The sequence below is a fragment of the Crinia signifera genome, chromosome 4, assembly GCF_055691185.1.
Source record: "Crinia signifera chromosome 4, ASM5569118v1, whole genome shotgun sequence".
In the NCBI taxonomy this organism is placed as follows: Eukaryota; Metazoa; Chordata; class Amphibia; order Anura; family Myobatrachidae; genus Crinia; species Crinia signifera.
Window position 1 is genome coordinate 197,866,926 of NC_139220.1, and position 144,179 is coordinate 198,011,104.

General features: G+C 45.0%; 1 protein-coding gene and 2 long non-coding RNA genes across 5 annotated transcripts; all 3 read left to right on the forward strand.

The window, feature by feature from the left end:
- The first annotated feature begins 17,309 nt into the window (after positions 1-17,309).
- On the forward strand, positions 17,310-22,801 carry LOC146072506 (uncharacterized). The gene is made up of 3 exons (XR_014473160.1): positions 17,310-17,460; positions 19,969-20,010; positions 22,756-22,801. It is a non-coding gene; the product is annotated as an uncharacterized LOC146072506 (long non-coding RNA).
- Positions 22,802-49,856: 27,055 nt separating this feature from the next.
- On the forward strand, positions 49,857-55,884 carry LOC146072507 (uncharacterized). Its single transcript, XR_014473161.1, has 3 exons — positions 49,857-50,495; positions 53,010-53,051; positions 55,839-55,884. It is a non-coding gene; the product is annotated as an uncharacterized LOC146072507 (long non-coding RNA).
- Positions 55,885-63,714: 7,830 nt separating this feature from the next.
- PFKFB3 (6-phosphofructo-2-kinase/fructose-2,6-biphosphatase 3) lies at positions 63,715-101,064 on the forward strand. Of its 3 annotated transcripts, none has more exons than XM_083183379.1 (16): positions 63,715-63,851; positions 87,926-88,051; positions 89,181-89,277; positions 89,402-89,468; positions 89,561-89,635; positions 90,165-90,221; positions 90,531-90,655; positions 90,855-91,062; positions 91,374-91,520; positions 92,410-92,514; positions 93,157-93,286; positions 93,528-93,590; positions 93,792-93,856; positions 95,383-95,544; positions 96,168-96,190; positions 98,248-101,064. In XM_083183379.1, the coding sequence occupies exons 1-16, from the start codon at positions 63,836-63,838 to the stop codon at positions 98,252-98,254; spliced, it is 1,473 nt and encodes a 490-aa protein (XP_083039505.1). In that variant the 5' UTR covers positions 63,715-63,835; the 3' UTR covers positions 98,255-101,064. The 3 variants fall into 3 exon arrangements, with proteins under 3 accessions (XP_083039505.1, XP_083039503.1, XP_083039504.1); XM_083183377.1 differs by lacking the exon at positions 63,715-63,851 and adding an exon at positions 83,267-83,704; XM_083183378.1 differs by lacking the exons at positions 63,715-63,851; positions 96,168-96,190 and adding an exon at positions 83,268-83,704.
- The last annotated feature ends 43,115 nt before the right edge of the window (positions 101,065-144,179 follow it).

Below are 144,179 nucleotides of genomic sequence, written 5' to 3' on the forward strand. Positions count from 1 at the left end.
CTTAGTTTTAACACACTTTATTCCTACTTTGTTGTCACTTTCTTGTTATGCTGTCTTGTGTGTTTTATATTTTGCAAGTTTTAAATTAAACCAATATAGGTAAGTTTTTATGTTTAGAGACCTCATAGGTGCACCACATTATTGACAATCTTTCTCTTTCTCTGCCTTGACATACAATCCTGGGTCATTAATTCTGCAGGAGGGATTGATGGTAAGCGCCCTCCCCCAAGCATCGCTGACGTCAGTCCCCACACAGCCTGGAAGCAGCTCTGCCCCCCCCCCATCAGCCTCCATCATCTCGTTGTATATGATGGGACAGATGAGGCCAGGAATGAGGCAGTCTCTTCCCATGACAGTTTGGGGATAGGATCATAGCTAAAGAGACAATGCAGTAAAGTCCCTGACCACAAGTCCACTCGCACTTTGGGCACGCGCACTCCTTGCGTTTTTTCCCAACATGCCTGAGTTTTTCATGGAAAAAATATATAAGTATGGTCTGCGCTCAGAGAAGCTGCTTCTTATTGGTAGGTGCAGATTTTTAAATAAAAGAAAAAGCGCTTGGGGGTGTTTAGATGGGTAAAAGAAAAAGCGCTTGGGGGTGTTTAGATGGGTAAAAGAAAAAGCGCTTGGGGGTGTTTAGATGAGTTTTTCATAGCACTCCCAGTAAAGGACCAGTTCCCACCCCCAGATGCCTACTTCCTGTCAATAACCGTGTGAACGGCCATCGATCAGAAAAAGTTGCAGGAGTTCATCACATGGCGGCCTATATGCATGCGCCGTTCATCAATAATCGACTGCTGGATGATTTCGTAGTCGTGCGAACAGGTCTGAATTGTGCCCATTGTCTAAAGTTGGCCAAGCGATTTTTTTTGCACCCCAAGTAATGTGTTTCAGCTTACACATAGGAGGAAATTTACTAAGAATACAAATGCGATATATCGTATTCTTAACACAAATGAATACGACTGCATGCGGCTGTCTCAGCCGTATGCAAATTCGTGTTCCGGAGGGTTATTTACAAAGCAGTCAAATACGACTGCTTTGTTACCCTCCGATGTCGTATTGATTCGTATTAGTGGCCATATATATGGCCGCTAATACGAATTCGTATAGCCAGTCTGCATGGATCAGTCAGATCCGTGCAAGCTGCAATGTGTAAAAATAAATAGAAAATTAAATAACAAAAACGGCGTGGGGTCCCCCCCACAGCCGTAACCAGCACCAGGCTGAAAGAGCCGGGGCTGGTAATAAAAAATCAGGAAACCCGGCGAATAGGGGTTCCCCGATTTTTAAAAACCAGCGCCAGGCTTCAGGGCCGGGGCTGGTTCCCAAAATATGGGGGACAAAATGACTAGGGGTCCCCCGTATTTTACGAACCAGCCCCAGGCCCAACCAGCAAGCAGGGTAATGTCACAGCCGGGGGACGCTTATTATATAAGGTCCCGCAGCCAAAACATTAACCCTACCGACCTGGTGCTGTCCCGGTGACCCTGGGCTGTGGTCACCGGGCTGATTAACTGGTGTAAAAAAATAGAATAAACTATTGTCTTATACTGTGGAACTATGAGTACCAGCAAGCCTCCCCCGCATGCTGGGACTTGGAGAACCACAAGTCCCAGCATGCGGGGTATTAAAGGGCCCGCTGGCACTTGTCGTTCCACAGTAAAAGAAATAGTTAAATAAACACACTGACAACCAAGAACAATAAAAGTTTAATACATACATTACACACACATACTGATACTTACCTATCTTGAGTCTGTAGGTAGGTCCCTGGGTCCGGGGCTCCAGGGTCCGGGGCCCTGGTTCCTGGGATACAGAGTCCGGGGCCTTGGTTCCTGGGATGCAGAGTCCGAGGTCCGGGGCTCCAGGGCTGCAGAGTGTCGGGGCTCCAGGATCCGTAAAATCCATAGGGGTACCTGTGGAAGAAAATCCTACTCACCAAGGTCCTCCGGCGAAGATCACGTCCTCTTCTTTCCGACGTAGACCAGGTCTTCTTAAAAAAACAAATGACTATTCCGGCCGGTACCCGCTGACGGACTGAGGAGAGACGCTGATGTTTCATCTTCAGCGTCTCTCCTCCGAATGATTCTATTGGCTGCCTAGTGGCCAATCAGGAGACGAGAAAGTTGGCTCCTGATTGGCCGCTAGGAGGCCAATAGAATCATTCGGAAGACAGGCGCTGAAAATAAAACATCTTCGTCTCTCCTCACTTACCGGCGCCGCCAGGGGTATTGTGTGGCCACTCCCCTTCCTTGTGAGATCATACATCTTTGTGTGACCAGATTCCTTTCTGATTCCTGATATTTATGTACAGTACTGTATACAATAGAAATCAATAGTACACAATGAAATCTCCTTTCATTGGTCTGAGAGACACACACACCCCCAAGTCATCAATGGCCCATGGACTGGCTTTGTTTAGTATATTGTTTCAAGGTCACACCACAACTCAGGAATCTCTGGCATATCTTTATACACACATATCTACTTATAGTCAGAACCTGCAAACGCAGTGTGCAAGTATTCATCCGTGATTACTGCTGGTAAAATACTGATTCCAATGAGACTAAAAATGGTGCAAACAATTGGTCCTAATCCTGGAATATATTTACAATGTAATAAATAGGGGTACTGTATGTTACATTACGTAAACAATACATAAATATTTATAGTATATATATATATATTTATAGTATACAATGCAGTAGCAGATGGAGCTGATAGAATCACCATGCGCCATCCCCCGAACCCAATGGGACTCACGCACCCCATTCTGTTGGAAGCCCTGCAGCCGGCTGCTGCTCTCCATCCATCCCTGCCTCTCTCCCTAAAGCGGAGATGAGCAGGGAAGCACCCGGTATCCGCTACCTTGCAGAGTGGGAGGAGCAAGTGAGTGTGCTGCTTGCGTGTCCCCGTCCGCTGGCCACGCCCCCGCCAGCTCTATGGATATGTTGGCTGCCTACAGCTGTATGTGTGTGTTTTTATGGCTTTTCCCAGCAATAACATACAGTATTATATCATAATTCGCATGCTCAACAAAATATATGCAAAATATATACTGTAGTACGCCACTCAAAGCACGTGCATACGTAACTTGTGTATGCACACAATTGCTGAAAAAAGCCATAATGTTATTTACTTTTTAAATACTATTTTCATGCAGCATTTTATGTCATTTGACGATGAAAGTCTGAATACTGCATTCTCTCTAGATCCGTGATATGAAAACGCTGAAGTCTTCCGCCTTCCATGAAACTTGTTCTACTGGGAGTCCACAGGAAGTCAGGCAGAGATTGACATCAATGGTGACATCACGCAGGGGAGAGTCAGCTCCTGAGCTCAGTACTGGGTGAAAAAGCAGAGAGGACTTATGTGACATCACCACAGTGTCACCCTCACACAGATACATTACACTTGTATAGCATTGCCTACTGATGTCATCTACAGGGATTGATGTGCGGGGAGACACGATTTTGTTATGGCAACTGAGAGTGTGTTTTAATAACTACCATTATTTAATTGTAACAGTCAGTGACTAATTAAATTCCCATAAAGAGGCCTGTTTATAACCACATCATTAAGGCAGTTTTCCGTTATGCACTACATTATATCAAACTGGTTCCTAAATGTACTGTGGCCTGGGAACAAGCAGTGACCTTTTCTACCAGTGCACTGTGACATAAGAATCAGTGTGATGATGCGTGTGGTTTTCTGCGGCTAAAGAAATATATTCATTGTAATACTTAATCTATGGATCAGGCTGAGAAACCGGGTGAAATGGCATGTGTTGGACATCCGCTCCGGTGGTGTCGCTTGCTTCTGGTTTGGAGGACGGACGTGCTGCACGTAAGATAAATCGTATATATGTGCAGCCGTCAGCGACACCTCGCGGGTGCATTTTGTCGCAGTGTATCACATCCGACTTCCCTTGAACTCAAGATAAATCGGGTTTAACCCCTTGGGTGGTATGCCCGGAAATTGCCGCAGCGGGCTGTCCCCGGAAAATTTCCGGGCATACCACTAATATGCAATAGGTGTGCGCCAGTGGTGTCCACCACCTCTGTAGCCCCTCCCCAGTCGCCATTCACTTTACAGCAGTGACACAGGCGGTAGGCTCGGGGATGTTCGGGGCGGCTCGGGGGGACTCGGGAGCGCTCAGGAGTTTAGGCGCCTAAGTCCTCCCGAGCCACCGCGAACATCTCCGAGCCTGCCGCCTGTGTCACTGCTGTAAAGTTAATGGTGGCAGTGGCAGCAGGGGAGCTTGGCCTACAAATGCTGGAGCAAAGGTGAGGGGGGGCTCCTACATTCTGTGGTGGGTTTTGCTGGGGCAGGACAAACCTACTAGGGCAGGTTTGGGTACTTGTGAGTTATCTGGGCGTCCGATTTTGGTACTAGATCGCATACGATATCGCATGCGATATCGCATGCGATTTGCGATTTGCATGCGATTTAGCATGCGATTTGCATAAGATTTGCTATTCATTTCATTACCCCACTATCCCCAAAGTGTGTCTATCAACGTGAACCCGAAGCGTGGCGAGCGCAGCGAGCCCGCGAGGGGCGGCGGTACGCGTCCTCCGACCTTTTCATGCCCTACTATCCACTAGGGCGTGGAGTGAGAATAGAATAGTGTGGCGAGCGCAGCGAGCCACCGAGCCCGAAGCGTGGCGAGCGCAGCGAGCCCCGCGAGGGGACGCGGACACCTTCACAGGTATCCGCGTGCCCTTGCGGGCTTCACAGGTGTCCGCGTCCCCTCGCGGGGCTCGCTGCGCTCGCCACGCTTCGGGCTCGGTGGCTCGCTGCGCTCGCCACACTATTCTATTCTCACTCCACGCCCTAGTGGATAGTAGGGCATGAAAAGGTCGGAGGACGCGTACCGCCGCCCCTCGCGGGCTCGCTGCGCTCGCCACGCTTCGGGTTCACGTTGATAGACACACTTTGGGGATAGTGGGGTAATGAAATGAATAGCAAATCTTATGCAAATCGCATGTTAAATCGCATGCAAATCGTAAATCGTATGCGATATCGTATGCGATATCGTATGCGATATCGCATGCAAATCGCATGCAAATCGTAAGTACCCAAATCGGACGCCCAGATAACTCACAAGTACCCAGGTTTGTCCTGCCCCAGCAAAACCCACCACAGATCATTAGCAGCTCCCTCCCCCTCACCTTCACTCCCAGCCACACCCACCACTCAAGGGGTTAAGACGGGTGGGACTAGTGTACGTTACACTATTTAGCAGTAAGTGTCTATTTGTGTAACACCTTTACACTGCTACTTCTCACTAGTGTGATGCCATGGGCCACTTGAGATGTACCGGCCCCGGTGGGCCTGTGCTCTGCATGTGAACATTAAGGGTCCACCTGATGATGTCACCTGGCCAAGGAAGATGGGTCCATATTTTTTGCCAACAATTGTGCTAAGAACCTAAATATTACTCCACGTTAAATTGCAGAGATTATAATGACTCGGATACCAGTGTTCTTTGGGTGCGCACCAGAATGTTCTCTTTCATTTGTGGCACTACAAGTCTCAGCATGGCAGCAACTCTTATGTTTAGAATTAGGCTGTGCAGTGCAGATATCTATTTGGAGAAGAAAGAAAAAGTGCTCTCCTTTGTTTGGGGGCACGCTTGTCAAAAAGAAATCTTTATGTAATGGTTATAGAATTTAAAACATAACTTTTAATCAAGAAATCTAAAAGGCTTAGTAATGGACAGAGACACAAGTACAAACTACATATAACATAAATCAGTGGAAAAAAACACTATTTGGACTCGATTGAGTCCCTCCAGCGATATGTCGCTGGTGTTACTCCACAAATGCGGGTAAATTTTGAGAATATATATCCACTAATGTGGGTCAATAAGATACACTGATATTGAAGAAAAAACGCTGGTAGCGAAATGGATTAATTTATCAAAGTGGGTTTCATCCAACAAATTGTATAGTGTGTATCCGTTACGTTCTCAAATGAAACAATAAAAAATGACAATTGGCTCAATCGGCAACAGTTTATAATAACAAACACAGAGCTCCAAATGCTTGCGGATAGACAGGTAATGCAGTGGTAGCCACAACAAGAGGGTGATATTGTAATTTTCTATTAAGATTTAAGATGGGTATAGAACTCCACGTTAATACACACAAACACTGCTGCTATGTCGACCGACTAGTCGTAGTCCTAAGTCGACACCGTAAGTGGAGTGTGTAGTCAGTCCGTTTGCAGGGAGTTTGCTGGAGAGGTATAAAGAAATAGCATCTGCTGTCTCTTCCCCAATAAAAAGGTGCCCTGTTGACACTGTCAGTGCAGGGTCCTGCCGGAATTTAATGGGTGGAGATGAGAGTGCTAATTGAAAGGTAATAGGGAGTGCTATGTCGGTGTGACAGGAAGACGACTTATGCCTGATGGGCTAGTAGGCTGCTGCTTCCCAGTGTTAAAACATTGGTGGGAAGTGAGCGGTACTCACCATAGGCCGCGTTAGAAGTATAGAGTGGAGTGTCTCCTGTCACTTTATGAGGGTATATGGTGCCCTGTTGAATTATAATCAGAGCAGGGTCCTGCCAAATCCCCCTGTAGTGATAAGGTAACTCCTAGCAAAAGTGTGTACAAATAGCAATGAAAGAGGGGAGAAAAACAGAGATGCGTCTAGGTCTGTGTTAATAGCTACCAGGTCCCATTGCTACCAAGCATTGGTGGGAGTGGATATGTGCTATGCCCCAGACGCTCTTGAATAAATTCCTCCAGTTTACAGTTATCACCGTTGTTAATGCATTGGAGGCAAATAAAATGAAATTTGCTGGTACCAATCGCTAATAATGTTCCGTGCTCAGCCGTGGGTATTGCTGCGGTGAAGGGACACTGCTACAGATATAAAGTGAGCTAGTGATCCCAAAAGATAATAGGAACGCAGTGTGGCTAACACTGCTTACCTGCCGCCGGGTAGCTCTGTGTCGTCCGAGAGCCTTGTGGATGTCTCCCGACCGGCGCTGTGTAACGGCGTCAGGTCTCACCGGTGCCGGGTGTGATCTGTCAGGGAAGGAGCAGACAGCTGTTTCGCTGCGAGAGCGAGGTTCGTCAGTGCTGACGAAGCTCGCTCTCGCAGCGAAACAGCTGTCTGCTCCTTCCCTGACAGATTACACCCGGCGTTGGCGAGACCTGACGCCGTTACACAGCGCTGGTCGGGAGACATCCACAAGGCTCTCGGATGACACAGAGCTACCCGGCGGCAGGTAAGCAGTGTTAGCCACACTGCGTTCCTATTATCTTTTGGGATCACTAGCTCACTTTATATCTGTAGCAGTGTCCCTTCACCGCAGCAATACCCACGGCTGAGCACGGAACACTATTAGCGATTGGTACCAGCAAATTTCATTTTATTTGCCTCCAATGCATTAACAACGGTGATAACTGTAAACTGGGGGAATTTATTCAAGAGCGTCTGGGGCATAGCACATATCCACTTCCACCAATGCTTGGTAGCAATGGGACCTGGTAGCTATTAACACAGACCTAGACGCATCTCTGTTTTTCTCCCCTCTTTCATTGCTATTTGTACACACTTTTGCTAGGAGTTACCTTATCACTACAGGGGGATTTGGCAGGACCCTGCTCTGATTATAATTCAACAGGGCACCATATACCCTCATAAAGTGACAGGAGACACTCCACTCTATACTTCTAACGCGGCCTATGGTGAGTACCGCTCACTTCCCACCAATGTTTTAACACTGGGAAGCAGCAGCCTACTAGCCCATCAGGCATAAGTCGTCTTCCTGTCACACCGACATAGCACTCCCTATTACCTTTCAATTAGCACTCTCATCTCCACCCATTAAATTCCGGCAGGACCCTGCACTGACAGTGTCAACAGGGCACCTTTTTATTGGGGAAGAGACAGCAGATGCTATTTCTTTATACCTCTCCAGCAAACTCCCTGCAAACGGACTGACTACACACTCCACTTACGGTGTCGACTTAGGACTACGACTAGTCGGTCGACATAGCAGCAGTGTTTGTGTGTATTACCGTGGAGTTCTATACCCATCTTAAATCTTAATAGAAAATTACAATATCACCCTCTTGTTGTGGCTACCACTGCATTACCTGTCTATCCGCAAGCATTTGGAGCTCTGTGTTTGTTATTATAAACTGTTGCCGATTGAGCCAATTGTCATTTTTTATTGTTTCATTTGAGAACGTAACGGATACACACTATACAATTTGTTGGATGAAACCCACTTTGATAAATTAATCCATTTCGCTACCAGCGTTTTTTCTTCAATATCAGTGTATCTTATTGACCCACATTAGTGGATATATATTCTCAAAATTTACCCGCATTTGTGGAGTAACACCAGCGACATATCGCTGGAGGGACTCAATCGAGTCCAAATAGTGTTTTTTTCCACTGATTTATGTTATATGTAGTTTGTACTTGTGTCTCTGTCCATTACTAAGCCTTTTAGATTTCTTGATTAAAAGTTATGTTTTAAATTCTATAACCATTACATAAAGATTTATTTTTGACAAGCATGCCCCCAAACAAAGGAGAGTACTTTTTCTTTCTTCTCCAAATTTGTACGCTTTTTGCTCTCAGGGGTGCACCTCCACAAGAGTTATATATCTAACTATATATTGATATTAATATTTTCTTGTTTACTGTGGAACTTACATCTTAAACGCTATAATAAATTCTGTAACACACAGGTGTAACTTGTGCAGAGGTCCTCCAAGCTTCCCCATACCCCATCCCCAGTGCAGATATCTGTACAATACAAAGATCACTCTAAGGACTGTTTAACAATACAGATATCCTTCTACAGACAATACACAATACAGAGAGCACACAGGAGATGGAAATGTCATTACATAATAGGTGTACACAGCGCTGTGTATGTATGTCAGTATATAATAGGTGTACACAGCACTGTGTATGTATGTCAGTGTATATAATAGGTGTACACAGCTCTGTTTGTGTATGTCAGTATATAATATGTGTACACAGCACTGTGTGTATGTCAGTATATAACAGGTGTACACAGCGCTGTGTATGTATGTCAGTATATAATAGGTGTACACAGCACTGTGTGTGTATGTCAGTGTATATAATAGGTGTACACAATGCTGTGTATGTATGTCAGTATATAATAGGTGTACACAGCGTTGTTTATGTATGTCAGTATATAATAGGTGTACACAGTGCTGTGTGTGTCAGTATATAATAGCTGTACACAGCACTGTGTATATATGTCAGTATATAATAGGTATACACAGCACTGTGTGTGTATGTCAGTGTATATAATACGTGTACACAGTGCTGTTTGTCAGTATATAATAGGTGTACACAGCGCTGTGTATGTATGTCAGTGTACACAGCGCTGTGTATGTATATTAACCTCTTGAGTGGTATGCCCGGATGTTTTCCGGGCTCAGCTGCGCTGCCGCAGCGGGCTGTCCCGGAAAATTTCCGGGCATAACACAAATATGAAATAGGTGTGCGCCAGTGGTGTCCAGGTGTGCACCACTTCTTGAGACCCAAGCCCCCCCAATCACCTGTGCTCCGACGATTGTACGCCGGAGCCGTTCTAACCCCTGCCGCTCCCCCAGCCTGTAGCCACCAGCCACCAGTCATTATGTAGCAGTGACGTAGGCGGCAGGCTCAGGGATGTTCGGGGCGGCTCGGGAGCAGTCAGGCGCCCGAGTCCTCCCGAGCCGCCGTGAAACATCCCCGAGCCTGCCTACTTTGTGATGATTGACAGTTGGCTGGGGCAGCGGCGGCAGGGGGGCTCCGGAGCTCCGGCGTACTAACGCCGGAGTGAAGGTGAGGGGGAGGGAGCTGCTAATGATCTGTGGTGGGTTTTGCTGGGGCAGGACAAACCTGCCCTAGTAGGTTTGTCCTGCCCCAGCAAAACCCACCACTGAAGGGGTTAAGGCTCAGATACACCAGGGACAGTTACGTGTAAGAATACATAGATCAGTATAGAATGATCACATATGACCTGGCTCAGTAACGCACTAACCCTTTCTCCCATTAGGATCCTGTATATGGCAGACTGAGGCCGGGACCAAGCAGCCAGAAGCTGTATACACCTCCCAGGCTCTGCGAGGGATCTACTCCATCCAGACGCATCCGGGAGACCTAAAATACAGAGAACAGAATAATGTGACTTTCCAGCAGAATATAATACACAGAATTCCCCAGATTTCTCTATCATTGTTGTCCTGCTCCCCAATAATACTGGGGGCCCCTATGTTCCAGCATCATTCAGATAACGCACAATGCTATTACTGGATCATCAACACTGCATCTGTTACCTACAGATTGAGCAGCTCCCATCTGAGCTGCTCCTGACGATAGAATCGCCATCCGCCAGCCTGCGCCAACCACCGCAAGGGGGTGCACGTGATGCTCGCGCGCCCCATTCTGACAGAGCCCTCTGCCACTGATGCCCCCCAGCTGCCCCCTAACCCTGCCCATCTCCCTCCAGCCTGGCAATTCCCTGAGCTGGCTGAGAGGCGCTCCAGCCTGGAGATTCACTGAGCTGGCTGAGAGGCGCTCCAGCCTGGCGATTCCCTGAGCTGGCTGAGAGGCGCTCCAGCCTGGCGATTCCCTGAGCTGGCTGAGAGGCGCTCCAGCCTGGCGATTCCCTGAGCTGGCTGAGAGGCGCTCCAACCTGGCGATTCCCTGAGCTGGCTGAGAGGCGCTCCAGCCTGGCGATTCCCTGAGCTGGCTGAGAGGCGCTCCAGCCTGGCGATTCCCTGAGCTGGCTGAGAGCCGCTCCAGCCTGGCGATTCCCTGAGCTGGCTGAGAGCCGCTCCATCTCTATATAACTGTAGTCATAAAGTAACTTGCTAGCGTTATTAGTCGGTGAGGATCTGTGGGATGGGAATCAATGCACCCCTACATTGTACCCCAGTTATTTGGTAAACAGATTATTTCATGTTCGTACCTATTTGTGAGACAAGCTATGTGCAATACTTATTCTATGGGAATGTCAAACAATTTCTCTCCCATTGTATAAAACTGTTTGTCTACTGGGTGGTGCTATTACATACATACATACATGCACACATACAGTGCATACATCATGCTTTCCAACATTAGACCTACAGAAAGCGGGACGTTGTGTACAGCCAGCATTTTTTTTTGGGGGGGTGGCCTAGCGACAAGGGGGCATGGCCTATACTTGCCTCGGGCAGGACGCAGGAACATCCCCCCAAAAAATAGGACGGTCCCACAAAAAGCGGGAGAGTTGGGAGGTATACATGCATACATACATCCATAAAAAATGCACACGGGGCACATGTGAAAAGAGCATACAGAAAGGTGGTGTAATATTAATAACAAAAGCCAGGGAGCGCTGGTAGGAGTGTAAGCAGTGGGACAAGTCAATAGGACATAAGTCTGGAGAAGTGATAATGCAGCAGGCATTCAGCCCCTGTAACATGACAGTTAGGAGCTGACTGGCTTAAGCTGTCCATACATCTACAGACTGATTGTCATATCTGGCTGGTTGGAACAAACACCTGGTAATATCTGAGTGACAGGTTTTGGCAGTTTTCCAGCATCTCACAGCAAATGGTCAACTGTCATCTGCTGTCATCCACTACCAGGCATTTGTTCCAGCCAGATCAGACAATCAATCTGTAGCTATATGGCCAGCTTAAGTGTGTCACACAGGAACTTACATATAACATACTGTACATGTGATATAACCTGCAGCGAGTTACCAGGGATAACCGCACATTTGAGGAGACCATGGAGAGATGTCTGGAAAACTGGGATTTATCGCCCTACATCCCAAACAGATAACAAAGATATCACAAGGAACCTGAAAAACCCTTATTTATTTTATAATTTTTTGTACCAACTTTTATATTACCCCCACTGCATGTAAGGATCACACTGTAAGAAAGCTCCTGCAGCAGGTGATCACAGCTGGGAATGATGTCACAGACACACGATGACATCACGGAATCCTGAGAGATTGCCATGGAACCCTCACTTCTCAGTACGAGTTGTATAATGGAGGTATGTTTTCCCTGAGCTCCCTAATTTCTTGTATTTGTGGCTCTTTTCCTGCCCTAAACTTTTTTCTGTTATCTCCAAATGTCACGACTCTCTGTATTCTGTCCTGCAACCAAGATCTTATCCATTTAACTATCTTAAGATGCCCATACACTAGTAAGATTTATCTTCAGATCTGGCTGGTTGGAATAAAAACATGGTTATGGATGAGTGACAGTTTGTCAGTTTTCCAGCATTTCCAAACAAATGGTCAACTGTCATTTGCTCTCATCCATAACCATGTTTTAGTTTCAACCAGCCAAATCTGAAGAATCCAATCCCAAACTTTCAAGTTTATTTAGCAGTCTGCGATGTGGGACAGTGTCAAAAGCCTTACTAAAGTCTAGATAAGCTGCATCTACAGACCCACCTTGATCTATTACTTTAGTCACCCAGTCAAAAAATTCAATAAGATTTGTTTGACATGATCTTCTCCCAGTAAACCCATGCTGTTTCAGATCCTGTAAATTGCTAATTTTGAGATATTCTACAACTTTTTGTTTTAAGAGTGTTTCCATCAATTTCCCTACTACTGATGTAATGCCTGGTACACACCAGGACGATCCTGCTCGTGAGCGGGTCGTCACAGGAAAGTACGACACGCTCACGAACTGACGGAGCCACCGACTGGCACTGAAAAAGCCCCTGATGTGATCGCAATCCGATCGCGACCCGCACCCACTACAATGGTCGTTTTTGAGATCCTACCTGCAGCAGGTAGGATCTCAGAAAAGACCTAACGACCCGCGGGGCTGCGCATCGGATCGGGATCGAATCAAAAGGGCAGCGAAATGGCCCAAAACACGGCCGATTTACATACAATCAGTCGAGATTGTATCTAAATTGGCTAGTTTTGGGCCATATTGTTGAATAATTCTGTTAATGGTTTTACCAGCTCCCTTTTAAGCTCTTTTAGTATCCTTGGATGTATCCCATCTGGCCCCATTGATTTATCCACTTTCAGGGTACTTGTTTCCTAGCACGGTGCCCGTCGGCTCCCATCGCATACCATTAGTTAAGGTATGCGATGGGACCCGATCTGACCCGATATGAGGGTTTTAAAAGTTTTCTGTACAATTCTGTACAATTTTAACATCGCGTCGCATCGCATGCCATTACAATGGCATGCGATGCGATGCAATGAGACCCGATTTTACATTGGCTCATTACTATGTTAAATGGACCCCCAGACCTGATTTTTAATTGTACAAGCACCCTGATGAGTGATTAATATGTGAAATGCACCCCCATTTTTAACGCCACCCCCACTATCAACGCCCACCTGAAGCGTGGCGAGCGCAGAGAGCCCACGAGGGGCGGCGGTACGCATCCTCCAACCTTTTCATATCCCCACTATCCACATTGGCGTGGAGTTGATTTTAGATAGTGTGTCTTCATTGTCCCCCTCAAGAAGACTTCCACTCTCTGTCTTCAGTCTAATTATTCCACTTTTTGTTTTTCTCCTTTCACTTTTATACCTCAAAAAAGTTTTCCCCCCTTTACCCACTGACTGAGCCATTTTCTCTTCAGCCTGTGCTTTTGCACATCTGATTACCTTCTTAGCCTCCTTCTGTCTAACAAGATACACCACTTTGGGTACTTATGTAGTAACTGGGCTGCCGATTTTGAAATCGGGTCCATCGCATCGCATCGCACCCGACCATATCGCATGCGATGCGATGCGATGTGATGCGATGCGATGCGATGGACCCGATTTTTCCATAGGATTCAATGTTAAAATGGACTGAGTCCATTTTAACATAGAATTCAATGGGAAAAGGGGTCCTTTTCATACCCCTACTATCCAAGTGGGCATGGAGTTGGATATAAACCTGTGGCGAGCGTAGCGAGCCACCGAGCCCGAAGCGTGGCGAGCGTAGCGAGCCCCGCGAGGGGATACAGAATACCGTCCCCTCGCGGGGCTCGCTTCGCTCGCCACGCTTCGGGCTCGGTGGCTCGCTACGCTCGCCACAGGTTTATATCCAACTCCATGCCCACTTGGATAGTAGGGGTATGAAAAGGACCCCTTTTTCCCATTGAATTCCATGTTAAAATGGACTCAGTCCATTTTAACATTGAATCCTATGGAAAAATCGGGTCATCGCATCGCATCGCATCGCATCGCATGGTCGTATGCGATGCGATGCGATATCGCATCGCATCGCATCTGATTGTATGCCTTAACTTAAGGCATACAATCAAAAAATCGGCAGCCCAGATACTACATAAGTACCCCACTTTGTCCTCATTATTCTGCGTCTGCTTAAATTTCTTGAAGGCCAACTTTTTTGCTTTCACAATACTTGCTACTTCTTTGGCAAACCACAATGGCTTCCTTTTCCTTGTGTTTTTCCTAACTCTTTTGACACAAAGTTCTGTTGCTTTTAGTATTGCACTTTTACATTTTCCCCACTTCTCCTGCACTCCTTCCAAGTTCCTCCTGATGTCAGCCTCCCGTCCTCTCTTTGTCCAGGTGCTCGCAAATATAAGTCAGTCTCAACAGACTTAAATTTGCGAAGGCGTGCAAAACCCAACCACGGAATGATTTCAGATTTGCGGGCACATGCGAGGGGATACGGCGGTGAAGTGGGTGGTGTCACAGGGACGGTAACCTGCGAGCTTAGCAGGTTACCGGGTCAATCAGAATGACGCCCCTTGGGTTATGGTAGATCTCTGGGCAGGTTCAGTTGTAGTTAAAATCAATATTAAACTTTTTTTCATTCCCTCCGCAGGAGATAGAGGACAGAATTTTTCAGCTGCGTGTGCTGATGCACGAAGTGTGAGTGTTGTTATTATTCATCATCTGTATAATAGAGTGCTGTCAGATGGCCCATCAATTCCCTATAATGTTCTGTATATTCTGTTTCTAGGGAATTTGCTCGCAAAACCCCCAGAAAGAACTGGGTGATTGGATATAAAGGCCGGAAGCGTCTTGTAAGTTATTTACATTTCTTATATATATCTCTATGGGACCCATTTATTATGTAATATTTGCAGAATATGTTACCTATCCCCTAAATGGATGTAGGAGGGACCCCAGCAGGAATCTCCGATCGCTTCTGCATTCTCTCCTGTCCCGTCGCTTCCCCCAAATGCACCCCTATGTATACGCGCAAGAATGGTGACATGTATAACACACACGTAATGGGTTATATTGTCTAATAATCTTCGTTTTCCCCTCTGCAGCAGGTGCTGAAGCCCATACCAGGTACGTCCTGAGATGTTACTAATTACCTTTTATTATATGCAAATTGTTGTTGTTTTACCATCTAATATCCTCATTTTATTTCTCAGAGGTTTCACCAACAGAGAAAGAAGCTGGGAGGTAATTATATCACTTTATTACTTGGACAATATTTGTCTGGTAGAACCGGGCCTCCACCTAATATCGTTAGGTGACCTTTCATCAGTTGTCATCGGCTGTCCTGAATACAATGGGGCTGATTCATACCTGTCCAAAGAGGGGGAGAAATCCACTCACCGTTGAATGGATTTCCCCTCTCCGTGTGCAGCGCGGGGTAAGTCAGTACTTACTCGGCACTTCGATGGCCGTAGGAAGATCGGGGCTGATGATGTCAGCAGCCGTCTCTCCCAACGGCCAGGACCGCCTTCTTTTTCGGGCGTCACATCAAGAGAACGTTAGAGTGAGGCCCACACATTTACACTGGCTTTTAATTAGCCAGCATTACAGCCTGCGATTGCAGGCCATCACCATCTGTGGCCGCGCGGAGGGCTTGCGCATTCGTGGTTCTCCGATAATCTAATCATCACATTAACTATTCCTAGCCAGCAAAAATGTACTTATATAACATACAATAATTATTAAACGTATTGCAGGGATCAGCTCCTAACTGTCACTTCTTTTCTTTTACTGGATCTGTTATAGGCTACTGACCATTAACAACTGGCCAGAAGATGATCGGTAGGTATATGATTGGCTGTATTATGGAGCGTAGATAATATACATGCATCCCATTGGATCCCGGGTGTACAGCTGTATATACTGACACCCCATGGCAGTATACAGAGCGCAGAACAGCATAGTCACTGTGACAGTAGTAATGCTAATGGCCCATTACCCTATTTGTACATAATGTACTCATCTCTCATACACAAGAGAGAATACAGCCATGACGACGTTACCAGGACCTGTGACAGCAGCAATTTCAGTATAGAAGAAAATTAACTTGCAAAAGTCAATTCTCTCTAATGGACAAAACCATGCTGCACTGCAGGCAGTGGCGTAGCTACAGCACCGCAGCCCCCGCGGTCGCGGGGAGGCGCTGGGTAAGTGCGGGCGCCGGGGGGCTGCGGTGCTATTATAATGCCCCATCCCCCGCAGCTTTACCTATGTTCGCTGCGGTGGTCCCGGCTCCCCTGGCTTCATTCTGATGCCATTTCGACGGGCTATCATAAAATGTCTGCCCCCATATAGCAAACAGTTCTATGAAACTGTCTGCTGTATGGGGGCGGCCATTTTGTGATGGTCCGTGTTTAGCATCAGAATGAAGCCAGGAGGGGAGCTGGGACCAGCGCAGCGAATACAGGTAAATATGCAAGGGATGGGGGGGCATGAGCGGCCGGGGTGGTGGAGGGGGGGGGCGTGATTTATTATCGGCGGGGGGGGGGGGGGGCTCCCAAATTATAGTTACGCCGCTGACTGCAGGGGGAGGGGGCAGGTGTAACATGTGCGGAGAGAGTTAGATTTGGGTGAGTTATTTTGTTTCTGTGCAGGGTAAATACTGACTGCTTTTTGTGGGTCCACCCAGGAATGTCTCCTGACCTAGATCAATCACACAGGCTGATTTCAGACCATGGGATAGAATTACTAAGCAGCGGCATTTACCAGCTGCTGATTCCCTGCTGATCTTGGTTCTGATCATGTAAAAGAAACACTACTGGTTTTACATTTTTACATTTCAGGGTCAGATCTGTAGAGAATGTGTATATTGTGTATAGTGCGGTAGTGTCATGTTGTGTGGATCACACTACTGCGCTGCTGAGCTTTGTGTATCACTTACACTTTCTAATTATTGTTATTATTCTAACAGTGAATGGTGGAAGGACCCAGACAACGGTCCCATTATATAAGTAGCTGTTATGTGTCTGTCTAACAGATCTGACACATATCATCACGTAGCCCTGTCTCCATATATGATGGGAAGGGGCTGATACCTTGTAGCGGGAATGTCATACACACCAGTATGTGCTTACACCCAGTAACACCCTCACCAGGTATTAGTCATGTGTACCCCTGTATATACAGCCCATGGTATATACAGTCCCTTCCATTGCACAGTCCTATAATTTAATCTCTGTTCTTTTTTTTTTAGTAAATCAGTGAGGTTCAGCAGGGAATGGTGGAGGAAGAAATTCCCCAAGTGAGTAGTAACCGGATATTGTACAATGTTTAGTAAATTGACATGAGTGCTGCCTATATTTATTTAAATGCTCAGAGTGTAAGGTGTTGAGGGGGAGATTTATTATATGTCGATCAGGGGAATATGCGCTATCCCCGTGCCTTAAGGCAGGGGATAGCGCTTCCCCTGATCTATCACACCTGCTGGCCGGGTACTTTATCGGCGGCGGTGTGGGGCAGGAGGCATAGTGCAGCTACGATATTTCGTACTGCGCCCCTGCCTCCTGCCTGATTTATGAACGGTCAGCATCGCTGACCGTTCCGCCGCCTGCAGCTATCGACTTTGACAGCTGCAGGCGGCGATGTCCTATACCTACAGCAGGGACAGCGCTGTCCCTGCTGCTGGCGCTGAGCTGCGCTGGGCTCTCGCGTGAGTAGCGAGATCCCGCGCATGCGCAGTCCAGCCGGCCGGGGGGAAGGAGACAGCGCGTCAATGTTAACTGACGCGCTGTCAGCTGGAGGGGACATCGCCGGAGGGGGGAGTTAGCGCTCCCCCGCTTCGGCGGCAAGATCTTAGTAGATCTTGTCAGTGTCCCCTTCTGCTTCGCCTCGCTAATGAGGTGAAGCAGGGAGCGTCTCTTAGCGCCGCTATAATAAATCTACCCCTGAAAGAATAAGACAGAGTTTTCACGTTAATTATCAAAAGTATGTCGCCTATGTACCTTGCCAGAGGACCAGATTCGCCTTAATGAATTCATGTCCAGTTCCAAATTGCTTTCTCCTCCCATTTGCTCAAAAATAGATTAGCATAACTTGGAGGGAAATCTGGTCCCTATGGCGGTGCCTGTTCACTTTAAATAATAATTGTTGTCGCACCATGTAAAATGATGTGTAAGAATGAAGTTAATAGCTTTTGTAATGAATTCTATTTGTGTCGGGTGTATTGTGGTGTCTTTCCTTAGAAAGTGTGCTACACTTTCTATACCCTGTGTGTGTTAAATGACTGTGTATAGCGAGGTCACATCGCTAGTGACTAGCCACATGTCATCTTGCCAGTTGATGTCTTGAAGGGTCAGTAGTGTATGTGTTGTATCTTTTAAGTGTGATGGTTGTTGGCTGACTAAAGGTTGCAAGAATTGATCTATGTATTGAGCTAAGTTTGAAATAAGAGAGTAGATGCCTGAAATGATTGGTTTGCCTGTGGGTTGGGTTCTTGTGTATCTTTGGTAGGTAGTAAATGACTGGAAATACTGGGTGGTGTGGGTGTAAGAAATAAAATTCTTGTTTGTTGATTATCCCTAAGTATAATCCTTTGTGTAAGAGTGTCTGTAGTTCTTGTTTGTATTGTTGAGTGGGATCATTCTTCAGTATGCAATACTGTATGTGTTCGTTGATGTATGCTGCCTTGTCCGCTGGCTTTACTATGAGTTCCTTGTTGTCCTTCTATTCTTTCAGTGCTTCTTGTTCATGTTTGTTTAAATTGTCACGTCTATGTGTCCCACCCCCAGACCATAGTACTTTTGAACTATAATTTAATTTCTATCTCGCTCTATTTGCTGTTGAATGTACACCCGGAGTTCTCTCACGTATGATATAGTATCATTGATAATTAACGTGACAACTCAGTCTAAGGGGGGTATGCAATCTGGGATCACGGCTGTCGATCCCCGCCGACAGCCATGATCCTGCCCGTTTTTCGGTCAGATCGACCGCATAACGATAGATGGGATTCAATGTCCCGCCTGCCGATGGGCGCAAAGGGGAATGTGGCCGTGAAAACAGAGGTTGATTGTCGATTTGTGGTCTGGATCACGACAATCCACGGCCGTTATCGGCCAAACGGACCCGACAGCTTCTGAAGTCGGGCCCGTTCTGCCGTGATCCCGCATCAATGCTGTCGTTAATGACAGCATTGAATAGGGAGCCATTGAAATCAGGTGATCCCTCAGCACAGACGACTATCGTATGACCGCGGATGCACACCGCTGTCCTTGCGATCACAGCCAGCAATTGGCTAGCCATTGTTATCTGTACAAAAATTGATTGACAGGTGACGGGCGTTTGTGGCGTAACCTCAGCTTCCTTCTGCTGGTTGGGAGGGAGGGCCGCTTATGTCACCAGCCAGCGGCTTCCTTCTCCCCATCGCTATTGCAGCAATAAGTAACATCTAGCTTACTTAGTTCTGTGTATAGTGAGTGATTATGAATGGTTTTCTCCTCCTGTGCCTGGCTGCGATCACATGCAAATTGGAGCAGCGGGTGGAGGGGGAGTCTGGTCAGCAGGGCGGCGTTTACCTGATCGATGGGCTCGGAAAACTGGCAGCCCAGGTCTGAATCGGGCCGATAATCCCATCTCATTCCAGCATTACCCTATATTGAGGGCTAAGATACATGGAAGCGGTGGTGACTGGGGCATTACTAGAGATGTCACCTATACCAGGTGGCATGAATGGGGGTCAGTGATCCCATCCCATTTAGTGACTGTATGTTGGCACGTGATGTATAGAAATGCTCATTCTGTCCCATTGCAGATTCTTCAGCCGTTTCTTTTGTGGAACCTTATATCTTATGAGGTAAGTACACAGGAGCGTCACAGGGGTACTTGCCCTCGTCACCACAGCACCACAGTACTGTCAGGGACGTCCCCAGATTGTCTGTATGGATAGGTATGGAGGTCTGGCCAGTTGGGGATTTACATTAATGTCATGTAGTCAGAATGATAATTACACAGCGACAGCCAGAATAATGGGGGTCGCGGTCTGTAGAGTCAGATTACTTCCCAGTCCCCTTATGGGTAATAACCAGAACTACACCAGATCCCTCCAACGTTACACATATAGCAAAACTATATATATATATATATATATATATATATATATATATATATATATATATATATGAGACAAAATAATGTACACAATGTAATCAAGGCGCAATCTAAGGAGGAGCAACTACAATATATCCAAAGAACTTGTTCAACCAAAAAACTAGTAAATAGACAATACAAATAAAATGTTAGGATATGTCCAGAGCGCTGTCCGTAAATATAAGAGAAAGGATTCTTTTTTCTTCTCGCCAAATCAAATGGGTTATGGGGAAAAAGAGAAGAGATGAATGTTTAGGATTAACACTGTGAAAATCAAAAATAAATGTGGGTTTCACAGGACGTACCACAATAATCACAATAAGGCCTTGATAAAGATTTGAAATCGAAACGCGCGTTGGTGGCTATCTGGACTTGCACCTATATGGACTTTTGATTTTCTGGACACTAATTTGAGGTATTTCTTGTGGTGGATTCTCTGACATGTGAGACTTATCCGGAAGGTCCACATCATCCACTTACTTTCATTTTGTTTTCCAGTGGGATATTTAGGGTGATCCATTTTAAATATTTTTTTTATTTTTTTTTTAAAGAATGTTCATTAAAAGTTTTTTTTATCATCATCACTGGTCGTTTGAAATTCCAAGTTAAAGATACCCAGATTTGTTTGAAAATCTCAATGTGAAAAAATTGTTAATTTTTTCTACACTTACTAAAAGAAACCTGTATGTATTTACCCATGCTAATTGAGTTAGTGAAAAACGTACGTTCCATTTTCCTCCAACACCTGGTGAACTTGGTGAAGGCTTCCCACATTAATAAAGATATCGTTATGAGTTTAATTTTACACACTTTATTGTGAGTGTGGTACGTCCTGTGAATCCAACACTTATTTTTGATTTTCAAAGTGATAATCCTACACATTAATCTCTTCTCTTTTTTCCTATAACCCATTTGATTTTGTGAGAGTCAGAGAAGAAAAAAGAATCCTTATATTTACGGACAGCGCTCTGGATATATATATATATATATATAGTCTTGATAAAAGGGCACCAGCCCTGAAACGTTGGCTTTAAGACAGTTGTCTGCTTCTACCTTTATTTCCGAGTGACATCCACCGTTTGAAATATATATTATACTTTTGGATGAGCACCGGAGCCGTTGTTCTACAAACAGCTGAGTGCCGGACAGTCTGGACTGTATATATATATATATATATATATATATATATATATATATATATATATACACTCCTCCAAACCTGCCGGCACTCTGTGTAAAGATGCAACAGTCCCCGGTGCCCAATCAGAGATAGATGCAAACTCCAATGGAAAGAATGGGACTTGAGAGGCAGACAACAGTGCAATGAAAGCAAGTATATTGTGTCAAGCTTTCGGGGAATTAAACCCCTACTTCAGGACAGGTTTTTGTCCTGAAGAAGGGGTTTAATTCCCTGAAATCTTGACACAATATACTTGCTTTCATTGCACTGTTGTCTGCCTCTCGAGTGCCATTCTTTCCATTGGAGTTTATATATATATATATATATACACAGCACTTACACATCACAGTTACTGCACCCTATCCCCATATTTAATGTATTCCATAATTACTAGCGATTTCCCAATAGGCACATGATGTGTGGTGGGCGCCACCTGCTGGGGGAAGTGTAGTTCATGCAATGGCAGAGCAGTCTGGGGATGGGGGTCAGTGTGTCAGGACCCAATAACATGCAGTCCCCTTGTTACAGCATCTTTCCTGTTATAAAGCCCCCCTCCCCACATCGGGTTACCCCCTACCCTCATCCTGTTAACCCTCCTGCCCACAGTCTTTTACCCCCCTATCCTCATCCCTTTACCCCCCTGCCCATATCCTGTTACCCCCCTACCCTCATCCTGTTACCCCCTGCCCTCATCCTGTTACCCCTGCCCTCATCCTGTTACTCCGCTACCCTCATCCTGTTACTCCCCTGCCCACATCCTGTTACTCCCCATCCCTCATCCTGTTATTCCCCTGCCCACATCCTGTTACACCCCTGCCCACATCCTGTTACTCCCCATCCCTCGTCCTGTTACTCCCCTGCCCACATCCTGTTACCCCCCTGCCCACATCCTGTTACTCCGTTACCCTCATCATATTACTCCCCTACCCTCATCCTGTTACCCCCCCTGCCCACATCCTGTTACTCCGTTACCCTCATCCTGTTATCCCCCTGCCTCATCATATTACTCCCCTACCCTCATCCTGTTACCCCCCCCTGCCCACATCCTGTTACCCACCCTGCCGACATCCTCTTACCCCCCTGCCCACATCTTGTTACCCCCCTGCCCATATCCTGTTACCCCCTGCCCACATCCTGTTACTCCGCTACCCTCATCCTGTTACCCACCTGCCCTCTTCCTGTTACCCCCCCCCCCTTCAACCTGTAAATGCATTAGAGTGACTGTATCTTGGCATGTGCCATTTAATAAATCTTCATTCTTTCTAATTGCAGATACAACCATCAGTACTTTTAGGTGTGTGTCTGTATGTGTGTGAATGTATATATATGTATGCATATGTATGTATATGTATGCATATGTATATATATGTATGCATATGTATGTATATGTATATATATGTATGCATATGTATGTATATGTATATATATGTATATATATATGTATGTATATATATGTATGCATATGTATGTATATGTATATATATGTATGCATATGTATGTATATGTATGCATATGTATGTATATGTATGCATATGTATGTATATGTATATATATGTATGCATATGTATGTATATGTATATATATATATATATATATATGTATGTATATGTATGCATATGTATGTATATGTATATATATGTATGCATATGTATGTATATGTATATATATGTATGTATATGTATATATATGTATGTATATGTATATATATGTATGTATGCATATGTATGTATATGTATGTATATGTATGCATATGTATATATATGTATGCATATGTATGTATATGTATGCATATATATATATATATATATATATATATATATACATACACACACACACTGTGGGGGTCATTCAGACCTGATGTGCTATATGCAACCCAGCCAGAGTGAAGCCATGCAAGCCTGCAAACTGCTTACCAGAGTTTACCATGTATACAGATTTCCATCCACAGAAACACTACTCAATACTTCCATCTGGTGGAGACAGCAATAATTACATGTATTTGCACATGGCTTGGATGCCCACAGTATAGACAAGTTCGGCAGCTCTCTCACCAAATCATCCTGAACCCGCCACCACTTTCACGGCCTCCTGCTGATTGCTGCGCCTTTGTTATTACTATGAATAAACAGTGATGTCATTATTACACGATCTGGTCACTTACTATTGCTACTTGCAGCTCAAAAATGTAAGGTTATTCTGGTTGATTCACAATGCTGCGCATTTCTCAGTATTGCAAGGCCAACAGACACCAGCCGCCGCCCAACAGCCCCCCCCTCACCTCACATGCTATCCCCCACAGGCATGAGAATGGATGTTTTGCATAAAAAACATTCACAGCCTTGCGTGCAAGGACAGAATCATTCGATGGTTGCCGACCATCAAATGATTTTACGAGCACGCGCAGATCTGAAACACCTCTGTGGTGTCAGATCTGCGGGAGCCCTGACATCCGCTGCCCATCCCCCACCCCCAGGTTATCGAGGAATTCTCATGGAAACGCCCAGCATTTTCATGGAAACGCCCATGAAACGCTGGGTGTTCCCATGGGTGAATCCCCTGGCCCACCGTCCCCTGCCTACACTGTTGTGTGAGCACCCGGGCGAATAATCTATTCACCGTGGCCACTAGCACACAGCCGCAACACATGTGTTGCAGTGGGACTACATTAGCTGGAAAACAGCAAATGTAGTCCCACTGCACAAAAGTGGAAGAGGTAAAAAAGCAAGGAAGAGGTAAGCAACAATCGACCAGTGAGCTTTACATCAGTAGTAGGAAAGTTGATGGAAAAGAGTTGTAGAATATCTCAAAACCAGCAATTTACAAGATCCGAAACAGCATGGGTTTACTGGGGGAAAATCATGTCAAACAAATCTTATTGACTTTTTTGACTGGGTGACTAAACTAATAGATCAAGGTGGGGCTGTAGATGTAGCTTATCTAGACTTTAGTAAGTCTTTTGACACTGTCCCACATCGCAGACTGTTAAATAAACTTGAAAGTTTAGGATTGGATTCTGGATAGTTGAATGGATAAGATCGTGGTTGCAGGACAGAAAAAAGAGAGTTGTAGTAAATGGAGTACAGTCAAAGGAGGGAAAGGTTACAAGTGGAATACCCCAGGGATCTGTACTTGGACCAGTGCTTTTTAATATTTTTATTGGTGATATTGCAAATGGAATTGAGGGTAAAATGTGCCTTTTTGAAGATGACACAAAGGTATGCAACAGGGTAGACACACCAGGAGGGGTAAAACAAATGAATGATGATCTAGGTAGATTAGAGGAATGGTCAAGAGCATGGCAACTACAGTTTAATGCTAAAAAATGGAAAATCATGCACTTGGGTCTCAAAAATCCAAAGACTAAATATAGTATAAATGGCGGTACTTGTGTATTATCACGGCACCCAGAATCCCTACGTACGGCACTGTAGGGAAATCACATTGCATGGGCCATTATAGCGGCATGCAATGCGATGCGTTTTTTTAAAGTTAATTAATACCCCTTTCACACAGAAAAATCCCAAAAACCCAGGTATTTCCCGGATACAAAAACCCGGGTACAACTAGGCAGCAAGGGGCTGACACCCTTTCACACAGGAGCAAAAACCCGGGTATTTCACGTGTCGACCCCTTTCACACAGAAGCCGGATTTTTCCTGCAAAACTCTGTGTCATAAGAATAGGACAGTTTTAAAGGCACACAGAGATGAGGTCATCAAAAGTGGGTGGTGACTGCTCACTGCATTGCATTAACCATGGCATGACACAAGGATATGTTGTAAACAAGTTTTATTGTTTTTATATACTGGAAGGTACATGTTACCTCACATGGCTGTCAGTATATTTGCAATGTTTGAGTACACTGTGGCATCTTTGACTGTCCCAGTCATCTGTTTGCCAATATCCTCCTCCCCTCTCACTGCCAGCAGCTCTCACCTCTTGCTTCTACCAGTGGGCTATGCTATCCTTTTTTCAGCTCCCTAATGACCTCAGAGGCCAGCTCCATTGCCATGCCCTCCCAGCCAATCAGAGAAGCCTATCCTCACAACCAATCAGCCAGCACCCCACCATGAGAGCCAATCAGTGCCTAACAATGTGTAATAATCCCAAAAACCCGGGTCGTTTCCTTTCAGACAGCCGGCGACCCGGGTTTTTGGAATACAGACCCGGGAAAAACCCAGGTAAATACCTGGGTCGAAGTCCCGGAACTTTAGACCCGTGTTGACCCTTTCAGACAGAAGAAAAACCCGGGTCGACACGGCAAGAGCAGGGAAATTCCCGGGTCTTTTTTTCTGTCTGAAAGGGGTATTATTCACTGCTCATGTCCCCAGGCCATCTCATCGCACCTCCCGAAAAATCGCATGCAATGCGATTTTATTAAAGTTAATTTATTCACTGCTCATGTCCCCAGGCCATCTCATCGCATGGCATCGTACCTCCCGAAAAATCACATGTGATCGCATGCGATTTTTTGATCGCATGCAATTTTATGGGGTGCCATGTCATGCCAGACACTTGGATAGCATGCAATTATGTTTGAATGACCAACCCACAATCCACGCCAACCCGAAGAGTGGCTAGAGTTCGTCCAACCTTTTCATTCCCCTACTATGCACGTCGGCGTGGAGTTGATTTCATTTAGTGTGGCGAGCGCAGCGAGCCACCGAGCCCGAAGCGTGGCGAGCGTAGCGAGGGGACGCGCAATCCATGTAAAGTAATCCGCGTAATCCGCAATGCGATTTCCCTACGCAGAATAGCCCTCTATGTATTTGGCGTAGTGGGCGCCGTGATAATACACAAGTACTTAAATGGCACTATAATGGAAACTACTTAGGAAGAGAGGGATCTAGGTGTTACTATTTCAGGCAACTTAATGGCAGGTAGGCAATGTAACAAAGCAATGAAGAAGTCAAGTCAGATGCTTGGTTGCATAGGGAGAGGAAACAGCAGTAGAAAGAAAGAAGTAATAATGCCACTGTATAGGTCATTGATACGACCTCATCTAGAGTATTGTGTTCAGTTCTGGCGGCCATCTCCAGAAGGATATAAATACATTAGAGACTGTACAAAGAAGGGCAACTAAAATGGTGCATGGCCTACATCACAAAACGTACCAGGACAGTGGCAAACGCAGGATTTTCAGAAGGGGGTTTCCAGAGGGGCGGAGCAAAGCACAGAGATGGACACTTAGGTGACCCAGTATATGCCGGGTCATTTAAAGTATTATAGATAGACCAATATATATAAATATATATATACATACAGGGGCGTCAACAGCAGTGTAGACCCCAGGGCATAGCAATGTATTGGGGCCCCTACCTATCCTTCAGCGGTAGTGGTGGGAGTGCTATGAGCGGAAGCTTTGATGTCCCGCGGGTGGTAGGGGGTATTATATCAACCCCTCAGCATGTAGGGCCTGGATCAGTAATTTCCACTAATTCCCCCTTTACTGCACAAATGGTGGGAGATGAGGTGGGAAAAAGGTGCATTGGGCTGAATGAAGGGGCCCTCATACATAACTTCCAGGGTGGTAGAGGATGTTTAATATGCAGAGGAGGGGTGTATAGTGGAGTGGGCTACTTATTCATAATTTTCTGGTGGGAGGACAGCTTGCTTGACTGCAGATATCTCTAGTTCCCGGAAATAGATTTCTTAGATTGTAATGGAATTAAAGAACTAGAGAATCCCACCTACCAAATGGTATTGGGGACTAAGGGATCAGAGTTCAGGAGGCAGAGCAATCTACCAATGAGTATATAAAACTACATACCAGGTGTGTGGAGCTGGAGCAGTAACCAGCTACTTGAAGGCTGATATCTCTGGTTCCAGAAACAGTAGAGACCAGCTTCTAGTGTCCTCCAAAGGGGGAGAGTTACAGCTTTTGGAATGAATCCTCAGAAAAACTCTAAGTCAGACAGAAACTGAAATATCTGATTGGGGAGAGCAATTAACAGGCTTGGATGGGGACCACTGCTTTGAAGTCAGATATCTCCGGTTCCCAAGGGCCGATTTTTAAAATTCTTGTACCCATGGAAAGAGGGGACCCTCAGCTTTCAGCCTAGGGCCCTTAGACTCCTGGGGGGTTTCTGGGTACCCAGAAACCCCCTCTGCGTGCGCTACTGCATATCTTAATATGTATAGTTTAGAGCAGAGAAGGGAAAGGGGGACATCATAGAAACTTTCAAATATATCAAGGGTATTAACAAGGCATACCCTCCAACATGACCCATTCCATTAGGTACAACATGCTCTGTTCCTGGACTTCCCTGCCAGTGACTACAGTGCTACCCGGTAAATTGCCTGATCATCCCCTTTTACACTTAACCCGGGTAAGGCCTTTTTTTTACCTATAGATAAACATAAGAAAAAGCCTTTTTAAAGGGCTTTACCATGGGATGTCACAAAATAGGGCCACCATTACACCAAAAGGGCCACCATTAAAAATATTACCATATTAGAAGAAGAGACCACACTCATTTCTGTTAAAATATTTTTTTTTTTTTTACTGGCAAATATTACCACACTCATTTCTTTTTAAATAACATTTGCAATATTTTACTGTAAAATATTAAATATTTGGAACTTTTAAAAGTTTCTTCACACAATACAAGAAAAGACATGCCAAAAAAGGGTAACAACAGAGTCCTGGGTGCTTCTTTCTGGTGTTATGCTGCCTTGCCTTAACCAGTGGTTCCCAACCCTGGTCCTCAAGTACCCCCAACAGTGCATGTTTTGCAGGTCTCCACACAGAATCACAGGTGCTATAATTAGCTCCACCTGTGGATCTTTTCAAATGTGCCTGAATAATGAGTGCACCTGCAGGGAGACCTGGAAAACGTGCCCTGCTGGGGGTACTTAAGGACCAGGGTTGGGAACCACTGGTCTAGACCCGAGAGCTATTCCTTCTTCGCCCCAATAGCAGCAATGCAAATAGGTATTTTGGTAAGGAATCTGATGTAGCGCCTTATTCCTTCCCAAAAAAACTTTAGACAAGAAAAGACATGCCAAAAAAGGGTAACAAACACAGACAGGTAAAATGTTTGCCGTACACCTGAGCCTTTGGCATACATAACAATGAAAAAAGTGCACGTAAACATGTTAAAAAACAAGTGCCCATAAGAATTTTTAAAAGTGCAAGATGTAGGCTTTAACCAAACTGTGCCCACAAGGCGACTGAATGCAAATGTATTCAACATTGTTATTGCAATAATGCAATAAAGAACTTTGAAGAAAAAAAAACAATAATTTCTTAGGACAAATTACGATATACCGTAAATTCAGGGGAGTCTAGGTTTGGCAGCAGCGTGTTGTCAAGGCTAGTGGTGTTTGCCTCACTATACTCTGGGTTTAGTGGGGCACTGGTAGCAGTGCTGGAGGCATAGCTAGTGGAAGTGTTGGGGGCGTGGCTACTGGGGCCTCTATATGGTAGAGGCTCTCGGTGTGGTTGCTCACACGAAGTGCTTGGGGCGGAGGGAGTTGGCCCTCTACTGTATTGGCCATACGCATACTCATGGTGTGCTGGGTATGCTGGGGCCTGTGAAGCATGTGGCGGATACATTGGATAATGAGGAGGTGGCATATACCCACGATTAAGTATCCGTTCCAAGAAGGACAATTGTCTGTCCTGCATGTCCTTTAATTGATTCAAGAAAGAGTGCTGCATCTGTCTTTCATTTTCTAAAAACTTCTCCATACGAGCATCCTCATTGGCCTGCATGTCGGAGTCCATTTCACGCAGTTGTTCTATTACTACTAAAGAGAAAGCTCTCGCCGCTTGATCAGAACGGTTTGCTTTTTTCTTCTTTGCCGGCACCTTGTAAACTGCAAGTGGGACAAACAAAAATACACTATAAACATTAAATAGCAGAGGTGTTTGCAGCCCTGTGCTTGCGGCCCTATCCCACCTGCACACTTGCGGCACTCTGCAACATATACCGTTGATTACTGGGATAAATGTTTTTTTTACTTACTATTTGAACGCAGTTTTGGTGTTTGATGTTCAGTCGCTTGCTCCGTTGCTGTTTCGGACCCCTCCTCCACCATGGACTGTGCGGTGTCAGACATAGCAGACCTATCAAGTTGACTGCACTCTTCATCGCCATCTTCCGAAATCAAGAGCGGAGAATTTGGGCAGCACGGTGACATTGCCATGGTGGACTGTGTGTCAGGTGGCTCCTGGCTACTCTCCATTGGTGGCTCCTGGCTACTCTCCATCTGGCTGGCCAACGAGGATGACAGTGCCACAGGATTAATCAGAGCTGTGTTGCCAAATGCCCTGCAGCATAGATCGTAATGGACCCACTCGACACGTGCGGCACCGCTTTTTTTCCTGTTCTGGTCAGAGACCTTGGTGAACTGCCTCTTTAGTGCTTTCAATTTGTTAAGCACTTGCTGGTGAGAGCGGTGTATCCCCCTAGACTCCAGCATCTGGGCAATATTTCTGTACAAGATTGCGTCTTTTACGGTACCAGTCACCTGGCGTTTGATTTCCTCCTCTGCCCTAATGAGCAGCAGCTCCTTCACTTCCGCATCAGACCAATTGCTGGCAGCCATAATGAAATTGTGCTGCGGGATGATTAGCAGTGTCCGCTGGGGCAGCCTGTGGCGCTGGCGGCAGAGAGGAAGGTGGCTGCTGGAGCAGCCTCTGATACAGCAGGGGAAAGTCAGCACGACAGACATGCAGCACATGTGCACACAACGCTGTCCTCCGTGCTATGTGCGCAGTCTGCGGGGCTCTGAGTGATGACATCACTCACCAGCGCCCCAGCAGCACCAATCAGTGAAGATTTCAGTGAAGATTTTTATGCTCAGTCAAATAACCCGGTTAGGGAGCGTTTCCACTACCCTTGAAGCCGGGTGCTAACCGGGTGCTACCCTGATCATGACCTGGGTAGGATTGCCGGGGAATCCAAACCGGGTTATTTGAAAGGGAGCATTTCCACTAGCAGTAAAACCCGGGTAGAAGCGCGTCCCCGCGGAGATTACCGGGTTATTTCTTCTAGTGGAAAAGGGGTATCACACAGAAACAGACAACACAGCAAAACCTATTGGTGTCATTAAAAGTGGACTTTTTTCAGGTTCACAAACATGACGTCTCAAAGGAAACAAAAGTGAGGGGCTGAGAGGAATACTGAGCGATGCCTATATTTGTGCAGGGGGAGAGCCTCTCTTATAGCTATGATTTTGTAAACCACAGCATCTTTTACTGTTCCTGTCATTTGTCTGCGCATTTTTTCCTCTCCCCTTATATTCAGCTATTCCCTCACCTCGTCTGACCACATTGAGGACATGGCTGTGCTTCTGCCGGAATGCTGCATCAGGCGTGTGCTCTACAGTGTGCTGCTTGTTGTTACAGGCTTTGGCCGCTGACCTCATACAATAGCTGCGTTTGACTTTCAGACTGCACCCCAACCCGGGTTAGAGCCATGTTCAACTCTGGTCAAGACCAGGGTTGAAATGCAGTGTTGCTCAACCTGGGAATTTTCACAGTGGCGCTTTCACACCGCACCTCCACCCGGGTTGGAGACACAAGGACACGGCAATAACCGGGTCCAGAGTGTGGTCTGAAAGTGGTATTAATGAGTTTCCCCCTGTGGCCCCCTCCATAGACACTATATAGACTGTGGTTCGTGGTTCCCTCCTTTCTCATTCTCACCTGTTGGTGAAATTCTGGAACATACCCTTCTGGTGCCTGCAGATGACCCCCCATATGTTGAAATTTACTTACAAGTGGTTCATCACAGATTTAGGGGTAAACGCATAGGCAAACACAGTGGGGGTTCTGGTTGCCCGGAAACCCCCCTCCTCTTGGCAAGTGCCTTAAATTATGACAATAGAACTGGTACATAATATTATCAATAAAGCTGCCACCCACCACATCATACAGTGTAAGGGACAGAGCAGAGCAGCTGCACATGCCTAGTGTACCAGCTTCTTCTACCAGATTTATTGGTATGTATGGATCTGAGTTCTCAAACATCACAAAGGACCAGAGAGCAGCTGTCAGGAAGAAGACACAGGAGCCTTACCATGAAGTGGGAGATTGTGATCTTAGAACAGCAGTACTGGTTCTATTATGTTTGTGTATTTATTTATTATATGTTTAACCTTTTCCTGACCACTTATCTTATTTAAATGTTTGAATCAGCCTATACTATAGACCATCTGTACTGTTAAATATTAATATAGTATTCCATACAGTATCCTGTATATAAAAAGACCAATTCTCAGGGCTGTTACTGCACCCCCAGACTCCCATACTTACTCTAATGAGCTGCAAGGTGGGAGATTTTGGATTACATTTGGAAACCCCCCTCTAAAAATCCTGCATTTGCCACTGATGCCTTGGTATTCATGGACAAAACCATGTGCACTGCAGGGGGGCAGATGTAAAATGTGCAGAGAGAATTAGATTTGGGTGAGTTATTTTGTTTCTGTGCAGGGTAAATACTGACTGCTTTATTTTTACATTGCAATATAGATCTCACTTTGAAGTAAAACCCCACCCAAATCTAATTCTCTCTGCACAAGTAACATCTACCCCACCTGCAGTGCACATGGTTTTGTCCATCTAAGAATTATTTTGTTAGAAAGAGTGAAGTAGAATAAGGCCCTTGGTCCCTGGATCGACAATGTTTAGGTTGACATACCCTAGGTCAACAATGGCAGAAGGTTGACACAAGTTTAAGGTTGACATGTACATGGTCGACACTTAAACGGTCGGCATGACTTTTTCATGTTTTTTTTTGTTTATTCCAACTTTGTTCATACTTTCTATCCAAGTGGGCATTGAGTTAGATTAGAATAGTGTGTCGAGGGCAGCGAGGCACATTACCTGAAGCATGGCAAGCGCAACGAGCCATGCGAGGGGACGTGGTACACTTATACAGTGTCCATGTTGACATGAGTCACATAGACACCACCGATGAGGAGTTTAAAGAGAACTCGGAAAGGAATGGGGAGCCAGTGAAGAGATAGACAGAGGGGGAGGCCTGGTGCTGGTTCTTAAAATACGGGGGACCCCTACTCCTTTTGTCCCCTGTGTTTTGGTAACCAGGACCAGCCCTTGAATGTGGGTGGGAGAAGGTGGGGAAAAGACACACCGGATTGGCTGGAGAAACCCCTGGCAGGGGATTGGAGAAACCTTAGTCTCCAACATGGCTGCCCCCACACCGGAGACACCACAAAGAACCAGGCACACCTCCTCTCACAGCCACAGACACGCAGCAGGTCTGCCCCTCCACAACAAGTCTGCTACAATGGCGGCTTCTGTTGCCACACCATGCTGCCCGGAACCTGCCTCCTGTGCGCCCCTGTTCCCCGGCATCCTGACCATACCACGCGCCCAACAGAACAGACAGCGCAACCTCTAACTGTGGTAAGCCTCTGAGTGCTGACACCTGGACAATTAACTTCTTAGACAAGAAACAAGGCTCATCTTCCTACTAGACACAATGTCCCTGAAAGGACTAAAGGACTAAAAGACTAAAGGTGCCCATACACTGCCTGCGACGTCTCGCAGAAGTGTACGGACACCCGATGGACTGCAAGCCGCCGGGACCTTCCGGCAGCAGGGTCACATGCGATCCATTGTGATGAATCACATGCGTCCCTGCTTCGCGCCCGTCCCAGAACGGGTCCAGAACAGAGCACGGGACCGCGCATCGGACCCGACTACTTGCGACCAATCGGCCCCTTACATCGGACCAAATCGCCTCGATGTATGGGGGCCTTTAATAAAGAAAACAACTACAGTTTGTGGCATTTTTATATCGCCAATTCATAGATACAGGCATAAACACCTTCTTCTGGATCTCATTGAAATTCACTCTTTGAATTTATCTGCTGTTTTAGATTTACTTATTACAGCTGCCTTACACACATACCTCTAGATTATTGCCCAGATTTCACTGAGAATCAAATTATAATATAGGCATCAGTTCAACAAACGGTAGCTCCCGCCTCATACACCAAACGGTAATCAGTAGCGGTTCCAATTGCACTAAGAGTACAACAGGAGGAGCACTGGTCAACACATATTAGTGCCGACATACAGGCTACTCATTAATTTATGTCACCATTCTTTAAGACTTCTGTTACATCCTGAAACAGTATTTCACACTAACATAGTTCAGTCTTTACAGATGAAATAAGACACAAAAACACTGTTTGTTACAAATAAATGTATTAATACAAGTGTTAATTAAAGATATCTGCAGGATATATTGAATAAAGGCCCATACACACTGGGCAACTTTGGGCTGAAAGTCGCTCAAAACAGCTTGTTTGAACAGCTTTCAGCTCAAAGCCGTCCAGTGTGTATGCCCCAGCGATGAGCAGTGAGCGTTGCGGCGCGCTCCCGCATCATTGCCGGAAAAGCCGCTCATCTGCTGGTTATACCAGCAGATGAGCGGCTTTGAGGGCGGCTTTGCATAGCACTGCGTTATGCAAAGCCGTCCTCCCCCCTCCATCGGTGCCGGGCAGGGGGAAAGCCACCCAATGTGTATGGACCTTAAGACTATACATCAGCACAGTGCGCTGCCAGCAAGCCACCTTAGTTTTAACACACTTTATTCCTACTTTGTTGTCACTTTCTTGTTATGCTGTCTTGTGTGTTTTATATTTTGCAAGTTTTAAATTAAACCAATATAGGTAAGTTTTTATGTTTAGAGACCTCATAGGTGCACCACATTATTGACAATCTTTCTCTTTCTCTGCCTTGACATACAATCCTGGGTCATTAATTCTGCAGGAGGGATTGATGGTAAGCGCCCTCCCCCAAGCATCGCTGACGTCAGTCCCCACACAGCCTGGAAGCAGCTCTGCCCCCCCCCCATCAGCCTCCATCATCTCGTTGTATATGATGGGACAGATGAGGCCAGGAATGAGGCAGTCTCTTCCCATGACAGTTTGGGGATAGGATCATAGCTAAAGAGACAATGCAGTAAAGTCCCTGACCACAAGTCCACTCGCACTTTGGGCACGCGCACTCCTTGCGTTTTTTCCCAACATGCCTGAGTTTTTCATGGAAAAAATATATAAGTATGGTCTGCGCTCAGAGAAGCTGCTTCTTATTGGTAAGTGCAGATTTTTAAATAAAAAGAAAAAGCGCTTGGGGGTGTTTAGATGGGTAAAAGAAAAAGCGCTTGGGGGTGTTTAGATGGGTAAAAGAAAAAGCGCTTGGGAGTGTTTAGATGAGTTTTTCATAGCACTCCCAGTAAAGGACCAGTTCCCACCCCCAGATGCCTACTTCCTGTCAATAACCGTGTGAACGGCCATCGATCAGAAAAAGTTGCAGGAGTTCATCACATGGCGGCCTATATGCATGCGCCGTTCATCAATAATCGACTGGATGATTTCGTAGTCGTGCGAACAGGTCTGAATTGTGCCCATTGTCTAAAGTTGGCCAAGCGATTTTTTTTGCACCCCAAGTAATGTGTTTCAGCTTACACATAGGAGGAAATTTACTAAGAATACGAATGCGATATATCGTATTCTTAACACAAATGAATACGACTGCATGCGGCTGTCTCAGCCGTATGCAAATTCGTGTTCCGGAGGGTTATTTACAAAGCAGTCAAATACGACTGCTTTGTTACCCTCCGATGTCGTATTGATTCGTATTAGCGGCCATATATATGGCCGCTAATACGAATTCGTATAGCCAGTCTGCATGGATCAGTCAGATCCGTGCAAGCTGCAATGTGTAAAAATAAATAGAAAATTAAATAACAAAAACGGCGTGGGGTCCCCCCCACAGCCGTAACCAGCACCAGGCTGAAAGAGCCGGGGCTGGTAATAAAAAATCAGGAAACCCGGCGAATAGGGGTTCCCCGATTTTTAAAAACCAGCGCCAGGCTTCAGGGCCGGGGCTGGTTCCCAAAATATGGGGGACAAAATGACTAGGGGTCCCCCGTATTTTACGAACCAGCCCCAGGCCCAACCAGCAAGCAGGGTAATGTCACAGCCGGGGGACGCTTATTATATAAGGTCCCGCAGCCAAAACATTAACCCTACCGACCTGGTGCTGTCCCGGTGACCCTGGGCTGTGGTCACCGGGCTGATTAACTGGTGTAAAAAAATAGAATAAACTATTGTCTTATACTGTGGAACTATGAGTACCAGCAAGCCTCCCCCGCATGCTGGGACTTGGAGAACCACAAGTCCCAGCATGCGGGGTATTAAAGGGCCCGCTGGCACTTGTCGTTCCACAGTAAAAGAAATAGTTAAATAAACACACTGACAACCAAGAACAATAAAAGTTTAATACATACATTACACACACATACTGATACTTACCTATCTTGAGTCTGTAGGTAGGTCCCTGGGTCCGGGGCTCCAGGGTCCGGGGCCCTGGTTCCTGGGTCCGGGGATACAGAGTCCGGGGCCTTGGTTCCTGGGATGCAGAGTCCGAGGTCCGGGGCTCCAGGGCTGCAGAGTGTCGGGGCTCCAGGATCCGTAAAATCCATAGGGGTACCTGTGGAAGAAAATCCTACTCACCAAGGTCCTCCGGCGAAGATCACGTCCTCTTCTTTCCGACGTAGACCAGGTCTTCTTAAAAAAACAAATGACTATTCCGGCCGGTACCCGCTGACGGACTGAGGAGAGACGCTGATGTTTCATCTTCAGCGTCTCTCCTCCCAATGATTCTATTGGCTGCCTAGTGGCCAATCAGGAGACGAGAAAGTTGGCTCCTGATTGGCCGCTAGGAGGCCAATAGAATCATTCGGAAGACAGGCGCTGAAAATAAAACATCTTCGTCTCTCCTCACTTACCGGCGCCGCCAGGGGTATTGTGTGGCCACTCCCCTTCCTTGTGAGATCATACATCTTTGTGTGACCAGATTCCTTTCTGATTCCTGATATTTATGTACAGTACTGTATACAATAGAAATCAATAGTACACAATGAAATCTCCTTTCATTGGTCTGAGAGACACACACACCCCCAAGTCATCAATGGCCCATGGACTGGCTTTGTTTAGTATATTGTTTCAAGGTCACACCACAACTCAGGAATCTCTGGCATATCTTTATACACACATATCTACTTATAGTCAGAACCTGCAAAGCAGTGTGCAAGTATTCATCCGTGATTACTGCTGGTAAAATACTGATTCCAATGAGACTAAAAATGGTGCAAACAATTGGTCCTAATCCTGGAATATATTTACAATGTAATAAATAGGGGTACTGTATGTTACATTACGTAAACAATACATAAATATTTATAGTATATATATATATATTTATAGTATACAATGCAGTAGCAGATGGAGCTGATAGAATCGCCATGCGCCATCCCCCGAACCCAATGGGACTCACGCACCCCATTCTGTTGGAAGCCCTGCAGCCGGCTGCTGCTCTCCATCCATCCCTGCCTCTCTCCCTAAAGCGGAGATGAGCAGGGAAGCACCCGGTATCCGCTACCTTGCAGAGTGGGAGGAGCAAGTGAGTGTGCTGCTTGCGTGTCCCCGTCCGCTGGCCACGCCCCCGCCAGCTCTATGGATATGTTGGCTGCCTACAGCTGTATGTGTGTGTGTTTTTATGGCTTTTCCCAGCAATAACATACAGTATTATATCATAATTCGCATGCTCAACAAAATATATGCAAAATATATACTGTAGTACGCCACTCAAAGCACGTGCATACGTAACTTGTGTATGCACACAATTGCTGAAAAAAGCCATAATGTTATTTACTTTTTAAATACTATTTTCATGCAGCATTTTATGTCATTTGACGATGAAAGTCTGAATACTGCATTCTCTCTAGATCCGTGATATGAAAACGCTGAAGTCTTCCGCCTTCCATGAAACTTGTTCTACTGGGAGTCCACAGGAAGTCAGGCAGAGATTGACATCAATGGTGACATCACGCAGGGGAGAGTCAGCTCCTGAGCTCAGTACTGGGTGAAAAAGCAGAGAGGACTTATGTGACATCACCACAGTGTCACCCTCACACAGATACATTACACTTGTATAGCATTGCCTACTGATGTCATCTACAGGGATTGATGTGCGGGGAGACACGATTTTGTTATGGCAACTGAGAGTGTGTTTTAATAACTACCATTATTTAATTGTAACAGTCAGTGACTAATTAAATTCCCATAAAGAGGCCTGTTTATAACCACATCATTAAGGCAGTTTTCCGTTATGCACTACATTATATCAAACTGGTTCCTAAATGTACTGTGGCCTGGGAACAAGCAGTGACCTTTTCTACCAGTGCGCTGTGACATAAGAATCAGTGTGATGCGCAAGGGCGTAACTACCATAGGTGCAAGGGGCCCAGAGCTGAAGGGGGCCCATCTTTGCAGTCTAAGTAATATGTTTTACATACATTTATCACCATCAGCTGCTAAATATGGGGCCCATAATAACTTTTGCTATGGGGCCCATGAATATGTATGTACGCCTCTGGTGATGCGTGTGGTTTTCTGCGGCTAAAGAAATATATTCATTGTAATACTTAATCTATGGATCAGGCTGAGAAACCGGGTGAAATGGCATGTGTTGGACATCCGCTCCGGTGGTGTCGCTTGCTTCTGGTTTGGAGGACGGACGTGCTGCACGTAAGATAAATCGTATATATGTGCAGCCGTCAGCGACACCTCGCGGGTGCATTTTGTCGCAGTGTATCACATCCGACTTCCCTTGAACTCAAGATAAATCGGGTTTAACCCCTTGGGTGGTATGCCCGGAAATTGCCGCAGCGGGCTGTCCCCGGAAAATTTCCGGGCATACCACTAATATGCAATAGGTGTGCGCCAGTGGTGTCCACCACCTCTGTAGACCCCCCCCCCTCCCCAGTCGCCATTCACTTTACAGCAGTGACACAGGCGGTAGGCTCGGGGATGTTCGGGGCGGCTCGGGGGGACTCGGGAGCGCTCAGGAGTTTAGGCGCCTAAGTCCTCCCGAGCCACCGCGAACATCTCCGAGCCTGCCGCCTGTGTCACTGCTGTAAAGTTAATGGTGGCAGTGGCAGCAGGGGAGCTTGGCCTACAAATGCTGGAGCAAAGGTGAGGGGGGGCTCCTACATTCTGTGGTGGGTTTTGCTGGGGCAGGACAAACCTGCCCTGGTAGGTTTGTCCTGTCCCAGCCACACCCACCACTCAAGGGGTTAAGACGGGTGGGACTAGTGTACGTTACACTATTTAGCAGTAAGTGGCTATTTGTGTAACACCTTTACACTGCTACTTCTCACTAGTGTGATGCCATGGGCCACTTGAGATGTACCGGCCCCGGTGGGCCTGTGCTCTGCATGTGAACATTAAGGGTCCACCTGATGATGTCACCTGGCCAAGGAAGATGGGTCCATATTTTTTGCCAACAATTGTGCTAAGAACCTAAATATTACTCCACGTTAAATTGCAGAGATTATAATGACTCGGATACCAGTGTTCTTTGGGTGCGCACCAGAATGTTCTCTTTCATTTGTGGCACTACAAGTCTCAGCATGGCAGCAACTCTTATGTTTAGAATTAGGCTGTGCAGTGCAGATATCTATTTGGAGAAGAAAGAAAAAGTACTCTCCTTTGTTTGGGGGCACGCTTGTCAAAAAGAAATCTTTATGTAATGGTTATAGAATTTAAAACATAACTTTTAATCAAGAAATCTAAAAGGCTTAGTAATGGACAGAGACACAAGTACAAACTACATATAACATAAATCAGTGGAAAAAAACACTATTTGGACTCGATTGAGTCCCTCCAGCGATATGTCGCTGGTGTTACTCCACAAATGCGGGTAAATTTTGAGAATATATATCCACTAATGTGGGTCAATAAGATACACTGATATTGAAGAAAAAACTATGGTAGCGAAATGGATTAATTTATCAAAGTGGGTTTCATCCAACAAATTGTATAGTGTGTATCCGTTACGTTCTCAAATGAAACAATAAAAAATGACAATTGGCTCAATCGGCAACAGTTTATAATAACAAACACAGAGCTCCAAATGCTTGCGGATAGACAGGTAATGCAGTGGTAGCCACAACAAGAGGGTGATATTGTAATTTTCTATTAAGATTTAAGATGGGTATAGAACTCCACGGTAATACACACAAACACTGCTGCTATGTCGACCGACTAGTCGTAGTCCTAAGTCGACACCGTAAGTGGAGTGTGTAGTCAGTCCGTTTGCAGGGAGTTTGCTGGAGAGGTATAAAGAAATAGCATCTGCTGTCTCTTCCCCAATAAAAAGGTGCCCTGTTGACACTGTCAGTGCAGGGTCCTGCCGGAATTTAATGGGTGGAGATGAGAGTGCTAATTGAAAGGTAATAGGGAGTGCTATGTCGGTGTGACAGGAAGACGACTTATGCCTGATGGGCTAGTAGGCTGCTGCTTCCCAGTGTTAAAACATTGGTGGGAAGTGAGCGGTACTCACCATAGGCCGCGTTAGAAGTATAGAGTGGAGTGTCTCCTGTCACTTTATGAGGGTATATGGTGCCCTGTTGAATTATAATCAGAGCAGGGTCCTGCCAAATCCCCCTGTAGTGATAAGGTAACTCCTAGCAAAAGTGTGTACAAATAGCAATGAAAGAGGGGAGAAAAACAGAGATGCGTCTAGGTCTGTGTTAATAGCTACCAGGTCCCATTGCTACCAAGCATTGGTGGGAGTGGATATGTGCTATGCCCCAGACGCTCTTGAATAAATTCCTCCAGTTTACAGTTATCACCGTTGTTAATGCATTGGAGGCAAATAAAATGAAATTTGCTGGTACCAATCGCTAATAGTGTTCCGTGCTCAGCCGTGGGTATTGCTGCGGTGAAGGGACACTGCTACAGATATAAAGTGAGCTAGTGATCCCAAAAGATAATAGGAACGCAGTGTGGCTAACACTGCTTACCTGCCGCCGGGTAGCTCTGTGTCGTCCGAGAGCCTTGTGGATGTCTCCCGACCGGCGCTGTGTAACGGCGTCAGGTCTCACCTGCGCCGGGTGTGATCTGTCAGGGAAGGAGCAGACAGCTGTTTCGCTGCGAGAGCGAGGTTCGTCAGTGCTGACGAAGCTCGCTCTCGCAGCGAAACAGCTGTCTGCTCCTTCCCTGACAGATTACACCCGGCGTTGGCGAGACCTGACGCCGTTACACAGCGCTGGTCGGGAGACATCCACAAGGCTCTCGGACGACACAGAGCTACCCGGCGGCAGGTAAGCAGTGTTAGCCACACTGCGTTCCTATTATCTTTTGGGATCACTAGCTCACTTTATATCTGTAGCAGTGTCCCTTCACCGCAGCAATACCCACGGCTGAGCACGGAACACTATTAGCGATTGGTACCAGCAAATTTCATTTTATTTGCCTCCAATGCATTAACAACGGTGATAACTGTAAACTGGGGGAATTTATTCAAGAGCGTCTGGGGCATAGCACATATCCACTTCCACCAATGCTTGGTAGCAATGGGACCTGGTAGCTATTAACACAGACCTAGACGCATCTCTGTTTTTCTCCCCTCTTTCATTGCTATTTGTACACACTTTTGCTAGGAGTTACCTTATCACTACAGGGGGATTTGGCAGGACCCTGCTCTGATTATAATTCAACAGGGCACCATATACCCTCATAAAGTGACAGGAGACACTCCACTCTATACTTCTAACGCGGCCTATGGTGAGTACCGCTCACTTCCCACCAATGTTTTAACACTGGGAAGCAGCAGCCTACTAGCCCATCAGGCATAAGTCGTCTTCCTGTCACACCGACATAGCACTCCCTATTACCTTTCAATTAGCACTCTCATCTCCACCCATTAAATTCCGGCAGGACCCTGCACTGACAGTGTCAACAGGGCACCTTTTTATTGGGGAAGAGACAGCAGATGCTATTTCTTTATACCTCTCCAGCAAACTCCCTGCAAACGGACTGACTACACACTCCACTTACGGTGTCGACTTAGGACTACGACTAGTCGGTCGACATAGCAGCAGTGTTTGTGTGTATTACCGTGGAGTTCTATACCCATCTTAAATCTTAATAGAAAATTACAATATCACCCTCTTGTTGTGGCTACCACTGCATTACCTGTCTATCCGCAAGCATTTGGAGCTCTGTGTTTGTTATTATAAACTGTTGCCGATTGAGCCAATTGTCATTTTTTATTGTTTCATTTGAGAACGTAACGGATACACACTATACAATTTGTTGGATGAAACCCACTTTGATAAATTAATCCATTTCGCTACCAGCGTTTTTTCTTCAATATCAGTGTATCTTATTGACCCACATTAGTGGATATATATTCTCAAAATTTACCCGCATTTGTGGAGTAACACCAGCGACATATCGCTGGAGGGACTCAATCGAGTCCAAATAGTGTTTTTTTCCACTGATTTATGTTATATGTAGTTTGTACTTGTGTCTCTGTCCATTACTAAGCCTTTTAGATTTCTTGATTAAAAGTTATGTTTTAAATTCTATAACCATTACATAAAGATTTCTTTTTGACAAGCATGCCCCCAAACAAAGGAGAGTACTTTTTCTTTCTTCTCCAAATTTGTACGCTTTTTGCTCTCAGGGGTGCACCTCCACAAGAGTTATATATCTAACTATATATTGATATTAATATTTTCTTGTTTACTGTGGAACTTACATCTTAAACGCTATAATAAATTCTCTAACACACAGGTGTAACTTGTGCAGAGGTCCTCCAAGCTTCCCCATACCCCATCCCCAGTGCAGATATCTGTACAATACAAAGATCACTCTAAGGACTGTTTAACAATACAGATATCCTTCTACAGACAATACACAATACAGAGAGCACACAGGAGATGGAAATGTCATTACATAATAGGTGTACACAGCGCTGTGTATGTATGTCAGTATATAATAGGTGTACACAGCACTGTGTATGTATGTCAGTGTATATAATAGGTGTACACAGCTCTGTTTGTGTATGTCAGTATATAATATGTGTACACAGCACTGTGTGTATGTCAGTATATAACAGGTGTACACAGCGCTGTGTATGTATGTCAGTATATAATAGGTGTACACAGCACTGTGTGTGTATGTCAGTGTATATAATAGGTGTACACAATGCTGTGTATGTATGTCAGTATATAATAGGTGTACACAGCGTTGTTTATGTATGTCAGTATATAATAGGTGTACACAGTGCTGTGTGTGTCAGTATATAATAGCTGTACACAGCACTGTGTATATATGTCAGTATATAATAGGTATACACAGCACTGTGTGTGTATGTCAGTGTATATAATACGTGTACACAGTGCTGTTTGTCAGTATATAATAGGTGTACACAGCGCTGTGTATGTATGTCAGTGTACACAGCGCTGTGTATGTATATTAACCTCTTGAGTGGTATGCCCGGATGTTTTCCGGGCTCAGCTGCGCTGCCGCAGCGGGCTGTCCCGGAAAATTTCCGGGCATAACACAAATATGAAATAGGTGTGCGCCAGTGGTGTCCAGGTGTGCACCACTTCTTGAGACCCAAGCCCCCCCAATCACCTGTGCTCCGACGATTGTACGCCAGAGCCGTTCTAACCCCTGCCGCTCCCCCAGCCTGTAGCCACCAGCCACCAGTCATTATGTAGCAGTGACGTAGGCGGCAGGCTCGGGGATGTTCGGGGCGGCTCGGGAGCAGTCAGGCGCCCGAGTCCTCCCGAGCCGCCGTGAAACATCCCCGAGCCTGCCGTCTTTGTGATGATTGACAGTTGGCTGGGGCAGCGGCGGCAGGGGGGCTCCGGAGCTCCGGCGTACTAACGCCGGAGTGAAGGTGAGGGGGAGGGAGCTGCTAATGATCTGTGGTGGGTTTTGCTGGGGCAGGACAAACCTGCCCTAGTAGGTTTGTCCTGCCCCAGCAAAACCCACCACTGAAGGGGTTAAGGCTCAGATACACCAGGGACAGTTACGTGTAAGGATACATAGATCAGTATAGAATGATCACATATGACCTGGCTCAGTAACGCCCATTAGGATCCTGTATATGGCAGACTGAGGCCGGGACCAAGCAGCCAGAAGCTGTATACACCTCCCAGGCTCTGCGAGGGATCTACTCCATCCAGACGCATCCGGGAGACCTAAAATACAGAGAACAGAATAATGTGACTTTCCAGCAGAATATAATACACAGAATTCCCCAGATTTCTCTATCATTGTTGTCCTGCTCCCCAATAATACTGGGGGCCCCTATGTTCCAGCATCATTCAGATAACGCACAATGCTATTACTGGATCATCAACACTGCATCTGTTACCTACAGATTGAGCAGCTCCCATCTGAGCTGCTCCTGACGATAGAATCGCCATCCGCCAGCCTGCGCCAACCGCCGCAAGGGGGTGCACGTGATGCTCGCGCGCCCCATTCTGACAGAGCCCTCTGCCACTGATGCCCCCCAGCTGCCCCCTAACCCTGCCCATCTCCCTCCAGCCTGGCAATTCCCTGAGCTGGCTGAGAGGCGCTCCAGCCTGGAGATTCACTGAGCTGGCTGAGAGGCGCTCCAGCCTGGCGATTCCCTGAGCTGGCTGAGAGGCGCTCCAGCCTGGCGATTCCCTGAGCTGGCTGAGAGCCGCTCCAGCCTGGCGATTCCCTGAGCTGGCTGAGAGGCGCTCCAGCCTGGCGATTCCCTGAGCTGGCTGAGAGGCGCTCCAGCCTGGCGATTCCCTGAGCTGGCTGAGAGGCGCTCCAACCTGGCGATTCCCTGAGCTGGCTGAGAGGCGCTCCAGCCTGGCGATTCCCTGAGCTGGCTGAGAGGCGCTCCAGCCTGGCGATTCCCTGAGCTGGCTGAGAGCCGCTCCAGCCTGGCGATTCCCTGAGCTGGCTGAGAGCTGCTCCATCTCTATATAACTGTAGTCATAAAGTAACTTGCTAGCGTTATTAGTCGGTGAGGATCTGTGGGATGGGAATCAATGCACCCCTACATTGTACCCCAGTTATTTGGTAAACAGATTATTTCATGTTCGTACCTATTTGTGAGACAAGCTATGTGCAATACTTATTCTATGGGAATGTCAAACAATTTCTCTCCCATTGTATAAATCTGTTTGTCTACTGGGTGGTGCTATTACATACATACATACATGCACACATACAGTGCATACATCATGCTTTCCAACATTAGACCTACAGAAAGCGGGACGTTGTGTACAGCCAGCATTTTTTTTGGGGGGGGTGGCCTAGCGACAAGGGGGCATGGCCTATACTTGCCTCGGGCAGGACGCAGGAACATCCCCCCAAAAAATAGGACGGTCCCACAAAAAGCGGGAGAGTTGGGAGGTATACATGCATACATACATCCATAAAAAATGCACACGGGGCACATGTGAAAAGAGCATACAGAAAGGTGGTGTAATATTAATAACAAAAGCCAGGGAGCGCTGGTAGGAGTGTAAGCAGTGGGACAAGTCAATAGGACATAAGTCTGGAGAAGTGATAATGCAGCAAGCATTCAGCCCCTGTAACATGACAGTTAGGAGCTGACTGGCTTAAGCTGTCCATACATCTACAGACTGATTGTCATATCTGGCTGGTTGGAACAAACACCTGGTAATATCTGAGTGACAGGTTTTGGCAGTTTTCCAGCATCTCACAGCAAATGGTCAACTGTCATCTGCTGTCATCCACTACCAGGCATTTGTTCCAGCCAGATCAGACAATCAATCTGTAGCTATATGGCCAGCTTAAGTGTGTCACACAGGAACTTACATATAACATACTGTACATGTGATATAACCTGCAGCGAGTTACCAGGGATAACCGCACATTTGAGGAGACCATGGAGAGATGTCTGGAAAACTGGGATTTATCGCCCTACATCCCAAACAGATAACAAAGATATCACAAGGAACCTGAAAAACCATTATTTATTTTATAATTTTTTGTACCAACTTTTATATTACCCCCACTGCATGTAAGGATCACACTGTAAGAAAGCTCCTGCAGCAGGTGATCACAGCTGGGAATGATGTCACAGACACACGATGACATCACGGAATCCTGAGAGATTGCCATGGAACCCTCACTTCTCAGTACGAGTTGTATAATGGAGGTATGTTTTCCCTGAGCTCCCTAATTTCTTGTATTTGTGGCTCTTTTCCTGCCCTAAACTTTTTTCTGTTATCTCCAAATGTCACGACTCTCTGTATTCTGTCCTGCAACCAAGATCTTATCCATTTAACTATCTTAAGATGCCCATACACTAGTAAGATTTATCTTCAGATCTGGCTGGTTGGAATAAAAACATGGTTATGGATGAGTGACAGTTTGTCAGTTTTCCAGCATTTCCAAACAAATGGTCAACTGTCATTTGCTCTCATCCATAACCATGTTTTAAGGTGCCCATACACGTTACAATTATTGTATACAATATTGTATACAATATCGCATCTCATCCGATCTCGGTTTTGCGATGACATCAGATGAGATGAGATCTAGTACAAAAAGTATGTGCAGCACATACTTTTTGTACTAGATCTCATCTCATCTGATGTCATCGCAAAACCGAGATCGGATGAGATGCGATATTGTATACAATATTGTATACAATAATTGTAACGTGTATGGGCACCTTTAGTTTTAACCAGCCAAATCTGAAGAATCCAATCCCAAACTTTCAAGTTTATTTAGCAGTCTGCGATGTGGGACAGTGTCAAAAGCCTTACTAAAGTCTAGATAAGCTGCATCTACAGACCCACCTTGATCTATTACTTTAGTCACCCAGTCAAAAAATTCAATAAGATTTGTTTGACATGATCTTCTCCCAGTAAACCCATGCTGTTTCAGATCCTGTAAATTGCTAATTTTGAGATATTCTACAACTTTTTGTTTTAAGAGTGTTTCCATCAATTTCCCTACTACTGATGTAATGCCTGGTACACACCAGGACGATCCTGCTCGTGAGCGGGTCGTCACAGGAAAGTACGACACGCTCACGAACTGACGGAGCCACCGACTGGCACTGAAAAAGCCCCTGATGTGATCGCAATCCGATCGCGACCCGCACCCACTACAATGGTCGTTTTTGAGATCCTACCTGCAGCAGGTAGGATCTCAGAAAAGACCTAACGACCCGCGGGGCTGCGCATCGGATCGGGATCGAATCAAAAGGGCAGCGAAATGGCCCAAAACACGGCCGATTTACATACAATCAGTCGAGATTGTATCTAAATTGGCTAGTTTTGGGCCATATTGTTGAATAATTCTGTTAATGGTTTTACCAGCTCCCTTTTAAGCTCTTTTAGTATCCTTGGATGTATCCCATCTGGCCCCATTGATTTATCCACTTTCAGGGTACTTGTTTCCTAGCACGGCGCCCGTCGGCTCCCATCGCATACCATTAGTTAAGGTATGCGATGGGACCCGATCTGACCCGATATGAGGGTTTTAAAAGTTTTCTGTACAATTCTGTACAATTTTAACATCGCGTCGCATCGCATGCCATTACAATGGCATGCGATGCGATGCAATGAGACCCGATTTTACATTGGCTCATTACTATGTTAAATGGACCCCCAGACCTGATTTTTAATTGTACAAGCACCCTGATGAGTGATTAATATGTGAAATGCACCCCCATTTTTAACGCCACCCCCACTATCAACGCCCACCTGAAGCGTGGCGAGCGCAGAGAGCCCACGAGGGGCGGCGGTACGCATCCTCCAACCTTTTCATATCCCCACTATCCACGTTGGCGTGGAGTTGATTTTAGATAGTGTGTCTTCATTGTCCCCCTCAAGAAGACTTCCACTCTCTGTCTTCAGTCTAATTATTCCACTTTTTGTTTTTCTCCTTTCACTTTTATACCTCAAAAAAGTTTTCCCCCCTTTACCCACTGACTGAGCCATTTTCTCTTCAGCCTGTGCTTTTGCACATCTGATTACCTTCTTAGCCTCCTTCTGTCTAACAAGATACACCACTTTGTCCTCATTATTCTGCGTCTGCTTAAATTTCTTGAAGGCCAACTTTTTTGCTTTCACAATACTTGCTACTTCTTTGGCAAACCACAATGGCTTCCTTTTCCTTGTGTTTTTCCTAACTCTTTTGACACAAAGTTCTGTTGCTTTTAGTATTGCACTTTTACATTTTCCCCACTTCTCCTGCACTCCTTCCAAGTTCCTCCTGATGTCAGCCTCCCGTCCTCTCTTTGTCCAGGTGCTCGCAAATATAAGTCAGTCTCAACAGACTTAAATTTGCGAAGGCGTGCAAAACCCAACCACGGAATGATTTCAGATTTGCGGGCACATGCGAGGGGATACGGCGGTGAAGTGGGTGGTGTCACAGGGACGGTAACCTGCGAGCTTAGCAGGTTACCGGGTCAATCAGAATGACGCCCCTTGGGTTATGGTAGATCTCTGGGCAGGTTCAGTTGTAGTTAAAATCAATATTAAACTTTTTTTCATTCCCTCCGCAGGAGATAGAGGACAGAATTTTTCAGCTGCGTGTGCTGTTGCACGAAGTGTGAGTGTTGTTATTATTCATCATCTGTATAATAGAGTGCTGTCAGATGGCCCATCAATTCCCTATAATATTCTGTATATTCTGTTTCTAGGGAATTTGCTCGCAAAACCCCCAGAAAGAACTGGGTGATTGGATATAAAGGCCGGAAGCGTCTTGTAAGTTATTTACATTTCTTATATATATCTCTATGGGACCCATTTATTTGCAGAATATTTTATGTATCCCCTAAATGGATGTAGGAGGGACCCCAGCAGGAATCTCCGATCGCTTCTGCATTCTCTCCTGTCCCGTCGCTTCCCCCAAATGCACCCCTATGTATACGCGCAAGAATGGTGACATGTATAACACACACGTAATGGGTTATATTGTCTAATAATCTTCGTTTTCCCCTCTGCAGCAGGTGCTGAAGCCCATACCAGGTACGTCCTGAGATGTTACTAATTACCTTTTATTATATGCAAATTGTTGTTGTTTTACCATCTAATATCCTCATTTTATTTCTCAGAGGTTTCACCAACAGAGAAAGAAGCTGGGAGGTAATTATATCACTTTATTACTTGGACAATATTTGTCTGGTAGAACCGGGCCTCCACCTAATATCGTTAGGTGACCTTTCATCAGTTGTCATCGGCTGTCCTGAATACAATGGAGCTGATTCATACCTGTCCAAAGAGGGGGAGAAATCCACTCACCGTTGAATGGATTTCCCCTCTCCGTGTGCAGCGCGGGGTAAGTCAGTACTTACTCGGCACTTCGATGGCCGTAGGAAGATCGGGGCTGATGATGTCAGCAGCCGTCTCTCCCAACGGCCAGGACCGCCTTCTTTTTCGGGCGTCACATCAAGAGAACGTTAGAGTGAGGCCCACACATTTACACTGGCTTTTAATTAGCCAGCATTACAGCCTGCGATTGCAGGCCATCACCATCTGTGGCCGCGCGGAGGGCTTGCGCATTCGTGGTTCTCCGATAATCTAATCATCACATTAACTATTCCTAGCCAGCAAAAATGTACTTATATAACATACAATAATTATTAAACGTATTGCAGGGATCAGCTCCTAACTGTCACTTCTTTTCTTTTACTGGATCTGTTATAGGCTACTGACCATTAACAACTGGCCAGAAGATGATCGGTAGGTATATGATTGGCTGTATTATGGAGCGTAGATAATATACATGCATCCCATTGGATCCCGGGTGTACAGCTGTATATACTGACACCCCATGGCAGTATACAGAGCGCAGAACAGCATAGTCACTGTGACAGTAGTAATGCTAATGGCCCATTACCCTATTTGTACATAATGTACTCATCTCTCATACACAAGAGAGAATACAGCCATGACGACGTTACCAGGACCTGTGACAGCAGCAATTTCAGTATAGAAGAAAATTAACTTGCAAAAGTCAATTCTCTCTAATGGACAAAACCATGCTGCACTGCAGGCAGTGGCGTAGCTACAGCACCGCAGCCCCCGCGGTCGCGGGGAGGCGCTGGGTAAGTGCGGGCGCCGGGGGGCTGCGGTGCTATTATAATGCCCCATCCCCCGCAGCTTTACCTATGTTCGCTGCGGTGGTCCCGGCTCCCCTGGCTTCATTCTGATGCCATTTCGACGGGCTATCATAAAATGTCTGCCCCCATATAGCAAACAGTTCTATGAAACTGTCTGCTGTATGGGGGCGGCCATTTTGTGATGGTCCGTGTTTAGCATCAGAATGAAGCCAGGAGGGGAGCCGGGACCAGCGCAGCGAATACAGGTAAATATGCAAGGGATGGGGGGGCATGAGCGGCCGGGGTGGTGGAGGGGGGGGCGTGATTTATTATTGGCGGGGGGGGGAGGGCTCCCAAATTATAGTTACGCCGCTGACTGCAGGGGGAGGGGGCAGGTGTAACATGTGCGGAGAGAGTTAGATTTGGGTGAGTTATTTTGTTTCTGTGCAGGGTAAATACTGACTGCTTTTTGTGGGTCCACCCAGGGATGTCTCCTGACCTAGATCAATCACACAGGCTGATTTCAGACCATGGGATAGAATTACTAAGCAGCGGCATTTACCAGCTGCTGATTCCCTGCTGATCTTGGTTCTGATCATGTAAAAGAAACACTACTGGTTTTACATTTTTACATTTCAGGGTCAGATCTGTAGAGAATGTGTATATTGTGTATAGTGCGGTAGTGTCATGTTGTGTGGATCACACTACTGCGCTGCTGAGCTTTGTGTATCACTTACACTTTCTAATTATTGTTATTATTCTAACAGTGAATGGTGGAAGGACCCAGACAACGGTCCCATTATATAAGTAGCTGTTATGTGTCTGTCTAACAGATCTGACACGTATCATCACGTAGCCCTGTCTCCATATATGATGGGAAGGGGCTGATACCTTGTAGCGGGAATGTCATACACACCAGTATGTGCTTACACCCAGTAACACCCTCACCAGGTATTAGTCATGTGTACCCCTGTATATACAGCCCATGGTATATACAGTCCCTTCCATTGCACAGTCCTATAATTTAATCTCTGTTCTTTTTTTTTTAGTAAATCAGTGAGGTTCAGCAGGGAATGGTGGAGGAAGAAATTCCCCAAGTGAGTAGTAACCGGATATTGTACAATGTTTAGTAAATTGACATGAGTGCTGCCTATATTTATTTAAATGCTCAGAGTGTAAGGTGTTGAGGGGGAGATTTATTATATGTCGATCAGGGGAATATGCGCTATCCCCGTGCCTTAAGGCAGGGGATAGCGCTTCCCCTGATCTATCACACCTGCTGGCCGGGTACTTTATCAGCGGCGGTGTGGGGCAGGAGGCATAGTGCAGCTACGATATTTCGTACTGCGCCCCTGCCTCCTGCCTGATTTATGAACGGTCAGCATCGCTGACCGTTCCGCCGCCTGCAGCTATCGACTTTGACAGCTGCAGGCGGCGATGTCCTATACCTACAGCAGGGACAGCGCTGTCCCTGCTGCTGGCGCTGAGCTGCGCTGGGCTCTCGCGTGAGTAGCGAGATCCCGCGCATGCGCAGTCCAGCCGGACGGGGGGAAGGAGACAGCGCGTCAATGTTAACTGACGCGCTGTCAGCTGGAGGGGACATCGCCGGAGGGGGGAGTTAGCGCTCCCCCGCTTCGGCGGCAAGATCTTAGTAGATCTTGTCAGTGTCCCCTTCTGCTTCGCCTCGCTAATGAGGTGAAGCAGGGAGCGTCTCTTAGCGCCGCTATAATAAATCTACCCCTGAAAGAATAAGACAGAGTTTTCACGTTAATTATCAAAAGTATGTCGCCTATGTACCTTGCCAGAGGACCAGATTCGCCTTAATGAATTCATGTCCAGTTCCAAATTGCTTTCTCCTCCCATTTGCTCAAAAATAGATTAGCATAACTTGGAGGGAAATCTGGTCCCTATGGCGGTGCCTGTTCACTTTAAATAATAATTGTTGTCGCACCATGTAAAATGATGTGTAAGAATGAAGTTGATAGCTTTTGTAATGAATTCTATTTGTGTCGGGTGTATTGTGGTGTCTTTCCTTAGAAAGTGTGCTACACTTTCTATACCCTGTGTGTGTTTGATGACTGTGTATAGCGAGGTCACATCGCTAGTGACTAGCCACATGTCATCTTGCCAGTTGATGTCTTGAAGGGTCAGTAGTGTATGTGTTGTATCTTTTAAGTGTGATGGTTGTTGGCTGACTAAAGGTTGCAAGAATTGATCTACAGTATGTATTGAGCTAAGTTTGAAATAAGAGAGTAGATGCCTGAAATGATTGGTTTGCCTGTGGGTTGGGTTCTTGTGTATCTTTGGTAGGTAGTAAAATGACTGGAAATACTGGGTGGTGTGGGTGTAAGAAATAATATTCTTGTTTGTTGATTATCCCTAAGTATAATCCTTTGTGTAAGAGTGTCTGTAGTTCTTGTTTGTATTGTTGAGTGGGATCATTCTTCAGTATGCAATACTGTATGTGTTCGTTGATGTATGCTGCCTTGTCCGCTGGCTTTACTATGAGTTCCTTGTTGTCCTTCTATTCTTTCAGTGCTTCTTGTTCATGTTTGTTTAAATTGTCAAGTCTATGTGTCCCACCCCCAAACCATAGTACTTTTGAACTATAATTTAATTTCTATCTCGCTCTATTTGCTGTTGAATGTACACCCGGAGTTCTCTCACGTATGATATAGTATCATTGATAATTAACGTGACAACTCAGTCTAAGGGGGGTATGCAATCTGGGATCACGGCTGTCAATCCCCGCCGACAGCCATGATCCTGCCCGTTTTTCGGTCAGATCGACCGCATAACGATAGACGGGATTCAATGTCCCGCCTGCCGATGGGCGCAAAGGGGAATGTGGCCGTGAAAACAGAGGTTGATTGTCGATTTGTGGTCTGGATCACGACAATCCACGGCCGTTATCGGCCAAACGGACCCGACAGCTTCTGAAGTCGGGCCCGTTCTGCCGTGATCCCGCATCAATGCTGTCGTTAATGACAGCATTGAATAGGGAGCCATTGAAATCAGGTGATCCCGCAGCACAGACGACTATCGTATGACCGCGGATGCACACCGCTGTCCTTGCGATCACAGCCAGCAATTGGCTAGCCATTGTTATCTGTACAAAAATTGATTGACAGGTGACGGGCGTTTGTGGCGTAACCTCAGCTTCCTTCTGCTGGTTGGGAGGGAGGGCCGCTTATGTCACCAGCCAGCGGCTTCCTTCTCCCCATCGCTATTGCAGCAATAAGTAACATCTAGCTTACTTAGTTCTGTGTATAGTGAGTGATTATGAATGGTTTTCTCCTCCTGTGCCTGGCTGCGATCACATGCAAATTGGAGCAGCGGGTGGAGGGGGAGTCTGGTCAGCAGGGCGGCGTTTACCTGATCGATGGGCTCGGAAAACTGGCAGCCCAGGTCTGAATCGGGCCGATAATCCCATCTCATTCCAGCATTACCCTATATTGAGGGCTAAGATACATGGAAGCGGTGGTGACTGGGGCATTACTAGAGATGTCACCTATACCAGGTGGCATGAATGGGGGTCAGTGATCCCATCCCATTTAGTGACTGTATGTTGGCACGTGATGTATAGAAATGCTCATTCTGTCCCATTGCAGATTCTTCAGCCGTTTCTTTTGTGGAACCTTATATCTTATGAGGTAAGTACACAGGAGCGTCACAGGGGTACTGGCCCTCGTCACCACAGCACCACAGTACTGTCAGGGACGTCCCCAGATTGTCTGTATGGATAGGTATGGAGGTCTGGCCAGTTGGGGATTTACATTAATGTCATGTAGTCAGAATGATAATTACACAGCGACAGCCAGAATAATGGGGGTCGCGGTCTGTAGAGTCAGATTACTTCCCAGTCCCCTTATGGGTAATAACCAGAACTACACCAGATCCCTCCAACGTTACACATATAGCAAAACTATATATATATATATATATATATATATATATATATATATATATATATATATGAGACAAAATAATGTACACAATGTAATCAAGGCGCAATCTAAGGAGGAGCAACTACAATATATCCAAAGAACTTGTTCAACCAAAAAACTAGTAAATAGACAATACAAATAAAATGTTAGGATATGTCCAGAGCGCTGTCCGTAAATATAAGAGAAAGGATTCTTTTTTCTTCTCGCCAAATCAAATGGGTTATGGGGAAAAAGAGAAGAGATGAATGTTTAGGATTAACACTGTGAAAATCAAAAATAAATGTGGGTTTCACAGGACGTACCACAATAATCACAATAAGGCCTTGATAAAGATTTGAAATCGAAACGCGCGTTGGTGGCTATCTGGACTTGCACCTATATGGACTTTTGATTTTCTGGACACTAATTTGAGGTATTTCTTGTGGTGGATTCTCTGACATGTGAGACTTATCCGGAAGGTCCACATCATCCACTTACTTTCATTTTGTTTCCCAGTGGGATATTTAGGGTGATCCATTTTAAATATTTTTTTTATTTTTTTTTTAAAGAATGTTCATTAAAAGTTTTTTTTATCATCATCACTGGTCGTTTGAAATTCCGAGTTAAAGATACCCAGATTTGTTTGAAAATCTCAATGTGAAAAAATTGTTAATTTTTTCTACACTTACTAAAAGAAACCTGTATGTATTTACCCATGCTAATTGAGTGAGTGAAAAACGTACGTTCCATTTTCCTCCAACACCTGGTGAACTTGGTGAAGGCTTCCCACATTAATAAAGATATCGTTATGAGTTTAATTTTACACACTTTATTGTGAGTGTGGTACGTCCTGTGAATCCAACACTTATTTTTGATTTTCAAAGTGATAATCCTACACATTAATCTCTTCTCTTTTTTCCTATAACCCATTTGATTTTGTGAGAGTCAGAGAAGAAAAAAGAATCCTTATATTTACGGACAGCGCTCTGGACATATCCCAAAAATGTATTTACACTATATATATATATATATAGTCTTGATAAAAGGGCACCAGCCCTGAAACGTTGGCTTTAAGACAGTTGTCTGCTTCTACCTTTATTTCCGAGTGACATCCACCGTTTGAAATATATATTATACTTTTGGATGAGCACCGGAGCCGTTGTCCTACAAACAGCTGAGTGCCGGACAGTCTGGACTGTATATATATATATATATATATATATATATATATATATATATATATATATATACACTCCTCCAAACCTGCCGGCACTCTGTGTAAAGATGCAACAGTCCCCGGTGCCCAATCAGAGATAGATGCAAACTCCAATGGAAAGAATGGGACTTGAGAGGCAGACAACAGTGCAATGAAAGCAAGTATATTGTGTCAAGCTTTCGGGGAATTAAACCCCTACTTCAGGACAGGTTTTTGTCCTGAAGAAGGGGTTTAATTCCCTGAAATCTTGACACAATATACTTGCTTTCATTGCACTGTTGTCTGCCTCTCGAGTGCCTTTCTTTCCATTGGAGTTTATATATATATATATATATATATATATATATATTATATATATATATATATATATATATACACAGCACTTACACATCACAGTTACTGCACCCTATCCCCATATTTAATGTATTCCATAATTACTAGCGATTTCCCAATAGGCACATGATGTGTGGTGGGCGCCACCTGCTGGGGGAAGTGTAGTTCATGCAATGGCAGAGCAGTCTGGGGATGGGGGTCAGTGTGTCAGGACCCAATAACATGCAGTCCCCTTGTTACAGCATCTTTCCTGTTATAAAGCCCCCCTCCCCACATCGGGTTACCCCCTACCCTCATCCTGTTAACCCTCCTGCCCACAGTCTTTTACCCCCCTATCCTCATCCCTTTACCCCCCTGCCCATATCCTGTTACCCCCTGCCCTCATCCTGTTACCCCTGCCCTCATCCTGTTACTCCGCTACCCTCATCCTGTTACTCCCCTGCCCACATCCTGTTACTCCCCATCCCTCATCCTGTTATTCCCCTGCCCACATCCTGTTACACCCCTGCCCACATCCTGTTACTCCCCATCCCTCGTCCTGTTACTCCCCTGCCCACATCCTGTTACCCCCCTGCCCACATCCTGTTACTCCGTTACCCTCATCATATTACTCCCCTACCCTCATCCTGTTACCCCCCCTGCCCACATCCTGTTACTCCGTTACCCTCATCCTGTTATCCCCCTGCCTCATCATATTACTCCCCTACCCTCATCCTGTTACCCCCCCCTGCCCACATCCTGTTACCCACCCTGCCGACATCCTCTTACCCCCTGCCCACATCTTGTTACCCCCCTGCCCATATCCTGTTACCCCCTGCCCACATCCTGTTACTCCGCTACCCTCATCCTGTTACCCACCTGCCCTCTTCCTGTTACCCCCCCCCCCCCTTCAACCTGTAAATGCATTAGAGTGACTGTATCTTGGCATGTGCCATTTAATAAATCTTCATTCTTTCTAATTGCAGATACAACCATCAGTACTTTTAGGTGTGTGTCTGTATGTGTGTGAATGTATATATATGTATGCATATGTATGTATATGTATGCATATGTATATATATGTATGCATATGTATGCATATGTATATATATGTATGCATATGTATGTATATGTATATATATGTATGTATATATATGTATGCATATGTATGTATATGTATATATATGTATGCATATGTATGTATATGTATGCATATGTATGTATATGTATGCATATGTATGTATATGTATATATATGTATGCATATGTATGTATATGTATATATATGTATATATATATATGTATGTATATGTATGCATATGTATGTATATGTATATATATGTATGCATATGTATGTATATATATGTATGTATATGTATATATATGTATGTATGCATATGTATGTATATGTATGTATATGTATGCATATGTATATATATGTATGCATATGTATGTATATGTATGCATATATATATATATACATACACACACACACAGTCACACACACTGTGGGGGTCATTCAGACCTGATGTGCTATATGCAGCCCAGCCAGAGTGAAGCCATGCAAGCCTGCAAACTGCTTGCCAGAGTTTACCATGTATACAGATTTCCATCCACAGAAACACTACTCAATACTTCCATCTGGTGGAGACAGCAATAATTACATGTATTTGCACATGGCTTGGATGCCCACAGTATAGACAAGTTCGGCAGCTCTCTCACCAAATCATCCTGAACCCGCCACCACCTTCACGGCCTCCTGCTGATTGCTGCGCCTTTGTTATTACTATGAATAAACAGTGATGTCATTATTACACGATCTGGTCACTTACTATTGCTACTTGCAGTTTAAAAATGTAAGGTTATTCTGGTTGATTCACAATGCTGCGCATTTCTCAGTATTGCAAGGCCAACAGACACCAGCCGCCGCCCAACAGCCCCCCCCTCACCTCACATGCTATCCCCCACAGGCATGAGAATGGATGTTTTGCATAAAAAACATTCACAGCCTTGCGTGCAAGGACAGAATCATTCGATGGTTGCCGACCATCAAATGATTTTACGAGCACGCGCAGATCTGAAACACCTCTGTGGTGTCAGATCTGCGGGAGCCCTGACATCCGCTGCCCATCCCCCACCCCCAGGTTATCGAGGAATTCTCATGGAAACGCCCAGCATTTTCATGGAAACGCCCATGAAACGCTGGGTGTTCCCATGGGTGAATCCCCTGGCCCACCGTCCCCTGCCTACACTGTTGTGTGTGAGCACCCGGGCGAATAATCTATTCACCGTGGCCACTAGCACACAGCCGCAACACATGTGTTGCAGTGGGACTACATTAGCTGGAAAACAGCAAATGTAGTCCCACTGCACAAAAGTGGAAGAGGTAAAAAAGCAAGGAAGAGGTAAGCAACAATCGACCAGTGAGCCTTACATCAGTAGTAGGAAAGTTGATGGAAAAGAGTTGTAGAATATCTCAAAACCAGCAATTTACAGGATCCGAAACAGCATGGGTTTACTGGGGGAAAATCATGTCAAACAAATCTTATTGACTTTTTTGACTGGGTGACTAAACTAATAGATCAAGGTGGGGCTGTAGATGTAGCTTATCTAGACTTTAGTAAGTCTTTTGACACTGTCCCACATCGCAGACTGTTAAATAAACTTGAAAGTTTAGGATTGGATTCTGGATAGTTGAATGGATAAGATCGTGGTTGCAGGACAGAAAAAAGAGAGTTGTAGTAAATGGAGTACAGTCAAAGGAGGGAAAGGTTACAAGTGGAGTACCCCAGGGATCTGTACTTGGACCAGTGCTTTTTAATATTTTTATTGATGATATTGCAAATGGAATTGAGGGTAAAATGTGCCTTTTTGAAGATGACACAAAGGTATGCAACAGGTTAGACACACCAGGAGGGGTAAAACAAATGAATGATGATCTAGGTAGATTAGAGGAATGGTCAAGAGCATGGCAACTACAGTTTAATGCTAAAAAATGGAAAATCATGCACTTGGGTCTCAAAAATCCAAAGACTAAATATAGTATAAATGGCGGTACTTGTGTATTATCACGGCGCCCAGAATCCCTACGTACGGCACTGTAGGGAAATCGCATTGCATGGGCCATTATAGCGGCATGCAATGCGATGCGTTTTTTTAAAGTTAATTAATACCCCTTTCAGACAGAAAAATCCCAAAAACCCAGGTATTTCCCGGATACAAAAACCTGGGTACAACTAGGCAGCAAGGGGCTGACCCCCTTTCACACAGGAGCAAAAACCCGGGTATTTCACGTGTCGACCCCTTTCACACAGAAGCCGGATTTTTCCTGTAAAACTCTGTGTCATAAGAATAGGACAGTTTTAAAGGCACACAGAGATGAGGTCATCAAAAGTGGGTGGTGACTGCTCACTGCATTTCATTAACCATGGCATGACACAAGGATATGTTGTAAACAAGTTTTATTGTTTTTATATACTGGAAGGTACATGTTACCTCACATGGCTGTCAGTATATTTGCAATGTTTGAGTACACTGTGGCATCTTTGACTGTCCCAGTCATCTGTTTGCCGATATCCTCCTCCCTCTCACTGCCAGCAGCTCTCACCTCTTGCTTCTACCAGTGGGCCATGCTATCCTTTTTTCAGCTCCCTAATGACCTCAGAGGCCAGCTCCATTGCCATGCCCTCCCAGCCAATCAGAGAAGCCTATCCTCACAACCAATCAGCCAGCACCCCACCAGGAGAGCCAATCAGTGCCTAACAATGTGTAATAATCCCAAAAACCCGGGTCGTTTCCTTTCAGACAGCCGGCGATCCGGGTTTTTGGAATACAGACCCGGGAAAAACCCAGGTAAATACCTGGGTCGAAGTCCCGGAACTTTAGACCCGTGTTGACCCTTTCAGACAGAAGAAAAACCCGGGTCGACACGGCAAGAGCAGGGAAATTCCCGGGTCTTTTTTTCTGTCTGAAAGGGGTATTATTCACTGCTCATGTCCCCAGGCCATCTCATCGCACCTCCCGAAAAATCGCATGCGATGCGATTTTATTAAAGTTAATTTATTCACTGCTCATGTCCCCAGGCCATCTCATCGCATGGCATCGCACCTCCCGAAAAATCACATGCGATCGCATGCGATTTTTTGATCGCATGCAATTTTATGGGGTGCCATGCCATGCCAGACACTTGGATAGCATGCAATTATGTTTGAATGACCAGCCCACAATCCACGCCAACCCAAAGAGTGGCTAGAGTCCGTCCAACCTTTTCATTCCCCTACTATCCACGTCGGCGTGGAGTTGATTTCATTTAGTGTGGCGAGCGCAGCGAGCCACCGAGCCCGAAGCGTGGCGAGCGTAGCGAGGGGACGCGCAACCCATGTAAAGTAATCCGCGTAATCCGCAATGCGATTTCCCTACGCAGAATAGCCCTCTATGTATTTGGCGTAGTGGGCGCCGTGATAATACACAAGTACCTAAATGGCTTTATAATGGAAACTACTGAGGAAGAGAGGGATCTAGGTGTAACTATTTCAGGCAACTTAAAGGCAGGTAGGCAATGTAACAAAGCAATGAAGAAGTCAAGTCAGATGCTTGGTTGCATAGGGAGAGGAAACAGCAGTAGAAAGAAAGAAGTAATAATGCCACTGTATAGGTCATTGGTACGACCTCATCTAGAGTACTGTGTTCAGTTCTGGCGGCCATCTCCAGAAGGATATAAATACATTAGAGACTGTACAAAGAAGGGCAACTAAAATGGTGCATGGCCTACATCACAAAACGTACCAGGTAAGACTAACATATCTTAATATGTATAGTTTAGAGCAGAGAAGGGAAAGGGGGACATGATAGAAACTTTCAAATATATCAAGGGTATTAACAAGGCATACCCTCCAACATGACCCATTCCATTAGGTACAACATGCTCTGTTCCTGGACTTCCCTGCCAGTGGCAGTTACAGAGGTTGGACTCCAGTACAGTCCAAAATTCAAAGAGGGGGTCACATCAACTGCCAGTGTGGCTCCCCTTTTTGAATATTGGACTGTGCTGCAGCCCCACCTCTGTAACTGCCACTGGTAAGGAAGTCCAGAAACAGAGCATTTTGTACCTAATGGAATGGGCCATGTTGGAGGGTATGACAAGGTACAGGGGGGAGACATTCTTCACAGGAAGAGAAGCAACAGAACACAGGGACATGCACTGAAACTAGAGGGAGGAAGATTCAGGGAAACTTGAGGAAGAATTGCTTCACAGAAAGAGTAGTAGATAAGTGGAATAGCCTCCCACCAGTCATCGCGTATTATACCCTGAATTGTGGCCCGGGAATCCATTTTCCAAAATGAGCGGGTCTGGTGCAGCGTGGCCGGGAGCAGCAAAGGCAGAGGGGCTGCAGAGCAGGGGAGGCCGGGGAGCAGCAAAGCCAGAGGGGCTGCGGAGCAGCAGAGCAGGGGAGGCCGGGGAGCAGCAGCGAAGGGGAGGCCTGGGAGCAACAGAGCAGGGGAGGTCTGGGAGCAGCAAAGCAGGGCAGCAATAGAGCAGGGGAGACCGGGGAGCAACAGATCAGGGGAGGCTGGGGAGCAGCAGAGCAGGGGAAGCCTGGGAGCAGCAGAGCAAGGGAGGCCGTGGAGCAGCAGAGCAGGGGAGACCGGGGAGCAGCAGAGAAGGGGAGGCCAGGAGCAGCAGAGCAGAGGAGGCCTGGGAGCAGCAGATAAGGGGAGGTCTGGGAACAGCAGAGAAGGGGAGACTGGGGAGCAGCAGAGCAGGGGAGACCGGGGAGCAGCAGAGCAGGGGAGCAGCAGAGGAGGGGAGACCGGGGAGCAGCAGAGCAGGGGAACCCTGGGAGCCCATGGGGAGGCCCTGGAGCAGCAGAGCAGGGTAGGCCGCGGAGCAGCAGAACAGGGGAGGCCGCGGAGCAGCAGAACAGGGGAGGTCGGAGAAGCAGAGCAGGAGAGGCTGGGAAGAAGCAGAGCAGGGGAGGCCTGGGAGCAGCAGAGCAGGGGAGGCCTGGGAACAGGAGAGCAGGGGAGACTGGGGAGCAGCAGAGCAGGGGAGACTGGGGAGCAGCAGAGCCTGTGCCAACCAACGTGGTGTCCTCCTGGAGGCGTGGACTGCTAGTCGCCTGGATCACGGTGTCCTCTTGGAGGCATGGACTGCTAAGCGCCTGGACCACGGTGTCCTCCTGGAGGCATGGACTGCTGGTCACCTGGACCACGGTGTCCTCCTGGAGGCATGGACTGCTGAGTGCCTGGACCACGGTGTCCTCCTGGAGGCGTGAATTGCTGAGCGTCTGGACCAGTGTCAGAAACAGTGTCCTCTTGGTGGCTAAGTGTGTCTGGAAAAAGAGAAAACAAAATAACATAAATAAAAAAAAAAAGTGTGTGAGTGTGTAAGGGACACTGTGTGCAGAATGTGTGTGTGCCTCTTACACATACAAATGCCGAACATACTGCCCCTTACACACACAAATTCCGAACATACTGGGCACCACACACATACTGCCCCTTACACACAAATGCTGTACATACTGCCCCTTACACACACCACACACATACTGCCCCTTATACACACAAATACCAAACATACTGACCCTTGCACACACCACACATACTGCCTCTTACACACAAATTCCAAACATACAGTACTGCCCCTTATACACAAATGCCGAACATACTGCCCCTTACACACACCACACATACTGCCTCTTACACACAAATGCCAAACATATTGCCCCTTATACACAAATGCCGAACATACTGCCCCTCACACACTCACCACACACATACCGCCCCTTAGACACAAATGCCAAACATACTGCCCCTTACACACACACCACACATACTTCCTCTTACACACAAATGCCAAACATACTGCCCCTTACACACAACACACACATACAGCCCGTTATACGTATAAATGCCATAATACTGCCCCTTACACACAAATGCTGTACATACTGCCCCTTACACACACCACACACATACTCTCCCTTACACACACCACACACATACTGCCCCGTTATACACACAAATGCCGAACATACTGCCCCTCACACACACACCACACATACCGCCTCTTACACACAAATACCAACATACTGCCCCTCAAATGTACCACACACATACTGCCCCTTACACACAAATGCCGAATATTCTGCCCCTTACACACACCACACATATACAGCCACTTATACACATAAATGCCATAATACTGCCCCTTATACACAAATGCCATACATACTGCCCCTTACACACACCACACACATACTGCCCCTTACACATCTCACACATTCTGCCTCTTATACACACAAATGCCGAATATACTGCCCCTTACACACACCACACACATACTGCCTCTTATACAAACAGCACCCACTCCCCCTAATATACAAACTGCCCTTTACACACACTCTCACTACCCCTTACACACACACACCACCTACTGCTCCTTACACACACTCACATACCGCTCCTGCACACACATACATACTGATTATTAGAATAACCTGCCCTAAATACTAAAATAGGCGGGTATGATTAAATTTATTTATTTTATTTATTTACAGTTTCTTATATAGCGCAGCAGATTCCGTTGCGCTTTACAATAGTAGACAGTGATAGCACAAACTGGGTAACAACAGACAGAGTCGGAGGTAGGAGGGCCCTGCTGCAAGCTTATAAAGACCATATAATCAATATATCACAATTAAAATCAAGCATGAATATATAATATCTGACAGATACATTATCTAGAAACACAATCTTAATAAACTGTATATATAAATGAGTTGCATTTATGTATCCACCCGATTCCTAGGGATGGTGCTGAGAAATTGGGTGAAAAGTGGCCAAATGGCCTGTGACTGACATCCGCTATAACACGATGCCAGGTCCCGTACTCACCGGTTTGGAGGCCGGATGTGCAGCCGACAGCTGGGTGCATCGTATCCGATTTTCCTGGATCTCCTGCGGCAGCGCACCGGTAGTCCTTTTACATGCAATAAATCAAATGTAAATATGGCACATGAAGCGCGAAATCGGATGATGGACTCCCGGGGGTATACAAGGGGAAACATTTGCGATGTGTATGGGTATACTTAAGGTGCCCATACACAGTGCGATTTTTCCTGTGCGTGTTGTACTAAACCGCATTGCATCGGATGCGATCCAATCGCATGCGATGCGATCCGAAGGCAGTACAAAAAGTATGTGCAGCACATACTTTTGTACTGTGCGATGATATGCCTGCGGGAGTGCGCATCGCATTCCATAGGAGGCAGCCGTCATTCCACGTCATTCTGCATGTAACATATGTATAATAGTGTTAGCAAGATGTGTACTAAAAATATAGTTCATAGGTCTAATAATTTCAGAAATATTGATATAAATGATATTTTCTCCCATTATAGTCAATTGTCATTCCTTTTCAGCAGACCAGACTGACATCCCCTGATTTTGGAAACAATTTCATGTTTTCTTAAATAAAAAATGTATAGTGTACAAACCCTACAGTACTTCTGAGAGATATCTTTTACTTTCTCATCTAGGGCCAGATTCTCTAAGCTTCAAAAGTGATAAAATAGATAGACAGCCAGCCAATCAGCTCCTGCCTGACATTTTTCAAACACAGTCTGTGACATGGCAGGTAGGAGCTGATTGGCTGGCTGTTTATCACTCTCCATTTTATCACTTTTGAAGCTTAGAGAATCTAGCCCCTAGTGTGTATGGGGCTTTACTACTACAATCCTTCAACTGTATTGCAGCATGCTAGGAATGTTACAGTGTTTGTGTGACCTGTCACCTGCAAGACAAAGTTTACTTCCTTGCGTCTCGTGGAAATCCTCCCTAGAAGTGACGTAAGAGTGGGGGATTCTGACCATATATGACAATTTCCTGCTATACTCAAGGCTCCCACCGACTGACTGTAGCTGGGCGCCTTCCAGCCCCTCTCTCGCTATCCAAACTAACTGTGAGCCTTGACTTCAGCCATGACAAACCGAAACGGTAAGGAGAGTGCTGTGCCACCCCCTGCTGAGGAGGAGATGTTAGGAAACAAGGGCTGCAGTCTGTCATGTTCTTGATCACATGTATACTACAATGAGTGTATTAGTTAGGAATGTCTGCTATTTGCTACAGAGGCCTTAGGATGTAATTATTTTATCTTCTTAAAGATCTGGACACTTAAGGGGACTACACACGTAGCAATGTGTGTTCTGAGCGATGCTTTACTGCTCAGAACGCTCAGATTGCTCAGCACACAGTGCTGCACAGCGATGTATCACCGCTGAGTGATCTGTCAGAGCCTGTGTTCTCCTGTGAGAACACTGGCCCCAACCGATTAATAACCAGCGTGCTGGTTATTAATCGCCAGGAGATAGCGATGCACCGGTATATGCATCGCTATGGCCCCTACACTATTATGCTTGAGTGTTGTGAGTACAGTGAGCCACTGAGGCATATAATAATATAAAGCTCCTGCTTTCCCTACAGCAGACACAGAATATTATATCACTGGAATAGCTATGGCTGGCATATATGTTAATAAACTGAAAGAGCTAAATTATACGTGATCTTGAGCCTGGTTTAGCTCTGATCGAATTTGCAGTCCTGGCTATTGGACGACCATGCACAGTCCTCACAGTGCCTGCGTGAGCCGTCCGTCAGAACAAAGGATGGGGCCATTCGCAAGTTGTGTGACAGGTGTCAGGCGTTTGGGGGGGCAGGAGTTGGCTTTTCCTGGAAGTGCCCATGAAAACGCACACAGGTTGCTGGTGTCACCAGCGTCCTTCTCCCTGCGGGCTTCGCAGCACTGAGTAAGTCAGTCCCGCGAACAGGGACACGACTCTGGCAGGGTGGCGTTTACCCGATTGCTGGGCTTTGAAAATTTGCAGCCCAGTGATCCGGTCTGAATCAGACCCCTTACCACAAGGGGTGACATATCATGCTTTAGGTTATTTAGCCAACATTGAGATGTGTGACATGCTGTAAGACTTATGTACATGGAAAACTGGATGTGCAACAGTTTGCAATACATTTCAGGCCATGAAATCATGCAGGGTCCAGTTCTGCCACTCCCTGTCTATGCTTATTACAGTGTATGTTGCAATATGTCAGCAATATATTGGTGTAGGCTCCATATGTAGAAAGCTCAGTACTTGATAAATAACATATTCATTATTTAATAAACATACTTCTCTTGAATTAAAAGTACATATATATGAAAGGAAATGTTGTATAGCAATCAGGCATATTACATAGCAGGGCCGTAACTAGGGGGGGGGCTGGGGGGTCACGCGCACCGGGCGCTGGAGGTGAGGGGCGCTGTGAGGTCCGGTGACAGGTGTGTGGACGCTGTAGCGGCATGTTACTTTGACTCCATCCATCTCCTACTAGCGCGGCTGCAGGAAGCGCTGATGACTTCGAAAAGACTTGCCGGACGCTGATTGGCTGAATTCAGCCAATCAGCGTCCGGCAAGTCTTTTTGAAGTCATCAGCGCTTCCCGCCGCAGCGCTAGTAGGAGACGGACGAAGTCAAAGTAAGATGCGGCTACACTATTCTTGCCTCACATGCTGCGGCTTCAACGGAGGAGAGGAGGCTGAGAAGCCCGGAGAGCCACACCCAGCTGTCCGCCGCCGCCCCACGTGACCCAGCCCGGACAGCAGCAGCATGGGATGAGGAGGAGAAGGGCAGCAGCCGTGGCGGTGAGAGGACTGTGCGGGGAGGGGGGGGTCTCCAGCGCCAGGGACAAGGCGTCATTTGGTCCGGTCCCCCCTGTCAGCTGCTAACTAAGCAGCGGGGAATAAACGCTGTGCGCATGCGCACAGCATCTATTCCCGCAGCCAGGGGGCTGGGGGCATGGCAAGAGGCTCACAGAGCCTCTGGGTCATGCCCCCATAGCGGCAAAATGGGGGCATGGCCTCGCGGGAGAGCAGCGATTATAGGCCACGCCCCAAATTAGGCCACGCCCCCCGAAAATTTCGACGCGCCTCCGGCGCGCAGCAGCATCACTAGGGGGGTGGGGGGCACCAAAAGACTGCCTTGCCCTGGGCGCCGGAAACCCTAGTTTCGGCCCTGAACATAGGATAAACTGAATGAAGATTTAAACAATCCTTTCCTAATATCTTATCAGTATAGAAAGAGGATACCAAGGTGAAGTGCATTATTAATAGCACAGACTCAAATAATGCTGCTTTCACACCACAAGACCGCACATATTACCGTTTTAAAATTGTTAAAAATAGGCAAAATACCGTTTTTTAGTGCGGTCTAAAATAAGTTCATTATTAATCTTATTTATTTTGGGGGGTTTATATGGACATACTGTATGATCATGTATATTTTGTACATTACAGTATTCCACCAATATTGATGAGTTTATTTTCTTTAGGATATAATCAATAAGATATTATTTATTGTTTTGGTTCTCAGTTTTAATCATTTCTATTTTTTTATTGATAAAAAAAGGTTAATTTGTATAGGCCCGATCTCTTTTTTTTTTATGTATATATTATATTATTACTAGCAGAGGGATCTGGCAAATGCTGGGTCACCTCAATCTGCCCCCCTCCTCTAACTGGTTTAGCAGCCCCTTCCTCCCTCATTCTGATAGGTCACCCTACCCTCTGAACTCCTGCTCCGGCCCCACGACTGGTACTCACCCAGTCCTATTCATCCCTGCTCCACCCCTATATGCCCCCCCTCCCTTCCCAGCTGGGTGTTATCCTGTCCTCTCGACCCATGAGGACATGAGCCTACTTCTGGGCTTTTCTACATAAAGACACAACCATCTTTTATCTTCCCCACCATTAAAAAAAAACCTGTACCTTCTCCTGAGACAAGCTAGTCTCACTGGACATATTGATATAAAATAGGCCTGTTTCTAATCTGAAATAGTACTAAAGCCCTGTACACATGCATCGATTTTTCCCGATTTTTTATTCGATTTTGCTTATAGAAGCAAAATCGAATACTAAACGAAATCGAATGGTTTTTGTGTCACTTTCGATCTGCATTCGATTTGATGCGCGCTCCCGTTTTCACAAAATCGAACAGAAAAATCTACTGTGCAGCCAAGAAAATATCGAATTCGATCTAGTAAATCGAATGTGTACAATGTACCATGAATGTATATGGAATTCGATATCGAAATTCGATATCTAATGCAAAAGTACAGATCTAATGCCAAATCGAATGTAAAGATCTAATGCCAGATCTAATAGAAAATCGAATCTTACATCGAATCAAAAGCAAATCGATGTGTGTATACAGGGCTTGAGATACATATACAATTATTCTTATTAAAAGCAAAATACATTTGTGTCTTAGTAAAATCTGCCTTAACTCCATTTCACAGCATTAGGATCCGATTCAGACCCATTGGGATGGGCTGTGAATTCGTTGGGATCTGATCACTCGCAGTCCAGCGTGCAGGACTGAATCAGGCCATTAATGTAACATTTTTTTGTTGTTGTTGTCCTATCCAATAAATGGCTGCCCTTGGGACTGTGCACATTGATCAACTGTCTGATTTATTCTCATTTCCCAGAAAGGCAGTTTCCCTATGCTCTTTCCAAAATCTACATAGGCATAAAGAACAAAAACAGCTGGAGGCTTTGCCCTCTGTTGATGTGATGTTCACAGGCATTACCACATCTGTAGTTAGCTGTAATTTTATACTGTTTCCGTAAACTATTCTACTTTGGGGAAATCTACTTTGTTAATCCCTATTCGCTTACACTGTCACTGTGTTATCTTCATTTTTTGTACTGGCAAACATTGTGCTTGTGAATGTATTAATGCAAGTGTAATCTATTAAGCCTGGGGTAGCCAATCCTAGTCCTCGAGAGCTACCAACAGTGCGTGTTTTGCAGGTCTCCTCACAGAATCACAAGTGAGCTAATTAGCTCCATCTGTGTATCTTTTAAAATGTGTCAGTGATTAATGAGTGCAGCTGTGCAGCAGCTAGGTTGTCTGGAATATATGAACTGTTGGTAGCTCTCGAGGGCTGGGGTTGGCTACCACTGTATTAAGCCATTAATAGTTACAGCAGACTTTATGTAACTGTAGTGTGTATTAGGGGCATAGAACACTCAATTTACATAAACAACCGAAACCTGTTAAGTGACGTCTATTATCTCACACATATATATATAGTGCCAGAAATAACGTAAAAATTATAGTAATTCACTGATCGCTGGTCCATTTTCGGCTGATAAAAATGGCCACTAATTTGATACCGCGACAATGACGATCATCATCACTGTCATTATCGCAATATCTGGCTGGTTTTATCGCCCAAAAATAATGCGGGGCTAATAGAATATCAGTCAGAGTACTATAACTTGTGTTATTTGTGTGTAGATGGACACTAATTTCATACGAAGGAATTATTGTAACTTTGGAGCTTATTCAGGTCCGTACGGGTCGCCGGGTGCACGCACCCAACATCGTGGCCGGCATTGCCATGAAAATGCTGGGCGATCCAATGGAAATTGCCCGATAATGTGGGCGCCAGGGGCGGGTAGCTGACATCACCGGATGTCAGCTGCCTACCTACTTCCTTCAGAATGCCCACGCACATCTAAGGTTGCTCTGTGGATCCCAGAATTTGACCCTAAAAGCACGAGGATTTGAATTGAGCCATGGAAGCTTCCAATCCTGGGTTTCCAGGATTAGCCTGCACATGCTCAAATGCTGCCCAGCTGCACCTGCCCCTCGCTGTGCGCAGCGTGACTTGGTCAGAGGTCATGCTGCGCAGCCCACCAACCTCACTGTTTCTGGCTGCCATACTGATCGCCTGCCAGGAATGAGAAAATGATTGGCCACTCTATTTTGTGATCCCACATATTCCAATACTACCTAAGCAATTCTCTCAGTTATTCCTATCATAGGCGTGCGCACAGGGGGTGCCGGGGGTGCACAGGCTCCTATGACAAAACAGAAAGCAGCTAATGGAGCAGTACATTCTTAAGGTCCATACACACTGGGCGACTATACCCAGCGTGTATGGACAACGATGATCGCGTTCATCGCTGCGGGGAAAGCCGCTCAGTGCATACACACTGAGTGGCTTTCCCTCTGCCCGGTGCAGACGGAGGGGGGGAGGACGGCATTGCATAGCGCAGTGCTATGCAAAGCCATCCTGAAAGCCGCTCATCTGCTGGTATAACCAGCAGATGAATGGCTTTCCCAGTGATGTTGCAGAAGCGCGCAGCAACGCTCATCACCGGACCATTCAGCTTTGAGCTGAAAGGCACTCAAACCTCCTGTTTTGAGCGACTTTCAGCTCAAAGTCACCCAGTGTGTATGGGCCTTTATATCTTTAATAATGGTTAGCAACAGCTACATGTGTAAAATCTAATTTTGTTTTTGAGAATACTGAAATTTACAATGATTAGGAAAAATATATTACTTGTAGCAATTTTTTGTTTTCTTGTGAGCTGGAAAACATCAGGTCATAGTGATAGCATACACAGGGTATTTGTGTACATGTTGGAAGTGGCATGCTGTACTGCTGGACAGAATGTGACCTGTGGGATAAGAGCACATTAGTTATGGGGAGGCTGGCTTGACATCAGCTGCTTCTTGCTGAAACCACTGCTGATGCAGCAAAGAGGAAATGTAATATGTTATGTAATTGAGGAGATTCCTTAGTTGTTTGTGATGATCAGTGTTCGCGAAAACCACCCAAAAAAGTGGGTCCCGGGGACCCTTCACTTCTAAAAATTGGGGTCCTACCGGACCTTTTCTGGGTCCTAACGGAATAAAGCCTCCTCTCCCCTTCTCCCCAGCATGGCACATGTGGGTTGGGGGGGGGGAAGTATCAATTGGCCCACTTGCATAAATGTACATGTATACTAGAAACTATATCAACCTGAAAACAGGGTCAGTGCGCTAAAAATTTAGGGCATGTTTTTTTGGGGGAAGTGGTGTGGTCACATAGTAGTACACATTATAGCACACACTGTAATGCCCAGTACACATTATAGCACACACCGTAATGCCCAGTACACATTATAGCACACACCGTAATGCCCAGTACACATTATAGCACACACCGTAATGCCCAGTACACATTATAGCACACACCGTTGGCCCACTCGCATAAAGATACAAGTATACTAGAAACTATATAAACCCGAAAACAGGGACAGTGCGCGCCGGAGGCGCGCGCTAAAAATTATGGGCATGTTTTTTTTGGGGAAGTGGTGTGGTCACATAGTAGTACACATTATAGCACACACAGTTATGCCCAGTACACATTATAGCACACACAATTATGCCCAGTACACATTATAGCACACACCGTAATGCCCAGTACACATTATAGCACACACAGTTATGCCCAGTACACATTATAGCACACACAATTATGCCCAGTACACATTATAGCACACAGTTATGCGCAGTACACATTACAGCACACAGTTATGCCCAGTACACATTATAGCACACACCGATATGCCCAGTATGTATTATAGCACACAATGTAATGCCCAGTATGTATTATAGCAAATAAGTGCTGCTTACCTACATGCTTGTTGCCAGGGGTTACATGCTCCTTGCAGGGGTTACATGCTGCTTGCAGGGGTTACATTCTGGTTGGCGCAGGGGGGGTTATTCTGGTTGCCAGGGGGGGTTATTCTGGTTGCCAGGGGGGTATTCTGGTTGCCAGGGGGTGGGGGTTATTCTGGTTGCCACAAGGGTGGGGGCGCATTTGTTGCTCGCTGCCCGGGGGGGGGGGGGGGGGGGCTGGTAAAGCTTATGAGAGAGTAGGTGAGCGGGCTGTCTGCGAGGCGGGGGGACTGGATGTGGCTGGAAGAGCTGAAACGCTGCTTTGAGTTGAGCAGCGTGTCAGCTCTTCCAGCCACATCCAGTCCCCCACTGGGCTGACAGCCCGCTCACCTCCTTATGCCGAGAGTGGCTGTCAGTTGTTACAGCCAACCCGTCCCCCGCTCTCAGCAGCAGAATGAACGGGGGGCGGCAGAAGGATACACAGACACTGACCGCGCCGCGGTGAACTTGCTCTTACAAAATATGGCAGGGCGCGCGGCTTTAGTAACTGCAGGGCGCGCACCTGCAATGATTGGCTGCCGGGCGGCCACTGTGTAATGATTGGGTCCCGGCGCTGCCGCTGCTGTGATTGGCTAACGGCGGCTCACAGGCGCAGCTCAGCGCGTCCTCGGGGACCCCTTCAGTTTTACAAACTGAGTCCCCGGTGGCCGTTTCAGGGTAAAATACGCGCTATAGCGCGTATTTGCGAACCCTGATGATGCAGTGTAAAGTGGTACATTAGAGCTTGATAAGAGGTTTGTAGTAATGAATGGTGACAGCTGTCATCTGTGTACCTTTGATGCTAGGCTGAACTCCAAGATAACCTCAGCTAATATGTAAATGTACCCGTGCTCTGTGTACATATGTATGAAGCGCTTCTGTTGTGAAAACACTGGCCGCACGGCGCACGCTGATTGGCTGAATCTCAGCCAATCAGCGTGCGGCCAGTGTTTCCACAACAGAAGCGCTTCCACGTAGCCAGGAGGATAGCGCTCCTTATTTCTTATTGACTGCAGGGACCCCCGATGCCGCCGCCGCAAGCTTTATATACACAGCCGCAGGACAGGTACCCCCGCCACGGGGGGGGGGGGGCAACCCAAGGCAAATGCCTGGATTTGCCTAGTGGTGGCGCCGGCCCTGCACTCACCTCACCAACATTTCATATATTGCTATTTAAAAACGGAACCTTTTTTTGTTAATATGATTCTGTCTGTTCTACAGTGCATATAAATGTGCAGGCTCGGAATGGTCCAGTGGGGAATCGGTGGGCCCCATTGATTTATAACTCCGCCCACTTTTAAAGGGGGATGGGGCCTGTTGCAGGCATCTTGATGCAAGCCCTCACCCTGTGGCCTGTGCATTATCACATGATGTGCTTCCACACCCCAAGGCCTGTAATCTTCAGGATAGGGTCGACAGAACTTAGGTTGACAGTCATTAGGTCAACCACTGTAGGTTGACAGTCACTAAGGTGACACATGAAATAGATTGACATGCATATGGTCGACATGGTCATTGTGTCGACACAAACATTAGGTCATGAAAAATTCTAAATGAGATTTTCCAGTTTTTTTTGTCAATGTTGACTTAAGTCGACATGGAAACCGTATGATTGTACCGCGTGCGCTTGCCATGTTCGAGCACGGTGCCTCGCTATGCTCAGAACACTATTATATCCCTACTCTATGCCCACTTGGATAGTAAAATATGAAAAAACACTTACAAAAAATAAAAAACATGAAAAACTCATGTCGAACTTTTTCATGTTGACCTAATCTTGTGTTTACCCCATGTCGATCTATTTCATGTGTCGAACTAGTGACTTTAGGCCTAATGCTTTTAGACCTAGTGACCGCATCCAGATATTTATTTTCCTCTCACTCAGCACTATGGCCCTTGTTCTAGTTGATTCGGACGGATGCGTATTTCAGACAGGAACCGAGTGTTCTTAGCCCCGCCTACCGTACAGATCGCTCACACCGTCCGAATGCGGTAAGATGCTGAGCGTACGGACCGCGAGTGGATGTTTCATGTGAACACCTCCTCCATCTGTGGGAACCTCCCCCATCCTCTGATGGTCGCCGACAATCGAATGATGGACCGAGTGGTCAGGCAGCACCGAGTGCTCCAGACCACACAGACATTTTTCCGTATGAAAGCAGGGATATAGGCAGGCAGCAGACATCCGGCTATGTCAGTCGTCCACCTCCTACATGTGCGTCATGGCCGCATTACCATACGTATGCCCAGCGTTTTCATGGGAACACCCATGAAACGCGGTGCGTACGCATATGGTAATGAGCCCAAACAGCCCTTCACGGTAATGAGCCCAAACAGCCCTTCACGGTAATGAGCCCAAACAGCCCTATCCACCCCCTGCTCGGATGGTTCCGTACGATCGTTTTCTGCACAGACCTCACTCCGTGTTCGGACGTGCGAGGCGTTCGCATATGCGCAGATACGCCTCTGCACATGCGCAAATACCAAACATCGGCTGTCCGACCGCACACGGAGCCGTCCGACTCATTCAGAATAAGGGCCTATATGGCTAAATTCCAAATCCAATTTGACCTTGTGTGAATTTCGTCCTTAGCACATTTTTTGATGAATCAAGAGAGAATATGTTGTTATTTCATTGAACACTGGACTTCCTGAAATTTATAGTCCCTCCCTAAATTTATTGGCAGTGCTTTTTCCATACCTCTTTAGTATCATCCAACACCAGATACTGTAATTAAATATCACTTACATATAAGAATACGAGGAATGGATTGTTATATGTAACACTACAGTATACTTATTGGCCACATAAGCTATGTTAAGCAATTATGTTAAGTCCTTAGTAGACCACAAATTGCTGTATTACCCAGCTACACAAAATATACTTCCCTTTAGATCAGGGCTGGGCAACACTGGCCCTCCAGATGTTGATGAACTACACATCCCAGCATGCCTTGCATCCGTTTCAGCATGGCCACATAGTGAAACTAATGCAAAGCATCCTGGGATGTGTAGTTCATTAACATCTGGAGGGCCGGTGTTGCCCAGCCCTGCTTTAGATGATACTTATTGAGCTAACCATTATTTTGATGGCCCCCATACACTGAGCCGATTTGGTCCAATTTCGGCCGATTGCGACCAATCAGGCCGTTAAATCGAACCAAATCGGCTGTCCCTGACACGCAGTCCTGTGTGCATTGGACCCGAGCAGGTGGTCGGACCTGCTGCCCTTCTGACCACCCGTCCTGGGACCTCCCTCCTGGTGGCGAGATGGGCGGGAAGCAGGGATGCATGCGATCCATCACAACAGTGTATGGGCACCATTAAACCTCTTGGTTTACCCCCCCCCCCCTCCCCCACAGATTTTAAAACTTTTTGCTGTAGTACCCTTCTGCATGCTCATATTGAGAAACTTCTTTGTTCACTTACATCCGGAGTACTATTGCCCTTCTGTATTTTAACCAAGGGTGTGACTACCATAGGTGGAAGGGGTGTAGCTGCTATGGGGCCCAGAGCTGAAGGGGGCCTATCTCTACTGTCTCAGTAATATGTTTTACATACATTGATCACCATCAGTTGCTAAATAGGGGGCCCTTACAAACTTTTGCTATGGGGCCTATGAATATCTACGGTAGTTACGCCCCTGATTTTAAGGAAAGATTACTTATACATATCTCCCAACTGTCCCAATTTTTGTTGGACAGTCACGATTTCTTGTGACTGTCCCGTTCCCAGCTGTGGGCAGCAGTGTCCCGCAGTGAGTGGGGGCGAGGAACCTGGGAAGACCCCTGGTGCTCGCTGCTTTGCTAGCAGAGAAGTGGAGAATAAAGGTGGTGCGGATGTGCACATCGTCTTTTCACAGAGCCAGAGGGACAGGTTCAGTGGCGTAACTACTGTAAGGCAGCCCCTGCTGCCGCTTAGGGGAGCAAGCAGCAGCGGGGTCTGTGTGGGCGCCGCGGCACCCGCTCGACACACTGACATGCTGCTGCCTGCCGTTGCCCACTGGCTGAGCATCGGAGGTGAGTCAGCCACAGCGCGGGTGTGGCCATGGCGGAGACGACAAATCCCCCCACTGATTCAATTGACTGTACATAGAGCTAGCTATTGACTACTGTGTACAGGATGGGCGGGCGGGTGGGCATGCTAGGGCAGCCTGGGATGTGTTGGAGCCAAGTGTCTGCTGGTCTATCTTCCTCTATTCTGTTTCAGCTTCTTCGTTATGCATGTGATGTCATAACGTCACATGCTGGGGAAACACACTGGAGAGGGGGGCGCCACAAACTTTTTGGCAGGGGGAGCAAAATTTATAGTTATGCCACTGGACAGGGGGAATGGCCATCTTGAGGATACAGGCATCTTGAGGCTACAGCCTCCAGGCTCTAAGCCCTGAAGGGGCACCTGCAGTTGCAGCAGCATCTGTGTGGTTCACAGATGAATTCAAGTGTGACCATTGCTCTTGCAATGGAGCTCTGCGCCACACCTATAGTTAATTGGCTTTATTCCAGGAGCCCTGCAAACATTTAAATTAGGGCAGTGGTTCCCAACCCTGGTCCTCAAGTACCCCCAACAGTACATGTTTCCCAGGTCACCCAGCAGGTGCACTCATTATTCAGACACATTTTAAAAGATCCACAGGTGGAGCTGATTATTTTGCCTGTGATTCTGTATGGAGACCTGGAAAACGTGCACTGTTGGGGGTACTTGAGGACCAGGGTTGGGAACCACTGAATTAGGGGACAAGATGGCTTCTGTCTGCACAAGTGATGGTGCTGGACTCTTAGATGATATGCACAGGTGAATGTTCACACACACAATATTTGGGCTGGGGGCATCAAACTCCAACTTGCCTCTGGGCGACTGAGATGAACTTACGCCTCTGGCCAGCACTGGTCATGTCCCACAGTGATACAAATGCACATGTGGCTCACAATCGAGCATTCCCCATGAAGTCACACCCCCTTTTCAGGAAACAGCATTCGGGAGCGTACAGGGCTATTGCTGCACACAAGAGTCTTGCTGCCAGTTATGTTAATGTTGGGAGGTATGATGATATAAATACTTACCCTCAGGCACAACTCCAAGAAGCAGTGAGATAAGAAAACACTGTCATGTTCTCTGAGCTCTGCTGCTGTCTCTCCTTGCAGGGAACTAACAAGGCGCTGCTGAACATCAACATCAGTCCTAGCAACTGCAGAAAATAATTGTTGTTGTCCAGAAACCCAGAGTTGAGTTGTAGTGCAGAATTGATTTACAACAGCAGGAGAGAACAGGGCATATCATTAACAACCTTAGTAATTTGGAAAACATAAAGCAAAAATCAATATCTGTATTACACATGCAATAACAATATTATGTCTCTCATGTCAGTTTATTGACACTTTTACATACAGATCTGTAAAATACATTACACAGGTTGAGTATCCCTTATCCGGATATCCCAGAACCAAAATATTCAAAAAACAGTAGGTTTTCAGAATTTTTAATTTTTTTGGGGTTGTTTTTCCTGCACCCTTTTTCATATTCACCTCGTCCCTCTGTGTCTACGGCGAACATCGGAATAGTCTTCAGCGGCATCCTCAGTCCCAAGGATGCATTGCGCGGGTGCGATGGTGACGTCACCGGCACACCTGCGCACATGTGCAATGCATCCTTGGGCCCGGGGATGCTGCTGAAGATGAATCCAATGATCGCTGTGGACACCAGGGGACATCATGGATGTTGGGGGACTGCTGGGGGACCAGGTGAGTACGTAAAAAAAAAGAGAAAATATTCCAAAATTTGGAATAATCTGTATACTGTTCCGTTTATTAAGGCATCAAATATCCAACTGTAAAGCGCAACGGAATATGCTGCGCTATATAAGAAACTGAAAATAAATAAATAAATATGCAATATGATCTGAATGGCGGTAGCCCCAGCACTGCCATCGGGGCAAGACAGATTGCAGCAGGGATTGGAGATTCCTGATACATCACGGTGATACATAATATTTGTGGCTAACCTCCAAAAACTGGTGTTTTCTGGGAATAATCCGCAAATATTTAATGATAAATGGACCCCTTTATGACATATTACATTTTAGGTTAATGCTCTTTTATGAATGCACTGATTTAACAGTGTTGCTATCCTAACAGATGTAACAAGGCATATAACTATATGGAGGTCTTGCACACAGTTATTAGGAACAGTGCGTGATTTCATCGTGGAGTGTAGGAAATGGTATGCCTCAGTGCAGCACTTTTGGCAGGAGAGCAGCTGTTCCTCCTCGTGAACACTGCATGCACTCCTCATGTAAGTCACTCACAACACAACAACTTCCTCCTTGAGTACGAGCACTGCACGAGTTGGGTGAAGATGTTTGGAACTTACATAACCTTTGAGTAAAAACAGATCAGGATACTACATGTAAGGGGAAAACATGTTTTCATCCTAGCAAGCATTCTTGGAAGTTCATTACTTGTTACAAGAATGTCAAGAACTTGGTGCTTGAAGAGGAGTGCACAGAACACAAATATTATGCTCCTCCACAGAGGTGGGAGCTAGATAGTGTGTCATTTAAGAAAGAAGAGATTTATGATTTGCTTCTTGGAACTTATAATAGGAACAAAATTTGAACAAAAATATTGATCATGGACGGCTGTTTAAAAATAAATAAATAAATAGAATTTCAGGACTCAAATTATTTATTTATTAACAGTTTCTTATATAGCGCACACACATTCCGCAGCGCTTTACAGAGGATATTTGAACATTCACATCAGTCCCTGCTCCAGTGGAGCTTAGAATCTATATTCCCTACCACATGGACACGCACACACAGGCATTCTAGAGTTAATTTTGTTAATCATCTCCAAGTGCCGGGACCGTGGTAATCCCCGCCGGAAACACTGATCGCCATGCTGGGGGCAGCCCAGCACCAAGGTAAGCTGCTGGGCTGTCCCCAGCTCCAGTACACCCCCCAGCCGTTGTCCGGGAGGTGAATGGATGCCACACACAGGCATCCATTCACCTCCTCCGCTGCTGTCTGCAGAGTATAGCAGACAGTAGCGCAGGCTGTCTGTGCCCCCCCCCGTCTAATCTGTGGACGCTGCGGTCCGCAGGTTGCACGTCCCCCCATTGATGTAAATGGAAGCCGGGTTGGATGACCCGGCATACCCATTTACACCGCCCTCTACCCAGGTCCTAGCTGTGTTCTACCCAGGTCAGGACCTGGGTAGAAGTCCCATGTAAAGGGACACGGCGTGTCCCATTTACACCGCCGCTGACCCGGGTCTGACCCACCGAAGAGGTGTAAAAGGGGTTTTTGTAAAGCCAGGTATGCACTACACAATGTGCATACCCCATACCTCAGCCCCAAATGTCCCATTGTTTTGCGGGGGACATCCCTTTTTTATTGGGATGGTCCTGTCTGGGCCGGCAGTGTCCCGCAGATGGGCACAGTTGGGAGCATAGGCGAATCTAGAATTATGGTAATGGGTGGTCCCAGAACTAGACATAATTGCAGGGGGACCTTTGCGCGGCGTAGCCGCGCAGCAAAAAGGGGGCGTGTCCCCATGGAAAGAAGGCGTGGCATCACAAAAAGGGGTGTGGTATTACACTTTAGACCATACACGGTAATGCCCATTACACATTTTAGCAAATTCCGTAATACCCATTACACATAATGCCACACGCCGTAATACCAATTACACATTAGGCCACACACCATAATGCCCATTACACATTGTGCCACACATCATGATGCCCATTACATACTATATAACAAATCGTAATTCCCATTACATATTTGCCACATAAGTGCTGATTACCTACGTGCTCATTGCTAGGGGGTTCTTGCTTGATGGCACCATAGTACCCATTACACATGATGCCGCACACCATAGTACCCATTACACATGATGCCGTGCACCATAGTACCCATTACACATGATGCTGCACACATAATGTCCATTAACCATGATGCTGCACACATAATGCCGCTTACACATGATGCTGCACACCGTAATGCCCCTTACACATTAAGCCACACATTATGCGTAATGCCCCCACATACTGCCACTTGTAGCGTCCCTTAAGCAATGCCCCCAAAAGTGTCACTTACTGTAAATTTTTATATGAGCCTTCGCTGCTGCTGCAGGGAGAGATGGAGAGCGGTGCAGCTGCTTCTATGGGGAGAGGAGCAGAGCGCAGCGCAGAGCACGCTCCCACTCCCCTCCTGGTGTCCCCTCTAGCCGAGTGGACATTTGAAATATTATGCGCGCTGTTGTGCGTGACGTCGGGGGAGCACACTGGGCGCCGGCACTACATGATTAAAGGGGGGCGGGCTAAGGTGAAAGCGGGGAGAAGAATTGGAGCGGAAGCTGCAGGGGTGACAGTCATTGACAGCTGGGCAGAGAGCAGGGGGCTGCCCGGCTGTATTCAGAGCACTGCAGGTCACGGCTGTTTGAAATAATACCCCTTTCACAATAGAAAATGCAGGGATTTACCCGGGAATGTGGTACCAGGATCATGCAGGGACATTCCCAGGCTGACCCCTTATACACCAGCCTAGTCCCTGCATTTTCTGGTGTGAGGGGGAGAGACAACCACTCCCCTCTCCCTACCCCCCTTTAACCAACCAGCTATATCTTCGGAACCAACTGACCCATTTATATGAGACCAGTATCATATTGAAGAACTTTTGAGTTGGCTTCGAATGATTTTTGGTCCCGTGAAACTGGGCTGAGAAATCTGCCCTCAAAGAACATAAACAGTCATGAAATGACATTTAAGAAAAAAAAAAAAAAATGGTTTAACCTCAATATCCCTGGAACCAATTAACCCATATGGATCCAGCCTGGTATCAGATTGAAGGCCCGGCGATTTGGGTTTGACTGACATCAACCTTGAGCTTCAGTGATGCAGAAGGGGGAACTGGCAGCTGTTGAACTGGGTGCGGGTCGGAATTAGCGGGTCCCATGTTATCCTATAGGGAAAACTTTCAAGCTTTGCCTGGCAGTATCTCCGGTTCCCAGGGGGCTAGAGACACGGGGCTGGGCTCATTGGAAAGCCCCATCCCTCAGCTACAAAATGGGCTAATGGGTGGTCCTGTGCACCCCCGGACCACCCCCTAGATTCGCCTATGGTTGGGAGTCCACCCTGCCACACACTGCTCTGTGCCAGCCCCTTCCTACACCGAGGTAGGAGCCACCACTGCTTGCACAACTTTTTTCAAATGTACATTGTTCGCATTAACCATAGTTGCCTACCCTCCTGCATTCTGCAGGAGTCTCCCTGAAATAACAGCAATCTCGCTCTCTCCCTCATTAGTCTAGCAATCTCCCTCATTTCACATAGCCCACATTATACTGTTACATCATAGTTACCTCCCTTCCTGCATTCTGCAGGAGACTCCCTGACATAGCAGCAATATCCCTCTCTCCCTAATTTATCTAGCAATCACCCTCATGTCACCTAGCCCACATTATACTGTTACATCATAGTTACCTCCCCTCCTGCATTCTGCAGGAGACTCCCTGACATAGCAGCAATTTCCCTCTCTCCCTCATTAGTCTAGCAATCTCCCTCATGTCACCTGGCCCACATTACACTGTTACATCATAGATACCTCCCCTCCTGCATTCTGCAGGAGACTTCCTGAAATAACAGCAATCGCCCTCTCTCCCTCATTAGTCTAGCAATCTCCCTCATTTCACCTAGCCCACATTACACTGTTACATTTTTTGGAAAAAAGAAATGAGAGATAGATACACTTAACAGCACCATTTACCAGTACTTTACTAAGTATAGTGGCTCTTACTAACTGCTTTGGGGCTCATCTACATTTGGATATAAGTAATTTTAAAAGATTCCTCTCAGATGTAGCAGTACACACCCCCGCTTCTAGGTGCCACGTTCACAATCTCTCCATATATGGAACTAGACACGCCCTTTGGGATGAGCATGACAAGCCCCCTCAATGGGGCGCGGTGCTAAAATTCTATTACCAACTATAATCTCCCTTGAAACTAGTTTTCAAAAGTAGGCAAGTAAGGCATGAACCCATTATAATGCACTATGCCTGTTATTCAGTCATGATTTTTTTCTCTTTTTTTATTAAGAGATTTTAGAAGGTACAATCAATGTAAAGTCCCATACACACGTGGTCAGATCGCTTAGAAATATGGCTTAAATTGCCCGTGTGTATACTATGCCCCTTCTAGTATCTAGTGAGGAAGGGCGTTATCTGCCTCGTTATTATGATAACCTGTAACTGTGTGACTATGTACAATCAGTCCAAATCAAACCTGCTTGCTAGACTGCTTGTCTTCAAAGCCTAGTGAGCAGGTCAACGCAGCTCTGGTGAGGGGGGTCTCTCGCCGCACAAATCCCTGCGCAGGGATACGAACGGATGTGTACATGTACACATCCGTTTGCATGCAGCCGAACTGAGAAGAAATCATTTGATGGTTACTTACCATCTAATGATTTCTCCTACTAGGGATGGCCATCGACGCATCTTCCATCGATGGCTGCAATCGATGGCAGTTTATGCAGGAACCATCGATGGCTATAAACCATACTATCGGCAGCCATTGATGGTTCCCACCATCGTGTACTTGCGCATGCTTAGAGGAAGAACTATACCTGACGCACTGGATAAAGTTTCTTCTGCGCTATCCAGCGCGTAAGGTTTGTTAGTTCTATTGCACTTGCGCGCACCTCCCGGTGGCGGCCGCCCGGGCTTCCTCTGCGCATGCGCAAGTAGTAGACGATGGGCACCATCGAGACTGGCCGGCTCGGCTGTCTCCTCCTCCTGGCTCTGTGTCCTGCTCCGGAGTCTGTCCACTAGAGACAGTCCCGACTCCCAAACCAGTGCCGCATGATGACATAATTCTAATTCAGAAAGTGAGTCACACTCCAGTCTAGGACTCAGAGTAGCCGGGCAGCTGGCCAGCAGGGAAAAAAATAAAAATATCTTGACATCGGATGCCATCCATCGATGGCATCAAACTATTCGTCCCTCGCCTATCGATGCCCCAAACATTGAGCACTAGGTCCCGACCATCGATGTTTTGGGAACATTGATAGTCGATGGCCATCCCTATCTCCTACTGTGGCCACCTCTCGCAGCCGCCGCATGACCCAGGAGTCCGCCAACATCATCCGCCTGCCCGAACAGGCAGGGAAACACCTGCGTTTGTGGGAGACAGCCAGGTGTTTCTATGTGTACCTATACCTTCTTTGTGGGCATGGAACGCCCCTGCCTCTCAGTCACCTAGTGTATGACCAGGGAAGGATAGTCTACTTGTGCAGAGAGAATTAAATTTGGGTGGGGATTTACTTCAAAGTGAGATCTATATTGCAGTGTAAAAATAAAGCAGCCAGTGTTTACCCTGCACAGAAACAAAATAACTCACACAAATCTAATTCTCTCTGCACATTTTAAATCTGCCCCCCTGCAGTGCACATGGCTTTGTCCATCTAAGAAGGATTTTGTCAGAAAGATTGAACTAGAATAAGACCCTGTGTACCGTGCGGCGTGCGTGCACATGTGCTGTTTACCGATGTTCGGATGGGCTGAGAATCGCAGCCCTCCGAAAAGTCTGAATTATGCCCATTGATGCACAGCTGTTGTGCATCATAAATAAGGTGATAACTTTTACTAATAAGATGCCACAAGTCCACAGGATGAGGTGTAATGTGAGCCATCTGCATGGAATGTCTCAGCACCCCTGCCTTCTGCTGCCGAGTGACCGGTGTGGGGAAGGGGTTGGGTAGCAGTGGGGGAGGGAGGGCAGCAGGGTGAGGGGGGATTTCCTTAGCAGCACAGGGAAACGTGCGGGACGTGATGGTGCACACAGAGCAGCAGAGCGCCCCCTCTCCTGTCACCCGGCAACAGCGCAGCCGCCGCCTCCCCATCACCAGCACAGGGAGCCTAGCTACCATCATCATGCTGATCTTTGCCATGTAGTAGAAGGGAGGAGGCAGGGTGAGCGGACGTGTGATGGGGCAGACATTGTGCAGCGCGGTAATACATGCACTGGTAGTCTAGTTACTAGTACCATCAGATCACAATACACACATGGCATGTCGGTGCCCAACTGCCCATACATTCTATAGTGGCCTGAGGCTGAGCGAAAGCATGTGCTTCCCGGATTCCGTGCATGAGAATAGAACAATAGGCCCCGCCGCCTCACATATGGATATTGGCGAGATAAGGACATCACTAACACTACAATGACACAGGAATCACCATAGCAATAGACAGTTCCCGTAGCAGGGTGACGGTGACACCGCGGGAGTGGGGGCTGGGTGTGCTGCATTCTCTGTGCTGGAGATTGGGAGTCAGGAAAGATACACTTACGTGTAAATGTTATATATATCTATAAATGTATCAATTTACCCCCCCCCCCCCCCCCCCAAAAAAAAAGAAAATTGATAAATAATAATAAAAAATAATAATGCGCTTCCTCTACTCTACAAGTGATTGCACCGCAGGTCCCAATACCTGCCAGTACAGCTGCTGATATAAAGGGGGTCCACATTTACCTGTAATAGTAATGGTGCTTGTACCGTAGTAGGTCAGTGCTGTATAGGTAGCATGTATGTATAATACATCTATCACTTACTACAATCAGTCATTACAGCACAGATCTCTGTGTGAGTGCACTAGTTGCACATGCATGATATGTATTATGTTTCCAATCAGGGTAACACAGAGCAGCCCGGGATGTATACTAGTTCCCTGTCTTATACGTGTTTGCTATTCCTCTCCGGGGCAGAGACGGTCAGACGCTGCATATAAAGCGCGCTGGGGGTTAATTAGTACGTGCAGGGCGCAGCGCTACCGGTGCCACTGCCTTGTAGTTCGGCGTGTGGGCGCTTGGTGGCAGTACCGACCGGCAGGTGGAAAGGGGCGGGGAAGTTTCGCCGTGACGTCACTGGTGTCACGTTGCTAGCACTTGCCGGCTGAGGATGCAGATGTAAAAATCGGAGGCAGTGACATCAGTCAGAGAAGAGAAGAGAGGAGAAACGGCGGAGAGGAGGCTGCGGCCACATCGGCGCTATACACACACAGCTCATAGGATTACTGATCTATATACAGCCATCGCGGCCATATCTGCCCCCCAGCCCGCTGGTTGCTAGGAGCACACACAGAACCGAGGGGGAACCAGGCACAAATCATCTTAACTCATCATCTTACAGTAGCTGAGAGTTGCCGGGACTTGCGCGACTATGCCTATGACTATGGAGCTTATGCAGAACAGGACCAAGAAGATCTGGCTGCCCCATGACGGCATACCGGAGCTCCCCATCCATGGTGAGAGGCGGCCGGGAACGCCGGCTACTACGCTGCTGCTTATCCTTATCCCACGTGTAACACATGGGGGCGGGGGACACCGGCATCAGCACAGATCTGAATGTACAGTATGCGCCAATCCTGCTACATAGATTTATCACTGAATACATCTCTATATATGGTGTCTATGTATGTCTAAATTATTATAATATAATCTGTAGAAATAGTTATCTATAAACTCCAGCTTTATTTTATGATCCTTGCTTTGCCTGTGGTGTCTTCGCAGTGAATACTGTAATGCTACCATTGGCCGGTGTATATGCAGGAATGCCTGTTTGCCTCTGTTCCCTATGAGTATGGGGGATTCCCTGCAGATCGCTATTACAATGGGGCATAAGGTTCTCCGCCCAGTTCCAGGGTTATCATTGCATTTGTGCGCTGTCAGCCAATGTGTGTGTCCATCATTCAGAATTGCAGCACCCTTTTCCTGCTATGGGGGTCAGTGCCTCACGAGTATTGTCTCAGGGAGTTGCTGTATGGCAGTGCATGTATTATATGCCCCTGTAGTGACATCACCAATGTGGTATTTGCCTATAAGCTAATGTTTCAGTTTCCTTTACAATGGACCAGCTGATGCCACCACTACATTGGAGACATTGTTCCTAGCTGAGATAGCATTCCATTGTAAATGTTAAGGAGCATTCCATTGTAAATGTTAAGGGTGTGTATGTACTTTTGCCTATGTTTTGTATACCATGTCTAGGAATATTTTTTGTTTCTGTTTCTGTATTGCCCATTTAATATGCACACCAATTCTTTTCCATGGATTATATACACTTCACTTTGAATGTGTGTACTAAACTGTCTAGAACACATGCTGTGTTTGCATGTATTTAAAATCCGTATGCTCTGCCACATTGCTGAGTCTGCCATGTTACTATCAGTGAGCAGTGGCTGGATAGGGGCTAACTAGCTCATTGCGTTGGCTGTTATTGCCCCCACATTATGTGCACATTAATTTGATACTTGTTTTGTATAATCTGTCCAGAAACAGGGGTGTTTATTCATCCATCCAACTTTGCATATCACGCATTTCTGTGTCTTCTCTAAAGTTTAGATTGCCCCATCCGGTACAGGGAAAATACTCCTCATTGCGTACTATCATTCCAGGGGATGTTTGGTGCTACAGGTGTACTTTTATCTCTGCTGCTAAATGGCCATCATCATGTTATCTATGGCTTCCTGCAAGGCTATATTTGTCCCTCTAAAAGTATTTGAGCTGATTGGATAAAGCATTTGCATGAGTTGGGTGCAGTAATTAGGAAAGTCATTTCATGAGCAGAGAGTTTACTAATCCCACGAAGTTGGTTAAATCGGACAGGTAGACGTGTAGGATTAGGAATTTAAATTAACTTTTGTTACTGTCACCTGTGTAGGGTTATTGAAGATTAACTTTCATCCAATAGCCTCAACATTTTTCTCTCTTTACGTGAACTGTCATTGCATCACTTATAAACCAATATAATATGAATGTTCTATTTGTGTCAGACACTTCATATCATAGTGGTGCTCTTTATTTAAAAGATTATCATTTTCCAGCATCTGTTGCTGACTGACTTTTAATATGACATTTAGTGTTTGTTTTATAGGAAGTAACTGGCATAATGCGTTTTATGTAGAGTTTTGTCATGCCAGTCTCCAGTCTCCTAGTTTTCCTGCGTAGCGTAAATGGCTGTCAGAGATTTCTCCTCTCCCCTCCTCTGTTCCAGTGACTGGAAATGCCAGCTTGTTCTGTTTGACGCAAGCAATTTGTCAATGAAAGACAGAGGAATCTGGAGGCCAATCACTTCTGCTTTTCATAGACTGGAGCTACTTGCATTAGTTGAGATATTGCTTCAAAATATCATGTTAGCTTATAGATGTCTGGTACAGGGATGCAGTTACAATCCCGGCGGTCGGGATCCCGGCGTTCAGAATCCCGACCGCCAAAATGCCGACACTTTCTCCCTCCGTGGGTGTCCACGACACCCCTGGAGGGAGAATAAATTAATGTGCCGAGCGTAGCGAGGCACCGGGCCCGCTGCGTGGCGAGCGCAGCGAGCCCGCAAGGGGGGGGCGATCCACGTCCCCCCCCCCCCCTTGTCGGCATTTCGGCTGTCGGGATTCTGAATGCCGGGATCCCGACTGCCGGGATTCAATACTGAATCCGTTGTCAAGTGTTTTGGGTCTGAATATTTTGAGTCTGATTTGTTACTGTATTTGGATATAGGTTGTGCAAAGCCGGATGTCAAGATCTATATTTTAAGCTTAGGGTTGTAAGATAAATACAGTTGGCTTGATATTGTGTTGCAGTTAAACCAAACTGACCAGTCCTTTGACCAAAGATTTTAGGTTTTGGAGACTATGAACAAATAGGCAGTAAATCAGCAGATAATTGATTACCAGTTTTTTTATATAGTGCACACATACTCCGCAGTGCTTTACAGAGAATATTTGCCAATTCCCCAAGTGGAGCTTACAGTCTATGATGTGAGGCAGTGGTGCTAACCATTACACCATCTGTGCGGCACCACTTTTAAAGTCGCAATCATAAATATTTATGTGGACTTTTTTTTTTTATATATAGTGCATATATGTATGTGTGTGTGTGTGTGTGTCATGGAGACTAGTTCTATGGTTAGTTTTTGTCCTTCAAGCTTTAGCACAGCTGCTGTCTTTTCATTAGTGCCTCATTTCCTGACTCCACCTATATATACAAGTTATTGTAGGCAGTGTTTTATGTCCCATGGCTGATTATAGGCTTACAGTGATCAGACATGATTATCAGACTAGGTGCTGGTATTCAGTCTTAAGCCGTTCATAACGTCTCAGCAGCCACAGTGTGTACTGCTTATTAGATTTGTGGAATCCAAAGAGTCTAAATGGAAAGTGAGTCTGAACCACTAACTGTTTTGTGCATGAGTTATGTTTTTTGTTTTATGTTAACCTTAGTTATTGTTGGATGCCTGTAGATAATTTACCTGTATACGTCTGGGTATGCTTTAGTTACAATGCTTTTTTAAAAAAAACATCTGGTTTTGTTTGCATGGCTCAAAGCAATTCTTAATTCTGAGCAGATCTGCAAAAATTCAGTGTATTTGTGTATGAAGTGGGTATTTTCAAGTGACATAAGGTTTTGGAGATCTTTGTAGGCTTGAAGGGGAACTTTCCTTTTTGAAGTTGTGCAGTAACTAGTCCTCTTACACTACACACCTGCCTTATATTTGCTTAGGCAGGGCTGGGCAACACCGGCCCTCCAGATGTTAATGAACTACACATCCCAGGATGCTTTGCATTAGTTTTGCTATGTGGCCATGCGGAAATTGATGCAAGGCATGCTGGGATGTGTAGTTTATCAACATCTGGAGGGCCGGTGTTGCCCAGCCCTGGCTGAGGGCAATGGGTGGAACTTTTTTTTTTGTGTGTGTGTGTGGCTTCCATTAATGGATGCATCTGTTTCACACACAAGGGAAAACATAAGGTCAAATCAGTGTGACTGCTGTGCTGTCACTGTCAATGTAAAATACTTTGTGCTCTTAATAGAAGAACAGACAGTGGATGTCTGGTTGAAAAAAAAAAAAAAGTTTGATTTGCCCCCTATTTTAATGGAGATAAATTGGCAAATATCAGAATTTGGTAGTATTATTGATGTGTCTATAGTACCATAGATTCCTTTCGGTTATCTAATGCTGTATTGTTGGACAGTGAGCAGCTACCAGTCATAGACTCTAAGTAACGTGCATGTTATCAAGCATTTGTAAAGTTGCTCAACTTTGTAAAGACACTCACCTAGCCATCATATTTACATGTAGTAATGAGCTAGCATACTGGTAGAGGAGGCGGCTATTACTGTATGTGGGAATTTTCCTGATACTCCCTCTCCCTTGTTTGTGTTGGCCAAATGTGTTAGGAATGTTGATTGGTGCCAACTTCCTGGAATAGAATAGATGCTATGTGCTGCCTGGGATAAAGCAATTATCTAACCTAATAGCTGTGTCAGTAGAGCTCACATTTATACGATATGCAGCAACAAGATGAGTCAGGTTATTTGTACAACATAAGCAGAGGTCTTTGGTTTATTGCCTTAGTATTTGGTTGCTCAATGTAATCCTATTAAATGTTGATCTTTATAAGGTTTCTTGCTTTCTTCCTGCAAATACAATATGAAGATAAATAATATATATTCTTTTCATTCTGTTACAGTGGGTGGACCCCGTCTTGCGAACTCCCCAACTGTGATAGTAATGGTTGGGTTACCTGCTCGAGGGAAGACGTATATTTCAAAGAAGCTGACGCGTTACCTCAACTGGAGTGGAGTCCCCACAAAAGGTAAGATGCAAACATCATTTTTAGTCTATACTATTTTTCCAACATCATTTTTTTTTTTTTTCAGGATTTCTGTACTTCTTCTTTAAGACTCTTCCATAAAAACCTTTCCACTTTCAGATCTCTCTCCACTTTTTTTTTTTTTTTTTTTTTAGATTTTGTTTGTAGTATTTGCTAGGCAAGTTCCCATGGGAACTTTGTGTTCCTGGTAACTAATTTATATAGTGGACACATATATTCTGCAGTGCTTTACAGAGAATATTTCAACATTGACATCAGTCCCTGCCCCAGTGGAGCTTACACTCTATATTCTCTACCACATGTACACTCACACACATTCACTCTTGGGTTAAGTTTTGTTGGGAGCCAATTAACCTACTTGTATATTTTTGGCCCACACAAGCACAGGTAGAATATACTAACTCTGCACAGTTAGAGCCATGGTGGGAATAGAACCCATGACCTCCTTGCTGTGAGGCAGTAATGCTAACCATTACCCTGTCCATGCTGCCCAACTTGTAACTAAATCTCTGTCCAAACTTTCTGACTGTTTCTCCTCTGCGGTGGTCATGGTTTTAATTAAACCTATACCTGTGAGATACAGTGTCTTTATTTGTTTCTAATTTTATATATTACTTTTTTTTTCTCCCCTCAAAGTAGGGTTAGCGTAATTCTTTTAGAATATGTTTTTTTTTTTTTTGTACAAATCTGGGGTCTGCTAACCTTCTATAAAGTATATATTAAACAGGCAGGTGCCACCTAGCAGGCAGATCTATACATCACATAGTTACATAGTAGGTGAGGCTGAATAAAGACTTGCGTCCATCTAGTTCAACCTATGTTTATAGTAACTTATTACTTAGTTGTATAGTATGTTCTGATATTTTTAAGACAGATTGTTACTTATTCGTACCCATGGATGTTTTTAACCAATAAATGTTTATCCAACCTTATTTTAAATGTATTTATAGTGTCACCTAAAACACTAATTGTATTTTGCTCGTTCTTTAGCTGTAACAAATGTCTAAATTACATATTTTTTCTTGTATTAGCAGCACCTTCTACTTATGTATTCTAGCATCACTTACTTGCCATATTTTAGTCTTCCATAACACTAGCTTTCCTCTTTCAGTGTTCAATGTTGGGGAGTATAGACGGGAAGCCGTGAAGGACTTTAGTTCGTACGACTTCTTCCGTTCAGACAATCAGGAAGCCATGAAAGTCAGAAGGTTGGTACACTCTTGATATTTCCAGAATCTGAGATTATATGCTGATTAGTTCACATCTTTATTCTTATGTGTTCATTCTGTTTGCCTAAAGTTGTTTTTTTTATCCCCTCTCCCCTCTTTTCAGACAATGTGCCTTAGTTGCATTAGCAGATGTAAAGTCGTACCTCACTGAGGAAGGTGGACAGGTTGCTGTAAGTTTCCATGCTCTCTTGCAGTTACTAACTTGTCACTTCTCATCTTGAACAATTGTGGTAATTTTTTTTTATTTTTATTTATCTTGTAGGTATTTGATGCCACAAACACAACCAGAGACAGAAGATCATTGATCATCGATTTTGCCAAAGAGAATGACTTTAAGGTGTGTTTGCAATAATGAAACTGTTCCAATAAATATATAGCATACACTAGAATTGGGTAACAAGTGACCCTCACGGGTGATATGCCGGATTCCTGACACACCATGGGCGAGATTTAATGCCGCACGAGTTCAGTGGCAGTGTGAGCTGTCCACCGAACTCGTGACGTTTTTTTTAAAGGGGAATTTACTTACAAGGCATTGTTTTACCTTGTAAGTTAATTCCCCCTTTTAAAAATCATCTAAGTTCAGCGGACATCTAGCACTGTTGCTGAATTCGGGCGGCATTAAATCTCACCCCATATATCTGTTTCTTTAAATCGCTTGTGCAGCAGGATGAAAAATTGATATTTCCTCTTCAACATCTCAACCTATTATTAACCTTGGACTTGTACTGAGCTGTGTCATCTGTTAACTCCAGTGCTGTCCTAATTTACAGATGGTATTCAGCAATAAAGTGCCTGAATAAACAATGTATTAGACAAGACCTTCTGTGGTGACAAGGACTTACCATTTTGTGTATCTTTTTCAGGTGTTCTTTATTGAATCTGTGTGCGATGATCCATCGGTTGTAGCTAGCAACGTTTTGGTAAGGATCATATCGGAAATTTGGGATTTGGGCAGAATATATGACTGTAAGATTAGAACTGAAAGTCCTTTAATGAAATTGGGTTTAACCTAGTTAGCAGTGAGAGTTGTCCTTGGTTGAAGAGCAAGGCTAAGCATTCTTATACATCTTAATCCTGTGTACAACCATGAGCTGAATGAGCAAGGTGTCTGGTACACAGAAGCTGTACCAAAGCACAAGGAAAAAGAATAACCCAGTTAGAAGTGAGGGAATGGGAGCCGGCTAAAGTTTTTCTAATCGAGCATGATTTATTTTATTTTTTATTTGCAGGAAGTTAAATTGTCCAGCCCAGACTACAAAGGCTGTTCATCAAAGGAAGCACTGGATGACTTCATGAAAAGAATAAACTGCTACAAGAATATGTATGAGCCTCTTGATCCAGATGGCCATGACAGGTAACTACTGGGTGCAGCTCAGGTTTTTAATAGTTGAACAAAAATATATCCTACGTTATTTTGTATGGATACATTAAAACAAAATAACTATGTAGGATTTCCCTCATTCATACCCTGTAATGATGGCATATTTGATTAGACAGACTGAGTTGTGATCTTGGCATTGAGTTTGCATAATATGCCCATTGCTTTCCCACAGAGACCTCTCCATGATTATTGTTGTTGATGTCGGTCGAAGGTTTTTGGTCAACAAAGTTCTGGATCACATCCAAAGCAAGATCGTATATTACTTGATGAACATTCATGTCCAGCCCCGTTGTATATACTTATGCAGAGCCGGTGAAAGCGAAAGTAATGTCAAGGGAAAAATTGGGGGAGATTCTGGCTTGTCACAGCGGGGGAAGAAGGTAATGACTCTTAAATAAGTAATACTATAGATGGTTAGCTTGTGAGTAGGGACCTCCTACCTCCTATGTCCTTTGTTCCTACCCAGTTTGTTTTATCACTGTTTCCAATTGTAAAGCGCAATGGAATATGCTGCGCTTATAAGAAACTAAATACATAAAATGCTACAGTTGTGATTAGCACCATATTGTGCCGCAGTAACATCACCAGCTCTGCGTAGGGTGACATTTTTATATTTGCCACAGCCCTAGAGAAAATAAATCACTAATGTGATTTGATCTTTAAATTTGATTGTATTTATCTTAATCCGCAGTTTTCCATTGCACTGAAGAAATATATTGATGAACAGAACCTAAAGGAGTTTAAAGTCTGGACCAGTCAGCTGAAGAGAACCATCCAAACTGCAGAAGCACTTAAAGTGCCCTATGAGCAGTGGAAGGCTTTAAATGAACTGGATGCAGTAAGTTGGCCTAAGCTGTTTTTAATAAAATCTAGTTGAATTTCATGTAAAAAAAATTGTATATTGCCTGACTCAATGCGTTATCTATTGTACAATTATTTATTGAGTTTGGAACATGTACATTATATGGAGAATTCAATTAAGTGTGAGGTCTCCAAGGAACCCCTTCAAAGGGATTCCTCGAAATATTGCTGGTTTTATAAACTGCCTATTTTAAGAAATAAGTTAATAGATTTTAGTCTGAACTTATATGACCACAAACAAAAATGTTTCGCTTCAGTGGAAATTTTTTTTTTCAAACATTACAAATGTAAGCAAATAAAAAAAGTAATATAAAGGTCAACAATGTACAGCAATGTAGGTGACCTACAGTAGTCACAGCAATGCGGTGACATAGTCGAGTAACATTTGTACATAGGCGACATGACAGTTATTCAAGTACTGCAGTTTTATCCCGAGAAGTGCGCAGAATAGGATCGTTCTCGGACATTTAGTCTCGCAGTAGAGAGCGGGGAAATCGCAGTTAATTGAATTTGCCTGTATCCTACATTTCTTTGCTTGAGAACACTTGTTTAGTCATTGTCCCTAACACATGCTGGCCTACGTGTGAATAGAATGCAGTTAGTTTACAACCCCCCTACTTTTTTTTGTCAGAACAATCCTTCTATTGTCATGGGAACGAATGGTCTCTTTTAAGTGTTGCTTTGTTAATGACTAATGCCCGTGGATCAGATAGCCATAGCTCAGCCTCTGCAAGAGCCTGTTAGAGATGCTAATGGCTGTGTATACTTGTATCTGTTGTCCGTGTTCTCATCTCTACAAAACAATGCATGGTAGCTGTTATTTTCCTTCCTGACGTAGCTGATCATAAATTCCTTCTGCCTAACAGGGTGTATGTGAGGATAAGACGTATGAGGAAATTAAAGAGCAGTATCCTGATGAATATGCACTGCGTGCTCAGGACAAATATTATTATCGCTACCCATCAGGAGAGGTAAGTTGCTCCCATTCCCAAGGCATTGATAATTTATAATGTACTCTGCATATACACCATAACATGCTGCAGTCATGTTACACAGATGTTCTACTCGCACCCAGTTGAGAACTCGTTTACTAACACCAAGCATCCCTGGAAATGCTTCTTAAGAAGCGTACACACATACAGATTTTTCTGTCTGATCTATCTGGTGGGAACAAAAACCTGGAAATGTATGGGAGCAACTGACAATCAAAAAATTGTTCCCAAACGCTTGAAAACGTGACCAGTCAGACATTGTTTAAATCATTCTGATATAACAAATTTATCAAAGCATATTTTTATTTTATTTATTTATTTGGGTGGAAATTTTTGATTTTTATATGCTCCCATACATTTCCAGGTTTTTGTTCCCACAGGTAGATCAGACAGATAAATCTGTACGTGTGTACGCACCTTAATTCTTATTGCTTTGTGAACAGAACAGCAGCTGGCTAGTCTCTAATGCATCCTGCTGCAACTTATTACATACAGAGTTTAGATAGGAAGGAGGCCTCTGTACTGACAGTAGTCTTAAAATCCAGTGCAACCCAGTGATGTAGCAGAATTATAATATATTACAATACAATTCCTTTTTTTTTTCTCTTCAATAAACTTTAGTCCTACCAAGATTTAGTGCAGCGCCTGGAACCGGTCATCATGGAGCTGGAGAGGCAGGAAAATGTCCTGGTTGTCTGTCATCAAGCGATTATGAGATGTCTCCTGTCTTATTTTCTGGATAAATCTGCAGGTATAAAAAGAAGCTGCCTACAGTTAGATTTATTATGCTGGGATTATATATATATATATATATATATATATATATATATATATATATATATATATATATATATATATATATATATATATATATATATATATATATATATATATATATATATATATATATATATATATATATAATTATTTTTTTTTTTTTTTTTTTTTTTTTTATGGCATTCATTTTATTTTTACTTTTTCTTTTTTTTCAGATGAAATGCCTTATCTGAAGTGTCCTCTGCACACCATGCTTAAACTGACACCATATGCATATGGTAAGTGTTAATTGTTGCAATCTCAAATTGATTTTGGCACAATGTTGCTTGTTTATATGGGTTCCAGCACTTTTTTTTTTTTACATTCTATATGTATAACATTTTGCTATTATGTAAATGTTCCTTAAACCTACATACAGTAATGGCAGCAATTTTACAACATGTGCAGACAGCGACTTATTCCCTCTATTCTCTTTTTAGGCTGCCACGTGGAGACTGTCACTTTCAGTGTGGATGCAGTGAACACACATATGGATAGAACAGAGGTCAGTTCTATATGATGATTACTTTATCAATCATAGAGTAGAATAATGTCACTGATAATTACAGATAAGGATCCGGGATACATGTTACATGTCATGGTTATTTAATATGTGGGATCACCCACAGGCTATTTTATGATGGCTCAGTAACTTTGCTGTGTCTAAGGCCTCAAAGTATTTGCAGTCCATCTTCTCAGTAGTTTTGTTTAGCCTCTTTGCTCTTCATGTGGCCTCTATAGTCCTTCCCTTTAAGGCTGATTTTAAGGTACATCCTTGACCTAAACTAGGTACACACTAGACCAGGCATTTCCTCTGTCCTCAAGGCAGGTTTTAGTGATATACAAGCTTGAGCACAGGTGGCCTAATTAGTACCTTAGTTTTTTTTTAAATGTCTGTGCTGAAGCCTGGCTATGACTAAAACCTTTGCTCTTTGTGTGCCATAAGGACCGAAGTCGGGAATGCCTGCACCAGACAATGGGCCTTATTCTGATCTGAGCTCATTACAAATTTGTTCTTAAAATGGGCAAAACTATGTGCACTGCAGGTGGAGCAGATGTAACCTGTGCAAAGAGAATTAAATTTGGGTGGGGTGTGCTGAAACTGAAATCTAAATTGCAGTGTAAAAATAATGCAGCCAGTATTTACCCTGCACAGAAACAAAATAACTCACACAAACTTAACTCTCTCTATACATGTTACATCTGCCCCACCTGTAGTGCACATGGTTTTGCCCATTTTAAGAACAAATTTGTACTGAGCTCAGATCAGAATAAGGCCCAATAAGTCTGATTCGGCAGATCGGACTGGCATAGCATGCACATTGTATAGTGTGTACCCACCATGTCTCCTGTGTTCCTGTGCACCTCCTCTGTTGGTACTACATACAGGACCGTCTGAAGACCTCACTAGTGAGGGCCATACTACTGAATGCAGCGCTTGCTTTCAGTCTGCATCGGCAAGTGTGTAGGCACTTTGCCAAAGACTGCTCCCTGTCAGGTGCCATCGCCCGAGATGTTGCTGGGTACACACACAGTCTAGTGTGTATCCATGTTAACTTAGCTTATGTGGCTGGCTAATTGGAATCTGGTTAGATAAATACCTCAACTGTTACATCCCATCATGCCGTTTACTGAGCCTGTAAATAATGTAAACATTATTGAAGGGCTTAATGTACCTTCCACTTGAAGTGTGTAACTGGCAAGCTCCAGGGAGCAGAGCAAAGGAATCCAGACACCATTGTAACTGGTTACTGTATATTTCCTGACCATTCCATAGATTCCCCATTAGCATGGAAGTTAGCCTGCACTGTGACATCTCTGCCTTGCTGGATAAACGTGGTCACAAGATGTTGCAGCTACAAAGCTTGCCCTTTTTATAGAGACAAGTGAAGAGGTCTAAACACATTTCTGTGTCTTTTCCTCTTGAAGATTACGTATCAATATGTATTATATCTGTTTGAGTTAATTGGAAATATCTTTAGTTCTATAAGCTAACTTTCATAATCCTAAAATCTTTTTTACCATCTAAAGGAAAGCAAGAAAGGACCAACCCCACTTATGAGACGCAATAGTGTCACCCCTCTTGCCAGTCCTGAACCATTTAAGAAGGCTCGGATCAATAGCTTTGAAGATCTAGGGGCTGCCCTGTCTGGATATGCTACTCAAGAGCCACCCACGGTGCAAGCTGCACAGGTCAGTATTGCTTCTGATTTATGCCTGACTTGTATGCATTATGTGGAGAGTGTAATTACAACTAGCGAAGCCAATCCTGGGGCATTTTTTTTCAGCCCTGGTCGCCCCGCATATTTACTTACATTTGCGGGGGTTGATGGGTGGGCATGTGGGCAGAAACGGCCGGGAGCCAGGTTGCTGGGTGAATGGACTGATGCTGCCGGGAGCCGACACGACAGTCACAGAACGGTGTGTGCGGATGGCCCGTGTGGCCTGCGCAGCGTAACCTCTGACCTCGTCACACTGCACAGTGCTGCACTGCTGGGTACGGGAGATGCAGCATCTAAGCAGGTGCTCAAACGCTTCCTGGCATTAGTTTGCACATGCGCAGTCTAATCCTGGAATTGGGAACTCCAAACCCCAGCGTTTTGGGTGCCAAATCCTAGGATTCTGCCTATTCCTGATCCCAGGATTGGCCACCCTAATTACAATTTTTTAAACTTTTACCTACAAAATAACAGTGATTTTATTTGAAGGGAAACTTGCTGACATGGCTTCTCAGCTGGCATGTTATCTGCAAAGTTTTTCTGTTCATTTTCTTTCTGCTGAACTGTACTTACCACTGGTTCCTTCTCTCCTTACAGTCTATGCTAGGAAAGGCTTGCCTGTAAGTATTCATTCCCTCTAACTTTACCTGCTTTAGTCTCTGCTATTTCTTCATTCTAACCTGCCTGCTTACACTGTACATGCCATATTGTGAGCTTGTCTAGATTAAACTCCATAACCCTTCTACCCAATCTACAATAACTCCACGAAATGCTCTTCACAGTTAAATGCTGCGCAGATCACGTGATTGGGGTGTATAGATTTGGTGTTCCTGTTATTGATGTTTAAAGAAACAAAACTATTTCCTCCTCAGAAAATATGCTAAAATGTGAACGAACTCTGAGGCCACCCATTGAATTTAATCACCTTCTCTTCCCCTCCTTTTAAAGGCTAGCAGTTTGCCATTGCATCAAGTTGGCTACCTTATTTTTAGGTAGAAGGTAATTTTATTAGGTGCATGTTGGATACTCTTCCTTTGTAATGTTAAGGGGATCTCAAAGGTTTCTATCCACCAGAGAGCGAATGTCAGATTATACCCGTTCTCAGGTGTATCAGTCTTGCACTCTTACATCATCAACATTAATGGATTGTTGGCATGCTCCATGTTCTCTCCATTCTAGTGTAGAACTTATGGGTGTGTTGTGTGTGTGTGTGTGTTGTGTGTGTGCATTAAAGCTAAATGCATAGCACGATCATCTTTGCAATGCTCAATGGCTAGGATACTTTACTACAAATATTGTAGATGTTGTGTAGCAGTTAAAGGCCTGATTCAGAGTTGTGCACAAATGCATTTGCAGCTGCCAATTTGTATGCAGCCACTGTGTATAAATGTAAAAGTTGGAATTTCTTTAGACACCCACATACATCTGCATACAAAAACGTAGACTGGCTGCAGGAAGTTAGAAGCCGGAGACATTGCAGTCGCAAATTACTTTGCAAATAAATCAACCGCGTCAAGTGCGCAGTGTGACTTATAGGCATGCGCAGACTACTGATAATCCAGAAAACTATATTTGCGTACATCTCTGTATCAGGTGCTAAACAAATATACAGGTAGGAAGCCATGTTGGCTCTTTCTGTTGTTCTAGTTCATTCTCGGATACTTGCATGTATCATTGACTGAGACATAATAGCCAATATGCCAGTGAGTTCTATGACTTTATGCAGAAATGTACTAAGGCTTCAAAAAGTGATAAAGTGGGCAGAGATAATGTATCAGCCATGTAGAACCTAACTGCCATCTTACAGGCTGTTTGGTAGATCATCACTTTGACTTTTTCATTTTTTCAAGGCTTAAAAAATCTTTTTGTATTTTTTTTTTTTTTTTTTTGTGATCCCAGCATGATATGGATTCAGTATTGAATCCCGGTGGTCGGGATCCCGGCGTTCAGAATCCCGACGCCGGAATCCCGACAGCCAAAATGCCGACAAGGGGGGGACGTGGATCGCCCCCCCTTGCGGGCTCGCTGCGCTCGCCACGCAGCGGGCCCGGTGCCTCGCTACGCTCGACACGCTATTTTATTCTCCCTCCAGGGGTGTCGTGGACACCCCAGGAGGGAGAAAGTGTCTGCATTTCGGCGGTCGGGATTCCGGCGTCGGGATTCTGAACGCCGGGATCCCGACCGCCGGGATCTTAACTGCATCCCCATGATATATGTACATATGCCCATGCGGAGTGTTCGGCACATGTAATTTGTGTCCGTGCCTACAAAAACCATTCCATTTTTGATTACTATGCAATAGAAATTTCTTCTATCCACTTCATTCCTTTTAAAATACAGCAGAACATCACCATGTCCTGGTGTTTATTTTTTATTTTGCAGTGCACCGAATGGCCGTAGAAAAAAATCTCTGTAAATTCATAGTATCCAAAATTATGTTCTATGATGAGAGGTGGGGCGATAGTCAGTTATTTTTATGGGAATATTTTTGGGCAATTCCTGTCTGTGAAATCTGGTACAAAATACTTTCATATACAAGTGACTTTTAGGTCCTTTTAGTTTATTTGCCTGATTTCTTGGTGTGCCATAACATGTGCATTTTCAACTGCATGTTCCAATTCTATTGTGGCATAATATGTAACAAGGTTATTGTATCTCTTCTCTTTCTGTATTGTAGGGTGTGAGTGAACTAGAGCTGCACTGACCGGTGGCAAAAGATGACATTGTCAGCATCTGATCCCTGCTGCTGTATTCCATATTTCGTGGCTATAGTATGCTTGCAAACGCATTAACTTTGGACTCAAAAGATGAGCCTTCAGCTACTGTCTGAAAATGTTTTACTCAAACTGGAAAAGTGGATCACCACCAAGGGGATATATTCTTTATTTTATTTTTCTTCTTAAAATAGGAGTTGAACAATAAACCTCCAGGTTATTTCGACAGCAGGGCGCACAGCTGAAACTGCTTGGATGCTGCCAAACTGTTATTTTACGTATACTCCTTTTGTTTCCAATATTGATTTTTGTAGACCTACAGTAGTAGTACAGTTTATTTTAGTTTTTTATGCGGTTTTCAGATGTGTTACTATAATACAACAAGTACACACACACACACACACACACACACACCCACCATTAAAAAGAAAATTTGGAGAATAATGCTTTACCTTCCCACTGTTCCCCATAGGTCTTCTGTTGCTCGCACAGCCTATAAATTCTGCAACTGTTCTAAGATAATCTTGGGATAAATTTACTAAGTGGCACTTTTTAAAGCCGCCACGCTATTGCCATTTGACCCTCAATGGTTTTACATGGATGATATTCAATACAAAACATGCCTGGTTTTGGTAATAATAATTCCCCATTAAATCCAGCGCCCTGTAGTAAGCTGAACCCTTGAGTAACCTCTATGCTCTAGTCTCAGCAGGTTAATGTCACATTTGCACTGTTGTCTGGGATGCAGCTTCAATTGTGTCGCTGATATTCTAGTGTAGAAAGGTGAAACTTAATGCTTCTTTCTACATTTTGGGTTGTGTGCTACTAAAATTAGGTATTTTGTTGCCAATGATTAATTGTAAAATTAAAAGGGCCCTTATTCAGTCTTGAAAGCTGTATCCCAGGTTAACAGAGAGCCACTGACTGTCTCTGAATACCACACTGTAAATATTACATTACTGTGTGATGGAAACCAGAACACACTCCTGTTGATCTCTCCAGAAGCTGCTATTTAGATTAGGATCTCCTCAACTGATTTCTATTGTCTGTAACCTGTGTTTTCTGGAGCTGCCTCTGCTTCAAATGCCTTTTCCTTGTGCACACAGACACACTTTATGGTCCGGGATTGACCAAGCCATTCAGCTTATTTTGTTTTTAACCCTCAGTTGCAAAGTGATATAAATATTTGGGGTGGCAAGAGGGGGGGAGGGGGTGGATTTCTAATATATTTTTTTTTTATGGTTTCACTTTATCTCAAAGATGCATAATTGCACTTTAATACGATTGAGACAGATGGAGCTCAAGTCTTGACAATGGCTGAAATGAGCTGGGAGATGGTGGAAGAATGTGTTTTTATCTAGAAGCCCGGTTATGCCTGATGCCTGGATATGCAGCTGCTGTGTGATTTTTTTTTTCAGACGCTGATTGAGTTCCCAAACAAATTGACCTCAATTTGCTGCTGCACTAGGACTGATCAAGGCTGCACAGCAGGATTACATGATTATCCCGTAGCACGCTGTATGTTTGTGGTACCAATAGCCACAGTGAACTGTTGCAGACCTGGAAGACTGTGTTTGATTGTAACTTTTTTTATTTTTATGTGTGATTGTATTTGGAAAAACTGTTGAGAAAAAGATTGGTTTATTTTTTTTAACACTTTTAGTTTTTTAGTTAATTTTGATTGTTATCCAGAAATACCAAGCAACAAATGAGTCACCAGAATCTCATTAGAGACCACTGGATATTGTATGTGTACTTTTGCTTTGGAATCTATTAAAGGTTTACTTCCGTTTTGCGCTAAATATCATACTCCTGGTGCTCTATATATTTATGTGTAGGCTTGCTATAATATTCCTTTTAACCCAGGACACCTATGATTACACAGGTTCTCAGGCTAGCTAAATTCAAGCCTGTATTGCACTCTCTGCAGAACCTGTATTTCAAAAGCAGCCCATACACGCTGCTTTGTGGGCGTGCTTTTCGTGCTGTACTAGCACGGATCGCATTGCATTGCATGTGCATCCGTTGTGCATGCAATGTGATGAAACCTAAGTACAAAAAGTATGTGCAAGCACATACTTTTTGTACTTAGGTATCATCACATTGCATCGCATTGCATGCACAACGGATGCACATGCAATGCAATGTGATCCGTGCTAGTACAGCACGCCAACAAAACAGCGTGTATGGGCAGCCTAATAGGTGTCCTGAATTAGAGGGACATTCTGGCAAGCCCTATGTATGTGGTACACACATTTCAGTCCTCTTTGGGTCCAAAGCATTTTCAAGTACTCCCAATGTGTCCGATGTTTTATAAAACAGTCAACTAAAGTTGTTTTTTTGAGAATCTCTAAGAAAGATTAAGATTTCTGATATTGGTTCTGGTTATTGTGCTTATTCTGGATGCTTTGTTCATTTTAATTATGTAAATGTTCAGTTGGTCTTGCTTGGAAGGGGCGTAATATTGCACCTTTTTTCTTTATTGATTTAAACAGAAACAATACAGTAGACCAAAACTTGTTTTCTTTTCTTCTTTGTAAGACTTTAGAAATGTAAAACTGTTGTTTTTTTTTTCTTTAACATTATTTTTAGATATGCTATTTATTTATTTAATGTTGTATGCTCCGCTTGTCATTTCTATTACATTTGTGACTTGTATTTTTGAATGTGTATATATACGTCTGGTATAATTGCCTAAGGTAAAGCTAATACGGGACATGCCTTTCAGAAACTTGTATATTTTGCAGTTGCTGGACCAATAAAATAAGTCTTGTAGAATATCTGTTTGCGTTCTCGCTTTTATTTGTAACCATGAAAAAGGTTTGACACATTTGCATGCTTACAAAGCATTCCGCATGCTGTATTCAGTGAATAACAAATATTATCTTTTTTTAGATCTAGCACATTACTGAAAACAATTTTTTTTGCATAATTTTTAAAAATGTGTTTCTTTATATGTTACCCAACATGGATTATATGTTACCCAAGCTGTTAATCTTGCATGATCTAGAAGACCTAATTAGGGGTGCCACAACCTTTCTGATTGGAGTGCCAAGATTTTATTTCATTTTGGCCCCCCCTTAAGCACTGAATGTATCCCCTTTAGAGGGAGCTGGAAGAAGACAAAACACCATCTATCAGGTTCACTAATAAGAAAGGTGTTTCAACACGTGACTGTAATCCTACATTAAGAGGGTTCAGTGATAGAGCATTCTGTCCCTCCTGGAGAGGGTCGTGTTGGGAGGTATGTTAAGTCATATCCAGGGTCATAGACTTCGATACTAGCCCATCCAAGTGTTTGTGGTACCTGTAGCCACAATGAACTGTTGCAAACCTGGAAGATTGTTTCATTGTTACTTTTTTAATTTTTATGTTTGATTGGATTTAGAAAAACTGTTGAAAAATATTTTGGTTTTTATTTTTTTAATACTTTTAGTTTTTTAGTTAATTTGATTGTTATCCAGAAATACCAAGCAACAAATGATACGCGTCAGAATATCATTAAAGACCACTGGATATATTGTATGTGTACTTTTTCTTTGGAATCTATGAAAGGTTTCCTTGTTACTTCCATTTTGCACTAAATATCATACTCCTAGTGCTAGCACTATATACTTATGTTGATAAATAGAATTTCTTATTGACTCTTTTTTTTGTGCAATAAGAAATTATTGAATTAAAAGTCATATCCAGGATCAGATAATCCGGTACTAGCCCATCCAATCAATGTGTACTCTTAAGGGATCACTGGGGCAGATGTATTAAGCCTGGCGAAGAGATAAACTTGAGATAAAGTAGAGATAAATTGGAAGGAGATAACGCATGCACCAGCCAATCAGCTGTGTTTGAAATATGACAGTTGGAAGTTGATTGGCTGGTGCGTTATCTCTTTCCAATTTATCTCCACTTTATCTCAAGTTTATCTCTTCGCAAAGCTTAATACATCTGCCCCACTGTACTTTATATGGCAGACACACTGAGCTCATGTGTGGTCATTAAATAGTGCATGCCCCAGTGGCTGTTACTGGGGAGGAATCTGGTCAATCCCTCTTCTGGTAAATTCTGTGATAAGTAACCCGTAGACTACTAGCCGCAGTCAATATCTGCTGCAGAACCCCTATAATATTTTCAAGGGATACTTCTATATTTACATTTTTTCTCTCTCTATTCTCTATCTATTCTGTATTATCTCCATCCTGAAACTGCCCAAATTAACTAGACTGCAATCAAATACTTTGGCGCCTCAAAGGGGGGGGGGGGGGGGGTTTCAGGGTTTGGGTGGATGCACCACTCGCTTGTTCCCCTTTTTCCAGTGTTTATGGAGGTAACCCATAACCTTGTACTACACCTGACTTTACTTTTTTGTTTTTCTTGTCTTCCCATGTAGTGGCTTAGTTTTGCAAGTTTATAGGTTGTAGCCAGGTCTGTAGGGGATTTAAAATTAGAGATTATAGATAAATTGGAAAAACACATGGCTAACAACATAATATGGACTAAAATATTCACATACCTGACCATTACACCATCAGGGACTGTTATGACATTTTTTTCAAATACATATACTTTAATATGGAGTAAGTCACCATTTTTTTTTCAACTAAACTCTAAATTGCAGTGTAAAAATAATGCAGGCAGTACTTACCCTGCACAGAAATAAAATAACTCGCCCAAATCTAACTCTATGCACATGTTCCATTTTCTCTACCTGCAGTGCAATATAGTTTTGTCCATTAGAGAAAAAAATTGCTTTGCAATCCATTCTGAATTGGGCACGATAGTTTCATAGTGTTTCCTTGCTTTGTGCACAATCATGTTGGAATAGAAAGGGTCTTCCCCAAACTGTTTGCACATGGGGGTTAGGATGGCAGAAAAGATCATTGGGGCGGAGCTCCCCACTGTCCAAGAACTATACCTAGCCAGGGTCAATAAGCGTGCAGGAAAGATCTTGGCGGACAAGCTACACCCTGGCCACAACCTGTTTGAACCCCTTCCGTCAGGCAGACGTTTTAGGTCCATCCCAGCAAAGACGACAAGAACTACAAAAGGCTTCTTCCGAATAGCTGTCCACCAACTAAACAGTATTGAACGTACCAAATACTAACTCGAACTGTTCTAGATATATGTGAAATGTATGTGATGTGTGTTTATGCCCCTCCCCCCCCCCCTTGTGTTCCCTGCTTGATGCTGCACTGTTACCACAAAAAATTCCAAACATACGCAAGTATACCTGGCCAATAAAGATTATTCTGATTCACTCTGAAAGGCACAATCGCTCTCTAATGGACAAAACCATGTGCACTGCAATTGGGGCTGATGTAACATGTGCAGAGTTAGATTTGGGTGTTTTATTGTTTCTGTGCAGGGTAAATACTGGCTGCTTTATTTTTACACTGCAATATAGATATCCATTTGAAGTACACCCCACACCCAAATCTAACTCTCTCTGCACATGTTACATCAGCCCCACCTGCAGTTTTTTTAACATTATTTTTAGATGTGCTATTTATTTAATGTTGTATGCTCCGCTTGTCATTTCTATTCCCCACCTAGAGAGTGATTGTGCCTTTCCGAGTAAATCAGAATAACCCCAATAGTTGGAAGCATAGCAGTGTTCAAAATGTCGGTATGCTGAAGCATTAAGAATGCTCTTCACTGGAGATCAGGGGCTCAGGCCAAAGCCTGAAAAACGGCACCATACCATTATCCCTCCTACACCAAACTTCACAGTTGGCATAATGCAGTCAGACTGGAAACTTTCCCCTGCCATGCGCCAAACACCTGACTTTCCAATCTTACTGCCAAACAGGTGTATGGTTTGTCACTCCACTGATGTGAGTCTTTCATGCAACTGCTCAGTAATGGAAACTCATTCCATTAAGCTCACGTTGCACACTTTTTTTGCTAACAATAATGGCAGTGGAATTTCAGAATACTTCAGCTTTGGAATCAGCAGAGTGATGGCAACTTCTATGCACCATGTGCCTTAGCAGTCATTGACCCCGCTCTGTGACACGGGTAGATATATGATATGGCATTATGGGGGAGAAGCGGTATCGGCACACAATATGTGCACTGATACCACTTCTCCCCCATGTAAGAAGCTGCCGACGTTCAATAATGAGCATTGGTTACAGTATATACATGTATAACTGCCTCTCTATATAAATGTACTCATATGGTGTAATGGTCAGCATTACTGCCTCACAGTGCTGTGGTCATTGGTTCGGTTCCCACCATGACCCTAACCGTGGAGTTTCTATATTCTCCCTGTGCTTGCGTGCACTGGTTTCCTCCCACAATCTCAAAACTATACAGGTAGGTTAATTGGCTCGCAACAAAATTAACCAGAGTTAATGTGTGTGTATATACATGTGGTAAGGAATATAGATTGTAAGCTCCACTGGGACAGGGACTGGTGTGAATGTTCAAATATTCTCTGTGAAGTGCTGCGGAATATGTGTGCGCTATATAAATAACTGATAAAAAAATGAAATAACCTTTTCAGTTCTTTTATTTTCGTTCATATATATTTGTTTGGTACTTGTGTATTATCTGGGCGCCCAAGATTTCCAGCGTACGACAGTTTTTGTCACATCGCATGCGATCTCGCTGCGCTTGCCACGCTTCGGGTGGGGGTGGCGTTGACAATGGGGGTGCATTTAACATAGTAATCACCCATCAGGGTGCCTTTACAATTTGCGCTATATAAATAACTGATAGCTGATTTTGTCGCATCGCATGCGATCTCGCTGCGCTTGCCACGCTTCAGGTGGGGGTAGCGTTAACAATGGGGGTGCATTTAACATAGTAATCACCCATCAGGGTGCCTTTACAATTTGCGCTATATAAATAACTGATAAAAAAATGAAATGACCTTTTCAGTCCTTTTTTTGTTCATATATATTTTTTTGGTACGCATGCGATCTCGCTGCGCTTGCCACGCTTTGGGTGGGGCTGGCGTTAACAATGGGGGTGCATTTAACATAGTAATCACCCATCAGGGTGCCTTTACAATTTAATATCTCATCGCATGCCATTTGTAATGGCATGCGATGCGATATTTTATCGCACAGTGCGGGTCTGTGCGCCCGGAAATCGGGTCCCTTAATTAGTGTTTTTTTACAGAATCTAAAATACATTATGTTCTGTCCACATAACGCAGCTACTCTTCCAGTCTGGATCCTGCTTCTTCTTTTTCATACTGTATGTGCCTGCTCTTAGAACAGATGTGGGAAAGAGCCTATGTGACTGCAGTCAGGTTTAGCACTAATTAAACATGAATAGTTTTTCACTTCAGGAACTAGCAGGAGCACTAATGTGACTGGAAACACCTAGCTCTTGGCAATATATAGCATTTCTTTGTGTGCTCAGCTGTGCTGAAATGGGGTGATGCTATCCAGACTAAAGTTGTGTGTTCGTTTGGGTGACTGGCTGCTCATACAAGACCTGGAGGAACACTTACTGAAATGTTTGAGCACAATCTATTTTCTTTTTTCCTTTTTTTTAAAGAGGTTCTGCTTTGTCCCATCTTCTGACCCTCCACCTTATTCCCTCCCTTTTGTTAGAGGTGAAGAGAATCAATGGTTATTCTGAAGTATATTCTATCAATATTGAGCTACAATCTGTAATTTATATATTTAAAAAACACAAAAGCAAAACATTATTTCTCCCCAGTGTTTTGTATTTGGTTTTTCCTACTGGGCAATTAAAAGGATGAAAAATACTGTCTAACAGTCCATCTTTTAGTATAGTAATAATAATGGCTTTCCTTGCCTCCAAGCTCTATTAATGTATATTCTGAAATCAGGGCTGTAACTAAGGTAGTGCAGATAGTGCTTTGCCCTCAGCTCATTTGCCCTGTGAGCGCACTGTCCACAACCACCCCGAGTAACCGCCTACGTATGTGCCCCATGCGGCTGCAGTTTTGGCAAGCTCCTCCCACCTCTCTGAGCTGGGAGTCACAGGACACACATTCAGAGGCCACCACTTCATCACCGCCAGACCTGAACATTAGAGAGCGGGGAGGGGCAGCAGCAGATGCGCCATGGGGCAGTGTGTGGGCAGAATGGTGACATAGGCCCTGCATGTTCCCACCATATCTGAGGGCTACAATGAAAAGTTCTTGCCCAAGGTACCTGAAGCAGCTCCTTATTCCATACTGGATTACTGCCATCTGGTACTGGTTGAAGGGACTTTAAGCAGTACCTAGAATATCCTGTAATTCATATGTTGTCACGAATTTAGCCATGCGCTTCTGACTATGGAACTCACTTCCCTGCACAATTCGAGAGGCACCCACTCCAGAATCCCTAAAAACAGAAAGAAGACTCTTATGTTTGCTCTGCATTTCCTTAGTGACTCTTTAGTATTTTTACGCTCTATGTAGTTTCTGAACAGTTTTTCTATACTTCATTGTTTCTGTACTGTAACATTATGTGCTCATTCTATTACACATAATGCTAACAGTATTGTCCCTCAGACAATGCCTCCAATAGTGCCCCTTACACAATGCCCAGTGTAGTGCCCATTGCAGTATGCCCGCTGTACTGCTCACTGTGTAATCCAGTCCAACTCTAAGGCTACCCACACTGCTACTGCTGCTGCTACTGGAGCCAGGGAGGAACAATTACAGTCTTTTCCATAATCTATGTTGCTTAATTCACCCAATAGTACAGGCTCTGTGCATTTTCTTTAAAATATTTTAAAAGCCTGTGATCTTATAGATACTTGGAGAGGTCACAGAAGTAAGAATCACACACTAGCCATCTTTTTGGCATCATCAGATTAGTCTAAAGACTGCCCAGCTGCCTGCTACTGACCCCCGGCTGTGCACTGTGCACTGTGACGTGATGTCAAAGGTCACGCTACACAGCTAGGCCGCCGCCATGCCACTTACTGTCAGCACACTGTTCTGAAACGGCCCGCTGTGCCGTTCCCAGCCACCGGCGGGGGCTTTTTTTAATTTTTTATTAGGGAGGCAAATCCTGGGATCGTGGGAATCCTAGGATTGAGCATTTTTCAATGCCGAATCTTGGGATTGAACAATGCCCCGCATCCCTAATGACCTATAGCTAAGCATGACCAGAACAGATATGGAGGAGGAACAGCAGCCAACAGCTGAGAAGCTTATGGCTATTTCTCAGACTGCATAACCAACATGACTGCCTGGTGGTTCGGGGCAAGGAACCGGCTGCATGACATAACCTCTGCCAGCCAATGACATACATTTACATCCCACTTTAAAAAAAAAAAAAAAATCCAGACACATTAATGCGAATCAGTGTAACAATGGTTAAAGGAAGTGTCCACAAATATGAATACCACACAGGCATGAGTGTTACAATATTACAGCACTACTGTTGCCATTATTTTCCAGTAATACACATTAAGAATTACCATAATGAATGTGTGTTTTATTTGTCCTGTGTCTTATTATTACTGCATAGAAATATTACCAATGTAGTTTGGTACATATAACTGAATAATATGTCAGGAAATCATATGCAAATGCAGAAAGGAAGTGAGATGCAAATGCATTCTAACTTGAACCTTATGTAGAATATTTTATCGGTTTTCCTCCTCAGATGTTGCATAAGCAAAGCTGTCACTTGGCTGCGCATTGTACCTGTGACTAAGCAATGAGTAATCGGACTTCGTTCAGGACAAGTAGTAAAGACATAGCGTAGCTATTTATATGGAATGTAAAAGATGACAAATGGTCCACGTGTGAATGTGTTTTATGGCATACAGGACGTCTTCGTGAGAAGGATTACTGTTTAAAATGTAAGACATAACTGTGTCCAATTAAGGATGTTTGCTGATATAAAATATAAATATACTTTTCCCTACTTTATCTACTTCGTACCATGGCAGGGCCCTTATTGCTTTTTAAGCTATTAAAATGTTATGAATAGTTCAGTTACATGTAAATTACAGCAACTGGTGTTAGACATGTAACTGGGTCATGAAACTGAATAGAAGGGACATCACAGTAGTGCATGACCAGCTTTAGTTGAATATGCTGAGGAACAAATGAGGGAATTATGAAGGATTCAGTATTGAATCCCGGCGTTCAGAATCCCGACGCCGGAATCCCGACAGCCGAAATGCCGACAAGGGGGGGACGTGGATCGCCCCCCCCTTGCGGGCTCGCTACGCAGCGGGCCCGGTGCCTCGCTATGCTCGGCACACTAATTTATTCTCCCTCCAGGGGTGTCGTGGACACCCACGGAGGGAGAATGTGTCGGTATTTCGGCGGTCGGGATTCCGGCGTCGGGATTCTGAACGCCGGGATCCCGACCGCCGGGATTGTAACTGCATCCCATTATGAAGGATATATGAAACCTACCAATAGTTACAAATAATACAGGTAAAATCCTAACAGAAATGTAGCTGGTTGGTGGCGCACAAGGGAAGAATGCAGTATAGTCAAGGGTGTAGTTGGCTGATAGTCAGTGCCGCTAAAGAAAATCCCTTTGTCATGCACTTTTATTAGTCAAGTGTAAAACTTAACTTTTCATCAATATATTTTTTAAATAAAGAGGTGTGAGGTATTTCAAAAAACATATTCCATAACAAGGTAAATTCCTGTATGCAAACTGAGGTATAGTCCTATTTGTTTGAACAAAATACTATGTGGAGGAGTACTATATCCCCCACAAAGTGACGTTAGAAACTATAGACGGCAATATAATGTGTGAGGTGACAATTGAAGAGATTCAGTGTAATCAGTGTAATTCACCAATCAGCCTGGGCATAACAATGGGGAAGATGGGACTACAGCGCTAGGTCTTAATATATAAATGGACCCATCATAATGACAGCATGATGATGTCGAGCAGCCCATCTGGTCACACATATGGCCATAAATGAAGTATTGATCCCTCCACACACAAATTATGCAATTTTTCTTTAACATATTAAGAGAGACATAGGGGGAGATTCTCTAAACTAAAAATGCGGTAAAAACCCCGTTATCAGGGTTTTTACCACATTTTGGGATGCTCTAAGCATCCCCTGCTGGGTTACCACAGTGGGGGGCATCGCCAGAAAAATCTGGCGATGCCCCATAGAAGCCTATGGGCTTCTAACGCGACCCCCTGCTGCCCCACACCGACCCACTGCCGCCCCGCACGACACCCCCTCACCTGTGTCCGGGCAGCACAGAGCTGTGCTGCTCAGACCTGTGACCTCCTCCTCCCTGCATTATGATCCTCTTCCGGGTGCAGGGAGGAGGAGAGCCAGCCCCCCCGCCGCAGCAGCACAGTGCCGGGTAAGGGAGGGAGGAGCCGCCGGGTCCTGATGGGACCAGCTGACTCACCGCAAAGGACAGCTCTTAACGCAAGAGCTGTCCTTTGCCATAATTATCGCATATGTTACAGCATATGCGATAATTATGTATACGGAAGCCGGCGGTAAGGTGCCGCGGATGTTAGAGCATCCCCCCATAGGGGCTAATGTAGGGGTATACATGCCAATGTGGCACTGTTCACACCTTTACTGCTTCTAACAAAAAGCCCTGCATCATTTTCGGCCAAGGGCCCTAATGCAGCCATGGTGATGGCTTAATGAAGAATGATTTGAGGCATTACGGATGGTGTAATGGTTAACATTACTGACTTAGAGCACTGAGCTCTTAGTGTTTTGTTTTCCATTTTGGCCTTAACTGTGAGGAGTTTGTATATTCTCCCCATATATGCCTTGGTGTGTGTGTGTGTGTGTGTACATGTGGTAGGGAATATAGAATGTAAATGGCCAAATATTGGCCCTTATTCAGATCTGATCGCAGTACAAATTTGTTCTCAAAATGGGCAAAACCATGTGCACTGCAGGTGGGGCAGATGTGCAGAGAGAGTTAGATTTGGAGTTAAATCAAGAAGAAGAAAAGAAACCCATTTATTGTGACGCACTCATCCCTCACAAAAAAAAAGGAATATAATTAAAAGTGTAAAGCTTTATTGGGGTAATTTATTAAAATATATCCGTGATTTTAATTTGTCTTATATAATTAGTAGTTAATAGGTATTTTGAACCCTATGCTTACAATTTATTGCTCAGAAAGTGTCCTTATGTTAGGGCTAATCAAGGGAAATATAATATAAAAATAATAATAGAATAGTCAGATAAAATAAATTAAGTATGGAAATATTAAAGATTAAAATCCATCCCTGTATGTGTGTTGTTGTTGATTTGGTGTCCCTGTTCAAGGGTTGTCACACTAGCGTGTTATATGTTACTGTTTAGGTCAATTTTATGCTTAACTTGTACTGTATTGGGTGATATGGACTGCCACCACTTAACAGTAAAACGTTATTGAGTTTGTTAATAAATCCTACTTGCACACATATATTGTAGTGCTAGTATTGTATTGTAGAGCAGATGTTTATTGACTCAAAATTATTTTTGCATGGGTAAGTATAGTGCTTCTAAACAGACTGTTATTGCTAGTGTCTGTACTCATCAGAAAGAGCAACTGTTGCAATACGTTTATATAAATGTATCAGAGTGCCTGCTGGAGTAACTAATGTAGCAGTTTATAACTTCAGATGTTTGGGTGAATCAATGTCACCAGTATGATATAGTAATCTATAATCACACAGTTTTATTCTAAAAATACATTTGTTTTAGGCAAAAATTATACTGTTTTTAATTAAGCTTTGCTCTTTGGAGCCACTTCTAGTACTTTGTACCGACTTTTGGTACTTATGTATTATCACGGCGCCCGATTTCATCTAAATCGCATATGATATCGCATACGATTTAGCCATGCAATTTAGCAACCGATTTTCCACGATTTCCTGCCGATTTGCATGCTATTCATGCCTTTCATCCACCGATGTGGATAGTGGGGGTATGAACAGGTCAGGAGGGTGCGTACCGCGTCCCCTCGCCACGCTTCTGGCTGACTTGGTTAGTGGGGGTGTGCAAGGATGGAATAGCATGCAAATCGGCGGAAAATCGGCCGCTAAATGGCATCCAATTTTTGCATGCGATTTGCGGCCGATTTCGCGGGCGCTGTAATAATACACAATATATAATGTTAATGTAGTGATGTCAATTATGTTAGGCACCGCCAGTGGCGTAACTATACCTCCGCAGCCCCCGCGGTGGCGGGGGGGCGCAGAGAAATTGGGGGCGCCGCCGGGGGGCTGCGGAGGTATAGTTACCTGTGGTCTTCGACTCGCCCGGCTCTCTGCCGGGACCTGCCTGACGTCGCGGTCCCGGCCGGCTCCTGCTGCAATGAAAACTGACTATTATAAAATGGCTGCCCCCATACTGCAGACAGTTTTCTGTCTGCAGTATGGGGGCAGCCATTTTCTAAGAGTCAGTTTTCATTGCAGCAGCAGGAGCCGGCCGGGACCGTGACGTCAGGCAGGTCCCGGCAGAGAGCCGGGCAAGATGCAGACTGCGGGGACAGGTAAGTGTAAGAAGGGGGGGTCAGGTTAGGTGGGGGGGTGGTGGGCGGGCGGCGGCGGCAGGGGTGTTCGAGGGGGGAGGGGGGCGCCGAAAAACCATCCGGCGGGGGGGCGCTAAAAACTTAGTTACGCCCCTGGGCACCGCTGATCACTGGGCTAAATAGTAGTGGAAAGGAACATTTCCAGGATAGCAATGATCATGCATAGCAATAAGTAAAGCAAAGGGAAATGTGAGATTTGTAACGTAGTAATTTCTCAAAGACAGGCACAACTAGAAACTTGTGGGACCCTGAACGGGTCCCCCCATTGTACTAAGGGGAGCGAGAAAGAGAGGTTGAGGCAAAAAAGGTTGCTAGGGGGACACAGACATAGGCAGGTATTCAATGTGAAATATCACTATGTGCAGCGAATCCTGTTTAGGATTCACTGCACATTCGCAGGGTTCCGGAGGGCTGGAGCATTCGCTGCCAGCGCTCCCTCTCACCCTATTCAATGCCTCAGGGACTCTCTGCCCCTGACTGTGATTTTTATCTGCCGCAGGGAGCCGGGGAAAGGTGACAGGCAGGGAGATGGAAGCCTCCCTGCCTGCCCCAGAATGTGTGGGCGAGAAGGAGGGCTCCCGGTGACACAGGCAGCAGAAGCTGCCCCCCGAGAGAGCTGGCAAGGGGACGTGGGTAGGGAGCCGCTGAACTGGTGCCGCTCGTGCATATGTAATGAGCGGGACCAGTGTGCAGTGAATAGTTAATGAGTGGCTCCCCGCCCCCTGCTGGCGAATGTGTAAAAAAATGAATAAAAAAAATAAATAAATATATATTCATGTGCTGCAAGCACATGAATAAAAATAGCATGCCCCTTCACAGAATAAAATTTCTGATTTTTTTACACCAAAAAAAAAACAAAAAAAAAACTTTATTTTAAAAGATCACATTCCAGTTCACCTATAAAAGATGTCAAATGCAAAACAGTGAATTATGGTGAAAATCATGCTTAAAGCAGTTCTCAATCCTAGCATTGAATACACTCTCTGCGAATCCCGGTGAAAACCCCATTGAAATACACCAGCGAATTGCAGCGAGCATGAAACGGAGAACTGGTCGGCTTTCGGTGAACAGTGAACATTGAATAGGGTGAATCAGATTCACAGCAGGGAGTGAAAACAGCCCGATTCGCCGAAAAAAACCCGGTGAATCGGGAGCATTAAATACTGCCCATAGAAGGAGAGAGGAGTGAGTAATAGAGGGGGGAAAGATAGAGATGGAGGGGGGGGGGGGGGGGGGAGGGTGTCAGGGAGGGGGACTGGCTGAGAGAGATTTTTATGGAAATATAGGGAATGAGAGAAAGATAGGAGCGAGAGAAAGAAAAGATAGTGTTGGGGAGATACAGTAGGGTTGATTACCTGACCCTCTGTTCGATCGAGAGAGAGACAGACAGAGAAGGGGGAGAGCAGGATAGAGTGAGTGTTGGAGAGATACAGTATGGTTGCTTACCTGACCCTCTGTTCTAGAGAGAGTGAAAGTTCTCTTTAATATATGACCCTCTAACTTAGTTTTACAATGTCAACATACATGTACTAATAACCTATGGATTGTATTTTTTCCTTTGCTTCAAGTAATAAAAGCTCAAATAATTATTATTAACAGATATGTGTGAACCTGTGACTTACCTCCTGTTTTGGCCATAAAGTATTGTATAGCTGTCGTAGTGCACGTCTTGCTTTAGGTAAGAAATGCTGCAAAACTGATAAAAAGGACTATAAACACTGCAGACATGCACACAATGTAGTCATAGAAACAAATAAATCTGTGTTTATATCTGTGTGTAACGCCTTTATTTGCTAACCACATCACAGCAATTTATAGGAGGAAAATGTGTAGTAACACTTATCTTTGAACAGTCATATACATGTGTCAGTCATTTCCAGCAGTTACACATTCAGTTTAAACAATTAATTCTCAGGCAAAACGTAACTAGTAACTGGGAATAGCTTTACTGATACTGCTTGCAGACATGTCACCAGGGAATTTGCCAGGTCTAGCAAGTCGGCAAATTACCTGATCTCACCTCCATGACCCTGGACATGGGCCTGTTCCCTGCCACATATTTATAAATATTTGGTTGATGCCTGATCACATGCAAAGACCCAGGATATAGCAATGTGCAAAAGGAAATCTCCTGCACAGGTGAAGAGTAGTAAATAATTCTCAAAATGCTCTGTTCCTGGGCTCCCCTGGTAATGTAGGATTCTGCTCTCCAGCCCCCCGCCCCCTGCCTGTACCATTAATACGCTGATCACAGAATGTGCAATGATCCTTGCTTTACAACACTATTAGAGGGATATACAGCAGTAAATATTGTATATAGTGCTCTCTAGATAACATTGTGCTATATTATACACTTTGATTTGATCCAATTCACTTGGCCTGAGCTGCACAATTATCAGTGTCGCCTATACTGCCAGTCATGTGGGAGGTGTGCTCCAAAATTTAGGAGCTACAATATGAAGTAGAGTTGATTATTCATATTTATGACCACCACACAAAAATTGTGTTATTATGCATACCATAAAATACTTATTAAAATTGACGGTACCCCATTTATTGGATGCAATATCGGCCGATATATCGATGCGATCCGATGCGTTTTTTTTACCTGTTCATAACCCCACTATCCACTACGCGTGGAAGTGATTTGATATAGTGTAGCGCAGTAATCTGCGTCCCCTCGCAGGGCTCGCTACGCTTCGGGCTCGGTGGCTCGCTGTGCTAGCCACACTATAAAAAATCAACTCCATGCATAGTGGATAGTGGGGTTATGAACAGGTCAAAAATCGCATCGGATCGCATTGATATATCGGCCGATATCACATCCGATATATCAGCCGATATTGCATCCGATATATCGGGCGCCGTTTAACTAAACAAGTACCAAATTGACACTACCTAGGGCATATTTTATACTATTTTCAAAGAGAAACAATTAAAAGTTATGTTTTAGATACTTTAGTAAATTCCATAAAAGTGTGCCTCCAAAAAGAAATCCCTTGTTTGTCTGTCTTCACAACCAATCCTCCCTCTTCTTGAAAATACCCAGGATATATCTGCATGTGTGAAAGGATTATAACTCACACTGAGGAGTTGTATTATACCTGTGACAAAGATAAAGTGGAGAAGTTTCCCATAGCAACCAAACAGCTAATAGCTTTCATTTATCTGGCATTGTCTAGAAAATGAAAGATGTTGATTGGTTGGGTACTTGTTTCCTAGCACGGCCACAATCGTTGGGATCGTGTACCTTTAAGTTAAGGTACACGATCCCCGCGATGGACTCGATTTCCTTTGAAATCAGGTCCATTTTGCCGGCAAAGGAAAAATCGGGGGCATCGCGTCGGTCGGGACCATTAACATTGGTCCCGACGCGACCAACGCGATGCCCCCGATTTTGCCATAGGCTTCAATGTTAAAATATTGTGCCATTATAATGGCACAAGATGAGATGGACTTGATTAAGTCCATCTCACATAGGAAAAAATGTGAAAAATGTGAAATGGGCCAATATGACCCATTTCACATTATATATGGCCCCGTCGTCACCCCACGATAGACGCCAAGCCGAAGCGTGGCGGTGCGCGTCCTCCGACCTTTTCATTCCCCTACTATCCACGTCGGCGTGGAGTTGAGAATATATAGTGTGGCGAGCGCAGCGAGCCACCGAGCCCGAAGCGTGGCGAGTGCAGCGAGCCCCTCACTGCCCCTCACTGATGAAAAGGAGACACTGGACAATATATTGCTCAGCAATGTATTGCTAGCAATATATTGCTGAGCAATATATTGCTGAGCAATATATCTCCCCCCGTGTGTACGGGGCTTAAGAGCAACAATGATGTTTTTGGACTCAATTTCTACTTACAATGGTGGAGCAATGTCCATGGCCACTATTTTGCACACAATCTGTTTTTTTTCCCCAAGAACATACATTATGCACTTTCATATCTGCTTTGAAATTTATGTAGCACACTCTGTATGTAAGATGCCACAAAGCACATTATTGCAATCACATATCTCTAACAAAGGATCCCAACATCTGCCTATCACACTCTAAAGCAGGGCTGGGCAACACCGGCCCTCCAGATGTTGATGAACTACACATCCCAGCATGCCTTGCATCAGTTTCAGCATGGCCACATAGCAAAACTAATGCAAAGCATCCTGGGATGTGTAGTTCATTAACGTCTGGAGGGCCGGTGTTGCCCAGGCCTGCTCTAAAGTCTTTTTTTGAACAATATTAGAACATGTTTGCATGTGGCGTACGCTCAGATATACGGAAAGTTTCAATGGGAAAACGGACGAGATTCGTCCGTGCACTGTGGCGTATACTCTGATGTACGCCAGGTATCGATGGCTAAGAGGGAGATCTGTCCGTACACGGTGGCGTATGCTCAAGTGAACGCCACTCCCCATTGTCGGTGTTTGTGACCGTCCGTGTGCGGCTGTTCTGTGGGCAGACTTGCGCTCACCGTGAGCATACGGGAAACGTACGGTGTGACGGACCGTACGTACGTTTCACCATACCAAACAGAATAACCCCCTGTGAGCGTACGGGAAACGTACGGTGTGACGGACCGTACGTACGTTTCACCGTACCAAACAGAATAACCCCCAAAGTGTATATATATACATGAACAGCAATATATAAACTAAACAATCACATGTATGCTGCTACCAATAGTGACATCATCATGGCAGATGGTGTAATATAAGGATGCTTGGTGAAAACACTGGTACTAGCATAGCGGTCAGTGTATGTGGGTGGTATGTGAGTATGTGACTTGCAGCATGTAGTGAGAAGCTGTAATGTGACATCATTTGTGTATCCTATGAGTGCAGGGGAACTCCTGTGACTCAGCTGTCACCAGGTAGTTCAACAACTCAGGGAAAGATATATAGTGCTGCTTGCTAAGTGGATTCTTAACTGGTGTGCTATTTTTATCACAGACTGACTGATGTCTGGCAAATACCATCAGACAGGTTTTATACAGCCCTGGGGCATATCCAAGCAAACACAACACAGTGGTAAAATGCAAATGTCAGGAATGCAAGACAAAAACCCCATTGTAGTGAGCAGAAGTTTCTATAATTAGTGCTTTCAATTCAAGAGAGTAGCAAAATTATTTATTTATTTACAGTTTCTTATATAGTGCAGCATATTCCGTTGCACTTTACAATTGAAAACAACAGTGATAAAACAATCTGGGTAGAAACAACCCAACCGAGGTTCTGTAAATGCTGTAGAAAAAGAATGAGAAAGAGAAGGGTAATGCGGGGTACACACCAGGACGACCCGCTCACGGTGCACATCGTGAGCGGGTCGTCAGTGTCTCGTCCGACCCGCTCACAGTGACGCGGGGGGGGGGGGGCACGACCCGCTCACGATGTGCACCGTGAGCGGGTCCGATCCGATGGCGACCCGCACCCGGCTGTATGGTCGTCATTGAGATCCTACCTGCAGCAGGTAGGATCTCAATAACGACCGACCGACCCGCGGGACCGCGCATCGGATCGGTATCAGTCCACACCAGGTCAGAAAAGGGCACAATCAGCACACAATCTACATCCAATTGATCGGAATTGGATCTAGATTGTGGGGATCGGGCCCTAGTCGTCCTGGTGTGTACCCAGCATAAGTGTCAGGTAATGCCAATTACTCTGTTGTCTGCTGAGGCCTTTGCAACACTAAAGTTTTAAAAGAAATTAAGGAGAATATAAAAGGGCCACAAACAGAGAAGTGATTGGTGAAGAGAAAGCCAATACAGTTAAGGCCCCCATACACTATGCGATTTGGTCCCGATTTCACCTGATTCAGATGGACCGGGCAGTGAAATCGGGCCAAATCGCATGTCCAGACACACGGTGCATTTTTTGTGCAGCCGGGCAGGGGACTCTATGAGGACGCCGGAGCAGGGAGCTGTGCTCGGGGAAGGTGGAGGGAGCAGGGTGGCGGGGACGCTGTGGGGTGGATGGCGTGGGATGCTGCTAGTAGGGCAGAAGCAGCGGACGCTGCAGGGGACAGTGACACAGAGGCGACAGTAACGGAGAGCCGGGCAGGGGGAGCCGGGAGCTGTCAGTGCTGGGGAAAAAAAGCCCATACAATGAATGGGCAGCCTGTGATTGGCTGAGCACTCTTTCAGCCAGTCAGCAATTGGCTGAGAGAGCGCTCAGCCAATCACAGGCTGCCCATTCATTGTATGGGCTTTTTTTTTTCCAGCAATGACAGCCCCAGTCTCCCCCTGCCCGGCTCTCCGTTCCTGCCACTTCTATGTCACTGTACCCCGCAGCGTCCCCTGCATGCTGCCTCTGCCCTTCTAGCAGCGCCCCCCACCAGCCGCCCGCCGCTCGCCGCTACACCGGACCCAGCGAGTGGGAGAATAGAAAAAATCCTATTAAAAAAACTGGGCGGCCGCTGATTGGCTGAGAGCTCAGCCAATCAACAGCCGCCCAGTTTTTGAATAGGATTTTTTTTCTATGCTCCCGCCGCTCGCTGCTGCTGATTCTGCTCTCCGGCCCCCGCCCCCGGCCTGTGCTCCACCATTTAATCCTTTTCTCTACCCCTCTCTTCTGCCTCTCTCCCTGTACCCTTTTTTCTCAACCCTCTTTCACCAATTAATCTCTCTCTCTCTGCCCCATGTCTCCTCTGTCTATCTGGTCCTCACACTTAACCATATCACTTTCTCCCGTGTCCCCCTTTACAGGGGCTCTGACATGTGATGGATTATGGGGTGGATGGAGAGGTAGACACAGGGCCGGTGCAAGCCCCCTGTGCCCGCTAGGGGGGGGGGGGGAGGGGGGGGACTATACAGCGGCACGGGGGGGGATGTGCGATACTGCTATGCGGCATGGGGGGGGGGGGCTGTGTGCGGGCGATACTACGGCGGGCAATACTGCCGTGCTGAAATCCCCCCAGCGGGGAGCGGGTGGCGTGGGGGGATTAACGGGTGGGATGGGGGTCAGGGAGGGGAGAGGGAGGATTACAGACTCACCTGCTCCCCGCTCCCTGCTTTCTGGTACCTCTCTATGGTACCTCATCGGCTCACTACCGCCCTCCAGTGGCCGGCGCCCTAGGCAAATGCCTAGTCTTGCTTAGTGGTGGTGCCAGCCCTAGGTAGACAATTACAAGAAAAAGAAAATAAATAAAAAATTCAAGAGGGTTCAGGTGATTCCCTTGGCCCCATATAATTTGCACCCCCCATGCCTTCTATATTTATGCCACTGCAGTGGGAGACTGTGCACCAAGGCGCAGGAGGAGACCTGGCTCATTCATGTAATCCCCCTGGGAAACAAGCATGTAATCCCCCCAGGAAATGAGCATGTAATCCTCCTGGGCAATTATCATGTAACTACCCCTGGCAATGAGCATGTAATACCTGTGGCAATGACCATGTAACCCCCATGTGGCAAGGAGAATGTAACCCCCTGGCATCGAGCATGTAACTCATGGCAACAAGCATGTAGGTAAGCGCACTTATGTGGCATAATATGTAATGGGCATTATGGTATTTGATGTAATGTGTAATGAGCAATAGGGTGTGTGGTATAATATGCAATGGGCATTATGGCGTGTGGTATAATGTGTAATGGGTATTTTGGTGTGTGGTATAATGTGTAATGGGCATTACGTGTGTGGGCATAATGTGTAATGGACATTATGGTGTGTGAATTTGTAATGAGAATCACAGTGTGCAGCATAATGTGCAATGGGCTTTACATTTGAAGTAAACAAAACAAAAATACACAATGCATTTTTTTTTTGTGTGTGTTGGCCCAAATCATATTTTTGCTCCTGGGCCCATATCTCGCTTTTTTCCGCCTCTGATGCATTTCTTATTTTGGGATTTAAATTGGCATTTTGCAATTACTGAAATATGAAGAAATATACTTTGAAGGTTTAACTCTTTCTTTTATAATCCTATCAGTATATACTGGGGGTAATTGACTTGAAATGCACAGCATTGTGGCTATATAGGCAAATAACACAGATACTGTACACTTACCTTTACATTACATTACATCACCACTTGTAACCCATTGAAGTGGCTAGTTATGGACAAAAGGACAATGGAATTGAATGACTCTTGTTGGTCATGAAACTCAGATGTTAATTTTATTTCCTGAAACTAAAGTGAGATCTTTTGAGATTAAAACTTCAAGTTTGAAGAGAGCAAATAATAACTTCTTTGTGGGGTAGATAAATAATTGACAGACCTATTGGCAAAGCAAAAATTATTGCTGCCCTTCGGTGTAAACACTGGTCAAAGTGGGAATTTTAAAGTGGGCTTATGGAAATTTGAGAAATTTACTGTTCATCCTAGTGTGTACTGTGCTCCAGAAAAGGGGGCATGGTTACTTAAATGGGAGCATGTTCTTCAGATGACAGGGGCTGTTAGGCAGACCGGAGTGGTGACGCTGACACACAGACATGCTGACACTTTTACAAACAGGTGCTGATGCTGACATGCAGACAGATTCTCACACACAGACCGATTCTAACACTGACACATAGATGCCGACACACAGACTGCCACTGACACATTGACACATTGACACTGATATGCAGATAGATGCAGATACACAGACATTGACACACAGATGCTAATGCTGATATGCAGACTAACACTGACACACTGAGAGATACTGAGACAGTAAAACATAGATGCTTACACATGGATGCTGTCACGCAGATGCTGACACATTGACAGACACTGATACACAGATGCTGATGCACGACACAAACATATGTTGACACACTGACACAAAAATGCTGACAAATAGACACTGATAAAAAGACTGATACACACAGACAGATGCTAACACATGGATGCTGACCAGGGCCAGCGCTAGGGTGTCCGGTGGCCTCTTGCAAACTATATATTTGCGCCCTCCCATATTCACAAAAAATAAGGGTGTGGTATCATAAGGAAGGGGCATAGATGCACTATAGTACCACCAATTTAAATACAACATACAGTAGCACAATCTTATTTACATCACACATGGTGCCCCTAATTCACAATACACCACATAGTAGTGGCCCCTATACACAATGCCCACATAAGTAGTGCCCCTTAAACATAATGCCAACAGCACTGCCACCTAAAACACCCACAGTAGTTTTGCCCCTTATACATAACTCCCAGTAGGGTTACTTAAAAACATGATGCCCAAAAAAGTAGTGGCCCTTACACATAAAATCCACAATAGTAAGGCAATTTATACACATAGGGTCTTATTCTGCTTGGTGCGGTGGGACCGTACGCGGTCGGATCGGGTTTTTTTTGTTCTGCGCATGTGTACCTTTCACAATGCGCAGGCACGCCGACTTCACACCGCTCACGGACGGGTCTTTCCGTGCGAAAAAACCTGTCCGCAAGAGTACGGTCATTGTGGGCGGCATAGGGGTGTGTTGAGGGGAGCGGCCGGAATAATGAGGAAAACTGGGCGTAAACATGGGCGTACACGGGGGTGTGCACCAAAAATGTACAGTGCTCGATCGTCGAAAGCACCGTGCATTTCGGCCAGAAAACAGGTGGACGCCAACGATACTTTCAGACCACCCCTACAGATACTGCATGAGAGCGGACGGCTGGGTCTGCTAATTAACACTGATTACTACTCAAACACATACACCTGAATGTAATAAGCAATGCTGCAGCCTATTAAGTCACAACCATTATTTCACTACCTGCAAGCCACACACAGCCCACAAACACATTGGAAGCATATCTTTCTACACTTCTCTACATGTAAAGGTTGGTTTCATTTTAGGTAAGATTCATTTTAAGACCTGCTTATATATGCCAAGGTAGTTAGTTTATAACCATTTACACCCATTCAGTAAGTGTTTTTATATACTTTAAACAGCAGGGCACTCAATTTACAGAAGTCGACATGTGTCAACTTTTTCACTCTAACACAAACATAACTTTTTGTAAAAGTAAAAGCAATGTGGGGACACATAGATAGTGATTAAAATGCAACATTAGAACATAATAAATATACCTGTAAGGAGGGTTAAAATGTATTATTTTTAGGCTGTTCATTAGGGTAGACAATTGAGTTAATAGAAAACAATAATTGAATAACAATTAGAATAATTCATTTAATTGCCTTAATCATAGTTGAACGGCTAGATTAGCAGGTCCATATATGTGAAGGGTATGCCACCGTGCACGGACGTATGCTCACTCTCACGATCGGTGACATACGCTGAGTTTTCCATTGAAAACAGGCGAGACCTGTCCGTGCATGGTGGTGTACGCTCAGATAGCCGTAAGATGTCGGTGGGAAAACGGACGAGAGACGTCCGTATATGGTGGCGTACGCTCTGTTGTACTCCAGTTGTCGGTGTCTAAGAGGAGATCTGCCCGTGCACGGTGGCGTACGCTCAAGTGTACGCCACTCCCCTTTGTCGGTGTTTGTGGACTTTCGCTCACCGTCTGCGTACGGGAAACGTGCGGTGAAACGGACCGGACGTACGTTTCACCGACCAAACCAGAATAAGGCCCATAGTGCCCACGGTAGTAAACATACAGACTTAAGGTGTGTTTAAGGAGTGAAGAGAGCAAAAAGGAGAAGCACAAGAAGGGAAAGCACATGAAGGGGAATGTGAGAGAAACAGTGAGCTGTGAGGGGGAACAAGGGAAAAGTGGGTGTTGTTGGAAAATGGTGAAATATGGATGGACTGTAGATATGAGAGATGGGGTACAAGGAAAAAAGATAGGAGGGAGACAGACAGATGCTGAGCAGATAGATTAGGGTACACATGCTTGGCAAATAAAGGGTGGGATAGCCATATGCTGGGCATAAAAAGGGGGGACAGATTTTGAAAGAGAGGAGCAAAATACTGGGGTTAGGGGGGGATAGATGCTCGCGAGAGAGAGGGGAGACAGATGTGGGTAGAGGGGGGCAGTTTCTGGGCAGATGCTGGGGAGATGGGGATAAATGCTGGGCAGAGAGGTGTAAAGGGTAAGATGATGGGCAGGAATAGGGGTTAACTGGAGAGAGGGTGTAGAGGGAGAAGGAGGATAGATGATGGGCAGGGAGAAGGAGGACAGATGTTGGGCAGGGGACAGATAGTGGGGAGGAGGTGCAGATGGGCAGAGAGAGGGTGGACAGATATGGGGAGAGAGGGGCAGATGCTGGGGAGAGAGAGGGGGTATAGATGTGGGGAGATAGGGTAAAGATGCTGGGCATGGAGAGAGGGCAGATACTGGGCATGGAGAGGGGTGACAGCTGTTGGGCAGTGAGAGGGTGGCAGATACTGGGCAGGAGGGGGGCAGAGGCTGGAAAGGGAGGAGGACAAATGTTGGGCAGGGAGAGGAGGACAGAAACTGGGCAGGGAGAGGAGTGACAGATGCTGGGCAGGGAGAGGAGGCAGGTACTGAGCCCGGAGAGGGGGCAGATACTGAGCACGGAGGGGGAGAAAGAGGCTGGGCAGGGAGATAGGGGGACAGATGCTGCGCAGGGAGATGGGGGACATGTGCTGTACAGGGAGATGGGGGGACAAATGTTGGGCAGGGAGATGAGGGCAGATAATGGTCAGGGAGAGGGGTGACAGATGTTCAGCAGGGAGAGGTTGTGAATCCTGGGCAGAAGGGAGGTAGGTGTTGGGCAGGGAGAGGGGGCAGATACTGGGCAGGGAGAGAGGATGCATATGCTGGGAAGGGAGAGGGGGGCAGATACTTGGCAGGGGGGCAGATCCTGGGCAGGAGAAAGGACAGATGCTGGGAAGGGAGAGGAGGGCAGATGGAGGGCAGATACTGGGCAGAGAAAGAAGTGACAGATGTTGGGCAGGGAGAGGGGGGTAGATACTGAGCAGGGAAAGGGGGGCACATACTGGGCAGGGTGAGGGGAGCATATGCTGGGCAGGGAGAAGGGGCAGATACTGGGCAGAAGGGGGGCAGATGCTGGGCAGCATTATTTCACATGTATACGCATCCCCTCACGGGGCTCGCTGCACTCGCCACGCTTCGGGCTCAGTGGCTCACTGCGCTCACCACACTTTCTAAAATCAACTCCACGCCGACGTGGATAGTGGGGGTATGAAAAGGTCGGAGGACGCGTACCGCCGCCCCTCGCGGGCTCGCTGTGCTCGCCACGCTTTGGGTTGGCATTCATGGTGGGGTGGCGTTAACAATGGGGGGGCATTTCACATACTCATGACCCATGAGGGTGGGTATACAATAAAAAATCGGGTCTGGGGGGGCATTTAACATCGTAATAAGGCATCTGGGTGCCTGTACAATTAGAAATCGGGTAAAATCGCATCGAATCGCATCGCATGAGATCATATCGCACAATGCCCTGCGGTGGAAATCGGGGGCGCCGTGATAATACACAAGTACCGGTTTCTGTGTGCAACAGATGAAGCCACAGCCACCAAATGGAGGCGTTAGCGACACTGGGCATAACTATAGTGTGTGGGTGTCTTTGCTATGGGGACTTGTCCACTCCCCCTACACACACACCCCTCCCCGAAGTCACTCACCAACCTCCGCATTCTACCTTCCTTCCCCCCCAATACCAAGAGCAGGAGGAGCTGGCCCTACCCGTCGCCAACTTCCCACCACCTCCCAACGTGGAGGATGATGAGATTGTGGAGCTGCCAGCCAGGGGTAAGTAGACGTAATGCCTCATTACTGACTTAGGTACAGTTTGTTATGTCGCACAGCTGATTACATTTTGCTTTAATATAGTAAAGACTAGTCAAAACAAATGGATAACAACAGACACATTTTGGGGTTATAGGGCCATGCTGCAAACGTGGAATCTGGAGGCTCATGTAGGTGATTTATGGAGGGTCTTTCTATACAAGCACAAATAAAACATCAATGGAGTATGGCCAGGCCGGATTTATAATGGAGTCACAAGTGGGCAGTTCCCCTGGGCCCCCCTCTAGCCAGTGGGTCCGTGTTGTTGCCATGTATTTTTGAAAGCTATTATGTAGGATGGATTTACCTTAGAAATTGTTTGGTGTACGGAAGCGGATTAGTGCTGCACTTTCACCTATCTGGCAATGTGACAATGATTCAGGAAGTAAGGGATAGAGGGACTAGCCTAGCCTTTTAATGTGGTATCTATCTATCTATCTATCTATCTATCTATCTATCTATCTATCTATCTATCTATAATGCAGTTTAGCTATTAAGCAGTGACATGCAGGTATATATGTATGGCAAAATGTGGCATGTTCTAGTGGATGTAGCTTTCTAGTAGATTGGTGAGTGTTAAGGCAGGACAAGTGTGAGTGAGGCTTAAGTGTTGTTGTGATTTTGATACATACATTGGCAATTTTATCAGTCACATATTCTGTAGTGTAAGCCACTGTGGCTTTTTTTCATTAGACACACTATTGCCTATGTAATTGTTTGTATGTATGATTTATCATGCTGTAGGTACTTAGGATTGACTGTACAAGGTCTACCTGAATAACATAATTAATGTTGAACCCCCTTTAACATGCCCACAGATGACCAGAGGGAAGAAGGCAAGGGTATCAGAGGGGCCCTCCTAAGGCTGCGCCAGCACCTGCTCATCATGGCTGCAGATGTGCAACCTCCTGCTCTGAATTATTGTTTTTTTTATTTTATTTGTATGTTAATAAATTTTTTGATGAAAGTTAGAAGTGTGTATAAGTATAAATATAAGTATAAATAGTGCTGTTTATTTATGTAAGGTGCAAAAGGTATATACAGTATATAGATGGGTTTATTGCATACAAGTGGTTGAAAGTGAAGGGTAATGTAAAGATGTACATAGTGTGTTGATGTGTATGTGTGTGTTTGCATGTGAAGAATAATTTATGATGTAATATGCATACATAACACATGGGCGTAAAGGGGCAAGAAAGTATGTTGTGAACTTAGCATGATGTAAGGGTTAATCTAAAGTGGTAGTAAAGTGTTTAATTATCAATTTGAGAAATAATAGATGACCATTAAAAACAATTTCTTTTTAATGAGGTTGCCTAATTGCATAAGTGGGTCATGTTACAGATTTCGGTGTTCAGATAATAGTGGTGATTTTTGCGGAAATACACCGCATCGGTGCATACGGGCAGGTTCCCGTCCGTTCTGACGCGGTAAGACCGTGCATACGCTGTAAGACCGTGCATACGCTGTAAGACCGTGCAGAATATGTGTGTGTCCACAGCACACGCAAAGGTTTGGATGTCGTCCGTAAACACGCCCTCTTCTTAAAGAGTAAGTCCGTCCGAATGCGGAGGACCGGTGGGCGTTTCTTCGTACGATGTCCGCACAGCGTGGCGTGCGGACCTCTCCGAAATAAATCAGAAATATACGCACCAACCAGAATAAGGGCCTTTGTATGGTCGCCCAATGGGCCTCAGTCTTTTCTTCAAGACATTGTATTAAGGTAGTATTTATGCTTTTTTTTTTTTTTTTACAAACATTACTACTCCTCCTCCATTTATTCCCATTCTGTCCTTCCAAAATAAAATATATCCTAGTATAACTATGTCACAGTCATGATTTGCATTGCGCCATGTAATAGCCACATTATCTACATCATTCCTTGTCATTACTGCAATTAGCTTTGGGATTATATTTCGGAAGCTCCTAACAATTGCATACATACTGTAGCTCTTAGAGTTGCGTTTGCGCTTTTCCTGTTCTTAGCTATGTTTATTTGGTTTTGATCTGAATTATCTTTTGTTGCTGTGGTTTTGCTTCCTATTCCCTTTACCTGCAGAGACAATACCTCTCAGTTGGGGGTGCAGATTGCATTTTTCCTATTTTGTTCACTGTTTCCCTTTGCTAAATAGTTTAAATAGTACTCAATGAAGCATCCATACTGTTCACTTAATATTCTCATTCCCCTGGAAGATGGGTGTAGGCCGTGCTATTTTTCAGAAGAAACTCCGTTCCTTAACCTCTAATTAAATATGACATCACCAGGAACTGGGTTCCTGAAACTGCTCTGGGCCAAAATGTACTTTCCCAAAGATAAGTTTTATTTTAAAGTCACCTGAGAGTGCCTTTGTTTCTAAATACAATATATACATCTCTCTCTCTATTTTAATTAAATTGATCCACCCCCAGACCCGGAGTTCCTGGACCCATTTTCCCAGAAATATAGTACTGGGTATAGACCATCACTTTTGTACAAGCTCCTATCTTGCCAGATGGTGGGATGATGACCTATAAATCCAAATCTCTTCACTTCGCCACATTTTTAGCCAAACATTTAAGTTTCTGATGCAATGAGATCTATCTTCCCCTCTGTGTACTGGCATCGCCATCGCTATGGGGCACACACACATGGGGCAATGTGTGCTTTATTTCTGAGTGATCTGGACAGATCGCTTAGAAAATAAGTAAAAAAAATTGTCCCGTGTGTATGCCCAGTAACAGAATTCATAAGCAAATGAGCAAAACAAGAAAACAGTGACTTAATGTGGCCATACATCTACAGATCGATTGTCAGATTGGGCTGGTTGGAATAGAATCCTGGTAATGGATGAGAGCAAATGAGAGTTGACCATCTGCTTTGAATTGCTGGAAAACTGCCCAAAACTGTAGATGTATGGCCACCTTTAGAGTACAAGACAATGTAGGACAAGTACATGGTACATAATGATTGTTGCATCAAAACACAGGACACTGTAACAATCATTAGGGTGGCAGAGACCTTGGGGTAACTTTTTAGAGTGTATACAATTTTCCATATAAGCTTACATTCAATAAATTAAATTTTAAGAACACAATGAAAAATATCACATGTAGAAATGTCTAGTGCATTCAAAAATTATAATAATATTCTCCAAATGCTTATGGTCCTTATTCAATTCAGACAACTCATTGAATTATTATATTATTTGAAACAGAATAGCAAAAATAAAGTATAAAGAAAAATTTAGAAGAAAAGAAAAGAAAGAGGAAAAGAAAAAAGAAAAGGGAACCAACCCGGCTGATGACTGAAATTCTTTCATAATTATGTAAATGAAATCTTCTTTGTAGAATTATGAGGTGAGATTTAATGGGATGAGAGATTCAGAAAGTGATAGATTTGGTGAGAAATCTCCATTTTTTTTTTAAAGCGGCAATCATTTACCCTTTCAAAATGAAACTGGTTTAGCAGTGTAAATGATTGCCACTTTAAAAAACCTGGAGATTTCTTACTAAATCTCTCACTTTCTGAATCTCTCATCCTATTAAATCTCACCCATGAATTTTGTTGCTGACAATTTCATGAAAAGCTTGAGGGACATTGAAATATGAAGTCCAATGATTCCAGACTTTAATACATTTTGCAGAAGATCCCTTTAAAATGCTGGTTATATATTCCATTGAATGGACATGCCATATTCTGCTAATTATCTCAGCCAAAGTTGGTAGTTCAGAAGCTCTCCAATGGCTAGACCTAGGGGTAACTTTTTTAAAGGTTCTAAAATGAAAAGAGATGATGTTGCACTTAGCAACCAATCAGATTCTGTCTATCATTTTTTGAGGATGCAATAGACAGAATGTGATTGGTTTCTAGGGGCAATATTACCTATTTTCTTGTTTAGAATCTTTAGTAAATTTACCCTCTAGGGTTAGGTGCCGTTGAAAGGAGTATGGAGTAAAGAAAAGTCGAAGAAAGGAAAAATCACATGATGGTAGAGTGCCCTGCTCATTAGAGCTTACATTCTGTAGGGGAGGGGCAGACAGACAGGGGTGACATAGAAGGATAGAAGTGAGCATGAAGCAGAGGGTGAGGGTGAGAGATGGCTGGGGTCGATGAAGAAGTTGGTCTTGGGAGAGCATTTAAGGTTTTGTATTTGTCAAGGAGGAAAAATAGGAGTTCATGGTAGTTTAATCCAGAGATGACCATTGAGTGGATGAGGGTATTAGTAGCATCCTGGGCGAGAAAGGGTCTTACCTAAAAATAGTTTTGAGATGGAAACAGCGGGACTGCGAGAGGTACTGAATGTGCAAATGGGTTTGCCCATTTGTGTGCTTTTTTACTTCGCTAACAAATTTGAGTCAGGCCTTGTGTCAGTAATAGATGTCTGTGCCTGTAAGGGGTGTCTGTAAGTGTGTCTGTTGTCTGTCGCAGAAGCCCTCAGTTCCCTGTATCCTCTGTTGTTTCCTCATCTGAGGTCCCCTTTCCCCATCTGCTCTGAATTGATCCCATCTTTTCTAACCCTCCCATATTTGCTCTGTTGGCCCATCGCTGCTCCCCTCACCACCCTCTTTATATGATGATACAGTTCTCTGTTTCATTTTGCAGTCACTATGATGCTCTCTGTATTATTTGCCCCATTGACTGCAATGCTATCATATGGCGGTCACCAGGGGCGGATTGGTCCCACCGAGAGACCAGGCCATTTCCCGATGGGCCAATACTGATTTGGCCGCTTTTTCCCTGTCTGAGCCGCCGCCTTCCCCTGGCTGGGCCGGGGGCCTCGGACTGCACTACCACAGCATTTGGTGGCCGCGAGCAGCGTCTCACCGTAGCCAGGTAAGTGACCCCCCCCTCCGGCAGGCTCATTACTGTGACAAACCCTCCCCACCGCTCATTACCATAACAACCGCCCACCCCCGCTCATTACCGTGACTCCCCCCACTCATTACCGTGACACACCCCTGCTCATTACCGTGACACCCCCACCCCCGCTCATTACTGTGACCCCCCCTCACTCATTACCGTGACACCACCCCCACTCGTTACCGTGACAACCCCGTGGGCTGCTTGAGGACCTTTCCCGGGCCGGATTTTGTTTCCAATCCGCCCCTGGCTGTCACTGATGTTCTGTATTATATGGTGGTCAAAAACTTTTTCTTGTTATAGCATCATTAAGTGGTTAAAGATAGAAACTAGCTATGACCTCTTTAGAGATAGCTACACCCCAATGATGGACAGACAATGCATGGATGGGGGGCAAAGAGGGACAGATGGGGGGTATAGACGGACAAACGGACAGAAAGAACACAATATGGGGGTATGGATGGATGGATGGTCGGACAGACGAGGGCATGGATAGAATGACAGAGCACCTGGCAGGCAGAACACTTTATGGCAGCATAGATGGGTGTTGGCACCATATGGGCACAGCATCTTACACAATTAAAGTGAGTGCTTCTAAAGACTCTTTCAGAAACACGGGCTGCGTGATGGGATGGCCTATGCTGGAATTATTTGCCTTGTTCGTGGCAGCATGCATCAAGGAGTGATTACTTCACAAAGGTAGTACTGAGCGTATGCAGATCATGGGTGAGATTTAATAGGATGAGAGATTCAGAAAGTGAGAGATTTGGGAAGAAATCTCCAGTTTCTTTAAAGCGGCAATCATTTACACTGCAACATCAAACTGGTTTTGCAGTGTAAATGATTGCCGCTTTAAAAAAACTGGAGATTTCTTCCCAAATCTCTCACTTTCTGAATCTCTCATCCTATTAAATCTCACCCTACATGTTATATGTTACTTACATGTGATAAGTGGGAGAGGTTGAGCATTTCAGAGAAGCAAGGAATTAGCATAAGAGAGAGAGCGAGAGAGAGAGAGTGAGAGAGACCTCTAGGTGTGAAACTATGTGATCCCTGGGGCATGTTGATGAAGTGGAAGAGGGGAAGCAGTTTTTCAGGGTCAATGAAAAAGAGTGTACCAAAAGGATTGGGTGGGGAGTGTTCCCATTCATGTGGAAATTACAGGAATGTTTCTTTGCTTTTTTTAATTTTTTTTTTTAATGTTAATGTAGATGTGACATCAGGAGTTGTCAGTAGTGCATGTGCATAAGAGGTGTGTAAGAATAATGTTAAGTTAAAGGAGTTAGTGAATTAGTGTTAATGGAGAGAGAATAAAATTAGGTTTGTGACCAAGAATTAATGGCCTATTTATCACCATTCACATCAACAGATGTGGATGTATTGTGATAATATTATCCCAATTCGCAATGTGATATTTGATTACGTTACAGAGCTTGCCAGAAGGCTTCCAGTCCACAGCATTATCTGGGTATTTTTCTGGGTATTTTTCATGAAAAATACCATGAGCATGTACTGTGCATGCAATGCTGCCAACATCGCCGTTGCTCCCACTGCCGCCGGCACCCCCGAAGCCATCCCCTAAGCGCCACAATCGTTAGCGCTGCTTATTCTCACCACTCAGGGATCACTGACCGTAGCTCCTGGAAGGCTGATTATAAGGGCCTCTTGTTTCTGTGACCACCAGTGCAGCAGGGAGCCCCGATGACTCACAACCCATTACCGGAGCACTGATCAGCAGACCCTAGGTAGATGAGTACAATTTATTTTGTTTATTTTTTACACAGTGATCAGCTTGTGTGTCCATTAAATACATATAGGCCCTTATTCTGGTTCACTCACAAAGGCAAATTCCTTCTCAAATGGAGAAAACCATGTGTACTGCAGGTGGGGCAGATGTAACAGGTGCAGAGAGAATTAGATTTGGGTGAGTTATTTTGTTTCTGTCCCGGGGAAATACTGACTGCTTTATTTTTACACTGCAATATACTGTAGACCTCACTTTGAAGTAAAACCCCACCCAAATGTAATGATCTCTGCACAGGTTACATCTGCCCCACCTGCAGTACACATGGTTTTGACCATTTGAGAGGGAATTTCCCTTTGCGAGTTGGAGCAGTTTCCATGAAAAGCTGCTTTAAACTGTTTAATTTGCATTTTTTAAGCAACCAGATTCCCATTTTTATGCATCTCTGAGATAGAATTTTCTTGTAAGCTCTGTCCCTGCATGCGATAATTGAAATGTAAATGATCACATTGCAAACTGGGTTGATATTATCACAACACATCCACATGGCGGTAAATCGGCCCCTATATTTTCTGCAAGATTACACAGTGTGTATGCACAATGGGGGTTATTCAGACCTGATCGCTGCTGTGCGAATTCGCTAGCATATCGATTATTGATTGACTGCAAATGAGTACAGATTGCATTGCAGCACGCATGTGCAGGGCCAAACAGTGCCAAAAATCAAGTGCCCAATCATTGGATGGTGAGTGTGTTGAAAACGGATTTGCAGAGCAACGATACAGTCACAAGTTAGACTTGCTCGAGGCGGGATGCCACGCTGATCGCAGTCCTCTGCAAACTTGCACAGCAGCGATCAGGTCTGAATGAAGCCCTATATTATTTGTCTGGGAGTTCAAGGGAATTCACTTCACATCATTTGAAGTTGTCTAATGTGTACCCATCTTAAAGACATACATGTAGTGACCATCTTCCGGATGGGGATGCGGTCATCTATTAGAATGAACTTAGGTCTACAGTCATTAGGTCGACCCCACTAGGTCGACTGGCAGGAAGGTCGACCTGACTTAAGGTCGACATGGGCCAAGGTCGACATGACTTAAGGTCGAATTTGCATAAAGGTCGACATGAGGAAGGTCGACTGGTCATAAGGTCGACATGGGTTTTTTACTGTTTTTTGAGCCGACATGTGCCGACAGGCGGTATTTCATGCCCTACCATCCACTAGGGCGTGGTGGGAGAATAAAATAGTGTGCCGAGCGCAGCGAGGCACCGTGCCCGAAGCATCGCGAGCGAAGCGAGCGATGCGAGGGTCCGATTCTCATTGCCAACTGTGTCCATGTCGACTGTGTCGACATTCGGATTAAAAAACAGTGAAAAACCCATGTCGACCTTATGACCAGTCGACCTTCCTCATGTCGACCTTTATGCAAATTCGACCTTAAGTCATGTCGACCTTGGCCCATGTCGACCTTAAGTCAGGTCGACCTTCCTGCCAGTCGACCTAGTGGGGTCGACCTAATGACTGTAGACCTAAATGCAGTCTGACGAATGATCCCATTCCTCTGGATGTTGCTATTGGTGCCCTCTGTGTACTTTGATGTTTGTGCATTTCATTTTCTTATGCATTTACTGCTCTTGTACATGAATATACCATATTTAGATTTTTTGCCATATAAATATTCATTAAACACAATAAAAAAAAAAAAAATCTGTGCAAGGCAGTGCTGCTGCGGTGTACGCTCTGGACTGTATGCTTGAATAAAGCTGCCTGTTGTGCAGTGAAGCTCTAACATTTCCCCACTGGCTGTTCTCAGTAATACTAGCCAGGGCTGAGTTAATGAATGCAGGCCAGCACTACTCAGCATTCTGTGTGAGCTCTCATGTGGTGATGTGACAAAATACACGTCCCACTCACTGTCTGTCTGGGGCAAGTGATTCAGCTGGCTCTGTGGTAGCTGGATGGGAAACTGCATTTCATATTACACATTGCTTCACTCAGGCATAATATATCTTTATTATTTCTCCCGTCTGGCAGGGATTAATGACAATGTTAAAGATATTGCAGATGCAATCAATATTACACAACTATTTTATTATATGCTAAACATAGTTCTAGTAATTAACTCAAATGATAACTTCACAATACTTTATTTCCAAATCCGATTTAATGTTAGTCTTCATAAGGGATGGAATTGCACAATGTCAGGCCCAATAACAGAGTTTGAGTAGGGGTCCCGGGGATGCTGGAGTAGCCTTGGCTGCCTCACTGATTATGGGGTGAGCACTTCTTGAATTTTTGGTTTTATCGGGTTAAAACCTAATTTCCACTTCAAAAGGGATAGCTTTATTCTGCTTTCTAATGTCACATTATGTCACAGTGACTTTCAGAATCAGATTGATATACAAAAAGAAAGAGAACAAATAAATATATAGAGATATTTTTAGATATAAATGATTAAAATGCCCCCCCCCCCCAAAAAGAAAATGCAAACAAACTATTTTAAATGCATGCTATGTCAATTTGTTTCTACCCAGTTTGTTTAATCACTGTTGTTTCCAATTGTAAAGCGCAACAGAATATGCTGCGCTATATAAGAAACTGTAAATAAATAATGCAGCTATCACTGTATAAAACTTTGAGATGTCTCAGAGTGCCATCTGCTGGAGAACTCTTGTTTTGCTAAGAAGACTACACAGGTAATGTGTAAAGGGCCTGTCTCTCCCCGGGATCCAATTGCAAAATGTTACAATCGCATCGCACAGATACAAACACAGTACAGTGAAGCGCTCACATCTTTTGATGTGAAGGCAGGCACCTTTTGTCCGAGCCACTTGCACCTATAAAGCCGCATTGCCGCCTCCCACCAGTACTGACAGTAGACTGCATTTGTAATTTTCTGTACGCAGTTTAAATGTCCGCGCATGTATGCTTCTGCATGTGTGCATGCACAGAAGTGCGGAAATTGCAATTTACGGTTTCGGCACTTCTACAAGTGAAGCTGAATTAGACCCAAAGCTGGGTACACATTAAATGATTTTTGCAAATGATTTGTCTAGTGTGCATGCATGGGTATGTGTCATAGGGTCAATTAGGTCGCCAGTCAAACGCTCGACACATGAAAAAGGGTTAACATGGCCAAAAGGTCGACACAAGCAATATGTCAACATGCATACAACCCCACTGGCCCACATACTGCGGGAACCTCCCAGTTTTTGGGGACGTTCCCAGGTCCCTCCTGCGCCCGGCAGGGTCCCGCGGTGGGGTGGGGGGGGGGGGGGGCACTTCTATTCCTGCAAGCAGAGGGGCTGGGGGCTGGCTAGCAGCTCACAAAGCTGCTAGCCATGCCCCCACAGTGTCAGAAACAGGGGTGTGGCCTCGCAAAATGTCTCAATTTATTTGCCATGCCCCTTACCACGAGGCCACGCCCCCTAATTTCAGCGGCATGCAAGGATGTCCCTCCTTACCTTCTACAAAAGTTGGGAGGTATGCAACATGGAAGGTCGAAGGTCGACATACAGTTTTAATTTTTCCGTTTTTGTTTGGAAAAGATGGGATATATAAACCAATGGCGCAATAAATAATACTTATAATTTCTGTGTATCCAGACTCTTCCTGGTGAGGCGATGGTGATTCTCAGGTGGGTCGGATTTTTCCAGATGGAGGTGTTTGACGTGAAAAAATAAATAAAAAGGCAAAAGTTAGATTGATGTGTCTGTGTCTATTTATTATAAACGCCCAAAGGCGTGGTGTTTATTTACATATGCGGAGATCGTTTAGATGCCCCTTAGGCGTACCAGAACTCACGTGGGTTCAAGATGGTACTCCTCTTGTAAAGGTTTCTTTACTGTGTTGACCAAAGGGGATATAACTTCTCCAAGTGAATATGTGAATAAATCCCAATGTTTCCGTGGTTACTCGAAAAGAGAAAAGTGTCTGAGATCTATGGTCTCATCATATGTGCATACAATAAGTGATGTGAGGGCTGTATAAGTACAAAAGAGCTTAAACAGCATACCTTACTATAGTAAGTGAGGTACGCTGTTTAAGCTCTTTTGGGCGGCGGTACGCGTCCTACGACCTTTTCATACCCCCACTATCCACGTCGGCGTGGAGTTGAGAATAGAAAGTGTGGCGAGCGCAGCGAGCCACCAAGCCCGAAGCGTGGCGAGCGCAGCGAGCCCCGCGAGGTGACGTGGACAGCTGTGAAGCCCGCGAGGGGACGCGGATACCTGTGAAGGTATCCGCGTCCCCTCGCGGGGCTCGCTTCGCTCGCCACGCTTCGGGCTCGGTGGCGCACTGCGCTCGCCACACTTTCTATTCTCAACTCCACGCCGACGTGGATAGGGGGGGTATCAAAAGGTCATAGGACGCGTACCGCCGCCCCTCGCGCTCGCTCGCCATGCTTCGGGTTGGCGTTGATCGTGGGGTGGCGTTAACAATTGGGGTGGCCATTTCCCACTTGAGGGTGCCTATTTGGCCTCTGTGGCCCATTTAACATTGTTTCCTATGGAAAAATCGGGTCAATTGAGGCATTGAACAGGAAAATCGGGTCAATTGAGACATTTAACATTGTTCCCTATGGGAAATCGCGGGCATCGCGTCGGTCGCATCGCATCCGATTTTTTAGTGCATTCAATGCCCGAGATGGCCACGATGGGCGCCCTTCTAGGTAAAGAGTACCAAAAAAAATGCAAACTTACCCAGGCGTTTTTGAGGATGGTCTGTGATTTCAACGATGACCACTTCCACCCTGTCTCAGTCACTGATTAGTGGAAGCCTCAGAGCTACTTACATTTGCACAGACAGTAAAATCCTTTTCATGGTTGATGAGCTGAGTATGCATTTGCAAGTGGATACCGATCTTCTTTGCAAGGGACAGTCACTCTTTCTGCCTGGGTGGTGGCTTACTCCTCACAGTCTTTACGAATTCTGACGCTAACGGTCAAGTTTGAATCAGGCCCTATATCGTTAACGCTGCGCACTACCGCAGGTCGTAATACCCCCTCTCCCCCGTCATCTGTATATGCAGTAAAATCCTGACTATATTGTCAACGACACCATGCTCCTAGATGTGGCCACTGAACAATATTGTTTGAAGAATTGTTTAATGTGTATGTGCACCAGTGGCCAGTTCAATAAAAATTGTTGATGACATCACATCATTTGCGGTCTCATCTAATGTGTTCCCAGCAGGGGCAAATTTAGGGGTCAGGCCGCCCCTAGGCACAACATTTTTTGACGCCCCCCCCCCCCCGATTTTAACATATTCATTATTAAGATTTATATATATATAAATACAATTAGTATTTGTCCGGCACTCCAACAACCAGCAATACTTGGACGGGTGCCCCCAAGAGACCAGCCTGGCAAGGGAAGGTTCCATACAGCATACTTGAGAGAAAGTGGCACTCACGTCACTGGCATAATAGACGACACGTAGTCATAAGTCTTATCAACGTTTCGGTAATTTATTATACCGTCTTCAGGATATGACATACAGTAAAAAACACTCACCTTATATAACATGAACACCCCGTGAACACACCACGCCGGCAGCCGCGCCACACTCGCCGTGAGAAACAGAGGGCGGAAGGAGCGCACGGAGCGCCAGGACGCACAGCGGCGTAACCTGGCAACCAGCCACCATGACGTACGGAGCAGAGGGACGCCGTCCGGTATCCCCGGCAACTGTAGGCCATTACATATATATAAAATACAATGCAATACACGGAAAGGCATATAAAAAAATGGAAAGAGCGCAATATCAAAAATACATGTAGTATTAGGGCAATATGATTAAACAATAATGCAAAGATAGCAATTAATCATAATTACAGGAAAAGAAGAATGTACTATAGTACGATGTAACTATCAAAAACTGCATCATCAAGTGATCAATTCATAGAAAACAGGACAATGATAAATACTCATTCAGCCCCTAGGGGCTGATGGTGTTAAGGTGATGGATCCAGTAGCTTTCACGTTTAAGCAGAGCTAGATTACGGTCACCCCCACGTCTTAGCGGGGCTACTCAGTCAATCATTCTGTATTTTAAACTAGACAATGAATGTTTAAAAAGCGCAAAATGTCTAGCGACAGGCTGTTCGCTGACACCACTGGAAATCGCAGCTTTAATCGCAGATCTGTGTGCAGCCATACGGTCCTTGAACCTACATTGAGTCTTTCCAATGTAGGACAAGCCGCATGGGCACACGATCTGATAGACCGTGTATGTAGAATTACAGTCTAATGAATATTTAATATGGTAAATTTTACCGGTATGTGGGTGGGGGAATTCATTACCCCCGATCAGAAATTTACACGTGGTACATTGGCATCTAATGCACCCTAGTTTCTTCTTCAAAAAGGATTTGACGGGCTCTTTGCCCATCCCTGTTACATCTGCTTTAACTAACAGATCACGTAAATTACTGTTCCTCTTGAAACAAGGCATGATAGCATGATTCTGTAAACCCAATGAGTTATCGGTCTGTATCAAGGGCCATGATTTTTTAATGATTTTAGTGATCTGCTCAGATTGAGTGTTAAATTTAGCAACAAACGGTAACTTATTATCGAGGGATTTTTTAGGATGTTGCTTGAGCAAACTATCTCTAGATAATGCCAAAGCTTTTGTTTTATTTTTCAGCAAAGATGATCTATCATACCCCCTTAGGCAGAATTTGTCAATCAATAAATCAATTTGGGCACATGATACGTTAGGGTCACTATTTATACGGCAGATGCGCACCATCTGGGAATATGGTAAACCCAGTTTGAGTTTGTCTGGATGACAACTAGATCTATGGAGGAATCCTTTTTGAAGAAGAAACTAGGGTGCATTAGATGCCAATGTACCACGTGTAAATTTCTGATCGGGGGTAATGAATTCCCCCACCCACATACCGGTAAAATTTACCATATTAAATATTCATTAGACTGTAATTCTACATACACGGTCTATCAGATCGTGTGCCCATGCGGCTTGTCCTACATTGGAAAGACTCAATGTAGGTTCAAGGACCGTATGGCTGCACACAGATCTGCGATTAAAGCTGCGATTTCTAGTGGTGTCAGCGAACAGCCTGTCGCTAGACATTTTGCGCTTTTTAAACATTCATTGTCTAGTTTAAAATACAGAATGATTGACTGGGTAGCCCCGCTAAGACGTGGGGGTGACTGTAATCTAGCTCTACTTAAACGTGAAAGCTACTGGATCCATCACCTTAACACCATCAGCCCCAAGGGGCTGAATGAGTATTTATCATTGTCCTGTTTTCTATGAATTGATATTGCGCTCTTTCCATTTTTTTATATGCCTTTCCGTGTATTGCATTGTATTATATATATATATGTAATGGCTGACGGTTGCCGGGGATACCGGACGGCGTCCCTCTGCTCCGTTCGTCATGGTGGCTGGTTGCCAGGTTACGCCGCTGTGCGTCCTGGCGCTCCGTGCGCTCCCCCGCCCTCTGTTTCTGACGGCGAGTGTGGCGCGCGGCTGCCGGCGTGGTGTGTTCATGGGGTGTTCATGTTATATAAGGTGAGTGTTTTTTACTGTATGTCATATCCTGAAGACGGTATAATAAATTACCGAAACGTTGATAAGACTTATGACTACGTGTCGTCTATTATGCCAGTGACGTGAGTGCCACTTACTCTCAAGTATGCTATATATATAAATAGATATATACCTATATATATATACACACACACACACACACACACACACACACACACACACACACACATTATACATCTGCAGAAGTGCACAGGAGAGCAGTTGAGCAGTTACCTGGGAGGTATCCTAAAGGAGGCCAAGTTATTTTTTCCACAAACACAGGGGGTATCTCTCGGACTGCAGCAGTAAGTAAGGGGGGGTTGACTGCGCCCGGGAGCCAGAACGTCATGGACGCCACCGCTCACCAGCACCAGGGTCCCTCGCTTTAGCAAGTCGCCTGCCCCGGCGCGGCTGTCATTTCCTTGTCATCCTCTTCCTCTGGGATCATGGAGGACGCATCCCCGGCCTCGCCGCCAGGCTTTGAGGGACTGGACTGGGAGTCCGGGCGCTGCAGGGGCCATGTGCAAGATTGGGGCCAGCTCTGCGGCTCAAAGCCCAGGTCTATGTCCACATCCTGCTCCGGGGAGGTGAGGGGCGCAGTGGCTGCCATTCTGTGTGAGCTGCTCCCCCCCAGGTAGAGAGGGAGGTGAGCACTGGGGAGACTGGGGCGAGCTGTTGCGGCAGGTAGGAGGCTCCTCAGTGAGTGGCGCAGCACAGCATCACGGGGCCGGCAGCAGCTATGCAGGCGCATGGGGGCTTATTACAAAAGTATGTCAGCCTGTTGTGCCGCCCTTAATTGGTGCCGCCCTGAGGCACGGGCCTAGGCACAAATCCGGCCCTGGTTCCCAGGTGATGTATATTCCTTTGGCAGGAGTGTAGTTGCGTACACACTGGCTGAGATATGTATCATCTGTTCAATATTCACTTAAATCTTATATTTGTTGCAGTAAAATCAGTGTGAGATAAATATACTCAGTCTAAACATGTCCTTTATTGTGTTAAATAATTCTTATTTGCAGCAATAAGAAATGAAGATTCCCCAGTGCCCTCCGCAGGCGCGGTCTGCTGTCATTTTAGTACTTGTAGTGAAATGTACCACAGCAGCTAATGTCATTACCAGCCGAGGTAGACCCCCAACCACCCCCCCCCCCCCCTTTCATTTGTATATAAGCTAAGCTGTCCACTGGAGAACTGAACACAAGTCACCTTAGTTAACCATAAAGAATGCAGCTATTTATCCAAACAGTATGTGCAGTTATACATATTATCTATGGGGCAATAAACTATATATATTATCATATGCAATTAACTATATATATCACAATAAACTTTGCCTACATGTGAACTTCTTGTTTCCAACTAGTTATATTCCTCCAGTAGCAAGTGGAGATATCACTGAGTTGTGTACTCTATATTGTCTGTACTTGTGTGCTTCTGTATTTGTGTTTGTTCCTTTTGCTTGTGTGTGCTCCCTGTGCTTTTGTGTACCCCCTGTGTTTGTGTGTTCTCTCTGTACTTACAGTATGTGTGCTTCCTGTGCTTGTGTGCTCTCCCTGTATTTGTTTGTGCTCCCTGTGCTTGGGTGTGCTCCCTGTGCGTGTGTGTTCCCTGTATTTAAAGTATGTGTGCTTCCTGTGCTTGTGTGTTCTCCCTGTCTTTGTGTTTGCTCCCTGTGCTTGGGTGTGCTCCTGTACCCTTTGCTTGGGTGTGCTCCCTGAGCTTGGGTGTGCTCTTGTACTTGTGTGTGCTCCCTGTGCTTGTGTGTACTCCCTGTGTTTGTGTGTGCTCCACGTACTTACAGTATGTGTGCTCTCTGTGCTTGTGTGTGCTCTCTGTACTTTCAGTATGTGAGCTTCCTGTGCTTGTGGGTTCTCCCTGTGTTTGTGTGTGTTCCCTGTGCTTGGGTGTGCTCCCTGTGCTTGTGTGTTCTCCCTGTGTTTGTGTGTGCTCCCTGTGCTTGGGTGTGCTCCTGTACCTTGTGCTTGGGTGTGCTCCCTGAGCTTGAATGTGCTCTTGTACTTGTGTGTGCTCCCTGTGTTTGTGTGTACTCACTGTGTTTGTGTTTGCTCCACGTACTTACAGTATGTGTGCTCTCTGTGCTTGTGCGTGCTCTCTGTACTTTCAGTATGTGTGCTTCCTGTGCTTGTGTGTTCTCCCTGTGCTTATGTGTGCTCCCTGTGCTTGGGTGTGCTCCCTGTGCTTGGGTGTGCTCCTGTACTTATTTATTTATTATCAGTTTCTTGTTTAGCGCACACATATCCCGCAGCGCTGTACAGAGAATATTTGAACACTCACATCCGTCCCTGCCCCAGTGGAGCTTACAATCTATATTATTGTGTGTGATCCTGTGCTTGTGTGTGCTCCCTGTGCTTTTATGTCCCCCTTGTGCTTGTGTGTGCTCCTATATTTATGTGTGCTCCTTGTGCTTGTGTGTGCTCCCTGTACTTGGGTGTGCTTCCTGTGTTCGTGTGTGCTCCTGCAGTTGTTTGTGCTCCTAGGGCTTGTGTATGCTCCCTGTGCTTGTGTGTGTGCACTCCCTGTGCTTAGGTGTGATCCATGTGCTTGAGTGCGCTCTCTGTGCTTGTGTATGTGCTCCCTGTGCATGTGTGGGTGCTCCCTGTTCTTGGGTGTGCTTCCTGTGTTTGTGTGTGCTCCCCTCCCTGTACTTGTGTGTGTGTGCTCCCTGTGCTTGGGTGTGCTCCCTGTGCTTGTGTGGGCTCCCTGTGCTTGTGTGTGTGCCCCATGTGCTTGTGTGTGTGTGCTCCCTGTGCTTGTGTGTGTGTGCTCCCTGTGCTTGGGTGTGCTCCCTGTGCTTGGGTGTGGTCCCTGTGCTTGTGTGTGTGCTCCCTGTGCGTGTGTGTGTATGCTCCCTGTGCTCGTGTGTGATTCCTGTACTTGTGTGTAAAACTTGTGTCTATAAAACTGACCATTCTCTGGGCATTTCCTTACTTAATAAAATGCTGTTTATAGGTAATCATGTGTAACATACAAAACATGTCCTTGTTATTTAAACTGGTGATGTTCCAGAAGACATTTAGTGAAATTATTATGGAGGTAACTTATATTTTATAGAAGTAAAGTTGTGCAAAATCAGTGTTAGAAATGTAAATATTATATTGGGCAACTTATGTTGCTAAAGCAGATAACTCTCATTAATCCATAATACTGGATTTCCTAAGCTTATGTCAGCAATGATTTGATGTACATGTCCTAATGTGCATGACCCAGTTTATATTGCGTGACTGTACTAATGACCTGATTTTCCAGACTGAATTACTAGAAAGCGAGTGTGAATCAATGTTTCTATTTCAGGACCCAATTCAATGCATAACTAATAGCTGCACAAATATATCCTATATAGAAAGATATCTGACGGCCTTCTCTGTTTAGCTAGCACATGGGAATTGTTATGGTAAATGTTATGTGCATAAACAGTGTTTTGTTCTGTGCCATGAAAATATTACACTGGTCTTTAGAACCTTACAGTGGAATATCTATCAATATATTAGTCGCTTTCCCAGATATAACTAGGAAGATGTCACCACATGTGGATAGCACCAGTGCTGGGGAATTTGGAGGTCAAGTCAGCATATTTATTTATTAGCAGTTTCTTATACAGCGCACACGTATTCCGCACCACTTTACACAGTATAGTTGAACATTCACATCAGTCCATGCTCCAGTGGAGTTTACAATCTATATTCCTTACCACATGTACATGCACACACATTCATTCTAGGGTTAATTTTGTTGGAAGACAATTGACCTACCAGTATATTTTTGGATTGTGGGGGGAAACCGGAGTACCCAGAGGAAACCCATGCAAGAACGCAGAGAATATACAAACTCCACACAGTTAGGGCCATGGTGGGAATCGAACCCAAGACCTCAGCGATGTGAGGCAGTAACGCTAACCAATACACCATCCGTGATGCCCAAATATTGAACTCTGTCATGTTCCATAAACCATTCCAAAACAAATCTTGCAGTGGTGCAGGGCACATTATACAACTGAAAGACGCCACTGCCATCAGGGAACTATGAATGAGTGTTCTTGGTCTGAAACAATGTTTAGTTAGGTGGTATGTGTCAAAGTAACTTGCACATGAGTGCCAGGACCCAAGGTTTTCCAGGATAACACTGCCTCTTGCCCTCTATCTACAGTACATCCTGGTCCATCTTTTCCCCAGGTAAACTATGCACATGCATAGCAATGTGCCTTGGGGGGGCCCATGACCCTGTCTCTAGTTCACCGTTTGTTGCTTTTTGGACCACCATTGGTAGGTACTAACCGCTGAATATCAGGAACCCCACAAGATACCCTAACCCAATCATAAAGCCATCACAATTTGGTTATTGTCAAAGTCGCCCAGATCTTTACACGTGCAGATTTTTCCTGCTTACAACACATAAACTTCAACAACTGACTTACTGTCTAATACATCCAAAACCTTGACAGGTGCCATTGTAACAAAATAATCAATTTTATTCACTTCACCTTTCAGAGATTTTAATGTTATGGCTGCTGAGTGTCTACCTAGCCTGGGCTGGTGCAAGATTTTTCAGCAACCTCAACAAAACTTTAGCTTACTGCTCTTACCACCACCCACAGACCAATGCCAACTTTCCAGAACCTCAGGTGAAAGTTTGGATGTGGTCTATCTGAAGTTCAACACCTGCCACTAGCATTAAGTTTAACAAGGATGCCTCTCTCTCCTAGAATATTTCTTAATTTTGTGAAAGTCAGACCTAGGGCCACCCCCCAGAGTCTGGATCCTCTAGGCAGCTGCATAATGGTAGAGACGGCTCTGAACCTGGTGCCTATAATAATATTTTCTCCTGAAATAAAACCAGGGCATATGTTACCCTTAAAGACCTGGACATGTCTTGAGATGCATCTGTGCCTGTAAGCTGTGCAAAATGTACCTTTTCTCAAGCACCTTAAGCTTGGTTTAGGGAACAATGGACAGTTCTCAGTCATAAATGACACGGTAGATGGTGATCTTTATGGGTTGGGTGTTTACGTCTGCCTTGTCCACTGATAGAGCTATCAAGTAGGCAGCTTTTGGGAGATGAAGTTTGAAGGGGCAGGAAGACATCCAAGTTGAAATTTCAGATGTTCATGCTGTAATGTGGGATAACACAGATTGTAAGAGACACAACCAGAATAGATTTACGTCCAATGAATGACTTTGTTTTCCAAGAGAAGTGTCATAGACAGACACTGGCAGTAGTCCCTAGCACTGAGACTTGGGGTAGTTCAATTGATAAAAGAAGTGGAGAGGGCCTGGATTTGGTGAAACAAGCATCACCGAAGTGGTTTAGTAAAAGAGTAAGAACCAGGAGAGAACAGTGTTAAGGGGCCTACACATGGGGAGATTTGCTAAGCGTTCTGAGTGATGCTAGAGTAGATGTGTCAGTGCTGTGTGCTGCCAGGGCCAGTGTTCTCCGGTGAGAGGTCTAGATTTATCCAGCATGCTGGATATTAATCGTCGGGTGATAGCGACTAGCAGGGCTGAGCATCACTATCGCTATGGCTCTTACATACGGAGCAATGGAGGCGCATTTTTCTAAGTGATCTAGTGAGATCGCTTAGAAAATGCCCTGAAATCGCCCAGTGTGTAGGCCCCA

What these genes read in the sequence shown, in the direction of transcription:
- PFKFB3 (XM_083183377.1), top strand. Translation starts at nt 83,620, where the DNA reads ATGCCTATGACTATGGAGCTTATGCAGAACAGGACCAAGAAGATCTGG. An exon ending in TGTCACAGCGGGGGAAGAAG is followed by an intron (nt 91,063 to 91,373) that starts GTAATGACTCTT and finishes CTTAATCCGCAG; the next exon opens with TTTTCCATTGCACTGAAGAA. An exon ending in CCACGGTGCAAGCTGCACAG is followed by an intron (nt 95,545 to 96,167) that starts GTCAGTATTGCT and finishes CTCTCCTTACAG; the next exon opens with TCTATGCTAGGAAAGGCTTG.